At 39.5% G+C, this 144,179-nt stretch overlaps 2 protein-coding genes across 4 annotated transcripts; both read left to right on the top strand.

The window, feature by feature from the left end:
- Nucleotides 1-3,158: 3,158 nt before the first annotated feature.
- On the top strand, nucleotides 3,159-68,024 carry LOC127638446 (disks large homolog 4-like). The gene is made up of 20 exons (XM_052119981.1): nucleotides 3,159-3,255; nucleotides 37,273-37,326; nucleotides 38,396-38,446; nucleotides 38,528-38,652; nucleotides 40,618-40,787; nucleotides 41,089-41,225; nucleotides 44,967-45,111; nucleotides 45,592-45,730; nucleotides 47,287-47,443; nucleotides 49,561-49,663; nucleotides 50,178-50,292; nucleotides 61,413-61,589; nucleotides 62,081-62,123; nucleotides 63,202-63,232; nucleotides 63,363-63,410; nucleotides 63,993-64,094; nucleotides 64,547-64,719; nucleotides 64,803-64,915; nucleotides 66,341-66,432; nucleotides 67,573-68,024. The coding sequence occupies exons 1-20, from the start codon at nucleotides 3,166-3,168 to the stop codon at nucleotides 67,677-67,679; spliced, it is 2,172 nt and encodes a 723-aa protein (XP_051975941.1). The 5' UTR covers nucleotides 3,159-3,165; the 3' UTR covers nucleotides 67,680-68,024.
- Nucleotides 68,025-99,223: 31,199 nt separating this feature from the next.
- LOC127639952 (ephrin type-B receptor 4a) lies at nucleotides 99,224-138,940 on the top strand. 3 transcript variants are annotated; one of them, XM_052122307.1, is made up of 17 exons: nucleotides 99,224-100,278; nucleotides 117,739-117,809; nucleotides 118,234-118,515; nucleotides 118,959-119,349; nucleotides 125,518-125,673; nucleotides 126,552-126,887; nucleotides 126,985-127,109; nucleotides 128,320-128,488; nucleotides 128,744-128,843; nucleotides 132,285-132,349; nucleotides 132,451-132,564; nucleotides 132,790-133,037; nucleotides 133,154-133,369; nucleotides 133,595-133,744; nucleotides 134,365-134,558; nucleotides 135,370-135,528; nucleotides 137,665-138,940. In XM_052122307.1, the coding sequence occupies exons 1-17, from the start codon at nucleotides 100,200-100,202 to the stop codon at nucleotides 137,771-137,773; spliced, it is 2,964 nt and encodes a 987-aa protein (XP_051978267.1). In that variant the 5' UTR covers nucleotides 99,224-100,199; the 3' UTR covers nucleotides 137,774-138,940. The 3 variants fall into 3 exon arrangements, with proteins under 3 accessions (XP_051978267.1, XP_051978281.1, XP_051978274.1); XM_052122321.1 differs by having other exon boundaries at nucleotides 132,285-132,328; XM_052122314.1 differs by having other exon boundaries at nucleotides 128,747-128,843.
- The last annotated feature ends 5,239 nt before the right edge of the window (nucleotides 138,941-144,179 follow it).

Here is a 144,179-nt window from a genome sequence, read left to right on the forward strand (position 1 = left end):
CGGGGTGTATCTTGCGTCCCACGTGGTCATCCCCTTCTTCCTCACCCTGGGAGGAGACAGGAGGGGAAGAAAACAACAACAAAAAAAATAGGCAAGGGAAAAGGCCAACACGGTGCGAAAGAGAGAGAGAGAGAGGAGAGAGAGAAAAAGCTCACTCACCGGTTCTCTGATGTACTGTCGCGTGGTCCTCGAACACTCCTCCACACTCAGGCGGACGACAGCCGCTCCAACCCCGGGCGAACCGGAGTGAAACCTTCGACCCCCAGCGGGCAGAACGCACCTCCGCTTTTCTGGCAGCAAATGGGGACACTCCTCCGCCCCTGGCAGCAGCTCTACCGCTTCGGGCGGTCGGAGAGTTTCTTCCCTCCTCCCCTCGCAGACAGCAGTCTCCCTCGACCCCTCCACGTCTCTGGGGACGGTAGGGCACTCCTCCGCCCCCGGCTGCGGCTCCCTCACTCCAGGCGGTCGGGTTATCCAGTCCCCACTTGCTCCGTGGACGACGGCCGTCACCCGGCAGATGGCAGCGGCGCTCCCCAGGGTGAACGGCAGTGTCGAGGACTCTGCGACGGGCATCCCTCCTCCTTCCCGGGTTTCGGCACCAATGTAACACAGTTAAAGGATGGGCAAGGAGAAGGCGAGAACCGGCTTGTCAACATAAATAATATTTAATGAAAACTTAAATCAAAAGCACAAACATAAACAGACATGACGGACATGCCCGTAATTCTCTCTCTCTCTCGAACCATCGTCACCAGCTGCCTTTATCCCTCGCGCGCCTCATCAGGCCGATTGTGGACCGGGCGCGCGATATTCCGAACCGGCCCCGCTCCACATGCATGTAATCATTCATAAAGACTGTATAAAAGACCGATCTATTGCAGATATTCTGCACTTAGTAAGAGACCTTTATGATTTTGCTTTTTATAACAAAATTGATAAGGGTTTTCTGTCTTTAGACCAGGAGAAAGCTTTTTTATCACATTTTTCTTTTTGACATCTTTAAGGCTGTTGGTTTTTGGGATAATTTTATTTCCATGATAAAGTTGTTATATCCTGAAGCCACATATATGATAAAAATGGCTGGTGGTTTAAGTATTCCTGTGAAAGTTCAGAGGGGAATTAGACAGGGTTGCCCTCTTTCAGGCCATCTTCAGGCATCTATCAAACTTTCTGCATATGCGGATGATGTCAGAGTTTTAATCAGAACTGGGGTAAAAGCGATGCTTTGTAGTGTGGCCAAGCTTTTAAAAGTTCATCACTTCCTGGTGGTTTGCAGTAGGGGAGGGCAGGTTTTATATATCTGGGAGTGTTTTTAGGGACAGATGTGTATAGGAAGCAAAACTGGGAGGGCCTGTTGGAGAAGGTGTGTGCTTGGTTGTCTCACTGGAAATAGTTGCAGCCCCAGCTGTCCTACAGGGGAAGGGTGCTGATATGTAATAACCTGGTTGCCTCCTCTCTTTGGCACATAATGATGATTCTTGAACCTCCAGAAAACTTTGTGAGAGAAATTCAGCGATATCTGGTGGACTTTTTCTGGTAAGGAAAGCTATGACTAAAGGTGCAAGTGATGTATCTGCCCAGACAGGAAGGAGGACAGGGACTGGTCGACATCAGATCCAGAGTTAAGAACTTCAGACTTCAAACAGCTCAGAGACTTCTCTATGGGGATGATGTGAGCTGAGCTGGGGTAGCGTGCACCCTACTGAGGAAAGCGGGCAACATGGGTCTAGACCTCCAGCTGTTCCTTATGGATATACATCAAGCTTGACCTGACAGGATTAACATCAATTTACAGGTCACTTTTAATATCATGGACACTTTACAGGTTCTCTCGGGAGCCAAATGGTGCCCAGAGTCTGTGTCAGAGGGAAGAACCGCATTGAGACCTTCAATGGAGGATAGTTCATGGTATAATAGCTACAAACAGGCACAGAGCACACTTTGATCCATAGATGGGGAGGGATGTCCTTACTATGGTATACATTAAACAGTTTTTCATTTATTTTTAAGTTGTGCTAGACTACATCCTTTGTTTAAAAAAAATGGAAGAGTGGTGCCAGACACTGTGGGAAGCTTTTTCACATATATGGGCCTAAATATAACAACAGTCGAAAGGAAGTTAATCTTTTATTATACTTTTTATTCGAGCAAGCAAACATGGCTACATGGGTGTCACGTAAAGGAAAACTGTGTGGTACTAGGTCATGTGATGGTGTATCAGTCGTAAGGGGTTAAATAAAATTGCTTTTAAAAATTGAAAATACATATTATAAGCTGGTTGATGACTTTGAAACTTACAAATGTAAATGGGAGTAAATCTGTGCATTTGTGAAGTAGACCTTAGTGGCCTTCTGCATATTTTCATTTAGTGTATATATGGAAATATAAATGTTTTCTCTCTCTCTCTCTCTCTCTCTCTCTCTCTCTCTCTCTCTCTCTCTCTCTCTCTCTCTTTCATCAATGTGGTCATGTTTTGTTTTTGCATGCCAGTATATAAAAAAATCATGAATAGACAAATATTTTAAACTTTGGTAGTAGTGATCTTAAATCTGCTGCTCAGACTCATCCTCTCATTAAGTGAACATCTGTCCATTTTTCCACACTTCATCCTTCTATCTCTCTCTCCATCTCTCTTCCCTTATTAAGACAGCTTGTTAAGCTCTAATGTAACCTTGTCACAGAAAAAGAAGGAGAGAAAAATAAAATTTCTAGAACTCCATGGTCACATCATTGGACAGACATGCATATCTATAAAAGGAGGCTCTGATAGATAAAATTAGAGCAAACAGCTCTGAAAAGCTGTTTCACTGTGTTCAGTGTGTGTGTGTGTGTGTGTGTGGTTCCATGAACTCTCTCCAACCCCCCTCTAGTTTCAGGAGGGAGAGCATACAGCTTGATGATCATTTATGTCCAGCGCGCGTGCAGTGTACACACTCATCGGTTATTAAAACCTGCGCGTTCTAATGTCTTGCTCTCGTGCAAAATCAATCTTAAGAAAGAGACGATTTACTACTCCATTTCAACTGTGCGCTCCTTGTAATGAAAGTTTTTGGACGCACGGATGTGTCCTGTGTGAACGCCCCCGCACAGTGCGTCTCTCCTCCTCCTCCCATGCGCTCGGTGCTGTCGGTCTGAACGCTCGTCGGTGTGCAGCGCTCGGCCAGGATGTTTGTGTCCGTGTGGTACGCCAAGAAAATGGGCCGGCGTTTCATCAACAACGTCCGGAAAGCTAAAAAGCAACGCCATCGCATCATGGTAGGAACTGACGTGTTTAAATGCTGTCTTCTGGTTATGCGGTTTTTATGTATCATGGAAATAACATATACAAATAAATGTGCAGTGTATATAATACCAATTTATAATACTTCTAAGTAGACCTTAGAAGAGTGCCTCTAATTTGAAAGTCTTTATAACAATCATTTGGTGCTCAGAGCCGCTTAGTGCGTCAGAAGTTGCAAAATGTGGAAAGTTAAAATTAGGGCGTCTCTGTGTGTGAAATGGTGCTTCCGATTAATGACCCAGCACCTTAAATAATAGATAAGGTGATTAATGAAACTAGGATGATTAATTAAAATATGAAAAAATGGGGCACCTTGTAGCACTTGTCTATAGTGTCAGATTTGGGATTGGGTAATACTTTAAAATAACTTTTATTATAAAGTCCTCATTACTTACAATTACAATGTTAAAAAGATCAGTAGTTAATTTACATTCAAATATCAATAAAATATTTAAATCAAAGCTTTATGACATCTTTAAATATGAATTATTAATTAAATATGAATATAATATAATATTTACATAATAATTTCTTATATTTGTTCTGCAGTTTTTATTTTAATTTCTTTAGTTCATTTCAAATGCCCACACAGTGTGACAAATAAATGTTTTAATGTACAAATATTCTAATCTCTTAATTAAGTTGAGGTCATTAATGCTCCATGCAAAGTAATTATAATAGAATTTGCAAAATGCATTTTAAGATGCTTTATTTAATGTGAACTACCATTAAAAATAGATGTAAATAGCCACATTTATATGGATTAATTCAAGATTCCTGCATTTTAACTTAAGATCTGTGGACATTTATATTATATAATAATGTATAATAATGAAAGTACTGTTACCTTGTTACTTTGTTGTTATAAAGTGTTACCTTGGATCCATATAAAAAAAATCTCTTTATGTTGATTATCTGTATTACTTCTAATGATTGGATAAAGCTATTCCAGGCAGAGATGTACAAATTCAGATTATTTCCATATTCTTAAGAAGAGAAAGAGACGAGGAGGAGTGAGAGAGAGAGAGAGAGAGAGAGAGAGAGAGAGAGAGAGAGAGAGACTGCTTCATTAAAGCAAAACTTGTAATACTCTGTCAGTGGAGGATAAAGAGAGAGAAAGACAATAATAACTGCCAAGAACAGATCTCTTGTGTTGCTGCCCTGAAGTGTGTGAGTGAGTGGGTGAATGAGTTTCTCTGCTCATTGGTTGGTATCATAAATTGTGGGTGTCATTTCTGTCAGAATTTTTTTTGTCAAACATTAATTTATTTATGAGAAACACACAGTCAGAGAAACACTTTTAGAAAGATAGATAGAGAGAGAGAGAGAGAGAGAGAGAGAGAGAGAGAGAGAGAGAGAGAGAGAGGGTTTACTGTCACCGTTACATGTCAATATGAAAGAGATGGCAACAAAAAAATGTTGTTGAAAGTGGTCATATCATGAAAAATGTGTAAGGTTGGGACATAAGTTCAAACTAAGGGCCTTAGTTATTTGTAACTAAGTCAGTGCTTAAATTTACTGCACCACCTGTTTTTAAGGCATTATTTAAAAGGATAGTTCACCCAAAAAAGAAAATGATTTAATCATTTGCACACCCTCATGCCATCCCAGATGTGCATGACTTTCTTTTCCTGCAGAACACAATGTAAGATTTTTAGAAGTATATCTCATCTCTGTAGGTCCACACACTACAAGTGAATGGGTGACAACATTTTGAAGCTCCAAAATCCACATAAATGGAGCATGCAAGTAATCCATATGACTCCAGTGGTTTGATCCATGTGTTCAGATATGATATGACAGGTGTGGGTGAGAAACAGATCAATATTTAAGCACATTTTTTATAATATTCCTTGAGCTAATATGTTGTAAGCTCTCTGTAAAGTAATACAAATTACATTTACCTTTATTGATCCAAGAAGTAGCCTTCAGATTTGTAAACAGAAATATTGAATAGCGGGGGATGTTTTAACCTTTTTTGTCTCATGTAACTGCCAACGGAAATAAATGACATTTCACTTGAAATATGATATGTAAAAAAAATCTATAAATATAATTAAAAAGTACATTTAAATAGGTAAATAATCAGGTAATAATAATATTCAGGATCTGTAGCTAAAATTAATAAGTGGCCATAAATAAATACTACCATAACAGACAAAGTTTACATGTAATAATTTGAATATCCTATATATTTTGCACGTGTTGAAACTTGGCATGTCTGTTTTTTACATAATGCTCTCTCTTGTAAATGTAAACGATTTACATCTGGTTGGAGGCTTCCGTAAGTATTTAGATTATACTTAAGGTTACGTTTCCCCTAACAGTGCAACGCTCAAATATTTAGCAGTGTGTAAATTGTAACTTAGTGCCCATTGACGCTATGACTAGTCTAGGTTTTTAACATTTACCTTGCGCAAGACTGGTACAAGCAGCCCCAGAGGAACTAACACATCTCAGTGTGGATTGCTTTGTAAATTTGTCAAAATGTAATGCAGGCTTTGCAAGTAGGTTTTTATTGAAGGATGAGGCAACGCTAACTATATTGCCTCTGACAGCAAAACCGCAGCTCATTTCACATGCAAAGAGGGCATTTCACAGGCCTCTTAAAGGTACAGCAGTAAAAATGATCAAAGAAAGAGTGGAATATGGTCATGAGAAACTAAATTATGACTGATTTTGGCACAAAAAAACCTCAGGAGAAAAAAAAATTATTACAAATATATGATATGACCCCTTTAAAGTCTAATTGTATGCCTGTATGTACATTATGTTTGAATATATGTGTACAAAGTAGAAAAGGTTCACATATTTGGGGTTTTGTCTTGGAAGAAAAGATTCAGAAAGATCCAATGAATGCCTAAAAAAAAACAATATTATGTCTCCTCTTCACATTCTGGTCTGATTGGCTCTTAAATCATTATTGTAATTACCCGATGAGTAGTTGTTATCTAAACAGGGACTGTCCATTATTTGCATTGGTTTTATGGTTATATAGAGCCGTTTTGATTGTTTGAATATTGCTGCCGGTTTCAGATGCTTGTGTGGGGTGTGGGTGGGGATTTCATTCTTTATTCTCCACACACGCACGCATACACACACATGCACAGAGCCTATGAGTGGGAGTTTATATAAGTAGATTTTGTGCAAATTAGTGTTTTGTGTGTGTGTGTGTGTGCGGGGGGTTTATGTGGTTTACGAGGACAATTTTTTAGGTTACAAACTGGTAATTACAAGGGTATTATGCTATAAATGTGGTTTATGAGAACATTTCTAGTGTCCCCATAATTCAAATCACTTAAAAAACATACTAAACGATGTTTTATTGAAAATGTAAAAATTCATAATGTTTTATGTGAGGGTTAGGTTTAAGAGTATGGTTGGGGTTAGGGCATAGACTCTATACTTTGTACTTTGTAAAAATCATTATGTCTATGGAGAGTCCTCATAAGGATAGCCACACCAACACCAACGCTCTGTGTAGTACCCTTGAAGCAAATACAAAACCAACAAATGTGTTTGTGTACTATATGTGGTGTGTGTACATCTGCATATTTTGTGTGCATATGTCCTATTTTCTGTTTTGATAAGCGAATATAAAAGTGCTGGCTTTTATACTGATTATAGTTTAATTAATTTTGTGCATCTCATTTTATGGATTAGTTGCTCTCTCACTTTGGATTAATTTGTTGAATCAATGTTTATTAAATGTGAATTTTATTGTTAACTACCATACAGCTTAAATCTGTGCCACCCCCACTTGTCTGCTCTGCATAACTGAACTGACAAAAACATTCAAATCCTTGGAGCAAAAATCAAAATTAGACAAGATTAAACAAAAATAGAGATTAGAGATGGTCATCTAACACTCTAAAACCTCCAAAAACAGAAGAATTGAGATAAACTGTATTATATATATATATATATATATATATATATATATATATATATATATATATATATATATATATATATATTAGGGCTGTCAATCGATTACAATTTGTAATCAAATTAATTACATGGTGTCTTGATTAATTAATCGCATTTAATCGCATATACAAATATTTGCTGAGAAAGCCCCTCAGTATAACAATAATTCCATATAATTAAATATATAATTATGAAATAATTATACATAGTTATCTTTAAATATTTATTATTTAAATATATAATTAAAATGCATTACATTCTTGTGGCAGAAGAGTTGATAAGACAATACAAAAAGTGGCTTTAGAATACAATATATTGTTTATAATTGAACATAAGTCAATCATTTGCATACAGTTCACAGCAATCCATTTCAAAGTGAATTTGTCAATCAGTTCGAGATTTATTATGAGGGCTTTGTTTAAGGACCCGTCAATGTACACCTGCATCAGTCATGCTTGTGTAGCATCTCGGGTGCATTGTATCATAAACATAAATGGTTTAGGTCACTGTGTCAAGTTAAATATAGTTTAATACTTAGAACACATCTTGAGATCCCTTAGTTCGAATTTACGCTCCATCAAGTGTTTTGAACGCAAGAATGTAACACATGTTTGTGTTCTGTCTGCTGAAGGGTTGTTTTGTTCTCTGTATAAACTGTGTGTTGCTCATACAGCTGAATTTTCACTTACTGCCCTCTGGAGTAAACAGGTGGTACTACAAGCTTGCATTTCTCAGGAATCTTCCTTATTACAGTGCATTGTGATTAATTGTAGTAAATACTGTATATAATTTTATTTATTATTGATATGTACCTTGAGGTTCACTTATAATCTAAGGTAAAGTTTTTTGCACAAAAAACTGTCATATATTTGTAAATCATAATCATTTTCTATTCTCATTCTGACCCTCTGTCAGAAATGCTCAGTTTGGTGCTGCTGCTCCTTTAAGACTTGACAGTAAATGCCCACTGTTATGATGGTTCTCACCTCCTCCTTGCCCATCTATTTATAGAGAAACAAAACACACAAACATAAACACACACATGACGGACATGCCCGTAATTCTCTCTCTCTCGAACCGTCGTCACCGGCCGCCTTTATCCCTCGCGCGCCCCATCAGGCCGGTTGGGGACCGGGCGTGCGACATTATAGTCCGGCCACGCCCCCCCTCCGCTCAACAATCATGTCCTATTTTTTTATTCAAACAAGCCATGCGTGAAACAAAAACAAAATAGAATGAAAGCATTTAAGCTCACGCAAACTGAAGAAAAAGAAATCGCTAATGAAGTAGACTGACACAGTTAACGTATATGATGACGTACAGGCGCCACCCAGTGCATTCTGTATTAACTGCCAGTTTTAGGTTGTGTTCAGGATTTAATATGCATCTCGCTGTATATGTGGCCAGCAAAGCAAAACTTTGCGAAATTCGAATAGTATTTTTACTATTCGAATAATTATTGCAAAACGAATATTTGAATATTCAACTACTCGTGCACATCCCTAATGTGTTGTTGTGGAGGCAGTCAGATGCAAGTGTCTAACACAGTGTGGCATCACAATGTGGAGGAAGTAGAGAACGAGACGTTTTGGCTGCTTTGTTTTAACAAACGTGTTTTTTTCAGTGAGAAGAAAGTTTTAAGTTCTGAAACATGCAGTATGCTTTTAATGAACTCTTATATGTCAAAAGATCAAGGAAATTTAAATTTTTCATGTCATGACCTCTTTAACTCTTTCCCCGCCAAACACGGAATTTTCCGGGTTTTATGAAAAAACGCTTCCCCGCCAAACACGGAATTTTCCGGGTATCCGTGTTTTAGGTGGTATACGGTAAGGAAGACCCGCACGCATGTTTTGAAAGAGTACGCAACTCTTTGATCAAAGAAACAGAGTGCGATCGTCTCAAACGTGAAGTGGAACACCATACTAATACTAAAGCACTTGTTTGATAAAAATGCCTTTTTCTCAGCTTTTTGTCCGAAATGTTGTTTTTGACAAAACCTACCTCTGTTCAAGTGGCAATAAAAAAAGAACAAATGAAGATAAAATAAAATCGTTTTTTTTCCTAAAAGCAGAGGCTCAGATCTTTATTTTGATGTATAGCATCTTCATATATTCATGGAAGAAAATATTCTGCGGGCCATTAAAGTTTAGCGAAAATCGTCAAAAACCCTGGCGGTGGCTGGCAACTTTTTTTTAAAAACGCTGGCGGGGAAAGAGTTAATGCCACTGTTCAGACAGGCAGCGAAAATCAGATTTTTTGCATATCTGATTCAAATCTGTTTCATTGTTTGAACTGCTAAAAACAATCAAACAAACAAAAACAAAAAACCAACATGAAATCTGATGTTTACTAAATTGATCCAAACTACCTTAGTATGTGGTTTGAAATCCAATTAAAATCTGATTTTTTTTTTAATTGTCTTAATGGTTAGATCGGATTGCATATATTTTTTTATGTGTTGTGACTTTTTAATTAAGATATTTTTATAAATACCTCTAATTACAACAAAAGTTATAATGTATATCTTGAACTACAAATTGTCATATCAATAACCATTTAGTAATTACACTTCTATCGGGAAGACACGCAGGCTTGAGTGAGGTTTAAGGTTTGATGTAGGCACCGTCTGGCGGTCCGAGGGAGTTGTACTCGGAACCGTCATATCCTGCCGGAGATAGGAGGCAGGGGCGAGGAGCCTACCCCCGTGCAGGACGGGACTCAACTGGTGGTGGTGGGGTGGTGGAGGTGGCTGTGTTAGCACACTGAAACAGCAATGTGACAGATTGTGAGTAGACTTATAAAGCAATGGCTTACATGCGATTGGTTAGGAATTACCCAGCTAATGGTGTGATGATGAACAGCTGCTAGTCTTCCCACTAGAACTACGCTGGGCTTACATTGATTTAAGTCTCATTATCCTTAAATATACGTAACTTAGTAAATGTTCTTGGTTCATTTCCCCATTCATTAGCCCAAAATAAGTTCTTCATACACTAAAGTACTTGCAAATTAGAGTAATTTGTTCAGAAGGTAGTGCTGCCTATTTTGCTGTGTTGATTCAAAATAACTGACTTTTGACAGGAATCAGAATATACTGGTCGCATTGTTTGTTTCGTGCTGTAGATTCAAAAGAACCAACTCATAAAAGTCATTCGTTTGGGAATCGTAATGAAACCGGTTTAGCTGTGTGTTTTGTGCATTAGATTAAAAAGATTTGACTCATAAGAGTCATATGTTCTGGAATCGGACTACACCAGTCGCACTGTGTTTCGTGCTCTATATTCAAAGAACCAACTCATAAGAGTCATTCGTTTGGGAATCAGACATCTCTGGTTGCTCTGTATGTTTTGCACTTAGCATTCATAAGATCTGATTTGTAAGAGTAATTCGTTCAGGAATCTGACTACACTGGTTGCGCTGTATGTCCTGAGCTGTAGATTCAAAAGAACATACACATAAGAGACGTTCATTCGGGAATCATAATACACTACATCATACTTCACTAGATGTGTTTTGCACTTTAAATTCAAAAGAACCAATTCATAAGAATCATTCGTTAAGGAATCAAACTACACTGGCCAGTCTGTATGTTTTGAGCTGTAGATTCAGAAGAACAGACTCATAAGAGTCGTTCGTTCAGGAATCGGGTTATAGTGGTACGCTCTGTATGTTTCACGCAGTAGAATCAAAAGAACCGACTCACATCACTTCAAATACAACTTCAAACTATTTGACCATTTTTGCCTTACTACAAATCTCAGAATCAGAATCAGAAAAAGCTTTATTGCCAAGTATGTTTTTTACGCATACAAGGAATTCGTTTTGGTGTTGTAGGCCCATGTCACACGTTCTCTAAATATAAAAAACAATATTAAAATATAAGCAATATAAATATAAATTTAAAATCTGGTGAAATGCTGTCATATCCTCCTTTTCTATTATACTGTGTCACATTTATAGATTTGTATAATAACTTTACTATACATATACTATATAATAAAATATATATTAGCAGTTACAGATGTTTGGAATTGCGCAAAAGTGTGAACTTGGAGCATTTTACTTTCACAATACATGCAAAAGATTCTGAGACTGCTGTAATCAGTGGATGATCATGAGCCCTGCGTGTGCATGAAACAGTGCATCACCTTTTCATTTTGAAGCGCACAATAATTGTGCAGCCAATGTTTACAATTTTGCTTAATGTTGTATCACCAGCAAAATAATCGTGAATATTTCATATCACCCACCCCTAATATACAGTACTACCATGCAAAGGTAGAAATTTGTGTACCTGTTAAGATTTGGTATATATATATATTATATATATATATATATATATATATATACAGTATATTTACCAAATATATATATTTGCGAGGCTATCAGTGGCCAGGACTGGTTTACATTATTTACACGTGAGCGCTGTGAAGAAAACATGGAAACAGAGACCAAACAAGTCAAGACAAGGAAGAATATGTTACTTGTAAAGAACTAGACACCAAATGAACTAAAGTTTATTTGTCATGTTATGTTGCCAAGCTACAACGCAACTTGATGCATTTATATAGAATTCCATACGAAGCCATACGATAGCTTTGTGTGAGGATCTTCCCCTCCACCGATACTCTCAAATCCCATTTGTTTTCATGTTCAGATTCAATGCCAGTGCATCCGTGCATCCGTGCATCCGCTATGTTTGACACACTAATCTCACAGTGAAATCGGAAACAAGAGGTAGACTTTTCTTGCAAAACACTGCCCCCAGTGGCCAAAGCGGTAAATGTGGGCAGGTGTGTGCTTCATTTCAGGGAGAAATGTCCAAAGAGGGGCACCAAAAGCGAGATGTTTTTTGCTGCACAGGCTATAACACAGGGAAAAGGAATGCATATTTATCATATTTATTATAAACTGTATCCCTCAACCCAAATCCCAAACCTAAACTTTACCACCAGTGGAATAAAAAAAATTATGTTAGAGGGAAAAATGGAACCACTGAATCACGCTCATCACTGATTATGCAAACGTGATTACTTCCTGGTTTCGATGCAGTATCTGAACCCTGGTCTCCCACGCTGCTGATGCAACGTGCATCTGGTTGTGCCATTTGGGATGGTAAGATATGGCAGTTGTCGGTGAGTCGTCATAATGTGGACGATTCCAGGGTGCCGGAAATAACATGCCGACTTCTTGAATGATCATGTTGTGTTTGATATTATCGAAGCCAAAGCGCCATTGTAACAAGTTCACAGGAATGAGGAAGCAGGAGATGACAATTTTCAAACTCAAACTTTGTCTTTTAATCAGAAGACATGCTGCTTAACAGTGAAAAAAAAAACCCAATGCAAATAACAATAAATCCAAAAGGGGGAATTCAATTAGGGCAGTGTTCAGTATAAATCCAATGGCCAACACACAAACAGCTTGTCAGCTGGATTCTCTCTCCATGGTTTTAGTAGGTTGAGGTGGTAAATCTGACATGCCCCACCCCAATCCGTATGCACTACCTCATAGTCGACATCCCAGTAGTCCCCAACTCGCCATGTGACCTCAAAGGGCCTTTGCTACTTTGCAAGTAATTTCGAGCTCGATGTGGGCAGCAATTCAAGTACTTTATCTCCCTGTGCAAACTCCTGCTACTCAGTTCCCCTGTTATACAGCCGGGACTGACGTTCATGGGCCTGTAGCAAATTCTCCTGTGATATTTGCCCCAGTGTGTGCAGTTTTGCTCTCAGGTCAAGAACATATTGAATTTCATTTGTGCTCTTTGAAGGTCCCTCCTCCCAATATTCCTTCATGATGTCTAACACACCATGGATCTTATGCCCATATAACATTTTTATTATTAAATCGTTCGACCAAGCCGTCCATTTGTGGATGGTACACGCTTATCCAAATCGATTTAAGACCCAATAATTTGTACAGCTTGCGAAGTGTACGGGACATAAAAGCAGTGCCCTGATCAGTGAGGATTTATTTCGGAATCCCCACTTGGGAGATAATTCTAAAGAGTGCCTCAACAACACTACGTGCGGAGATCGCATTGCATAATCCACCAAAAGTATTGCAAAGCGATGCCTGTGTGCTGTCCATTGTAATGGCCTGATGAGGTCCATGCCAATTCGTTCGAAGGGGACCTCAATCAGCGAGAGGGTGTGCAATACTTCTTTTGGAGCGGCCGGCAGATTCACCAGCTGATATTCACGGCATGCTGCACACCATACCTGGCCAATAGAAAAGGGCCATGAGACGGCTTAGTGTTTTCCCTTCTCCCAATTGACCTGCCATTGGATTAGAATTAGCCACCTGAAATAAAATTTCCTGAAGGTCCTTTGCACCAACAACTGGGATGTATTTTTGTTTGTCTGAGTGTCAAATCAATCTTTTATAATTTAAATTATGGATATGCGAGGACCATGCCCGGCTGAAGACGTTAACCATCAATCACTTGGTCAAATGTGTGCTTCAGGGTTTCATCTCATGACAGCTGTAAAGGGAATTCCTCTATCTGGAATTCCCTAAGAGCAGGGGAGGATGACACCATCCCTGATGTCAGCCAGACGCTGATGGCCCACGCCTCCCCAGCCTGCACTTTGCCCATCTCACATGACTCACTTTCTTACAGAACCCATCCTCACACAACCATATCGACCTTCAATAATAATCGAAAGCCAGCCAATTAGTTTCCAAAATTAGTGGATGGATGAGGCGAGGACTAACCACCCACTCGACATTATGCTTTTGTCCCCGGAACATTATTGTGACAGTCACTACAGGATAATCCTGAATATCCCCGTGCACACACCTCACCATTATCCAATTATTTGCATCCAATGCCCTGTTTTAAATCAAATATTGATGAGTGAAGATTTGATTGCAACCTGAATCCACCAAAGCTTGGTATGTAACCCCCTTGATACTCACCATATCTGGTACGTCCCTGCTCAATCGGGGGCAGTCTGTGGAGTGTCTGCGACCCGGATCAAGGCCCCCAACTCCATTACTGGCCACAGATCTCGGACATGACCATCTCCCTGTAACTCCAGCAGAATGGCCAAAGCCTCCCACCCCCACCCATGGCAGCGGGTTCCCTCACCAAAAAGACCGGTTTCGGGGAGCTTGTTTCGGGGGAATGTTCCCCCGTTTCCGGGGAAACGGAACAGGGCAGAAGGGAAGAGTGGGGAGAGAGAGCGCTGGGAATGAGACAACAGGGGGAAAAAGGGCATAGGGTGCACTGGCTCCCGGATACGACGCCAGATGCTCTTCCGACAACTGGACAGCTTCGTCCCTAGCCAGCACCAACTGCCGGCAGGTGCTGAGCAAAGGCAAATTGGCATGCGACTTCACTCAGCGTCAAGGAGCAGAAGCTCTGGCCGTGTTCTTCTGGCCGACCCTACCCGTTGCAGGATAGACTTCTTCAACAACTCGTAGTCCAGGAGGTCAGTGACCAGAAGTTGTTGGGCTTTTGGCCGTGTGCTCAAAGAGCTTGAGGTAGGCCTCCCGATTATCTTGAGGGCCCATCTTTGTGAGCAACATGAGAGGGTTTGCTGCTGTTGGGGAAAGGGTAGCGGCCGCACCCTCCTGGGGTATTAAGCTCCGCAGCACCTGCTGTTCATCCTCCTGGGCCCGAAGGAGCACCTCAAAACACTGCTGCTGCTCCATGCGTAGGTCCAGGAGGACCTGGTTTTAGGCCTGGTGGATGTTGGCCAGCGACCTAAAGGCAATCTCCAACAACTCCTCTTACTCATTTTCCTGGCTTTCCGCACTAGTGTAATAATTCAAGTAATGCATTGGAAAGGAGGAAGCTGGGACCGGCTTAACAAACGTTTAATTAACATGTTTTAATATAGCATAAAACAACTTCACGTGCTGCTTCCCTTCAGACACACCAAACACACACACACACAGCTTCATGCGTCTCTCTCTCCCGTCTGCTGTCTCCTCTCCTTAAATACTCCCGCCACCCCTCACTAGAATGCGAGACCAGTGTGGCACACAGCTGGAACTCACTCACCACTTATATTCCCAGCCTCCCTCTGCCCAGACACCGCACTGCCCCACTCTGCTCGCCACAGCCATTGCTTTTTTGTTTTGGTCAAAAAAGATGAATGTGAAATGAAATTTGAGAGCTGGAATGGAGGGCAAGACTTTCTGTGAATAACTATTTAAATTTCGATATGTTCCTCACACAAAGCTATCGTATGGCTACAGAAGTTTTGGAATATACTGCACAAGTTATATGGACTTTTTTACATTGCTTTATGATGCTTTTTTGTGTATTTTAGAGTCTGAAAACTGAAGAAAAAAACATATTGGAAAACAGGTTAGAATGACATTAGAGTGAGTAAATAATTACAAAATTATATTTTGGTGTCTACTATTCTTTTAAGTTACAGTAGTAGTGTCACTACTTTAAGTTACTCTCAACACTGCTGAGCCTCATACACTCCCATTCTTTCCTCCTCCTCCTTTCACTCTTTCATTTTTACATTTATCTACACATCCTCTCCTCTTCTTTTCCTGGTTCTGTCATTTCTCCAGTTCTGTCTCTATTAATTTCACTAATATCTACTCAACCTCCTCCTAACCTTCAAATCCCTCCTGGGGGCTCTTGCCAATGCTTGCTAAATAACGGCTGATGGTCAGCAATATTTGAGTGTGTGTGTGTGTGTGGCAAGTTTGCGACCTGCATTTTTATGTGTATATTCACATTTCAGCCTATGCTAAACCTAAGTAAATTCTAAAACATTTAGGGTGCTTTCACACAAAATTTTGTATTCTGTTTACATCAGATTTCGGTTCATTGGTTTGTGAGAATGTGATTTATCTAAATTTATTTATCAGACCGTGACCTGCTCTAAACCTTACCACAGCCAACAGACTGAAATAATGTTTTTTGGCAGTAAAACTGCACACCACAATCACACATGCATGTACACATTATTGTGACAGTGGCAAATATAAATGCACACACTGATATGTGTTGAAAAGCACACTGACATTGATGTACCACCCACCTCTCTCTCTTTCTATCTATCTCTGTTATGTAATGACTCCTCTGTAACGTGAGAAATCAACATCAATCTCTCCCGTCACCTTACCTCCAACGCTCTCCGGCTTATCAACACTCAGCATTCTTGCCAGCTGTGCTCGTATTTATCAAACCACCTTCCCTCACTAACTAGCTCATTTTACTTTCTTCTTGTAGGTTCTGCATCCATCTCCAGAGTGTGAAGTTAAATCATTATATTTGTACGTAATGAGCAAGTTGGTTTAGATTCCATAACAAGTTGAAAGCATAACAGTGGTAGTATACTGCATGCTGCCTTAAAGTCATGTCCCAATGATTGTATTTACATAATGACCACGTGAATTCCACCATAATGTCGTAATTGCCAATGGAAAACTCTGAATTTTCTTTGAGCCAAGATTTTTTGGACTGGGAGCATGCCTAAAATCATGCTAATTTGTATTGGTTAAGATTTCATCTTGAATGGTGATTGTATATTTTATTTTGTCTGCACTTTTAATGATTAATGGTTATACATTTTTAATGATTAATGGTTATAAATCTCTGTAGAAAATTCTAATGATCAGCTGATTAGGGCTTTTTAATGGTTGACACTGAACGAATTCTAGTGAACAGGGTATACAGTATAGAGGACGACTGATAGTGAATTCTGGCGATACGATAACTAACGTAGTGGAAAAGACAGATGACTTATTAATCGGCCGATAGTTCAAATCACTCTATATAATAATTAAAAATATCTTAATCTTTCCTTACTATTACAAGCACAGATATTGAGACTGAAAAATGAATAAAATCCTAAAAGCAGTTTATTGTGCAAGCCCAAAATACACTGGGGACTCTTATTTTGAAATTACAGAGATTTGTCTCTGTTACAATTCTCTATATGTTAGAACTGACCAAATTAAGCTTTTATAGCCTATAAAAGCTTAAGGGTTACTGATAAGGATAAGGACGAGTGTCTACCTCTACTACAGTATACAGTACAGTATAGTCAGTGTTGCTTGTAATCTAATTTCAAAGTAATTAATTAATGTAATATAATTACTTTTTAGTACAAACAGTAGTGTCCCATACATAAAATGTACAAAGCTGTTTACAAGGTAGGTTTATAGCTGACACTAGTTGGAACGACCATCTTTGTTAATCAGCCAAGTGGGCAAAATTATCACTGATCTCAATAATCTTAAAATCAATAAACCGATTAGTCGGCCTGGGTGATATTTTGGTCTTACACTATAAAGTGGTATATGAATGTGGTAATATAGCGAAGTATCATGGTATTTTTTAATTACTTTGAAGCACCATGTAAATACATCATATATGGTAATCATATATCAAATTACCATGGTAGCAACATGGTATTCTTTTAATTACTTTTAAGCACCATACAGAATACAGAATGGTGCATAAATAGTTATATATCAAAGTACCATGGTATTATCATCACATTGTTATTGCCCAGATGTGCTCTCTCTCTCTCTCTCTCTCTTTTTCTCACACACACACACACACACACACACACACACACACACACACACACACACACACACACACACACACACACACACACACACGTTGTGTTTCCATGTTTTATGGGGACTTTCCATAGACATAATGGTTTTTATACTGTACAAACTTTATATTCTATCCCCTAAACCTAACCCTACCCCTAAACCTAACCCTCACAGAAAACTTTCTGCATTTTTACATTTTCAAAAAACATAATTTAGTATGATTTATAAGCTGTTTTCCTCATGGGGACCGACAAAATGTCCCCACAAGGTCAAAAATGTCGGGTTTTACTATCTGTTACGCTTTTCGATGGGAAGGAGGACAGGAAACAGGTCTTAACCACAAGGTAAGCTTTTTTAATTCTCTTTGGTTCTCACAGTATTATTATCGCACACAATACAAATGTCAAACACTGGGTTTGCTTGTCGTCTCTCTCCTCGACTGGAGGCTCTGTGTCTGCTTTTATGCCGCTCTACTCGTGCTCACTGGAATCAGAGACAGGTGTTAGGCATAATTTAGCTCAGGTGTAAGCGCCCTTACCGCTTTCCTCTCCCGGACGGGCGCTTGACCACGCCCCCGCTGCCACATACCCCCATCGCCCGACTCAGGCCGGGGCACCATCCGGCCTGCCTACCACTCCCCCCCATTTCTGGAGAGAAAGTCGGCGACAGCCATCTGCACCCCCGGTCTGTGGACCACCTTGAATTTAAAGGGCTGGAGCGCCAGGTACCAACAGGTGATCCGGGCGTTAGTATCTTTCATGCGGTGGAGCCACCGGAGTGGGGTGTGATCCGAGCAGAGGGTAAAGGCCCGCTCCAGCAGGTAATACCGGAGGGTGAGGACCGCCCACTTGATGGCCAAACACTCCTTCTCCACGGTGCTGTACTTGGTCTCCCTCAAAGAGAGCTTCCGGCTAATGTACAGCACTGGGCGCTCCTCCCCCTCCACCACCTGCGAGAGTACGGCCCCCAGCCCTCTGTCTGAAGCGTTCGTCTGCAAAATAAAAGGGAGAGAGAAGTCAGGTGCATGAAGAAGCGCCCCCACAAAGTGCGGCTTTAACCTGCATAAACGCCTGTCGGAGGTGGCTGCTCGCGGGGGACCGCGACATCGAGGGAGTAATCGACCAGGTAGTACTGGAACAGTTCGTTCAACGGCTGCCTCGGAAGACGGCGGGGTGGGTCCAGTGCCATCACCCAGCGTCGCTGGAGGAAGCTGTTCGGCTGGCGGAGGACCACTTGGCGGCGATCCCGAGGGCGGACGAGCCCTCTTCTTCGTCTCTCTCCTTTGTTTTAGCGTCCTGCGTCACTCTATATAACCGATCTCTAATCATGGCAAAGTATGGGTATGCAATGGCGATGCCCGGCCGGAGCTTGTTGACCATCAATTACTGTCACTTGGTCAAGAGCATGTTTAAGGGTTTCGTCCCGCGACTGCTCTAGAGGGAAGTCCCCCTCAGGGAATTCCCTGAGAGGAGGGGCGGCCACTCTCTCCCCTTACCTTGTGTCTGCCCCTGCCCTCGCCCCCTCCCCTATGTTCTCTCCTTCTGTTCTCTCCCCAGGGCCCGTTCCTGCCCCACGCAGGCGTGGAGGGTTCCAGAGACCAGCTTCCCGGCCTTGGGAGAATGTACCCTCCCATTCCCCGTCTTTCAGCCGCTCTCCTCCTCAGGTGGGGGCGCCTGCCAGCACAAGTGCGGCCGCAACGCCTGGGCTGGCCTGTTGGAGGTTGCGGAGACCCGGACCACTTCCGGGATCAGTGTCCGCTGATGGAGGTGGGGACGGTGGTGCGGGTCTCCGACGTCCCGCAGGCTGCCCCTATCGGGCTGGAGCATACCGGATTCGGTAAGGATCAGGGGGTATTTACCAAGCTTTGCTGGATACCGGCTGCAATCAGACCACCATCCACCAACGCTTGGTTCAACCCAGGGCTTTGGGTTTAGCTAAACTGGTGAGGGTGAGATGTGTGCATGGGGATGTTCACAAGTATCCCATGGTGACTTTGGCGATTAAATTCAGGGAAAAAAACCATAGTGTGGATGCAGCGGTTAGTTCCCGCCTCACCCATCCGCTAATCTTGGGTACTGATTGGCCGAATTTGAAAGATATTTTAGAGGGTATTTGTGCGGATGGGTCCTACATAATGAGGTGTGCGGTGTGCGATGCTTTGGCAGGGGAGGCGGAGCCGGGGCCGTCCTCGGCTGCTCGGAATGACGAGGGAAGGGGCGAGGTGGCCGCCCCTCCTCTCAGGGAATTCCTTGAGGGGGACTTCCCTCTAGAGCAGTCGCGGGACGAAACCTTTATTAACCTCATAACATGCTATTATTATCGCACACAATACAAATGTCAAACACTGGGTTTGCTTGTCGTCTCTCTCCTCGAATGGAGGCTCTGTGTCTGCTTTTATGCCGCTCTCCTCGTGCTCACTGGAATCAGAGACAGGTGTTAGGCATAATTTAGCTCAGGTGTAAGCGTCCTTACGCTTTCCTCTCCCGGACGGGCGCTTGACCACGCACCCGCTGCCACACTATCCTTATGGGGATATTTGGTCCCCACAAAGTGATAAATACACGCTCACACACACACACACACACACAAAAGGAATTTGTCCTCTTACCAAAAGCTTCCAGTACATATAGAAATACAACAGCTAGATCTGTATTGCACCTACTGTATACTGTATTGCAATATACTGTACCATGGCTTTGATAAATGTCAATACGTCTTTTAGGTGCTTTGTCTATGACGGTATGCTCTGTGCATCTGCAATTGAAAAAAATTCTAAAGTAGCTTAAATGTAGCAAGCTACTTTTGGCATGTTGGTTTAAGTGTAACGCTTACTTTCTTTGCATTTTTCTGTTGAGAAGTTGGTAGCTTAGCTAGCTACATTTTTTGAGTAGCTTGCCCAACACTGATACTGAACATACTGAAAGGCTGCTCTTAGGCCAGAAGTAGGCTATGGGCAAGTAATAAAGGTTAAAGACTACCAACTTAAATGCTGTAAATAGCTGTTATAGAGCATGGACATTACTGTGCTCCATGGGTGGAAAGACGTGTGCAGAACGGCACTATGTAATCCACTTGAGTGTTGGAGTACGTAGTTACCATGCAAACCTTTTCATCAACAGACAATGACGAGAACCTTTCAAAGACCCCTTTTTTATTTATATGTTAACACAGGATGATGCTGCATGCTGTAATGGGAGGTTGCATCAGGTTACATGTGCACATCATCCAGGAAGATGATTGAGATGGTGATGACGAGGGTCTGGGGGTAGAATTACCTTGAGAAATGAATGATTGAATTGGTGGCTACACCTGAAAGCATACTGTATCTCAGTCTTAGAACAAATCTTATTCCCAGAATGTACATATAGGTTTTTTTTTTATGTTGGAGTTCCTAAATGTCACTATTTGAGTGTTATCACTGTCAGTTGTCTGGTTTATCTCTTAAGAGTTTATAGTGAGTTTTAACCATGTAAAAATTACCTCTTGTAAAGTTTAACATTTTTTTAATGTGGAATTATTCTAATTTAATTATTCAAATTATATTTGTGCAAGTTTTAAACTATAAACTTAAGTTTAAAATTTCAGATTAAAGTTTTAGCAATAAGCTTTGAGAGGTCATGCCTTACAGTGATATTTCTTGCTGTATTGTTGAGTACTTTTATAAAACATCAAGCCAACAACAGCAGTGTGATACAAAACACCAGTGATTGGTGTTAATGTCATGCCTAACAACACCCTTTACAATTTGAAATGATCACAATTTCACAATATTATAGCACGTAGCTTATTGCTTAATTTTTACAACAGCTTACAATGAGGGTCATCAGAAAAGGTAAACCGAACTGCTGTGTGATGAGCCAATGTTGTGTTCAATAACAAAATTCTCTCAGGATGCCTTGGCCCGCACCATACAGCCATACTCTGTAGGGAACTAAAAAGTTTAATCAAGAATATAAATTATAGTGAAATGGCAGGCAAAGGCTAGTGTGAAACCAAGGGGCTGCAAAGACATTTACTGGATGTCTTCATTGCTCAGCTGTTGAAGGAAGCATTCAAGCAAAACAAAGTGGCATTATGCAGCTATTCTCTTTTAAGAGGTTTAGTGTAAAGTTTACTCAACTGTATTCTGTCTCTGTAGCTCTGTTGCACTTTTGCTAACTACTGTAGAAACAAATTGTATTAGAGTTAGTTGGTAAGTTATCTTTCATTTTCATGAATCAGTTCGATCTGTTTCTTCATCTCTCAAATTGTTCTCAAAAGTCCCTACATGCTTCTTACATTTACTTACTTCTGTTATGTTTTAAATATGTTTTTGTAAATATATATATATATATACTGTATATAATGTAAATATGTAGGCAAATGTTGCTACTATGCATTATTATATTGGGGCATAGAAATTAAAATAATTTAATAAAAACTTTCCTTTTGGTAATTTAGTGAAGAAAAAAAAACTGAATTTTAATGTTAAAAGACTGTAAAAATGCTACAGTAAAAAACTTTAATCGTTAATTGCAGTTATATACATACAGTTATTTATATTATATATAAAATATACGGTACATTTTTTAAATATATTTTAAAAGACAGGACATGTAATTTCTATAGTACAAAGTATGATTTTACCTTATAATTAACTGTAAACATTTATATGATGTTTAGCAAGAGAGTAAATTAAATTTTTAACGGTAAAATATTGTTAAAATTACGGTAAAAAAAACTATAATCTGGCTTTCCCAGAATTCCCTGCGTTACCCATCAAATTTGATAATATTTTATGGGAATAGTTATGTTTCTTATTTTTAATATCAGTTATGTACTTATGGGTGTTCTGTGTTATAGCTGATGTAGTTTAGTTTAGTTAATGTTTACTGCATTATTTAAATTTCACATGTGTTACGCTGATGGTGTTTAGTGTTTGTGTGAGTGACACTGAGCACTGTCTCTACATGTTTAATGGTCATCGCTTTTGGAAAGGCCTTTATTGATGATCTTCATGTTATCATGTGCCTTTCAATAATTACTACGGCAAGTAACTACTTTATAAAGTGAAAAGCTGATTTTTACAGTTTCAGAATGTTAAAGTATTAAGTTTATATTATTTAATAATATAAACGGTAATGCAACGTAAAATATATAAGCATCAAAATTACATCCCGTAATGCCTGAAGCGTGGTTACCGTATTATTTACAGTGAATTTCTGCCAACCACAGCTGCCAGTTTTTACCGTAACTTAACAGGATTTCTTTTTACAGTGAACATTATTGTGGAGTCAGGAGGTGTCAAGCACAAATTCTGAAGTGAATAATAAATACAAATTCAAACATTAAAATAAATGAAATTAAAATCAATATAGCCTACACACAGGTGAAAGTCTCATATAAGTTTATCCAGAATTTGTATGATACGACACCATTATTTTGTTGAATAATAATAATAATAATAGTAATAATAATAATAAATAATAATACATTTATATAGTGCCTTTCCAGAGTTCAAGAAAACTTATTTTCTAAAATTTTGCATAGTTTAAAGAAAAAAAAAGACAGAGTTTCAGTTTCTTCATTTTACATAAGGAGGAATATTCCTAATGCTTATGAAGCATTTTAACTTTTTTTATTTTTATTAAAATGTTGCTTCATCCTTGTGCTTCTTGGTTAATAAGTCAAATTAACATCTTTTAAATTATTCGGATGAATAAGTTATTCATTTTGAAGTAATTATTCGTGCCTTTCCGAATAAGGTATTCGGCTTCGGCCACATGCCTAGTATTTTACGTCATACATTAAACATCTTGGATATAATTAGTTGTTTGGTTGACTGTTTGTTTGAAATGATGGTTCCTCTGACTGAAAATAAATCAACAATTTAAGCCATTTCAGAGCAAATACATAAATATTAAAATGGTGTATATGCTGAAATGCTGAAAAATATTACATTAACTAAAATATTAGTTAAGCACTTTACATCTGTGTTTTTCCAAATTTCAAGGGATCAGTTTCTCTTACAGTACTCTAGACAAGAACACTGTACCACAGGATGAAATGACATCATGACTTGATGTTTAGCCATTAAAGGCACATAGAAACACACACACACACTGAACACAGTGAAACAGCTTTTGTTCTGTTTGCTCCAATTTTATCTCTCAGAGCCTCCTTTTATAGATATGCATGTCTGTCCAATGATGTGACCATGGAGTTCTAGAAATTGTATTTTTCTCTTCTTCTTTTTCTGTGACAAGATTACATTAGAGCTTAACAAGCTGTCTTAATAAGGGAAGAGAGATGGAGAGAGAGATAGAAGGATGAAGTGTGGAAAAATGGACAGATGTTCACTTAATGAGAGGATGAGTCTGAGCAGCAGACAGCTGTTCTGTCCTTCCAACAAACAGACTTCTCTAAACAACAAAATAATTTACCTAAATTTCACCTTGTCCTGCACCATACAGGCATACTTGAGGGTTGCACCATCAAGTTCAATACATCTGCTGATTTCTGATAATTTTAAAGGGAATGAAAATGCCAAAAATTATCATAGAGTAGTCTGTATTACTAGCAAGCCAGTGTTGTCACGGTATCAAAATTCAGTAGTCGGTACCGATACCAGTGAAATTTCATGGTTCTCTACTTATATTTTGATATTACCAAAAATATACTAATATGATAATGTGCTATTGAACACACCAATGTAATTATTTTTAATAATTTAATAATTATAGTTAATAGGGGGTCTGGGTAGCTCAGCGAGTATTGACGCTGACTACCACCCCTGGAGTTGCAAGTTCGAATCCATGGTGTGCTGAGTGACTCCAGCCAGGTCTCCTAAGCAACCAAATTGGCCCAGTTGCTAGGGAGGGTAGAGTCACATGGGGTAACCTCCTCGTGGTCATAATTAGTGGTTCTCGCTCTCAAAGGGGCATGTGGTAAGGTGTGTGTGGATCGTGGAGAGTAGCATGAGCCTCCACATGCTGTGAGTCTCCGCGGTGTCATGCACAATGAGTCACGTGATAAGATGTGTGGATTACGGTCTCAGAAACGGAGGCAACTGACACTTGTCCTCTGCCACCCGGACTAAGGTGAGTAACCGCGCAACCGCGTGGACTTACTGCTAGTAGTGGAAATAGGGCATTCCAAATTGGGGAGAAAAAGGTGATAAAATAATAATAAATAAATAAATAAAATAAAAATTATTTTATTTGTATAGTTTATTAAATATTTTTATTTTCCAGAACTCATTGTTTTAAAATTTAATTTCATCATCAAAATGGTGTCTAATCAATTAATTATTAAAACTTTTAGCAAGTGAAAATAAAACTTTTCAAAATGTCATTGCATTTTTTTATGATATGGGCTATTTCTTGATTATTATTATATTATTACAGTTAATATAACATTTTACTATACAGTTCTAAAATATTTCTGTCATAATTTCTTCAATTTTAGGCATCTAGATTTTATTTTGAATCATGCTTTTATTATGACTAGGGCTGCAACAAACAATTATTTTGATAATCGACTAATCTTACAATTATTAAAATGATTATTCGACTATTTGTGCGATTATTGCAAGGATTAATCATTAGCTCTTAATTGACTCTTCAGCTTGTGCCTTGATTTAAAATGTTGTATTAAACGTGCTTACTAACAATAAAGAGGATAACATCGTATTTAAAAAATACCACTAAATGACATTCACTGAATTCAAGATTTTTTTTTTTAATCAAGTTTAGCTCAGTAAAAAATTCACTGCAAACAATTTTTGTTATGAAGTGTTTTTGTCTTGTTTTCCATCTAAAAATATCTAAAAATCCTTAAAGGAGACCTATTATGTCCCTTTTTACAAGATGTAATATAAGTTTCAGGCATCCCCAGAATGTGTCTGTGAAGTTTCAGCTCAAAATACCCCACGGATCCTTTATTATACCATGTTATAAATGCCTCTTTTTGGGTGGAATCAAAAACAAGCTGATTTTGTGTGTCTCTTTAAATGCAAATGAGCTGCTGTTCCCTGCCCCCTTTCCAGAAGAGGTTACAGCTTGTGTTTCGATTACTACAGCAACAACAAATCAGAACCAATATGACTGACAGCGTAAATACCGGAGTTCAGGCAGGGCTGGACTTGGAAGAGAAATGGTCCTGGGATTTTACATAGCAACTGGCCCAAAAGTTGAGCGGGAGGGTGTTCGCTGTCCTTTTCAGCATATCGCGGTGCCGTTTTGTGGTCTGTTCTGCATAATGCAGTGGCAATATTTTAGCTTATCGCGGCCCATTCGGCCCGTTATGTGGCCAACCCACCGGCCCACACAGTTCTGACGATGGCCAGTCCACCCCTGATAGGCCCCAATGTGTGTCGGCTTACCAGGAAAATGCCTGGTATGCCAGATTACCTGTCCAGCTTGTCCACTGCGTCTTCAGTGGCTCCGATGTCGGGAGTACATGAAGACTCTTATGTTCACTTTTACAGCCAACAACAGAACACTTATGATGCTTACGAAGCTGAGACATTATTCTTTTCCTATGGAAAAAAATGACGGACTGTGTGTAGATCACTCAGGGGAGGAGGGTGAAGTCTGTCACCAGTCGTGGGCGAGGCCTGCTCTAAAGTGACATCACTTTCGCGCCACTGAGGATGATGCATATGAGACTGGCTTCAGATTCGAGTCCCGAGATGGGCATGGCGCCGCTGCTGAAATAGGTCTGTGCTTAATTAAATTTAAACCACTTCTCCCAGTGGCCAAAGCTGGAAGTGTTATTGACCAGTTTTTGGGTGACATGTCCACAGGGTTGCACCAAAAGCGAGTTGTATTTTTAGTTTACAGTCAACATGAATGCATGTATTATTAACCCTACTCCCTTACCCAAACTCCACCCTAAACTTACTTATGAGTGAACTAAATATGTACTTTTAATGTAACATCATGTCATCGTTGTTTATGTCATTGCAATTACTTCCTGGCTTCCATGGTAACTGAAAGAAGAATTTCTGCCTGTCAATCACTTTACATGTTCACAGGGCAGCCCAGAAATGGGAAGCAGGAAGCTAATTCAGTGACTCAATCTGTGTCCGAATTCACATACTTTCAATAGTGCATTTGATGAAGAATGTACTTGTCAGCCATTAATAAAGTACATTCTTTAGGTATGCATGTGAGAATTAATTATGAATACTAGGGCTGGATATTGATACAGATTTACTGATTCATTTTGATACAAATACACAAGCTCTTGTCTCAATTCCAATTTCCATTCAATTCCAATTCATTTAGGCATTTTTCAGTTAAAATATCCAATTTGGTTACTCTACAAATTATGAATTAAATTATTTACATTGATCTGTAGAACAAGTGCTGAGCTGGTACTTTCTCTTTAAGAATAGCGTCAGTTCTGTGAGACGCTTGAGTGAGTGGAGTTGAATTGCTTCTTTACGCATGCGTGCTGCCGCTTGCAACATCCGCAACTCTATCGTCACTGTCAAAACTTTGAAAATCCATGTTCTTGGTCAACAGAAAGGGTATTAAAAGAGGCATTACTCACTGACAACAAGCAGTGAAAGGATCGCTGTGATTAACTTTTTTGCCACTATACTACTCAATCATTGGTGAGTGACATTTGAAAATGAAATTGTGGAAGGTTTCTGCAAAGAGTAAAATATTGGTCTTGAGATTTAAGAATCCATATTGACAGTAGATGTATAATGATATAATGGTTTTACCGATTAAACAGTGCTGATAGTTGCTTTTTGGATCTATCGGTTATCGGAAAAAATCTTTGCCAATAGTTGGCGATATTTAATTTACAATCATTTTTTTTCCCCTCAATTTGTTTTTTAATTCCATATAAAAAAAAACTGGTGAAATGTATACATAAAAACTTTTCATGTGGTGAATATATAGGCTATAAAAACTTAATTTGGTAAATGCTTATGTATAGAGCATTATGAAGTAGCCAAGTCTCTATCAATTCAAAATAAGAGTCCCTAGTGTGTTTTGGGCTTGTTTATAGGAAAAAGTCCCGCTTTATGCACCATAGCTTAATATCTCTGAATATTATTGGGATTTTAGTTGTACAATATACTGATTTTGGGATTTTATTAATTTGTATATTTTTTAGCCTCAGTGTCTCAAAACAGTGCCATAGTAAGGAAAGACGAAGATATATATATATATTTTTTAAAGTATCGGCCGATTAATCGGATATCAGTCTTTTTTCACCACCTTAGTTATCTGTATCGGCAAAATCCACTGTCGACCATCTCGGATACGAACATAACCTTGGTTCCCTGTAAGTGGATGAGACATTGCTTAATTACATAATTGGGACTACATCAGTGGTGATTGTACTTAAGTGACACCCATAGGGAGCCATGTCACAGGCTCTATATAAATCTCACCAGATTTTCTGTCATATGCACGAGCCTATGCAGCATCTAGAGAACATGGCCAAGGTTCAGGGAGCCATGCCATCTGTTGCAGGGCTCCTTGTTCTTCTATTGTACTCTGTTTATAAAAGGGATGTTTGGGAGTGTAAAATGTATATTTCCTATTGACACACTAAAGCTGAAGATATTAATAACCATCTTAAGACAGATGCTTTTGTAAAACACTTTAAGCATCGCTGGGGTAACCCCGGCCCCAAAATGCTCTTTTTTAAAAATACAGCACTGTACTGAATTTAACTAGATCCTCACTCCGAGCTGCGCCCCAAGAGGCAAAAATATGCCATTTAAATGTATATAACCTCATTGATGGAGTTCTAGAATTTTAGATGGCATCAACCACAGCGGTTGATCATTCAAAAAACCCACAATTTCCATAACTCTGGCAGGGGGTGCATGTAACATGTCCATTCTGACTGGAATCTCCAAAGAAATTCCCTCCAGGAGAGAGAGAAGCTGAACAACATCCTACTGAACCCTCTGTAGCACCGACTGCAGAAGGTTGATCGGTGAAAATGCTTAAAGATGCACTGATGCGCTAGCACATCGATTCACAGCGATGCCAAGAGAGAAAACCAGAGAGGACAGTGTGATGTCTCGCTTGATGTTAACTTCCACTCTGCCGAACCTCATTCAGTGTGTTCTACAATCTGCTTTTCCAAAATAGCAGACAGTGGACTACCTTGCTAGAAAGACTTCGGTCCTTCTGAAGTGTGCTTACAGCAGGAACATTTACAGATTTTTTATTTATTTCCTGTTGTTTTGAAAGAGAAAGAGTGTATGAACATTGGGAAGAGCACTACTTAACACTGATTATTGTACATCGAATTCTATTATGTCTTTCCCGAAAAACTTGACCATGGGGACAGAGGCCGGATTCAATCAGGCAATTATAAAAAGAGGTCACAAAGAGGTAAAGGTATTTACAGCAGAAGATGCCAGGTTAACCATCATCCCTAGCATAGAACAGGGAAGAATGTGCGAACATGGAGGGAATTGAGGGCAAACATGGGCACAATGGTCCTAGGGACAGAGACCGAATTCGATCGGGTAAATATAACAAGGGGTCACTGAATGTGTCAGCAGCAGAGGACGCCAGATAAACCATCTTGGCTTCTCTGGCAATTTAGAATGTGCGAACATGGGAGGAATTGAGAGCAAGCAGGTTTGCCACAAGGGCCCCAGCATTTATTATGGGGGGAACAGCATGTGACATTACGACATTTGAAACAAGGAAAGTCTCAATGCTCCTTACAAAGACCACATGGTTTGACAGAGCCTCGATGAAGCACCATTGGGCCTGTTTAACAATGCGGTTGAGAACATAGTCCTCGCTTAAGCGTGAGTCACTAGTAACCAACACAGGCTTAGACAAATTTGTGAACTGATGTAAGAAAATCTGGCGAGATTTAGCCAAGTGCTCGCCTATATAGAGCCCGTGACGTGGCTCCCTATGAGTGTCGCTTAAGCGCCATCAGCCAATAAATTGCCTTGATTGCATACAGGCTTCAGACCATGTGACGTCAATACGAGGATCGCGATTCATTTGAAAACATATATTTTAACCCACCCCTAATGAATTCTGAAGACTCGGACATACTACTCTATTGGCATACTGCTTTTGACACAGTGTAAGTTGAAGTATTCATATTCAGATGCAAGGCATGTCTGACAGAGATTCCAAAGCAGCTAACATAGCTTACAGTACCTTTAACAACTAAAATAAAAATGCTTTTCACAAATAGTTTGCTGTGCTTCAATAAATATTACGCTGTGCTATAAATCATTAGAGACAGATGTGACTCCTACACTAGTCTGTGTTTGGTAGTGTTATAGTATGTTAGAGTGTGAAAGACTGAGTAAAGAATCACTGTTTCTCCCTGGAGCAAGATAGAAATGCTCTTATTTGGAACACTAACACATCTTAGAAATCTTTATTTACATTGTCATCATCTTCATTATAAGACTGTTTACCCTGCGTTGAACAGAGGGCTGGGAAATTAATCTTGGTGGAGGAATGGACAGAGAAAGAGAAATTAAATGAGAAGGAGATAAATCATGGTGTGAGGGTTGGAGGCGGCATTCATGCTGTTGTTTCACGCTTGCTACAGAGAATCCCTCATGCTAATCAACCGACTGCTGCAGCACAACATATAACAGAAACCAGCGATAGAATGAAGGAGAGCTGAGAAGAAGATAAAGGAGAATGAGGTGAAGAGATATCCAGTGGAAAGACAGAACAGAGAGCGAGAGAAGTGACATGGACAGAGAGAAGTGTGTAGTGTCACCACCCACACACACCAGGAATCAGTCCAGCCTCTCATTATACTCTCTCTCACTTCGGAAGGAATATTCTGGGTTATTTTCAAAAATGACAGCACAGCATCTGAGACATGCTGTTGATTACCACAGACAATAATTACGTCTTAAACTTTAGTGTGTTAAAACAAATGTGAAACACATTTACAGTTATACACTTACAATGTTAGCTTAGCAGGCAAGAGCTCAGGGAGGTTTAAAATCAGAAATGTGAAGCTCGTATTTTTATTAGACCACTTGAATGGATTATTGAATTAAAAAAACTGAGCTGTCCTGGCTACTTTTCTAGGTGATTAATATCAGGTTATGCATTACTGAGATAATGACTTTATGTGCTGTTTGCTCTGTGTAAACCAAGGAGCTCTAAAATATCTGGAGAAAACTATATATTAGCATTTCCATCCATTTCAATCGCATCTGCTCGTCTAGCACAGGGACATGCAATATGGAGGCTGCCATCTTTACTCATGGACACTCAGCTGGAGTATCATCTTTCACATGACCTGTCACTCGTCAGTGGAAACGGATGGGGAAATGGATTTTACATTTTTAAGAGCACTTCAAAAACAATCCGTCACTGGACAAAAATGTTGGCCGACCGATGGTGTATTTTGCCGATACGGATAACTACAGTGGTGAAATAGGCAGATAACCGATTAATCAGCCGATAGATTTTAAAATTGAGTGATAGAATTTATGAAATGTTAAAAGTTGAAGTTGAAGACTTTCCTTGCTATGACAGGCACAGACATTGAGGTGATAGGAGTCCAAAATGAATAAAATCCCAACAGTTTATTGTGCAACCAAACTCCTAATATAACCAGTAAAAAAATTCAGATTTGGTGCATAACAAGGGACATTTAACTCAGTGTTTCCCCAAAAAAAATTTGCCACGGTGCACTTTTTACAACTAAAATATTCTACAGCACACCACTATCCCACATAGGCTAACCATCGGCAATATTTTTCCTTTTCAAGAACTTGTCCATGTTTCTGTCCATCTTAGTAGCATAATGTTTGAAATTCGGCTATGCAAAAAAACCCACAAAAAATAGTCACAGGTAGGCTAGGCTGTGTGAGGTCACAGGTGACAAGAGCACTAAATGGGTACTGAAAAAACAGCAAATGTGCTTATTTTCTGATTTGTAGATGTGTTCTTGCAATGCCACAACAAATTACAGGGATGCAAATTCATGAGGGGCGAAAAAGGTAATGCAATCACTGGTTAAGTGAATATCTTTTTTTTTTAAGAATAAGCTAAAAGCACCAATTCCAGCTATTTTATTGATTCAAGTTTCATATTGTGCAGAATTAGCTGCAAAATAAAGAGTATTTTGGTGAAGCTTGATTCTGTTTCACACATTTGTTCAAGTTTATTAACTGATTAGTTCAATGACCCCTAGGTGGTGACAAATGAGCCATCTTATGTGCTATAAGTGAGTCAGTGAATCATTTTGAGTCGTTCATGACAGAAATCTACCAAAAGACTTTATATAGTGAGATTCAATAACATCCTTATCTTCTCCTTTATTAAAACTTGCATGGCTACAAATCTACTGACTTCATTATAAGAACTATAAACACAAAGCAGATCTACGGTATATTTTCTACATTAGCCTATTTAAACTGCTGAGCATGGCTTTTATCAGAAAATACCACAATAATAGACAAATAATAATAATTTTGAGTTTCAATGATGTTCTTTCGTCATTGTAAAGTGCATTTCACATGAGTTGAGTCGAGGCGTCAATGCTCCGTTCAACGCCAGCGTCAAGCGTCGCATTGCCCTCCACATGACAAGAGTGGCAGGAAGCGTCACAGAGGAGCGATTTTACAAGTTTGCCATGTAAAAAAGCAGGAGGTGTGCACAATAAATATTGAAAATATTTGGTTGCTTTGATAGCAGAAAGTAATAAAAGGACTCGTTTATATTTAGGTCTAAGCGTTTTCTTGGAGAATTTCAATTAGGTCAATAACTGGGGTCTCTGATATTTGCAAACAATAAGGTAATATTTATTTAAAAGAAATGATAAGACATTCAATGTCTCATCATAAATTTGGACAGTTTTTAAATATTTCTTGTTGCTTAGTACTCTCAAAGACATTATTGGTGAAGCAAAAACGTGTGTGAAAAACACTTTGGTGTAAAGTGACGTCACTTCATAGACTTCAATGTATTCTGCAGCGCTGACACGAGTCACGTGAAAGACCCATAACGCGTATAAATATCACTCACTTTTGCACATTAATCATTGCTCTTCACAATCACAAAAGTGACCGATTATGATTTCAAAATGGCAAATTTCAGGGGTTTTTTTCATGCATTTATTTATTTTGTGAAATTTTATAATTTTCCACGGCACACCTGACAGTCTTTCACGGTACACTAGTGTGCCGTGGCTCAGTGGTTGGGAAACATTGCTTTAACTGTAAACAATCCTGGAGTACACTTACTTATTTTGAAATGACAGAGACTTGGCTCCATTACAATTCTCTATTTTTAAGTATTTACCAAATTTACCAAACTTTTTATAGCCTACATTCACTATGTTAAAAATATTGTCAACTATCGGCATAGATTTTCGCCGATAACCGATAGTTCCAAAAAGCAACTATCAGCACTGATTAATCATAAAAACGAGCTATCATCTACCCTAATTGAAATGTTTCTTGGGGGAAAAACATATGAATGAAACTTTTGAATGGCTGTCAATGGAGAAACAGGCTTCATTCCATCATAAAGTGTAACTCCAGAACCTACCAGCAAGTGCTAACGGGAACCTTCTAACCAGACAATTCCTGACCCCTGATGTGAAGCTATTTCTTTAAACAGCTTAAATATGGTTGCTACTTAATAAGTAGCTTGTTCGGTTTCTTTTTAAAAGAGTATTAGTAGTGTATAGTTTGGGAAGCTACAAGTTTCAAAGTGGCTTCCCCAACACTTATGTAAACAGTGCATAATGGATAGTTAAGTCCTATAGCTTCCTATTATCTTATGATAACTTGTGAGTGTAACTTGGTTTACTTTTCAACTGGTCATATTATGTTGACATGTTTACAAATAGTTGAAAAAATTGTGTATAGCCTACCTGTGCACAGACAGAGCTGATAAATGATTATTTCGCACCAGTCTCATGCAACTCGTGTAATGTTTCAAAATGCTTATACTTTTGAAACAGTGTGATAGCATATTTTAAACATTTATTCAGTTAGCATACCATTTTATGTGTTTGTACAGTAAATGTGATTCCCATTTGTTTATCCACATTTAAGGTCAAGTTAATATTGTTGTTTGGGGTTGTTCGGGTTTCTACGGCATTATATAGTGTGTTCAAACTGAAAAATGCAACAAGAGAATGAGTACTACAAGTTCATGGATGATGTACTTCTTCAACAGAAAATATGAAGTGTGGAATGTTGCACTACATAGCAGAAGTGTGCAGGGTTACCTTGTGGTGATGTTGGACTGACAAAACAACTGTAATACTGGTGACTGTGTCAATTAGCAAAACATCTATGAAGATAGCACCTTGCTAATGATATGTTATATAGATCTAATTCATGCTAGATTCATCTTAAATGACAACAAGGCTGTGAGGGATAGACTTACAATTTCTTCAAGGGCACAAACGGTATAAAGCTCGTAGATCACATCTGATTTTCCACAACTTATGTTGTCTGGAATTCTTTTTACACTGATGTTCTTGGACAGATATTTTATTAATGTTTTGTGCACGGAACAATCCAAAAACACGTTAAACTGCAGTGCAGCCCATTGAGACTGTAAGTCTATCCCTTACATCCTTTTCGTCATTCCCATTAAAAATCAAAGATGGCGCTTGTGTGAATAAGATCCCCTTACCCTAACCCTACTCCTAAACCTAACCCTCACAGAAACATGTGCACATCAGTGGATTTAAAGCTAAACATGATTTGGCTGATTATTAGCCTTTATTTTACTAGTGAAGACCACCTAAAATGTCCTCACTAGTGTGTTGGACTAGTGTTTTAGTATATTTCCTCTATATTAGTGAGGACATTTTCATAAATTTGGCACTCACAAATATAGTGAAACCTGTACAAACACACAAACTTTCTATTCTATTTCCTTAATCTACTTGTTTTATTCAAAAGCTTTGTCCAAAACACATTTCATCTAGAGGTGGGAGAAAAATCAATATGTTAAAGTATTGTGATTTGATATTATCTCGATATTCACATGCCAAAAATGGATAGTATGTAAATTTTTCAACATCTACGACACAGTTGGCATGACGTAGTGCGGCACAGTTATTATGCTTTACCGCTGAGACAGAACAGTGCTCTATCCCACACTGTCCCACAGTGTTTACAGCATGAGTTGCATGATATATAAGTTGTTTAAAAGTGTAGGGAGACTTTGTTGGTGTAGCATTTCTCTTCAGGATTTACGGGTAGTGGAGTTCTTTCACCAGGAAATCTACTATTTAACAGGATGTTTTAAAAGGAATAATGAGTACAATTCGCTTATGGAAAAAATTAATGGGATTTTCTCTTCTCAGAACCAGACTGTTGCGCTCTATAGACGGAGGTCTATAGCATATTAACCTCAAAGCTAAAAGACATGTACTAAAAGTTACAAAATTAAAGTATGATTTGATGGGGTCTGTAGATGTGAATAAAGTAACCAAACAGTACCATGGTATGTATCAAACTACCTTACCATATGAGAGCATCACTGAACCGCCTGACCATCACAGTACATTTGTGACTTACAAAAACATATCACCATGGTATTTTGAAAATGCTACCATTTTACAACTATTTGTTTTTGGACATTGTAATGGAAGTTATGGAAAGGAGGAGGCGAGAACCGGCTTGACAATATAAATTATCTTTAATTAAGAACTTAAACCAAAAGACACAAACACACACATATTACAGACAGCTTCCCGTAAATGCTCTCTCTCTGTCACACCACCATCCATAGTCGGCCTTTATCCCTTGATTAGCCTGATAAGGGGCCGGGTGTGTAGAATCATGACCCGGCCCCGCCCTCCACCCTGTCACATTCCTCCCTCGTTCTCTCAGGCCGGGTATGACGTACACCCCCCGCCTTTCCCTGGAGGGCATGCCTTGTGCCCCGTCTGCCGGCAGGTCATCCCCGCCTTCCTGAATCTGGGAGGGGACGGGGTAGGGAAACAATAATGATTAGAATAGGGGGTACTCCCTGTAACAGTGCAGTATCCCCAATAAAAAATGCCCCGCCGCATTCTCAGGAAACAGTAGGGGTCTCCCCCGCCCCTGGCAGCCGTTCTCCTGCTCCAGGCGGTCAAGCCGACAATATAAATGATATTTAATTAAGAACTTAAACCAAAAGACACAAACACACGCATATGACGGACAGCTGCCCGTAAATGCTCTCTCTCTCTCTGCAGGACCACCGTCCGCAGTCGGCCTTTATCCTTCTAGGAGGCTTGATTAGCCTGATAAGGGGCCTGGTGTGTAGAATCACGACCCGGCCCGGCCCTCCGCCCTGTCACAGACACGTACTATGATACTTCCGTGAAATTCTAAGGAGTACCTTGGAGTACCATGGTATACAGGTATTTCAAAGTATCATGGCATTACCATTTGACACCATCACTGTACCATGATTCTACCACAATACTGTTTTGTAAGGGGAATGTCCCATTTTCTTTTTCATATATATAAAATGTCTTTGGAAGTAGCCTGTTATGAGAATGAACTATGTGTATAGGATGGGGCAGCCATAAAAATGGTTGCTCAGTGTTTATGTATATTGTTGAGGATCAGAGCGTGCTCGCCTGCGGCTGCAGAGATGTGTCTCACTTTCATGTAACCCGCAGGGCAGTGAGCACATGAATGAGTTTCTGACAGCGTGTGTACTTGAGTGTGCGTTAATGTGATGATGTGGCCGGCTGCGGTGCATGTGATAAAAGGCAGTAGTTTGGAACAGAGCTCAAAGGAATAACTGCTTGGTGTGTGTGTGTGTGTGTGTGTGTGTGTGTGTGTGTGTGTGTGTGTGTGTGTGTGTGTGTCTAATCACATTTATTGCAAAGCAATAGAGGTGCTGGCAGATGTTGCAGCTGTAAATTGCTTGTAGTTTGCATGTAATTTGTTACTAATAGAGGGTAGTGCACTTTTGCAGAACAGCTCATCAGTCGATTTACAGTATTAGCTATTTGCAAGTATGAGTGGCTTGATTTCAGTGGGGTGTAAATGTTAGAGTTTGTTGCTATTCGACTAATTCATGTTCAGGCTATTTAAGACATTGGCTAGCATACTGCTACTGCATACTTTGCGGCATATACTGTACTGCCCATATTTTATACAGTATGCAGTATGTTATGTTAACTATTTCAAACAGTAATATGCTACGTTGTTGCCACATGACCTCGTTATATTGCATGTTTAATTCAGTGAGTGGATTCCATTTATAATCTCAGAAATATAAATGGTAATTTTGCATTTTTAATTCAACTATGTATAAAACTTCCTTCACTTTTGGCAGTCTGATCACATTAGTCAAGATGTTAAAAATCATGTTTTATATGACTCCCGGTTCATTTGTCCCACTGGAAATTGAAGGTGAAGTCAAAAGTGTTCTGTGTGTGTAAAATGTGCATATTGGGCACAGAATACATATTGCATATTGCAGAAATAGTGTGGGTAGCATGTTTTTTTTCTGAATTAGCCCTTCTCTCTGTTCCCTAAAAAGCACTGTTCTAAAAATTATTTGTTTCTCTTTTAGGGGAACTCTCCACCTGTAGTGGTAAATACAGATACACTGGATGGCTCACCTTATGTAAGTATTAGAATCAGAATGCAGATTTTCAGTGTCCATTTTATCTTGTTAAGGCAAGATACCGCCAGTACCGATCAGAAACAGAAACGGACCATGCATTCAGATGGTCCCTTACCACAATCTTCACATTTTTAGCAATAAAAGCTTTTTGAGTTATTAATAATAATATGTGTATCTCTTCTTATATGCTGTGAACTTTTCTAACGTATAAAAAATATAATTATTTTTATTTCTTCCATTATTTATCTTTATCTTATTTATGTAAATGTCTGTGTTTATTTACATATATTTTTAAATTTTTTATTTCAATTATACATTTTTTCCTTCACCTGTATTTCATGTCTTAATGACTCAGTGATTGTGTTCATACATTGTTGGATCATCTGTGTAATTTTGTACATCAATAAGAACATTTATTTTGAACCTTACGTTTTTCAATAAAAAAATCTACAGTTTTAGCACAATGTGTGGACTTTTCAGACGGTCCCTTACCACACACTTCACAGTATTAGTATGTTTCAGCAAAATGTGTGGACATTTTAGACGACCCCTTACCCACTGTATGAAAAATGTCCAACATGTATCAATGTTAAATCAACAATCAGGAACGATTTACGCTGTGATACCACCTGACCAGCTTACGGGACAAATCATGTGTTGATTCGATGCGAGACGCATCATTGCATATTTAAATACTAGGCAATCCCGTATTTTACAGGACAGTTAGGGTTGCCAACTCTAAATCGGGAGAACAGCGGGAGGAGTGGTGGAAAAACGTGAGAAACCGGGTAAAATTGGGAGTGTTAGCAGCCACCTAGCAACACTTAGCAATTTGCTAACAATCACTCTGAAGTCCCAGAACATCCTGACATCTGTCTACTATGCAAATACCTACTAGAGACTAACATTCACCTCCAGTGCTAAAATCAGTCAGTTTGAAGTCAACATTACAAGCACTTTCACTTTAATGCACAATTAAGTGCCGGATGACAGATTATGTCAGTTCACAATTTCAGCTAATATGGTTTCTATGCTGTTAATCACTTGTGTTGTTGTGTGTGTGTCATAGGTGAATGGAGCAGAAGGAGAGATTGAATATGAAGAGATTACGTTGGAAAGGGTAAGATCATGAATTAATTATCCTATAGAAATGTAAGCAGGAATTTTGGTAGAATGTTCATGTTAATGTGTGTTTGTGTAGGGTAACTCTGGTCTGGGCTTCAGTATCGCTGGAGGTACTGATAATCCTCATGTAGGAGATGATCCCAGCATATTCATCACCAAGATCATTCCAGGAGGAGCTGCAGCACAGGATGGGAGACTCAGGTAAAACACACACACATACAGTAGACACCCTCAAAATATCCATACATCCATTTATCCATCCATCCATCCATGTGGTTCCTGATAACTAATTCAGTTTTACCCTAGAGCACACCAGCACACACACACACACACACACACACACACACACACACACACACACAAACTCACACTCTAGAACAAATTAAGCAGACAGAAATAGCAAGGAAGAGAGAAAAAGAGGGGAGAGAGACAGACATGATACCTCACATCTCTGGACTTTCATAACCACACAGCCTGAGGCAAATGTGCGCACACACACAAACACAGTCAAAGCTATTCCACTGTCAGCTATAATATGCTGTACTCTCTTTCCCTCTGTGAACAGGTGGAGTTTATTTTACGCCTTATGAAAAATAGAAGGGTTTCATCAAGATTGTAGTGCCAAGTGGACCCTGGTTTAAAGGCTGTTTTCAGACTTTGATTACTTGAATTGCTTTATATGAACCCATTTTCGATTCCACTACCTCCCACTGCTGGTCTCTTTTCACACTGTATTATCTGGGTCTAAAACATTGCATGTGTGTTACTGAACAAACACAAAGTTTGTTATGATTGGCAGTCAGTGGTGTGCACTCTCTACAATGTTTGAGGATTTGTATGTAGAAGAGATAGGAGAAAGAGACATTTATATTTTTGTGATATTTAAAGGATTACATCACCCAGATATAAAAATTTTATAATTTCTTCACCTCCAGTGAGCTGTTAACTCAAGAACCGTTTCTCAAGAAATGTCAAGAGGACGCAAAGCTTGCGCCAGCAGGAGCGTCCTTGAATTCTCCACACTTCATGTCTGAGCCTCACACAACAGTTGCGGGAAACAAAGCAGCATTCTTTAAAAAGAAGCTTTAGACGTTCTGAGCAGCTCTTTGTCTGCTTTGGTGGACAGCGGAAAGGGAACGCTGTCTCCAAACAGAGGCTTTCCCACTTGGTCGTTGATGCCATCGCATTGGCCTATCACACCCAGGCCGTGCCCACCCCCTTGCAGGTTCGAGCACACTTGACGAGAAGTGTGGCATCCTCTTGGGCACTGGCCAATGGCACCTCCCTAGCAGACATATGCAAAGCAGCGGGCTGGGCAACATCCATTACCTTTACGAGATTTTACAATCTCAGGGTCGAGTCGGTCTCGTCCCGTGTTGTCTCAGGTCCGAGCATGTAGAACTCTGACATCTGACCGGGTGTTCCACTTGCACATATCGCCTCCACTGAGGTGATCACGTGCACTCTTTTCCCCCAGGAGAGTCCACTAGATTCGTGCTCCCTGGATGTTCTTCCTCCCTAGCCCTCTGGTCCGCGAATTCAGCAGAGGAATTCCCCGACCAGACACACTACAGACTCATCCCTCCTTTTCTTTAAAATTGTTTTTTTTTAAATCGAGGTGACAGTGAGACACTTACAATGGAAGTGAATGGGGCCAATTTTCAACATTTCAACCACAAGACATAAACAATATGCGTGTAAACATGATTTTAGAGTTATAAAATCGCTTACTAATGATGTAATGTCAACAAAAATTCCACATAACAGTAAAATTGAAGATGTGAACTGTATTACAACAACAGTTTTGGTGAGAACATTTGCATATTGAATGTCACAGTTTGCTAAAGTCTCACAAAATCAAAATGTTTTATAATCAGTGGCTCCCTAAATACACTGTAGAGGAGGACAAAAGAAGATATATCATCAATATCAATGCACAGGTATCTCAACAGCCATTTAACCTTCAATCTAAATTAATATTGTAATTGTGAGTGACAACTGTCAGTTCAGGGGTACATTTATGGGCAGGTACAGCCAGAATCTTACAGGTGTCAATCCTCAATACTGATGCTAAAACTGCTGTAGTATTTGCTTGCTTATTTCATTTCACCTCTCTCTCTTTCTCTGCTCTCTCTCTCTCTCTCTCTCTCTCTCTCTCTCTCTCAGAGTAAATGATAGTATTCTGTTTGTGAATGACGTCGATGTTCGGGAAGTGACCCACAGTCAGGCGGTGGAGGCCCTTAAGGAGGCGGGTGCTATCGTCAGACTTTATGTATTACGCAGAAAACCTGTCACTGAGAAAGTCACTGAAATGAAGCTCATCAAAGGGCCAAAAGGTGTGAACTTGTGTTTGTGTCACAATATTTTGCATTGAAAAAATATCCAAAAAGTATTGAAGGTGCACTAAGTAGATTTTATACTGAGGATTTTATACTGACTCCTAGTGGTGTGGATGCAGCATAAAGCAAAAGCACTCAAAAGTACTATAAATATTTTTTGTGGTTAAATGTTTGTACTGTGGAAAAAGTTAATGCATTTTTAAACTAAAATATGAATGAAAAGTCAAAAAGCTTGTTTCAGTGTTCTTACTTTCTTCTATATCTTTGTAAAGAGGTATCTTGTGTGTTTGTCTCTCAGGGCTAGGGTTTAGTATAGCAGGTGGTGTCGGTAACCAGCACATCCCTGGAGACAACAGCATTTATGTCACAAAGATTATAGAAGGAGGAGCGGCGCATAAGGATGGACGACTACAGATTGGTGATAAGATACTGGCGGTAAGATAACACATACACTTCTGCACTCACAGAACTCCAAAGAAAGTTTGCCTGATTTCCATAGAATTCCATAGAACCTGTCCATTTTTTTGTTCTCACCTTCCATTAAGGACTGTCAGCATTGTTTAACACATTTTAGCATATCTAAATTAATTCCACAGAATTGTCCCAAAATCAGAGATTTTGTAAATAAATGAGTACATTTTTTTAGTTTGTCTAGGCCTGCTTATATAATACATAGATGTAAATATAGATAGCAATTATGAGAATATTATGGATTATTACAGCTGTACTAGATCTGCATCACCTAACCATCCCTTTGTCGTAAGTAACGTCACTTGAATGCTCACACCTGCTGGTCAGTTGAGGGACTGTAGGCTAAATTATTCAGCATTATTCTGTCGATTACTGCAGAATTTTTTTTGACTCGTCCTTTGGTTTTGTGAAAACTGGCACATTACAGCAGATTTCTCCCCTTTCTGCACTGGTGGACTGCAGAGATCGCCCTAGGGTGCTCCGGCAAAACCAGAATATATTCTAATATTTTTTTTTTCAAACCTAAAAAGTATATTCTAAAAGGGTGGCACACAACAGAACGTCTTTTTAAAGCCGCGTCTTTTTAAAGATGCCCTTCCGTTTGTGTGTTATTCCTGGGTGCGTTCGTTATCTCTCGCCTTCAGATGGCCACGATCACTGTCTTTGTGCCTGGGCGCTGCCCACACGGAGACATCCTTCATGGATGCGTCATGTCCTCATTGCGAGGACATGACCATGGCAACTTTGCTCCACACCTCGCGGACCTCCCATTCCCCAGCAAGCTACAACCCCTTGTTTGGTGCAAACATGCCCATGCCCAGACGGTTTTGACAGACCGGGATGAAGCATGGCCACAGGGCCCAAATCCCTTCAATGTGGCCTCTCTGGCTCCACCCCACCGCAAGGCCACACCCGCCGGTATGTCCGACGAGATTGTCCCCTTGGTCCCCCTTGCACGGAGCTTGGACGCGTGGCTTGCGCTCTCCAACCAATCGCGATGGCTGGCCCGGACCGTTCGACTTGGCTATGCGATTCAGTTCGCCATGTGCCCGCCCAGGTTCAGCAGCGTACACTTCACCTCGGTGAAGGGCGAGAACATCGCCACCTTGCGCGCGGAAATCACTACCCTCCTACAGAAGGGTGTGATAGATAGCTCATCTCCATCAAGAGGGTAGGTGGCCTGCAAGCGTTGGCCTGCTCTGTAAGCGAAACGTGCCTGGAGTTTGATCCGGGCTACTCTCACGTGATCCTGAGACCCCGACCGGCCTATGTGCCCAAGGTTCCCACAACCCCATTCAGGGATCAGGTGGTGAACCAGCAAGCGCTGCTCCGGGAGGAAGCAGACCCAGCCCTTATGTTGCTGTGTCCGGTGCACGCTTTACGCATCTATTTGGACCGCACGCAGAGCTTCAGAGCCTTTAAGCAGCTCTTTGTCTGCTTTGGTGAACAGTGGAAATGAAGCGCTGTCTCCAAGCAGAGGATCGCCCACTGGATCATTGACACCATAGCTATAGCATACCATGCTCCGCACGTGCCACCTCCTGCAGGGCTACGAGCCCATTCTAGTGTGGCAGCCTCCTGGGCCCTGACCAGTGGCTCTTCTCTAACAGACATTTGCAGAGCAGCGAGTTGGGCAACCCCCAACACTTTTGCGAGGTTCTACAATCTCTGGGTTGAGCTGGGTTCATCCCGTGTCTAGCAGGAACAAACAGGTAAGCCCGGGACAGTTGACTGGGTGTATCGCTTGCGTATAGCGCCTTTCACCTACACTGAGCTGAAGACGTGCGCTCTTGACTCCCAGTAGTGTTCACAAAATATGTTCCCTGGATGACTTCCTCCTAGCCCTGTGGCAGACAAAGTTCAGTACACATGCTTTCTAAGCCCTGTACAGGGATAGGTGCTCCGCATGTGCTGGTTCCCCGTAGTTAAACATATATCTTCCGCTGAAACGTTTCCCTGTTGGTAAACTGCATCTTCCTTTGGCAGAGGCCCCTCTGCCCCATTAACCAGGTTTTTAAAGTTTCCTCCCCATTGGGTAGGACCTACCATGGGACATACTTCCATCTACACTCGGCAAGGCCATGTGATGTATCTCCACTCAACATGCCCCTTCCCCTCTCTCTGGGCGGGGTGTGGTCTCTGCTTTGTCTTCCCCTTGGGAGTGACACCTGCCGACGTGGTCACGGTTGAAAAAATGTCACTCTTTTTGGTGAGAAAAATGAAAAAAGAGGGAAAGGGCACAATTGGGCTAACCTGCCTCTATTTTTTGAGCAGGCAACTTGTCCTCGAAGGGCCGTTCGACACTCATAGCAGCATTGGGGGAGGTTATGTGTCGGCCTGGTGTGCTGGCTATGGGGCACACAGTAGTCTGCCCATCTCGCACCGCCGGTCCACGTAACACTGTTCAGCTACTTGTGGCGTTTTTGTAGGGGACCCCAAGTGTCACTTCATCGACACAACGTCAAGTGAGTGATAGCTAGGGATTGTCCTGGTTATTTCCGTAACCTCCGTTCCCTGATGGTGTGAACGAGACGTTGTGTCCCTCCTGCCACAACGCTGAACAATCCACTGAAATGGACGGGACCTTGCTCTCAGCTCCTCAGCACAAAACGTGAATGAGCAGTATGCGCGCCAGCTCCTTTATACCCGTATGTTTGGGGGAATGGCATATAAATACCACTCGTCATTTCCCATTGGCCTTTTATCAAAGATCAGAGGTGTCTCGGGCTCCCAAGAGTGACCCCTAGTGTCACTTCATCGACACAATGTCTTGTTCCCTCCATCAGGGAACTGAGGTTACGGAAGTAACCAGGACGTTTACATTAAGCTAATTCCATCTATGGGAATTTTAAAAGGTTGGTTACGCATAAACAGAAGTGTATCCTTGAAAAGTAGCCCCACTTCTAAAGGACAATTTAGACAATTTTACATGTCAAATATTGACCATTTGGTATTACAAGCTCTGTGTTTATGCTGGTATACAAACTGAGTGATTATTTTCTGTGGTAAATATTGCTTAAGGTGTATTTAACCTGGTATATTCCTTTAATAAAATGCTTTGAAACTTAAAGGGATAGTTCATCCAAAAATGAAAATTCTCTTATCACTTACTCACACTTATGCCATTCCAGATGATGCCATCCCCGATGTGTATGACTTTCTTTCTTCAGCAGAACTCAATGAAGATTTTTAGAAGAATATATCAGTTCTGTTGGTCCATACAATACAATTGAATGGTGACCAGACCTTGTAGCTCCAAAAATCAAATAAAGGCAGCATAAAAGTAATCCATATGACTCCAGTGGATAAATTCATATATTAAGAAATGACATTATAGGTGTGGGTGAGAAAATGAACAATAGTTAAGTCCTTTTTTACTCTAAATCTCCACTTTCACTTTCAGATGTGAAAGTGAAACTAAACAGGTACCACTTGTGACTATCAGATGTAAAATAAAAGTGAAGACTTTTTTTTTGGACACTTTCCCTATTGGATTAAACAAACCATGCCTGACTGTGAATAATGAATTTCTACAATGTCATCCGTAACTGAAATCTATTGCGTTTGAATGAAGATGCATGCATGCATGCCTCTAGGTGTCAGTTTAAGTCCAAGATGACTTATAAAAAAATACTATGTTTAATTTTTATATTAGCCAAATTCCTCTATTCTAATCTCAGCCTCTGTCTGTAATGTGAATTGCAGGTGAATAATGTGTGTTTAGAGGATGTGATGCATGAGGATGCAGTGGGGGCCCTGAAGAACACAGCAGAGGTGGTCTACCTCAGAGTGGCAAAGCCAAATAACCTGTACCTTACCAACAACTACAACCCACCAGACCTCACAAGCAGTAAGTATATATCACTATCTATCTTAGTTGTATATCTTTGTGAAAATGGTATAGATAATAGAATTTCTAAAAAATATTGTTTATGTAATATTTCCAGTCATGACAGTGCAGCTCCTATTTACTTGAATGGGGAAAGACCAAAATCTCCAAAACGTCTGGTCAACATTACGATCAAATGCCATATTTCAAATCAGCAGTCAAATCTGACAACACTGGTATCATAAATTGTGCCTCTTTACCTGAGGTTACGCTAAAAAACACAATTTCAATCTAAAAGTTGATTGGCTCTTTACCTGTAAATCTGAATTTCCTTTCTACATCCGTTCTTCCATTCTTTCTGACAAACAGATAAAAACCTGTACCTGTCTTCCAGAAGTTACATAGCAGCCATTGAGATATGAACAGGTGGATCCTTAGTAAAATCAGGTATATTTTGTAAACTGCAATGCCATAATGATTGTGTCTGTGTTTATGCCCCAGCATACTTGCCTCACATGGACATGGATCTTGGACATCCAAACTACCTGGGTTCAGATTACCCACAAGCCCTCACTCCCACCTCACCAAGCCGCTTTTCTCCTGTGCTGCATGGCATGCTGGGAGATGACGACTTACCCAGGTAAAGCACTCAATGATGGTGATTCAACAGAGGGTTCAAAACAGAGTTCCGTCACCTTGGAAAAATCTAAAATGTAATTGGCAGCAGAGATGGAAACTCTGTCACGCTTCAGTTCTAAAAACTGACTTGGACACAAGATTAGAGACTCTACCAAGGTCAACAAGGAGACATATTTGCTCAGAATGTTGCTACACTGTCATGTTATTCATTTTTAAACATACAAACAAACAACATAGTCTCTCATGTGTTTTATCATTTTGTGATGTTGCCTCCTATGATGCTAGGCTAGCATATTAGCATAACATTTGCCTACTTATATAAATTGGCTTCAGAAAGTCACAGTCTCCAATGATACCTTGAATGATTTTGACTTGAAGATATATCATTACACCAAAAGGTGTTTATGACTCAAAGGATTTAGTCATTGTATCGTTCACTTAAAACAAATGCTCTTAACAACAGGGTCATACAAAAAGGTGCCTTGCTTAAATTTTGAGATAAAATTAGAAAAATGCATTGCCCAGTATTTTCTCCACAAATTATGACAAAGCAGATTTGTTATTTTTTGCTTTAATTTGTCAATGGCAATGTTTGATTTTTACACAGTTTATTAGTTACCAAGCTAAAGCTTGTTGGTCTTTAGAGAAAGGATAAAAGGTACAGCTCCATTAGTTAGCTAGCTAGTTGTGGTGGGAATTATTTTTATTTAAAAATGGCTATACCAAACTTATAACTTAAATACTATTATAATCTTAAATGAAAGAAGCATTAAAAAAAATATGCATGCTAGTTTGCTCACATAAATGAGTATTGAATTACTTACCATGTCTGGGGCGGCACGATGATGCCGTTCTTCATTTGAGTTGAAATCATAAACCACAATGCAATGCAATCCAGTTATTTTTACAGTAATCTGCTGTGTTACAACAGAACATGACTTATCCAGCATTGATCTCACAGTCAAATTCTAAATACAGTATTTCGTTGAAAACAATGAAGGGCCCTATTATAGTGTAGGACCGCTAGTGCTATGTGACATCATACAAGCAAAGTCAGTGGGCATGGCCATGAAGTTTTTATATTTTTGTGCAAGCATGTACTAGGCCTAGGCATAAGTGGGTTAGAGAAATCACATGTGCATAAAGACAGCCAATTCATACAAAGGTGGTTCTAGTGTAGATAGACTGTATACATTCCAAAAAATAGAAATACAGACAAATTGTGTCTTTACGTTACTTTGCGCAGGACATTAAATGTGTCCTTTTGAATGTAAGATATACCTCTGTGACTCACTCTATATATATACATGGAAAAGGTGGTGCTAGTCAGGACAAATTTAATTTAGGGATTGGATTTTGAGAGCACCTGCTGGTGAAATCCTCAAACTGAAAATACATGCCTAGACAAAAATTACTTAGATTTAGCACTTTTACGAAAATTGGATGAGATATAACGCACGGTCTTTGCACATAGCCCTGCGCCTAACACAGGTATCTTGAAGTCTTGAAAAGGCTTGATAATATTTTACAATGTATCTCTCTCTTTGTTTCTCTCAGGGATCCGAGGCGTGTTGTGATCCACAGAGGATCAACGGGTTTGGGCTTTAATATAGTTGGAGGGGAGGATGGTGAGGGAATCTTCATCTCTTTCATCCTGGCAGGAGGCCCTGCCGATTTGAGCGGAGAACTCCGCAAGGGAGATCAAATCCTGAGTGTGAGAACATGCAAACACATACACAAATGTACAGATGTATAAACACATTTATTTTCAGTATGGAACTGGACCTGTGAGAAATCTTGTGTGGATATACAGTACTGTGCAAAAGTCTGAGGTACTTGTGAAAAATGTTGCATAGTGAGGATGTCTTCAAACATAATGACAAAAATAGTTTTCATTTATCAATAAATGTCATGCAAAGTCCAGTTAACATAAAAAAGCTAACTCAATATTCTGTGTGACCACCTTTGCCTTTAAAACAGCTCCAATTCTCCTAGAGACACCTGGACACAGTTTTTCTCGGTTGCTGACAGATAGGGTGTTCCAAGCTTCTTGGAGAATTCACCACAGTTCTTCTATTTTGGCTCTCTCAATTGCTTCTGTCTCTTCATTTAATCTCAAACTGATACAATGTTCAGTGGGGGGGCTTTGTGGGGGGCATGACATCTGTTGCAGGGCTCCCTGTTCTTCTATTCTACTTTTTTCTATTTGCAAAATAAATGTTTAGAGAGTCTAAAATGTATAATTTCTATTGACACACTAAAGCTGAAAATATAAATAACCATCTTAAGACAAAAGTTATTTTGAAGCATCTTTTGCACTGTACTGTATATACAGTATAGATTAAACAGCCAGCTGACGTTGTTGATTTTATGCATTTAAATTTCATAATGCAATTTCATCATATTAAATTGTGTATGGTTAAATATGAGTATGGTAACAGTGACAGTAAGGCCTCTTAAACATTTAGGACCATTAGGATTTGCATTGTGACATTATTTTTGTGAAAATAAAGACCATATCTCCAATTTTCTCACATTGCTGCAATGTGATAAAATCTCATTCTCATTGCTGTAAATATAATAGTGTATTATTCAAATACTACTACCATGATGCATATTTGCATAAATATTTGAAGTGATCATTTAAATGTAAAGTACATTTGGAAGGTCCAATTTTAATTATACACTACCGTTCAAAAGTTTGGTTTCTAGTTTGAATTAAATTGATTTTTTTTAAAAAATAGCAAAAACATACGCAATGTTAACAATGATTATTACTGTTTGAAATAGCCGTTTTATATTTTTATTCATTTTAAAATGAATTTATAGTCCATGATGACACAGCCCCATTTTCAGTAGTCATTACACCAGTCTACTAAGAAAATCATGTCACCTCATCCTTTAGAAATCATTATAATGTGCTAATTTGGTACTAAAGAAACTTTTCTTATAATTAAAACATTTGATAATGGTTGTGCTATTTAATGACATTTGAACATCACAAAACAGTGTCTTTTTTCAGATGCTGAAGTATTGAGGACACTTGCATTTCCTGCATGTCACTTTACCAAGTCAATGTCTATAAAAATGCATCGGCCTATTATTCTCTTAAGAGATTAAAGTTGGATATCACCAGGATAAAGAGAGAAGCGGATGACCCAGCTGCATAACAACAAGATAACAAATACATCAGAGTCTCTAGATTGAGAAACAGACCCATTGCAGGTCCTAAACTGACAGACTGAGAGCCAAACACCAGTTTCATCTACAACACTGAAGAGAAGACATTGGAATGCTGGGTTTCAAAGGAAACACCACAGCTGACACTGGCCAATGAAAAGAGTAGAATAGGCAAAAGAATTTTAAAATTGGATGGTAAATTATTTTAAAAAAATTATTATGGATGGATGAGTATGAGCTTAAGGTGTTCAGCTGCTGTTAGAAGAGTCTGATAAATGTGTCCTACAAATAAATGACATCTTTGGAAAGTTCTCCAGTCAACATGAAACTTCCTGATATCATTTATTTGTAGGACACTTTTCTCAGATCTTATGATCAGACTCATGAAACTTCATCTCAATATCTCAATTAACTGAACTGATCTAGAATGTCTGAGGTGTCATTGCTGTAAGTGAAAGATTCTTGGATGAACAGAAAGTTTGAATAATACACCATATATTTAAACTGAAATAGTCATTTGTAACATTGCATATGTCTTTACTATTATTCTTTCTTAAAGGAACATTCTGGGTCAATGCTCAATGCTCAATGGACAGCATCTGTGGCATAATATTGATTACCACAAAAATGAATTTCGTCTGTGTTTGTCAGGTGAATGGTGTGGATCTGCGAGCAGCTACGCATGAACAAGCAGCGGCTGCTTTAAAGAATGCTGGACAAACTGTCACCATTATCGCCCAGTACAGACCAGAAGGTAAGAACACACACACACACACACACACACTTGGCTGGACAATCCCACACACACAGACCAAAATTAACACTCAAGGACAAATCTGAGTAAAGATTAGCTTTGGAGAGTAAATAAAGCAGTTGATCAGTTGAATTTTTTGGATAAATATCAAAATATATGCATCAAATTACAAAGGAATGATTTTCTGACCATCACTATCATAAAGTTTGGAGACACAATATACAGCTAAGCTATCAAAACAAAATTCTGGGAACAAAACAGAGTTTCAATGTTTTTGTGAAAGGTAGTGTTTGAATGCGAGACTGGATTGAATATGATTCATAAATGACACAATGGCTTGCTATATTTAAATTAGAAATATACAATACAGCTAAGTAATTCAGTCGAAATCGAGTTTAATATCTTCATCTGTACGGTTTGTGACCCCCTGGACACATACAGAGCACATTAGGGTCTAAACCAGCATATGCTTGTGCTCTGTTGGGTTTGATCATGTTTGTGTTTGTTTGGGCAGAGTACAGTCGATTTGAGGCAAAGATTCATGACCTGAGAGAGCAGTTGATGAACAGCAGTATGGGCTCTGGAACCACAACATTACGCAGTAACCCAAAAAGAGGATTCTATATCAGGTAAACATACAACACAAATGCACACACACAGGTCCTGGAAAATCGGAAAACCTGGAATTTTGCAGTGCAGTTTTCCAGTCATGGAAAATAACTATTTGTCCATGAAAATGTTTTAGTATAATAAAACTGTTTGACTGTGTCGCTAACAAGGTTTTTGTTACATGTACAAATTAAAACAGGGTAACAATCGGGACTCAGGATGTCAAATGTACAAATTCGTATTCGCAAACAACATCAACAGTAATGAACGAATCACTGTCGCATACATTTTCTGCACATATGCTGTCATCTCTGCTTTGTGCCGATAAAATAGTTTAAGTATTGATAAAGTGCAACGTATATTTTTACCATTTTATTGCTGGTGTACGGTTTTCCCTTGTGACCACTAGAGATCACATGTAGGTTTATTGTTCATCTCTTGTCTTGTGTTTTATTATGGGTTTTGTAGTTCTTTTCATGGTTTATGTTCATTGTTCTCTGTGGTTATTAGTTCCAGGTGTTCCTCGTTATGCCCATGCGGTCTCCCTTCCGAGTACTAACCAGCCCGATCCCGCTTAGCTTCCGAGATTAGAAGAGATCGGGCGTACCTGAGGTGGTGTGGCCATGGAGCTATAAAATACCTGAAAAGAGCTTTTCGTTTGCATCCGCATTCATCTCAATGACTGTGCTCAGCTAGCGCAGGGTTCCCAGAAAGCTAGCGAAATGGAGGCTGCCATCTTTGCTCATGGGCGCTCAGTTCTGGGATCAGGTGTCATGTGATCACTGATGGGAAAAGTATATATAGTAATATATAATATAAATACATTTCACGCTTTTAGGAGCCCTTCAAAAACAATCCGTCACTGGATGATTATGTGCTATAATGTACTGGAGAAATGTAAATTGAAATGGTTCTTGGAAAATGTTTATTTCGTCATAAAACACGGCTACTTTTGAATGGCTGTCTATGGAGAAACATGCTTTTTGCCATCGGGTGGTGTAGTTCCAGCATCTATCAGCAGGTACTAACAGGGACCTGCTAACCAGCCAATTCCTGACCCCCTGTGTGTGGCTCTAGGCAACATCTGGAACTAATAACCACAGAGACCAATGAACATAGGCCATGAAAAGAACTACAAAACCCATAATAAAACACAAGACAAGGGATGGACAATAAACCTACTTGGTGACCTCTAGTGGTCGCCAGGGAAAACCTTGCAGCTGTTGTGTTATCTACAATTTAGTTTTTGTATAATTTAGTACGTGACTACGATCGGACGACAGATTTTTTTTATTCACACACCGAGGTGGTAGCATGGTGATGCAGCCATTACACCTCGGGATATGAATACATCTGCTTATAATGAGGATCCCACATTTATGGCCCTATGATTTCTACAATGCAGAAAACACAGATGGAATCACTAAATTCGGTCCAGTGTTGGGGAAGCTACATTGAATCTGTAATTTGACAAGCCGGAAGCTACTCATATTTTAAAGTAGTTAAGTTACAGTCAAGCTACTCTTTTGAAAAAGTAGTTAGCTACACTACAAGTTACTATCAAAAGGTAGCTAGCTACATTAAAGCTACTTGAGGCTATATTTGTTGTTTTATAATTTTACTATCAAACCAATAAAATTAATAACACAATAATCACTAATAACATATATTAAGAAATAAATGTATTAAATACATTTAATGAATAGGAACTTATTTCAACTTAATTATGGACGAAAAATAAAATACAACAATGTTGCCATTTAAAAATAATTTTTAAACCATATTTCACACTTTTCAGTCTTCATTGCTGTGCCCAGGTGTAGCCTACTTTCCTGAAGATATATTTTTATAAAAAATATATATATATATATATTTTTTTTTTCTTCAAAACTCTCTTTGGGCTGAAGTTTTGTGCTTGTCACATAATATTTAGTGTGGATAATATGTGAATAGACTCAGCGCTTGTTTCTCCCCTCAATTGTGTTCTTGTTCATTGTATTTTCAGATATTTTTGACATTGACGGGCAAGTGCCAGCTTTACAGGTCACATACAGAGGTCCACACTAAATATTATGTGACAAGCACAAAACTTCAAATATCTGATGGACTGAGTTGTAAAAGTTCCTGCATGACCTATTTTCATCCGTTATATTTGTTTAAATATCCCTGATACTTAGTATAGGCTGATTGATATTGTCTCAATATTGTCAACATTTTTTGTTAAAAATGTGTATTAAGAGTGAGTCTGATTACACAGGTGTTCAATTTAATAAATGGCAGAGTTGGGGTATGTTTTTTTTAAAGTGTATTTGCGTTATTGATGTTTCTTGCTGAGAGTGGCAGAGGACATCTGGCGATCTCATCCTACACACACATACAGCACGCGGAGTGCGAGCGGACGGGCGACAGAGAGAGAGCGTGTAAAAAAGTATTTTGAGAGTGCGTGCTCTGGCGCTCTCAGCCAGAATAATCACATAAGGACATGTGTATGTGTGAAAACGTATCGGTTACCTAACGTAACTTCGGTTCTCTCTAGATGAGGGAACGAGTATTGCGTAAGCTAGCTTACGCTACGGGAAAGATTAATCTTTTCTGAGATATTGAAGCCAAAAAATTATCCTTAATTTTGTATCCATTGTCAACGCAGTGCGGCAGCTGCAGACCTTGAGCGGGCTAGCTAGCGAGCTCATTGGTTGCTCTGCGGCAACTGCTGCAGCCTATAGACGAGCTTGGGCGAACTCGCATCCAATGAGAGGTGTCCACGCGCTCACTGCATCAAAGCCCGCCAAAAAGGGCATGACTAGAGTGCATATAAGCGTAGTTCGTAGGCTGGAACCCTGATTTTCATTGACTGAAGCGAAAAGTCGCTCGTGGCGCTAGCACGGCCGGCTACGCAATACTCGTTCCCTCATCTAGAGAGAACCGAGGTTACGTTAGGTAACCGATACGTTCTCTTACGAGAGGTTCTCTCGTATTGCGTAAGCTAGCTTACGCTCACGGGAACCCATTGTCAGCGCCGTCGTGCTCAAGCATCCACTGTATGAGCCCCAGGGAATTAAGGGGAACCGGGGAGCCCTTATGAGAGGGAAATAAGATTTGGCCGGCAAGAATGCGGGTCAGTGTTTGTGTAATATATAAGCACATAGTGGGAAGGGAACGACAGAGCGGCGGTGCCGGTCTGTGTGGAATGTGTCCCATCAGTGCAGCTCAGCAGGGGAGCTGTAGCGTATTAAACCGCTAGTAGTTTTGCCTGCAGAGCGGGCACTTCCATATTGTAAAATCTCACAAATGTGGAGGGGGAAGTCCATCCCGCTGCCACACATATGTCGTGAATGGGAATCCCGCTGGACCATGCCCACGAGGATGCCATGCCTCTAGTGGAGTGAGCCCTAATGCCCAACGGGCATGGCAGGTCTTCTGACGCGTATGCAGCAGCAATAGCGTCCACTATCCATCTAGATAGTGTCTGTTTCGAGGCGAGACCTTTGGTGCGCCCTCGAGCGAAATGAAAAGCTGCTCAGAGCGTCTGAAAGTGGCGAGGCCGCGGTATACAATCTCAGTGCTCTGACTGGGCAAAGGAGATTGGCGTCGCGTTCGCTATCGGATGCTGGTAGTGCCGATAGGGAAATGACCTGTGCTCTGAAAGGAGTACCGATCACCTTGGGAACATAGCCGTGTCTAGGTTTTAAATGACCTTGGAGTCACTTGGTCCAAACTCAAGACACGCAGCGCTGACAGACAGCGCTTGAAGGTCTCCCACACGTTTGACTGATGACAGGGCAGTCAGAAAAACGGTTTTGAGTGAAAGGTATTTCAAATCCACGGATTGAAGTGGTTCGAAAGGGGGGGCTTTCATAGTTTCGAGAACTATAGAAAGACCCCAGATAGGAACCGATGGGGGGCGCGGGGGTTCATCCTTCTAGCTCCCCTAAGGAAGCGGATGACCAGCTCGTTTTTTCCCCATGACTGGCCGTGCAGGGGTTCAGCGAGCGCCGCAACAGCTGCCACATACACTTTGGCGTGGATGGGGATCTGCCCTTATCCAGCAGCTCTTGTAGAAATACTGAGCAGCGGCGACACCCCACATGTCCACGGGTCCAGGTCTCTGTCGGTGCACCATTTTGAGAACACAGACCATTTTGGCGCATAGAGTCTTCTTGTGGAAGGGGCTCTAGCGTGTATAATGGTATTTATTACTCCTTCTGGCAGAGCGGCGGGTAGTCGTTGATCACCACGCATGCAGCCCAGCGCTCTGGGTGGGGATGCCAGATTGTGCCGGAGCTTGAGAGAGGAGATCTGCTCTCACTGGGATGGGCCACGGCGCTGTCAGTGACAGCTGCGTAAGCTCCGGGAACCATGTCTGATTCTCCCAATGCGGGGCTATGAGGAGCACCGAGTGGCGCGTTCCCTGATCCTCTGCATTACCTGTGGCAATAGCGAGACGGGGGAAGGCGTAAGCGAGCGCCTGGGCCAGTCCTGGGCCAGCGCGTCCTCGCTTCGAGAAAAATATCGGGCAGTGAGAGTTCTCTTCTGACGCAAAGAGGTCTATCTCTGCTCTGCCGAATAGGTGCCATAGCGTCTGGACTGTTTGAGCGTGCAGGGACCATTCCCTGGGGAATATTGTCTCTGGACAATATTCTCAGCGAGCGCAGGTGGCACTGGGACCAACTCAGTATGCATTCCGTCAGATGGAAAAGGTTCCTGGATCTGACACCGCCCTGACGGTTTAGGTAGGATACCACAGATCTGTTGTCCGAAGGACCAGGACGTGGTGACCCTGAATGACCGGGAGAAAGCGCCGGCGGCGTACTCGACCGCTATCATTTCCAGACAATTTATGTGAAGGAGCTTTTCCTGAACTGACCATAGGCCGAAAACCGGAGAGCCCTCGCAGACCGCACCCCAACCCGTGTTGGACGCGTCTGTCGAGATGAATTTTCGGCGAGATACAGCTCCCATTGCCACTCCTCGCTGATACCACTCGGCCACTGTCCAAGGCTGCAGAGCTGAAATACAGGTCTGAGTCACCTTGATGGGCTGGCGGCCTGTGGCCCAAGCCCGGCGAGACGCGCAGGTGCTTAGCCAATGCTGAAGCGGGCGCATGTGCAGTAAACCCAGCTGAAGTACTGCTGCGGCTGAGGCCATGTAACCTAGCACTCTCTGGAATTTCTTCAGAGGCGTGAGGCTGTTCATCTGAAAAGATGCGGCTAGTCGCTGAACTACGCGCTGTGTAGATAAGCGAGCCGTCATTGCCACGGAGTCTAGTTCTATCCCAAGGAAGGAAATTGTCTGACTGGGCTGTAGTGAGCTCTTGGTCCAATTGACTGCAAGACCCAAACTGTTCAGATGGCTGAGGAGAACTGCTCTGTGAGACAGAAGCTCCATATGTGACTGAGCCATAATCAGCCAGTCGTCCAAATAGTTCAGAATTCGCAAACCCTGACTCCGCAGGGAGTGCGGCGCCGCATCCATGCACTTCGTGAAAGTACGGGGTTTTAAGGACAGGCCGAGCGGAAGGACGGTGTATTGATAAACCTGGCCGTCGAGGCGAATCTCAAGAATGGCCTGTGATGGGGATTTATCTGAATCTGAAAGTATGCATCTTTCAGATCGAGAGAAATAAACCAGTCCCCTGGCACACATGCGCGAGGAGTTTCCTGATTGTAAGCATTTTGAGCGGTCTTTTTGCAAGCACCTTGTTCAAAACCCTGAGATCTAATATGGGTCTGAGGCCGCCGTCTTTCTTGGGAACAAGAAAATAACGGCTGTAAAGCCCCGACTCAGCTCAGAGAGGGTGGCACTTTCTCTATGGCCCTTTTGCACAGAAGGCTTGCTATTTCTGAACGAAGCATGCACGCTGCTTCCGTGTTCACAGTGGTTTCGAGCAGCTCTGAAGCGAGGAGGGCGGCGATCGAACTGTAGCAAATAGCCCTGTTGTATTGTGCTTAACACCCACTTGGATATCCCTGGAATAGCTTCCCACGCTTTGAAGCGTAACGCTAGAGGGTGAATGGCCAATTCGCTCTGATTGCTGCACACAGAGCTGAACAAAATGTGTGAGCGCGTTCAGTGTGTTTATGCATGATTGCTCGCAGACAGCATGAACAGGCTGTTTTGTGAGTGACTTCCGATTGGAATGAATGGGGAAAGAGTCACATCTGTTACGTGATGCGCAAGCATAGTCATGGGCACGGGACTTACACACAGAGGAATGTTTGCTGGCCGTGTAACAGAGCGGGCAGAGAATGGAGCGCGCGACGTATTCGTGGGCGCATTTATTGACTCTAGCGCTCGAGCGGTTCAGTAACCGCTTTATGTGAGCGTGCTCTGGTGGGGACACGAGACATGCAGTGCTTGTGTGCAGAAGTGAACACTGGATTGTGGGCACGTTTTCTACACATAGGGCTGGTCATGTGACAGAGCGGCCAGAGAATGGGCGTCGCGCGCATTTGTGGGCGCCTTCATTGTCTCTGATGCTCGAGCGGTTCAGTAACCGCTTTATGAGAGCGTGCTCTGATAGGGGCACGGGATGTGTTATGCTTGTGTGTAGGGGCTGAACACAGGGTTGTGGGCACATTTTCTACACATAAGACATGTTTGCTCTTTACAAGATTTATTTGGGTCGCCGTGAAAACGGCGTTTGAGTGCTGAGCAAGCGGGCAGTGTCACCGGCTTGTTGGCTGCTAAATTCACCACTGCAGTAGCCTGAGAGAAGGGGACTGACAGGGGCGAAGCTTTGATGGTGGTCCGCCGCGGCGGACTGAGCCGTCGTTTGTTCAACAAAGCTAGGAGGACTTCGGTTGTTCAGGTTTCAGCGCAATCCTAGGCCGAGGCCCGCGGGGGCGGTGGTCTACGGCGGCTGTCTGAGCGCGATCTGGGGCGGCCGCCCTGTCGGCGCTGGGAAGTCTGGCTTTGTTGAGCTGGGCGCTGTGAAGATGCTCGTGCAGGAGGCTGGTTACGTGGGCGGCCTGCAGAGGAGCTAGCGGCGAGGCAGGAAGAGATTCATGGCTTGGGTGGCTTTCTGGACTTCCGAAAATGGTCAACAATGCCACTTACCGCGGAACCGAAGAGACCGGACGGAGAGAGCGGCGTTGAGGAACGTGGAGCGCTCAGTTTCTCCCATATCGGCTAGCGTTAGCCACAGGTGTCTCTCGGTTACAGTCAGCGAGGCCATGCACTTCCCTATAGCTTGGGCTGCAGCTTTGGTGGCGCTGAGGGCGAGGTCCGTCAGCGCTCCTTAGATCTGTAACAGCCTCTGGGTGCCTGCCTCTGTCATCCCACTCCCGAAGAAGGTCCGCTTGGAGGATCTGCAAGACGGCCATGGAATGCAGAGCAGATGCGGCTTGGCCGGCGGCGGAATAGGCGCGCCAACACAGGCGGAAGTAGTTCTGCAGGCCTTAGACGGGAGCACTGGTTTAGACCGCCATCTCGCGGAGGGCGGGCAAAGGTGTACTGCTACCGAATCCTCGACCGGGGATGGAAGAGTAGCCCTTCTCGGCGGCGCGTCCACTGCAGCGAGCGGTGGAGACGTGGGATCGAGTCCTGGCCGAGAGGCGCTGCTCCACGATTTAGAGAGCTCGGCGTGGAGTTCCGGCAGGAAGGGAGCGGCCGGGCATGGCGCCGCTGGTGACGGCTTTGAAGAAAACAGCCGTCGAGTCTGTTGGGAGCCTGCTCAGGGGGCGGTGACCACTCGAGCCTGAGGCGGTCGACGGCCTGTGTGAGGAGGCGTATCAGTTCCCCTTCGACTCCGGCGCGGGTCCTGCTGGATTCCTGGGCCGTTGAGGAGGCTTGTGACCACTCCTCGCTGTCCGAAGCCATGATGGAACAGCAGCATTTGTCCTCCACCTCGCTCTCCAAGGTGGCAGCAGTGCGGCCGCTCGGCGGCAACTGCGCGTCCCGGGGGGGGCGGGGAGGGTGAACGCGATGCTCGAGGGAGGGGCTCCGGCGAGACAGTCGCTTCTAAAACCGGTTCCGGCAGCCTTTGGGAGCGGCGCTTCTTCTGGCGCGCGAAACAGAAGGCGGCGGCAGCTCGGTTTTGCATACTTCGAGTCGAGCCTGCAGGGTCGACATCGAAGCTCCTCGCAGAGGTCGCATCCGCCGTCAGCGAGGGCGAGCTCTGCATGCCCCAGTCCCAGGCAGAGAGCGCCAGATGATGTGTCGGTCTCCGGCGCTGAGAGGAGCGCGGCATGAGCCGCAGGAAGTCGCGAGGCATCTTTAAAAAGACGCTCGATACTCTTTTGTGAAGTTCGCTGAGGAACTTAGCTTGCTCTAAAAAGGATACGTCGCCGGATGGCGTAGCTCGCAGGATGGCTGAAGGTGGCGAAGACGGCCGGCTTCTTCGACGCTGTCCACGCTTGCTAGATGCCCCTCGAACGGCGACGCGGCTTCCAGTTCAGAGATGCGAAGAGCTTCGCTGAAGAGATGAAAATCAGGGTTCCAGCCTACTGAACTACGCTTATATGCACTCTAGTCACGCCCTTTTGGCGGGCTTTGATGCAGTGAGCGCGCGGACGCCTCTCATTGGATGCGAGTTCGCCCAAGCTCGTCTATAGGCTGCAGCAGTTGCCGCAGAGCAACCAATGAGCTCGCTAGCTAGCCCGCTCAAGGTCTGCAGCTGCCGCACTGCGTTGACAATGGATTCAAAATTAAGGATCATTTTTTGGCTTCAATATCTCAGAAAAGATGAATCTTTCCCGTAGCGTAAGCTAGCTTACGCAATACGAGAGAACCTCTCGTAAGAGAACTGATGCACAGTAGTATCAAATACACAGAATGTATGATTGTCCTAACAGTAGAGAGCAAACCAATATGAAGATAAATTCAAATCTCAGACCTTAAAAAAAAAAAGAAAAGGAAAAGCTGGACACTTTTTTCATGTCCAAAAAAGAGGACATGTCCAGGAAAAAGAGGATGTATGGTCACACTATAATGTATAATATAATATGAAATATAATACATTCCATAATAAATTATTTCTTTTACCAGCAATTCTGTTTATTTAACATGATAAAATAAAAGAAATCATAATTAATAAAATGCTAGGAAATGTGTTATCAAATAGTTCAAAAAGTAAAGATAAATATGCTGTTGTGTTGTCTATTAACAGCAAAGTGTCTGAAACATTCCTATCCATGTGAGTTGTAATAAGCGGCCAGATTTAACAGTAGATATGTATAATATTTGCAAACTGCTTATCTGGAGGTGAGAACTACTGTCAAAAACATACAGAAAGGCAAAATAAAAGCTTGATTTAAAAGGATGTGTGAAATCAACTATATATATATATATATATATATATATATATATATATATATATATATATATATATATATATTACTACTGTATTGTAATGTAATGTTTTCTCTTATTAAATAATAATAATGAATTAAAGCACTTCATTTTATAATAATCAATGCAATGTTTTTCATTTGATTGAAGTTTTAATTAATTAATTCAATTAGACACCATTTAATAGTAACATTTTAAACTTAAACTGTCAAATGCAGAATTCAGAAAAAATTATCATCCAATAACCAGTATACATCATGAACTCTCGTGTATTTTTGCTTATATATATATATAAAAAACAATATCCTGGACAATTGTGTCTTGAAAAGAGCAGAAACCCTGACACATTAAAAAACACAATTAGACATAACTCAAAGTTAATATTATATAATAAATAATAAAAGAAATGTCAAATGTAAAGCACTTCAAGAGCGGAACGAAACAGTGCTACTCGGTTCAGCATGGCTCAATGGACAGCAGTTTACTTGCAGACCGATCTCGAGCTCTCCACCACACAGTGCAGATCATTATAAGCAGCATGGTGTGGGAACCTATATAAATTCGGCACAGTATTCTCTGTTGCAAACCCATACGAAAACTCCAAATGTGTCTGTGATTAAACTAGTTTTAAACCATATCCAGCCCGAATTTCTAAACAGCATGGGTATGGCAAGCAAGGCAAACATTGCGCCATGCAAAGCCACAGACATAATTTAAAAGGATTTTCAATCTTACAAAAGAATTTGCCATGGATTTACCATACACTAACTGCATTAACTACTGTATGATATTTTGGCAGAAATGTGGTATAATTATATATTGAATTATATTATTTATATAGCTCTAGTGAGGTATTATAATTCATTTCAGCTACCAGTATAGTAGTTTTAACATTTTATATTTAAAGTTCTAAATGTATTTATTTTATAACAAAAATGCTAAAGTTTGTTAGTAGTTACCAACCATGGTAATGAGGAGCCATGCATGATTTATGGTATCCATGGTTTTACAAATACCATTTTTAAAACTATGGAAGATCTGTACAAATCTATCAGCTTTATTTCTGTGTAAAATCTGGTTACTACTATTGATTGTAGGATAAAGTAACTTGTACTGGCAGAATATTTCACTTTAGATAAATTAGTATATGAATAAGTTTTTACAGACTGTTGTTAATATCAGTAAATTTTCATTTGCCTCAATGTTTAACTGTCAAATGTGCCTTTCATACCAACAATGCAATATTATTAGTAATTGCACTTATTTATACAATGCAATAATAATAACACTATGATAATTATATTCTATAGTTATTTTTTATTTTATTTTTTTAATTAAAGACAGAAGCAAATAATTTGTTCACCAGTGATACCAAATCAGGTGCTGGTGCCACCATCTGTAGAACTTGGTGGCACCGGTCCCACTGCTCTCATACTTTGTTAGTCTGGAGCCCTGAATGAATTGTATTCATTTCTATGATGATAACTGCTCATCACTCTCTGAATTGCAGCTGAATTAATTCATATGGCAACAAGGTAGCATACTACTCCTCGAAACCATTATTTTTACATACTGTGTGCTGTTTCACAAACATAAAATTGGGCAGCACATACATTATATACTACACAGTATGCCGTATGCAAGTATTCCAGTCCGAACATACCCAATAAATCAAAATGGTAAAAAATAAAAGGTCTGTGTTGTCTAGTTTCCATCCAATCCCATGCTTTACAACTCTTGTTCCTTTGATGTTCCTCCTTTTCAGCCTCTCTCTCTCACTCTAAGTGACCTCCTTTATCTTCTCTTTTTTCCCCATAACCAATGCTCTCTCTCTGTCTGTTTCTCTGGGCAGGGCTCTGTTTGACTATGATAAGACAGCAGACTGTGGTTTCTTGAGTCAGGCCGTGAGCTTCAGGTTTGGAGATGTGCTGCATGTTCTGGACTGTGGAGATGAAGAATGGTGGCAGGCCTGCAGAGTCAGCCCACAGGGTGATGAGGAGGAGGTCGGCTTCATCCCAAGCAAGAGGAGGTGTGTGTGTGTGTGTGTGTCTCCACTGTTGTCCTTGCACAGTATAATATTTAAACACAATGCCAACACTTTACCTCCAGTCTTTAGCACCCTTTTATCCATGCACATTTAAAAATGAAAAAGAAGTTAGAAGCATTTTCAATGAGAAACCCTCAACTTTTAATGTAAATATACCATTATGGAAACGTTACAGTCAACTGATCTACCTGCTTCCTTTTACATGTTTGTAGTTGCTTTCTGCTACCAGGCACATTGAATTATGTTAAATTTGAGTGTGTGGAGCTATTATTTGTTATTGGAGCTATTTCCTTATTCTGTGTCCTTCAAATGTAATTGCATTCGTAATCCCCCTTTATGTAATCCACAAAAACAATGTCAAAGTTACCAATGAGAGAGGTTTTGGTTGTGCATGGCTAAACATTGCTAGAGTGACGTTTCCAAACTGATTTTGTTAAATTCTTGTCATTCATCCAAACCATCTTCTCATCCAGGGTTGAGAGAAAAGAGTGGTCGAGGTTGAAGTCAAAAGAAAGGGTAAGCTGTCTATTAAAACACAAAAAACTTCAATCTGTACATACAGATTACTACAAACCCACACAAGACACACATTCATTCTCAGCACATACACATTGCTGTTATTGAGACATCCTGTGACCATGTTACATCCACATTATTTTCCAATTAAAGTTAATAATCTGTCCTGGGCATGCTGAGTGACTCCAGTCAGGCTTCCTAAGCAACCAATTGGCCCAGTTGCCAGGGTGGGTAGAGCCACGTTGGGTTAACTTCCATGTGGTCGCTATAATGTGGTTCTCGCTCTCGGTGAGGCACGTAGTGAGTTGTGCGCGGATGCCGCAGAGAATAGCGTGAAGCATCCACATGCGCCAAGTCTCTGCGATAACACGTTCAATTAGCCATTTTGGTCTCAGACGCGGAGGCAAATCCACTGCCACCTGGATTGAGGCGAGTCACTACGCCAACACGAGGACATAGAGCGCATTGGGAATTGGTCATGCCAAATTGGGGAGAAAAGTAGAGAAAATCAAAAAACAAAAAAAAGGTTGATAATCTGGTTAAGCTTTTATTCCAAAGAGGTTTACATGCTGTAGAGCTATTCGAATATTCCTCGGTTCATGGTAATTGGCCTAATCCGAATAAGACACAAGCATTGAAAAAATGTTTTTGATAGTTTGACTTTACACTACTGCATCTATCTTGTATTGTCCACACCTACTTTCATATTCATTTCTGTTCAAGTCGATATTCTGAATAAGGTTCCGATAATTCTCAAAATGTTCTTAATACAGACATATGCCGGCTGTCTTTTCCAGATTTCTAGTAATTGGAAAATTGGTTTAATCAGGTCATGACAAGAAGGCGATTATGTTCACATGATATGTACGCACATAACCGGAATATGGCCACTTTCTGATTCATTTCGGAGTATTCTTGTGCATGTAAACACAGTCGGTGTCTCTACTTTAAAAATCGACACTTTTTAAAGTACAAACCCTGTAAGCCAGGACAAATAATGAAATAACTAGATTATGTTTACTTCTAAGCTCTATTGCAATTTGATTAGCATTGTTCCCTGTATGTCCATTTACCTTAGGACCAAAGTCGAGACAGTACAGGCTCCCTGGGTGAGTAACATCTAAACGTTTGATAGCTTACAGCACAGAACAGCCTTAAATACTGAAATATTTTTTTATATTTTGTTGTATGTTTATATATCAATAATAAATTGATGCATGTGTATGTGGTTTCTTTCAGGAAGGGAAGATACAGTACGCAGTTATGAGACAGTTGCACAAGTGGAAGGTGAAATAACGCAACTGAATCACCACATGTTGTGTCATTTATACTCTTTATTTTAAACCCTAGTGAGCTGCCTTGATGTCTACATAGGCATTCTAGTTGAATAGGAACTTGATAAGTGACTGAATCGAAATAGGCAGCAACTTACTATAGGTACACAAGAGACTTGACTAGCACTCACAATAGACTCCAACAGACTCTGATGTTAGCAAATTGCTAAGCTAACAACTTCACACTCCAATAATCACAAACAATAAATAACACGAATATTGGGTGAAATAGTTCACTTTAATCATTAGATTGAACAATTTTCTATCAATACTTGTCACTACTGAATAAAATAGTTTTAAAATGGATGTTTCCCTCAACTTAATCTGCCATTTTGGCTAATATTGCACTGGGCTTGTCACAGTTAGAATTTGGTCAAGTCATGGTAACTTATAAGGTAACTTAAGATAGCTTAATCTTTATACAAACAACTAACTTTGGAACAGAACCATTGACTTTCTCCCTCCTTCCTTCCTTTTTTGCTTTGTCTTCTAGTGTAAGTACCCATAAATTCGCTGTCTTTGTCTTCTTATGTAGTGCACTACGCCAGGCCGATCATTATTCTGGGTCCAGTGAAGGACAGAGTGAATGATGACCTTCTCTCTGAGTTTCCAGATAAGTTTGGCTCTTGTGTGCCTCGTAAGTATATTTTCTCATGGGTATTTCTTATTTTTATTTTTTTTATCACTGCTGGTCTTCTTTGGTCTTCTGATTACTGTAAATCAAATTTTGTTAAAAATATATATATATATATAATGTTGGTCAGATGGTTTCTTACTCTCTAAGTTGCATTTCTAGGCCAGAATAAGCTGTAATGGGGAGAAGACTTTATACTGATAGTTAAAGGTCTGGCTGTGTGAGACTACAGCTACATTAATGACAGTGTTTTTTAACCTCCCTCCCCCAGTCTTAACCTTTAGAAATTCTTGTTAAACTTGTAAAATAAAAATAAAATACAAAAACTGGCTAAACTTTACAATAAGCATTAATCACCTCAAATGAAATAAAGCATTTTGAACACACCTGGCATGTGCTGCAATTAAATGTAACTGATATTATAGTATCGAGATGACATCATTACTCTTTCCCAGATACAACAAGACCCAAGCGGGAGTATGAGGTGGATGGGCGGGACTATCACTTTGTGTCATCTCGGGAACAAATGGAGAAAGATATTCAGAACCATCGATTCATTGAAGCGGGCCAGTACAACAGCCACCTGTACGGAACCAGTGTTCAGAGCGTCCGAGAGGTGGCTGAACAGGTTAGAAAATAATTCTGCATAAAACAGCTTGTGTGTCCTTTTTGCCATTCTTAATATATTTATTTGTGTGTGTTTGTGAGCAGCAGGGTAAGCACTGTATTCTGGATGTGTCCGCAAACGCTGTTCGAAGGCTACAGGCTGCACAGCTCCACCCAATTGCCATCTTCGTACGGCCCAAATCACTGGAAAACGTCCTGTACGTAATTGCAAACAATAACACTTTCCAAATGCTTAAAGGCAAATTGAAATCAAATTTGAGGGGTTACAGTGAGGCACTCACAATGGAAGTAAATAGAGGCCAATCCGTAAAGGTTAAATTACTCCCTGTTTCAAAAGTATAGCCACAAGACAATAAACAGATTTTAGTATGATCAAATTGCTTAATAATCTTTTCTGTGTAAAGTTATAGCCAATTTTACAACTTCATTGCTAGTCAAGAAACCTCAAAACCCTAAAGTGACTGTAAAAATTATGATTTGAAATTTACAGCTCAAATAATACATGAGTTTTAACAGAAGAATCAATGCAAGTGCTTTTATAAAATTATACACGTCACATTTCTGCTTTTAAACCCTCCAAAAATTGGCCCCATTCACTTAAGTGCCTCTCTAAGTGCCTAGTTTAACTTGTATTGAACCTGGAATATTCCTTTAATTCAAGTAATCATTAAAAATGTTATTGACAGCTTTACTGATCTCATTATGCTCTATTAAAGGTGCATTCAGTAACTTTTTGCTCATGTCATCTTGGACTTATGACACCTAGTGGTGTGGGTGTAGCAACATTCACACATTATATACCGAATAGTTTTCAGTTACAGATGCCATTGTAGAAATTCACACTTTACAATCAGCCATGATTAATTTAATCCCTGCCCCATGTGGAATTAAACAGCTTTTAGAAGGTTACTGAAATGACTAGAGTCCTCATCTCATGTAGGTGGTCCTGATTTTATGTTTCAAAATTACAATTAACGTATTTTTTAATCAGGAAAAATTACTTTAATTAGTTCACGTTACTCCAAAGAAAATAAAATGTTGGTCTTCGAAATCCTTCATCCAAACATTATGACTTTCCAATTCATCTGACATCAAATAGGCTGTGTTGGCTGTTGGTTAAAGTTATTTATGCATCGTTTTAGGTTACTGTTGTAATGCAGCCTTTCTAAAAATCGTACAAATAGTTAACGCAGTAATTTAAGGCTGGTTAACATTAATGTAATAAAGATTGCCAATAATAGCAAATAGTAAGACATTTGAAAAAGAAGCGTTACCATTGGATGTGTTACTTCAAAAAGTGTCCTCAAATGTGGGTGCCAAGGAGGGAATGTATTTTTCCAAAATCCACTTCATCTGCACATTCAGGTCTGTCTCCATTCTGGTATGGAAAGCCCACTTTTCACAATCAATCAATTCCAGATGGATAAAATCAAGTTCTGTCCTACATTTTTCCCCCCATTATTGAATATCCTGTTTTACTTGGAACTACATTGCATTACAGGAGTAAACATGGTTTCTGAATTCTGTTTCATCATGTTACTTTGAACACAATACACCTCAATACACAGTGTGTTATGAAGACTGAAACTGACAACTCCTGGTATCTCTGATGTTTTATCCAGAGAGGTAAACACACGACTAACTGAGGAACAGGCCAGGAAAGGCATGGACCGTGCTATTAAACTGGAGCAAGATTTTCTGGAGTGCTTCTCTGGTAAGACAGTTCCACACACTGCCCTCTAGTGTCCTGGAAGAAAACTGACATATAGACTGTACATACTGGCTTTTACTGCACAATGGACTTTAAAGTGGATATTGTAAAATGTGTTCAACTGAGTTGAGTGTACTACACTTTTAGGCCTTTCACACTACACTTGGTTAATCGTTTTCACAATTTCTTTCTTTGAATGAGGGTTAGCATCACGTTTAACCCTGGGTTATGAAGCCTTGATAAGGAGAGTTAACCCAAAAGTGATAATTCTCTTATCATTTACCCACTCTCATGCCGTCCCAAACTCGAATTTTGACATTCTTTCTTCTGTGAAACACAAACAAAGATATTTAAAAGAATGTATCAGATGTGTCAGTGGAGTTCAAACCTTTCAAGCTCCAAATACATAAAGGCAGCATATAGGATATCCATAGGATTTGAGTAATTTAATCTTCTTCTGAAGTTATATAATCGCTTTGGGTGAGAAACAGATCAAAATGTACACTTTATTTACTATAAAACTTGACGTCCTACTCAATTGAAACAGTGCAGGATTCAAGACGGTGATTCTCTATGCTGTTGCCAGGTACTCAATCCTGGTATCATTAACCCGCATCTGCATTTTCAATATAGCCCAGCTAAGTGTGAAAACTGCAACCCTGACAACACTGTGTCTGGTTTGTGTACAGTGATCTGCACATATGTTAAGCATGAGGAAGTGTGGAATGTCTGCGAATGTCAAGATTTATAGTGAAAAAGAAAAAAAACTGTTGTCTGTTTCTCACCCCAAAGCTATCATATCACTTGAGAAGACATGGAATAATTTTTACTGCCTTTATGTCCTTTTTGCAGCTTGAAAGTTTTGGACCCAATTGACTTGTATTGGCAAAAATAACTCATACATTCCACAGAAGAAAGTCGTATGAGTTTGGCACAACATGAGGTTGAGTAAATGATGATAAAATGATAATTTTGGGTAAAGCAATTCCTTTCGATTCCTTTTTTTGCGAGAGATGTTTACCAAACTGTGACTGCAAAGTTATACTGGAGTGATGAAGAGAATTTCTACAATTAATCTGACAAAAACATTTATTTTCAGTAAATACATATTGTATGTTCTGTTGCTCTCTCCCCTTATCACAGCGATCGTGGAGGGTGACAGTTTTGAGGAGGTTTATCACAAAGTGAAAACTGTGATTGAGGAGCAGTCAGGGCCTTATATCTGGATTCCCACAAGGGAGCGTCTGTGAGAGCCAACCCAGAGCCGAACCACCTCGCCCAGTCACCATTTGGCCTACCTGCGGACTTTGGAGCTCTGATTTAATGAGCTCATGAAAACAGACAGAGAGAGAGAGAGAGGGAGAGATTAAAAGAGAGGAAGAAATCAAGGAGGCAACAGGAAATGATGGCATGGAACAGCACAGGAGCTGCATCTGCCTCCAGTTTCCTCGTCCAGATTTGTAACTTCCTGAATCTGCTTTTCACTTCCTTTCTCTGTCCTTCTCCCTTTCTCTCACAATAATGTCCTCTTCCACAGGACTAGTGAGCTGTTTTACGAACAGGGATGCTACAAAGACGTTTTGTGTATTGTCAGATTCCCTCTCTCTCTACGATAGAGAGACAAAATCAAGAGAGACAAGTGACAAACTTGGCTTTTACTGGAATCAGACATTCAAGAGCAATTCCTAATTAAATGAGCTTGTTTTACAATCCTAATGATGAAATGAACTGAATAATAAAAGTATATTTATCAGTACCAATAATGCTCTGAAAATCTCAGAGACTGACATTCACTCTGTCACCCAGTTATCAACATCAAAGGCGTTTGATTTATTTTGATTCATTTGATTCATTTGATTCATTTGATGCAGAGAAGAGCTTAATTTGTGGTTCTTGAAATCTATGAAGTACAGAGAAGTCCTTTGAATGTTCCCCTTAAAGCTGAAGTGTGTGATTTTTGGAATTTGTAACTTGATCGCTCTGTTTGATTGAGCATCTCGGCCAGCCCATCTCAGCAACATTGGTTCAACCATTGATTTGGGTTTGAGGTGGGACTGTCTGCTTGGTCGACCAATGGCAGAAATGGGTAGTTTTCAGGAGAACTGTTTGAATTATTATTTGTGCAGTTTCAGTGGTGCAGAAATTACACACTTCACCTTTAAATTTTACAGCTATATGCAGAGTGAGAATTTCATTCTGTACATCCACACGTTTGATATTTGGAGTTATGTTTTTTTTTTTAATTTACTTGCACTGAAATATAAATATGCACATTTAAACATGTGCAAATGTGTTTTTTTGCCACCTTTCATCTGGGTATTTTTGCAATAGCCCTATTGATATTTTCATTTTAAATGAAATCCATTCGCTTGGTTGGATTAGTTTCCTGAGTGTGCCGCTCTCAAACATAATGAATCCAGGCTGCTCTTTAATGTGCAATATCAGGCTCTTTGGCATGTTTTCTTCCATTATCTGCTCATAACGTAACCAGTTTTTGCCATGCTTATATCATGAAGTCATTGGTAAATTATCAAAAAGCTTCAAACACAAAACTTTTGATCATTTTAAATACCTATTGTTGGATTTCAGTTCAGATGCACATTTGTGTTTATAGTGGTTAAGATCACAGTGTAAGTGAAGTGCCCAATTCTAATAGGAGTCAGTTAGCAACCCTGGGTGGGGTGTTATACCTCATTACATTTACATTTATGCATTTGGCAGATGCTTTTATCCAAAACGACTTACAGTGCACTTATTACAGGGACAATCCTCCCGGAGCAACCTGGAGTTAAGTGCCTTGCTCAAGGACACAATGGTGGTGGCAGTGGGGCTCGAACCAACATCCTTCTGATTACCAGTCATGTGCTTTAGCCCACTACGCCACCACCACTCAATTGACATGTATTTAACCCAGAATATTCATTTAAAGTTATATCTGTTTGCATAATTTATTTTCAGTAAATACTTATTGTATTTTCTGTTGCTCTCCCCCCTTAAAAGCGATTGTGGAGGGTGACAGTTTTGAGGAGATTTATCACAAAGTGAAAACTGTGATTGTGGAGCAGTCAGGGCCTTATATCTGATTCCCACTAGAGAGCGTCTGTGAGAGCCAACCCAGAGCCGAACCACCTCGCCCACCTCGATTTGAGCAGAAAAGTAAAGTAATGGTAAATTACTCATACTACTCATACTACTTCTGCCATATCAGTCTATTGCAGAAATAGTAAGAGTAGTATGACAGTATCCCATTACTTACTTGGCCTCATTTTCTGCTCAAATCTGATAATTTTAAATTGGGCATAATGGGCCGTACCCTGGCATTGATATTTATTATTTTAATTCATATATTTATTGTAATGTATTACAATAATTAGGGGATGCCTATTGTTGTGTATTTAAGCAGCAGAATATCTGTATGGAAGGCATCTGTATAGTAATGAGGTATAACACCACACCGTTGCGTAGGGTTGCCAACTACCCTGTATTAGCTGTGACATCTCGTATTTTGGCTAAAGTGAATATGTACTGCAGAAGATGCCTATTTTCCTGTATTTAAAGGGAGAAATGCTGAAGATGTTCAGAAGGTGAAATGTCCCATGTTGAACACATCTGTAAAGTAATAAAGTATAACATCCTGCTGTCACGTAGGGTTGCCAACTGTCCTGTGTTTTGGCCAAAAAGAAGTCCTGAACGGGATGCTTATTGTCCCTTATTAAAAGTCTTGAAACGGTCGGATGGCAAGATGAGGCATATGTGTAGTAATGAGGTGTAACACCCCACCGTCTCGTAAGGTTGCTAACTGTGCATTATTATCTAGGGCGTATCGTATTTTGCCAAAATGAAGAAATCTCATATTTTAGCAGTGAAACAGTTGACATGGTTGGATGGTTGAAACCTCCCATATCCCACCCCGTACATCCCATTTCCTGTAGGGGATGCGTGTTGTCACGTTTTAAGGTAGCAAAATGCTCAATATAGTCAGACGGTAAATTGTAAAGAGGTAGAACACCCAGCCGGCGTGTAGGGTTTCCTACGGTCCCGTGTTTTGACCAAAATGAAGACATCCCGTATTTAAGCGTTAAAACGCTCTACATAGTTGGATGGTGAAATGTCGCATATTGAAGGCAACTGTATAATTATAAGGTACAACACCCCGCTGTTGCATAGGGTTGACAACTGTCTTGTATTAGCTGGGATATCCTGTATTTTGGACTAAATTAAGACATCCCATCCCTTATTTAAATGGCAAAATACTCAAGGCTCTCTGGCAGCAAAACATTCAGTATTAAAGGCATCTGTAGAACAATTACTGTTGGTATAACTCCAATATTTCCTGTATGGGACACCTATTGTCCCGTATTGACAAAGATTTGGGCCACATTCATCTGCATTGTGATCGTAGCCATAATTACCATTCATTCAGCACATCAATAAAATCTGCACACACATTTACATGCGTACACACAAACATACTATCAGGAAAATACCGTGTTTTACAAAGGTTCTATGCTGGATATCAGATTATAATCGACTATTGTAATGGAATTGTTGATACATCTCAAAATTCATTAAGTAAACATTAGTGACATTGCACTAGTTAATTGGCATTTAGATTACTTGTGAAGAGGAGCTGGTCTTTTATTGGAATATGATTGCGGGTCCATTGTGTTTATTGAAATTAATAAATGGCTATACAGCTAGAGACTTTATCTTACCTAGCAGTTTGCCTGCCTCCAACTAATTATTCTTCTAAAAGCTCGACACTCACTTGTAAAACCATTTTTGTGAGTCTTCTCATACAGTGGCCCAAAAACGTTTGGACACATACAGTGAGTCGCTTAAAATTAATAAATATCTTTGCACTGGATTACAAAATACAAGAAAGTAGCAAGTGGCACTGGAAAACAAATTAAGCTAGAGATTATTACATAAATAACTTCATTTTCTGAGTCATTTTTCAATGATTTGTGGCCAACTGGTGTCAAGGTAATTAAATGGATGTATGATGGTGTAGTTTATCACATTTACTATGTTAATGTTTGATAATCATAAAGTTCCAAAAAACAGTATATCTATTGCTTAATCATTTTAAACATATCATACATCTTACTGTAAAATATTTTGCTTGAAATGTGTGTTTGTGCTTATCTTTATTTTAAATAAATGTCACTTGGTTTGGTATTTTGTTATATAATGCAAAGATATTTTTTAAGTGTGGCTAAAGTGTACAAATATTTTTTGGTGACACTGTAGCTCCCACTTCAACCCTGGCCGACATGAGAATGGCAGAACTATATATTGGCTTTTTTTTTTTTTTTTTGTGCTGTGACAGTGATGCTGTAAAAATCAATACAGTGCTTTCAACTCAGAAGGTGTCATACTCTAAGGTCTAATGCAAGGATGAACATCACAGTCTAGCAGTTTGGTTTCGACTGATGCATTTGATTCATCTGATGATTAATTGATGTAAATCTGTGCCATGAACTGTGATCATTTAAACAGAATGTTACTGAGGTTATTCCAATCCGTATGATATGAAAGCTGAGAGAATTTTTATGTGTCGGGCTGTAAAAAGACTAATAAGGAGGAGTGAAACATTTGCACTTATTAAAAGGAGAGATGATTTATAGCAATTTACATGATTTCTGGCAAACAAAGAAAATAGAGAAAGAATGAGAGAGGAAAACACTGGTGGCTTTTTTACTTTCACTTCATTTCTTTTGACTTTTTTGCATTGGAATTTCAATATTTGAGTGTGTTTTGAGTGTAGTGACAGTTTTTTCTTTGGGGCTTTATTTTAAATTATGTATTTTATATACTCATTTTCCTCAAAGGGGTTGTTTGTTTGTTTGTTTGTTTGTTTGTTTGTTTGTTTGTTTGTTTATTCAGTTGTTTACTACTTTGTCTACATCTGGGTTTCATGTGAAGACTGAAGCGCTTTTTGCTGTGGTTTCCTAAGTGGGGCTGCACACAATCAAATATGATCAACTGAAAATTTAAATTTACTGTGAATGTTTTTTTATTAATTATTCTTGCTGGTATTTCACACACTGATACTATTTTAAACACAGCCCATAAATACATTTCCCTTCTTATTTAATTTGTGATACAAGAAAATGAAAATAAGAACATATTTAGCTTTCTATATGATTTGGGAAAACAAATACAGCTACACAAATGTACACACACATAACACAATGTATTACCATGATAAATATACGACTTCACTCTAACTAGAATTAATTATGAGTTGACATTTATTTATTTATTTATTTGAAAGAATCAAATGTATTTTATCGATTTGTATTTGCCATAATGTATTATTCTAATTATCCTGAACAGATTGAACGTATTGCTTTTATTTTGAAAGAATAATTGTGAAAATACAACAATGCCATCTGATGCAGAAGTATATTTAAATGATTTATCTTAAAAGACAGATTTATCAATGGCAGTATCGGACTATAAAAATGTTTAATTTCAGTGAAATGCTTGTTGTAAATTAGCTACAAAAATAATAAAACTTATTATGTTAAAGATGTCTTGTAGAGGCTTTTGCTGTGGTGTGGATGGCTAGTAGCATAATCTGTATTTTTCCCATGCTAATCAATGCAGTATGCAACAGAGATAATGTGTGAGATAATGTATGCCATAATGCAATGCATAGTAAGCCCACTCATACTAATTCTGCAGTATATACTGTATACTGTGCATAGTATGCAACTTTTGTGTGAGAAGAGAATACCAGAATGACCTACTGTACTACATTTGCCAAAACATACAGTATACAACTATGTGAAATAGGCTACTGTACGCCACAATGCAATACCCTCACCACCTTCCATTTCTAGTGTGATGTGAATGAACGAACATTCATTTTTATGTCGGTCTTTCACATTTCATTATTCTGACTCATTTAATTAATTGGACTGCTAAAATTATATTAAAGATGTAAGTATTTAGTTCCGAGATGATCACTGCACACCACTGCGTTCACCTCATGTCGGAACTAATGTATCGGTAATTAATAATTTGGAGGTTCTACTCTGACCTATTCACATTCTCAAACCTCATAAGTTCTTTGTTTCAATGGCAACATTTATAATGCCAAAATGGGTTGTTGATAACAGTTAAATGTTTATAACTACATTAATCCATTAATTCTCCTCTATTAATTCTTGCAAAATGTGTTAAATGCTCTGGGCATCAATGGCATCATAAAATGTATCAAGCAGAATAATTTGTGTTCATTACCGTCAACCGTTGAGGCCGCTGCCATCATGGTTCTTTTACTTTATGTCTCAACTTAATAGAGCACAACAGTGCCCGGCCACTTTTCAGCCGTCTGGGTTCCGGAAGTGTAAGCGTAAGTATAGTTCTAGCAGGAAGATCTCGGGATTCATTCTATCAGGAATAATAGAATGAGGAATATTCTATTTATAAGCGTACCAGCTGCCTCTCGGGGGGAAGGCTCCGCTCCCATGCCGTCATTGCCTCCGACAGTATCTAACAATTTCCCCATTCCTTTCTTCCATCGATTTCTTCTTCATTTCCATTCGTTTTTTCTCATAAAATAGTTATTAGCCATGAACCAAACCAACCAGCTCTGAGGTAAATCACAACATTACAAACTTTGTTTTGTGCCGGAGATTCTAAAACCTTGCAAAGGTGTTGGGTGTGGCCCAGCCCGCTGCTCTGCAGATGTCTGCCAAAGAGGTGCAATTGGTCAGGGCCCAGGAGGCCGCAACACTCCTAGTAGAGTGTGCTCACAGCCCCAAAGGGAGTGGCACGTCCTGGGCATGATATGCCAAAGTTATGGCATCAATGATCCAGTGAGCAATCCTCTGTTTGGAGACAGCACTCCCTTTCCGCTATCCACCAAAGCAGACAAAGAGCTGCTGAGAGCATCTAAAGCTCTGTGTGCCATCCAAATAGATGCGTAAAGCATGCACCGGACACAGCAATGCAAATGCTGGGACTGACTCCTCCTGGGGCAGCTACGCTTGCAGGTTCACCACCTGATCCCTAAAAGGGGTCGTGGATACCTTGAGCATATAGCTCGGTCGGGGTCTCAGGACCACGTGAGAGTATTCTGGACCGAAATCCAGGCATGTGTCGCTAACAGAGAACTTCCGCAGGTCCCCTACCCTCTTAAAGTGAGCACAGTCAGGAGGGCAGTCTTCAAGGAGAGTGTCTTTAGCTCAACTGACTCCAGAGGCTCAAATGGAGCTCCCCTTAGGCCCCGCGGAGAGACCCTATAAGGTAATGAGGCGTGGTCTGCAAGGATTAAACCTCCTCATGCCTCTAAGGAACCTGATGATCAGGTCATGCTTCTCGAGATACTTACTGTCAACTGCCTCATGGTGTGGTGCTACAGCGGCCACGTACACCTTCAAGGTCGAGGGGGACAGCCGCCCCTCCAACCTCTCCTGCAGGAAGGGAAGCACTAACCCAACTGTGTATCTCTGTGGGTCTTCGTGTCGGGAAGAACACCACTTAGCAAACAGATGCCACTTCAAGACATATATGCGACTCGTAGTGGGAGCCCTAGCCTGAGTGATCGTGTCTACTTCCATGGAAGAAATGCCACTTAGGCCTTCCACGTCCCATCCAAGGGCCAGACGTGGAGATTCCAGAGGTCTGGTCATAGGTGCCCGATGGTGCCCTGTCCCTGAGAGAGGAGATCTCTCCTCAGGGGAATTCGCCAGGGGGTTACTGTCATGAGGAGTGTGAGGTCCGAGACCCCATCTGGGTGGGCGAGTAGGGTGCTACTAGGACGACCTGCTCCTTGTCCTCCCTGATCTTGCACAGGGTCTGTGCAAGTAAGCTCACTGTGTGCCAACGCATCTGTGCCGAGGGGAGCCTCGGTCAGAGGGGCAGAGGGAGGATTCCTGGGAAGTGAACAGGTCTACCTGCATTTGACCGAACCACCAAGGCACGCCACCTTGGCGCTTGATGTACGTTACTGTTGCCATGTTGTCCATCCGGACCAACGTGTGCTTGTCCTGGATCAACAGCCAAAGCCTCCACAGGGCGAGCAATACTACCAGCAACCCGAGGCAGTTGATATGCCAACACAGTCATGGCCCTGTCCAGGAGTCGGCGACTGCATGCCCGTTGCACACGGTGCCCCAGCCATGCTTGGAGGCATCTGTCGTAACCACAACGCACCTGGATACCTGCTCTAGGGGAACCCCTGCCCGTAGAAACACCGGGTCTGTACAAGGACTGAACAGGCAGCAGCAGATCGGTGTGACGAGCACACAATGTACCATGGCTCCACACCGGGGCCAGCCTACTGGGGCGGGCTGTTGCAGAGCCAGTGTTGCTGCTGCAGGGGACACCCTTGGCGATGAGCAGATGGGGTGCGGGACCTTGATCCACACCAGGGCAGGATGTGCTGAACAGCCTCCCCCTGCAGCTTAACTGGCGAGAACTGCTGGGAAAAGTCCTCGATGGTGTCACCGAATAGGCCAACCTGGGAGATGGGGAGCCAAAAGTGGCACTCCTGGACCACCAAGGTGGACATTGCAAGCCCGAGAATCCGTGCCGTGACCTTCATCAGCCGGAGGGCGGGATCGGTCACTGAGCGCAGCTCCTGCATCGATCTCGGGTCAGAACTACCCTTGTGCAGTTCTCTCAGCGCCTCGGCTTGGTGCACTTGCAGGAGAGCCGTGGCGTGCAGGACGGAGGTGGCCTGTCCAGCGGCACTTTAAGCCTTATTCGCCAGTGAAGAGGTAAACCCACAGGCCTTGGATGGGAGTCTCAGACAGTTCCACCAGGTGGTGGCGCCTTATCCACCTGGGGAATCGGAGAGTACCCCTGGCAGCCCCACCATCGAGTGTAGTGAGAGCGGAGGAGCTCAGAGACCAGGTCCGGGCAGTAAAAGGTTCCTGCCGCAACTTTGTGAGTTCCTCGTGCATGGCCGTGAGCAGTGCTCCGGGCCCAGGAACCAATCATCAAGCCGTGAGGGTTCGGAGGGGCAGAGGGTTCAGCATGGCCGTCAGCTCGCATCGGCATCACACAGAACCAGGCCACTCTCTGATGCTGCAATCGAATTGTCCCCGCGTGGGCAGCGCCCAAGCACATGAGGCAGCGATCTTGGCTGTGGGAAGCGGAGAGGTAATGGTCGCAACCAGGAAATACACACAAACATAAAGGCATCTTAAAAAGACGCTCTCCATGAGTGCCACTCTTTTAGAAGGGAAATATACTCTTTTAGAGGAAAGATATACTCTTTTAGGCTGCTGATGCACCCAGGGACGTTCTCTTCAATCAACCGGTCCAAGAGTGGGATAAGCCGCTGTAATGTGGCTTAAATCCAACAGCTTTTGTAGAGTTGAATGGATCAGCGGAGGAATTCAGCTCACTGAAGCACAACCACTCGTCTCCGAAGAAAAAATATGAATGAGTAGTTGCAAGCCAGCTCCTTTTATACCCGTATGTCTGGGGGAGTGGCATGCAAATTCCACTCACCAATTCTCATTGGCCTTTTCTCAAAGATATGAGTTGTTTGGGGCTCCCAAGGGCAACCCCTAGTGTCACTTCATCGACACAATGTCAAGTGAGTGACAGGTAGGGAACCATTTATTTGTCTTGTTTGCACAGGTAGCACCAAAGCATGCAGCATTATGGAATGTTAATTTTTTTTACTCTGATGTTGCAGTGTAAACAGCTTCATTGATTATAATGGGATCTATATGCTTATGACTCACTGGTCGATTAAGGTGTAGACAGGGCGTAATGCTGGGTTACACTCAAAGTCGGATGTGGGATAGAGGCTACTTTACTTAAACAGTCAAAGCTGATGATAACAGTATCCAAGTTCTGACGTTGGAAGCGGAGTGGCGACAAAGCTGATTCTGCAAATTTATTTCAATTTCAGTGATGTTTAAATACTACTAATTTTGCTTTATATGAATAATATTTGTAAAGCTAATGAAGATCAGCCTTCACGGTTTTAAGCAAATTAATGATTTATTATTTACATAGGATGCATTTATAATCATTAAAGGGATAGTTCACCCAAAAATGAAAATTATCTCATTATTTACCTTCATGATATCCCAGGTGTATATGACATACTTTCTTCACCAGAACACATTTGGAAAAAAAAATTTGAAAAATATCTTGGCTCAGTAGGTCCTTATAATGCAAGTGAATGGAGATTTCTCTTTTGAAGCTCCAAAAATCACAGACAGTCAGCATAAACGTCATCTATAAGACACCAGCTTGTAAAGTAATTTCTTCTAAAGTGACACGATCACTTTTGGTGCGAAAAAGATTTAAGGTTTTTGGGCATATGATGTGTGAACTGCGTCACAGCCGGAAGAGCAGCGATGTTTACAAGTGAGAAGGAGGATCTTGGTTGGTTTTGGTTTAGATCTGTATTAATCTGTTTCTTTACTCACAGTGATGCATTTGTGTGCTTATCCTGGATGTCTCCACCAAGTGGAGAACGTGAGTATATGTCCCCCCATGTATCACTGTAAACATAAATATGTTATTTCAATAATATTAATAATACGGATAATAGAAAGGAAAGCATTTACGCTGATTATAGATACTTAATAGCATGTTTTTTAAGTTTAAAAATATTGCAACCCCCGCCCTTTGCCTCACAATGGTTTGATCCACAAACACCTGTGTGTTGATCTTGGAGTAAACTGATAATAGAAAAGATTATTGCAAACACCACAGAAAATAGAAGATAGAAGCCCATATCTTACTGTAAATAACCAGCACAATGTGTGTGTGTGTGTGTGTGTGTGTGTGGTTTACGAGGACAATTTTTTTAGGTTACAAACTGGTAATTAAAAGGGTATTAAACTATACATGTGGTTGATATGGACATAGTGTCCCCATAATTAAAATTAACGTTTTATTGAAAATTTAAAAATGCAGAAAGTTTTTTGTGAGGGTAAGGTTTAGGTGATAGAATCCAAAATAGAGGATACATAGTTTGTACAGTATAAAAATCATTATGTATATGGAAAGTCCTCATAATTATACAACCAACATATATCAGATTTTAGCCCCTGGCTAGTTGTCAAAAGGAAGGTGGCAAGCTAGCTTTTTTTCAGCTTCCTTTTGACCATATATGAGCTGTGAACGCGCAAAATGATTGACAGGCAGAACGTCTTTTAAGATTGGCTTCTTCCGTACTGAAGCTTCCCAGGTGCACTTGAAAGGTTTACTAGGTACCAGCCAGCAGGTGGGGATATCGAGCCACGTGTCCACATCATTTCCATGCACACTTAAACTGTCCAGAACTTTTCAGACTTTTGTTTTAAAAAGGAAGTATATTGAGTCCTAAATTTATCTAATACTTTAAACAGACAAAAAGACTAACATTCTGAATACTGTCATCTTGAATTCTCATGTACAATGAGTCTGTCTCTCTGGCTGTTTTCAGAGTGGCACAATACCATAATATGCATACTATTTCTGTAGTGTACTATGTATGCTGACCATAGTATGCAAAGTTGATTTATGCGAAGAATACTGGATGACCTACTCCATTTGCCTAAATGTGGAATATCAAATACTGCATCCCACAAGGTTCTTGACTTAAGCTTCCATTTCCCATGTGATAAATAACCCAAAATATCAGCCATATTTTTTTAACATCTATCTTTCGACACATGATTCGACGTACAGCCAGAATTTTTTACACAAACTTTAAATGCAATGTAATATGGTCATTTGAATACAATGTAGCATACGTCTCTTTGAAACGTTTGTGGAATTGTACTGTTTCATGTATAATTTTTCTAAAATAGTAGGCATTAAACTGTATACCAAGCGAAATTCAGTAAGTAGAGAGCTAGTATTCCATTATGAACATAGTCTGTCTCCATCAACTAAGGGAGTTGCACCCTCTTCCTGTGAGGAAGTTAAACAACAAAGATGCTTCCTTACCGCCCTGATATACAGTAACCTATGTGAGTGTTTTTCATAGCTACAGCTAACCCTAAGGGCATCAAACACAACAAATTATCTGAGAAAATGTGGCGCGGTCAAATGTGATTAGCCAGAAAGCATGCAAACAAACTGTGCATTTTATAATACATGGTAAATTATCTACCGCATGGTTCTAATCAAGCAAGCCTCCCTAGGTTTGTGTGTTTGCTTGATTACAGCAGTAGGATTGCTTTGAAAATTAAATCATTTGGCAAGATTTCACATCACCGCAGTAAATGTGTGAAGGACGGGTTTGTGTGTGTTTGGGGGGTTATACCTGTGGAAGCAGTGAGACTGTCAATTGCTTTATTTATCAGCTATGGCTGTCAGAGGGCTTTGTGTCATGCCTTTCAGTCACACTAAATGTAAGAGGAACAGAGAGAGAGGGGCATGATTAGAGCATAAATAGGAGAAAGGCTGGAACAGGAGAAAGGAGGTCAAGGAGAAACTGAAAAAGCAAGCAGTGAGAAAAGGTGCTATGTAACAAAGTTGTGCATAGACATGAAGAAAAGCACTGATTTGTTTACAACAGAAATGAGAAAAATGATCTAAAAAATATTGACCCTTATTATAACATCAAATGTTTTCTTTTACTTGTAATATTATATACTTGTAAAATAATGAAGAGTATTTCTAAGAATGCTAAAATTGCTGTAATTAAATGACACATTATGACTAATATTTTACACTTTGCAAAACATTTTTGTAAATTTTACAATTAAAAGAATCTTTATGGAACAAAACACTATCATGCAACAATAGAAACATGTATTTTTAAATATAATATACTTAGAACTTAACCAATTACTGTATCATATATTTGTGCATTTTTAACATTGTAATTTATATTAATAATCAAAGCTTTTATAAAATGTAAAGTGGTCATAATTTACCATTTTTACTGTAAAAATGGCAAAGATTATATTTATTGCAGAATGTTAGACTTTTACACAACACAATGACCTTGCAAACTAACATATCGAGTGCTCACTATGACCACGTTTACATGGATACCAGAAAGCAGTTTATTGCGTGAAAGAGGATTATTACAAGAAAGCTGTGTTCCAGTTTACATGCACTGTATAAGCGGCATACTCAGGGCTGGATTAGTAATCTGGCATACTGGGCATTTTCCCGGTGAGCCGACGCACTTTGGGGCCGATCAGGGGCAGACTGGCCATCGGGAGGACCAGGACGGCCATGAAACGGTAACGATAAGCTGAAATGAGCCGCCGCGTTATGCAGAACGGGCCACAAAACGGCACGCAATATACCAAAGGAGACAGCGATATGCAGAAAAGGACAGTGACCCCCCTCCCCCCACCCCCAAAACCTTTTTGGCCAGTTTCTATGTAAAATCCAGGGCCGATTTTTCTTCCCAGTCCACCCCTGGGCATACTCTTTACACCTGTTTACTCAGTTAGAAAGCAGCTTTCTCCACTGTGTAATTTCCCCGCAACACTTCTGTAAATCACAAACATGGCATCCGAGGAAGACTTTGCTATTTTATTCTCTGTTGCTTTACTTTATTTAAAGATATTCCAGAGTTAATGCTGAATTTGTTCCGATCTGCTACGTAATTGCACTGTAATAGTGGGGTTTCCTTCTTAAATAAAACTCCAGGATTCCCTTAATTTAGAGTGAATATACGGGAATGTGATGTACAGTCGATATTTTACATTGGTTTGTATTAATGGGTATAATAAATAGTGCATGTACTTTTCCCTTTTCCCACTGTACTCCCAGAGATGTTGAATTCTTTCTGCTCTGTTGACTTCTTGTTGCACTCCATCCTTTGACGTTTGTTATCTGGTCAAATCACTTGCATGAACACTCCTCAAAAATGTGTAAGACTGCTGTTATGCGTTTACTAGGCCAGATAAGCTGCGTTCTCAGGAAGAAACCCAAGTGTATTAAACCAGTTTCTCCATTCTGTGGTGTAAGAAAATCGGCGTTCTTGTTTACATGTAGTTTCAGAAAGCCACTTTCTGCAAAAACCCTGGACTTGGAAGTGCATGTAAATATGGTCAGTGAACTAAAAGGTATTGGGAGCAGTATTGCTATACTGGCTGTAGTACTTAGTATTGTATTAATACTATGAAATGCAAGTAACACCCATCTCTAGCTTAAATGTAATTCCTGATCTTCTTTGAGGTGGAGGGGAATCTTCCCACACACATTTTCACAAACACAGTTTCCAGCACCTTCTGATTGGGTCATCTGCCCATTGTCTGAAACAGGAAATAGGTCATGCAGTGTGAACATTATGGTGAACGTGTGTGTGTGTGTGTGGGAAGAAACTTCTCCATTGGCCTTTCTCTGGATGGGATCACAACTTGGCTTGTAAAAGCAGACTTATTAAGAACCCTTTGTTCATGGTGTTAAAGTTGGTCCTTTGGAGATTAACAGTTCTTAAAAGTTCTTGTGTGGAACTTGTCTTGTAAAAGTGAAGAGTGTAATTGTTTCGATGTTAAAATACTTTCTTCCAACCCAATCAAATGGGCAAGCAAGCCATTTGTAGGATGAAAAAAAAAAAGATAAATGTTGTGTTTCTGTAGCACTTACAAAACACTGCTCAGACTGTATGTTTGAGTGGTCTGACATGACTTGAGAAAACTTCTTGCTCAACTGTGAGCAGGACTATCTGAAGATGGGGGTAGGGTAAAACGGCTGGTAGGAGAATTTGGGAAACCTGTTTGAAAACATGTTTCCAACATGCTTCCAATATTGGTGCTGCCAGTGTTGTAGAAATGACACAAGCAAGGTTTTTATCCACAGATTTTCAATGCAAATTTTGGTATATTGCATAACAAATGATGGACAGAAACACCAAGATGCAAATAAAATCTCCAAAATGTGCATTTAAAAACATACGTGTGCTTTAGGTGGATAATTTTTTTTATTTGATAAGAAGACATGCACATAAACTATGAAAGAAATACGTTTACCAAATATTTTTCTACAGAATCTATATATTATTAAAATAAATTACGTGACTGTCACAGGGTTCTGGCAGAAAAGTCAACAGAACTTTAATGACGTAAATGAACTTAAAGAAATGCATAAATGCACAGACACACACACACACACACACACACACACAAACAGTGGTCGTGTCTCTCTCTCTCTCTCTAACTGGCACCCCGAAATGAAGAAGGGTTTCTACAGTCCTTACTTCGTTGTACCCAAGAAAGGCGGCGGCTTACGACCGATCTTGGACCTGCGAGTTTTCAATCGGACCTTGTCCAAACTCCCGTTCAAAATGCTCACCCAGAAACAAATTCTATCTGGCACCCGGCATCTAGATTGGTTCACAGCGGTAGACCTGAAGGACGCGTACTTCCACGTATCAATTTGCCCTCGACATCGACCCTTCCTACGGTTCGCGTTCGATGGCCAGGCGTAACAGTACAAAGTCCTCCCCTTCGGCCTGTCTCTGTCCCCTCGCGTCTTCACGAAAGTTGCAGAGGCAGCTCTTGCCCCGCTCCGAGAAGCCGGCATATGCATACTCAGTTACATCGACGACTGGCTCATACTGGCCCACTCCCGAGAGTTACTATGCGCACACAGAGACCAGGTGCTCAGCCACCTCAGCCGTTTGGGGCTTCAGATCAACTGGGAAACCGGTCCAGAGCATCTCTTTTCTCGGTCTGGAGTTAGACTCAGTCGCAATGACAGCACGTCTCTCCAACGAGCGTGCTCAGTCAGTGCTGAAATGCCTTGCTTCCTTCAAGCCAGGTGCTGTGGTCCCGCTAAAACGTTTCCAACAGCTCCTGGGGCATATGGCATCCTCACGCGGCGCGCGCTGGGGTTGATGCATATGAGACCACTTCAGCACTGGCTCCGGACTCGAGTCCCGAGACGAGCATGGCGCCGTGGCACGCACAACGTAAAAGTTACCTCTGCCTGCCGCCAAACCTTCAAACCCTGGACAGACCTCTGCTTTCTAAGGGCAGGAGTACCCTTGCAGCAGGTGTCCCGACGCGTTCTGGTCACAACCGACGCCTCCAAATTGGGTTGGGGTGCCGTGTGCAACGGGCGCGCAGCCGCAGGCCGGTGGATCCGAGGCCCGCTGCGCTGGCACATCAACTACCTAGAGCTGCTGGCTGTTTTTCTGGCCCTGCAGAAGTTTCTCCCATTAATTCGGAACAAACACGTCCTAGTCATGACAGACAGCACCACGGTCGTAGCCTACATAAACCGCCAAGGCGGAGGACGCTCCCTCCACATGTCACAGCTCGCCCGTCGTCTCCTCCTTTGGAGTCAGCAGCGACTCAAGTCACTGCGCGCCACAGACGCGTTGTCACACAGCTGGCCTGCGGGGCTGCGCAAGTACGCATTTCCCCCAGTGAGCCTTCTTGCACAGGTGCTATGCAAGGTCAGGGAGGACGAGGAGCAAGTCATTCTGGTAGCCCCTTACTGGCCCACCCGGACTTGGTTTTAGGACCTCACGCTCCTCACGACAGCCCCTCCCTGGCGAATTCCCCTGAGGAAGGACCTTCTTTCTCAGGGACGGGGCACGCTCTGGCACCCGCACCCAGACCTTTGGAATCTCCACGTCTGGCCCTTGGACGGGATGTGGAAGATCTAGCCGGCCTACCATCGACCGTCATAGATACAATCAATCAATCCAGAGCCCCCTCTACCAGGCATCTTTACGCTCTAAAGTGGCGTCTGTTCGCGGACTGGTGTTCTTCCCGAGCCGAAGACCCGCAGAAGTGCGCAGTTAGGTCAGTGCTCGTGTTTCTTCAGGAGAGGCTGGAGAGGAGGCTGTCCCCCTCCACCCTCAAGGTGTATGTCGCCGCTATCGCGGCCCACCACGACATGGTAGACGGCAAGTCTCTTGGTAAGCACGACTTAATCGTCAGGTTCCTAAAAGTTGCCCGGAGGATAACTCCCTCCCGGCCTAACCTGTTCTCCTCCTGGGATCTCTCGGTCGTCCTTACGGGACTCCAGAGACCCCCCTTCGAGCCGCTTGACTCAGTTGGACTCAGGGCCCTCTCTCTCAAGACCGCCCTGCTGATCGCGCTCGCTTCATCACGAGGGTCGGGGACCTGCATGCGTTCTCTGTTAGCGACGCTTGCCTGGAGTTCGGTCCGGCAGACACTTTCGTGATCCTAAGACCGCGACCGGGCTACGTGCCCAAGGTTCCTACCACACCCTTCAGGGATCAGGTGGTGAACCTACAAGCGCTGCCCCGGGAGGAGGCAGACCCAGCCCTTTCACTGCTGTGTCCAGTACACGCTTTGCGTATTTATCTGGACCGCACACAGAGCATACAGCTCTGAGCAGCTCTTCGTCTGCTTTGGGGGACAGCAGAAAGGGAACACTGTCTCCAAGCAGAGACTCGCCCACTGGGTTGTCGATCCCATTTCCCTGGCTTATCACACCCAGGCCGTGCCCCCCCCCCTTGCGGGTCCGAGCCCACTCAACCAGGAGTGTTGTGTCCTCATGGGCATTGGCTAGGGGCACTGCCCTAGCAGACATTTGTAGAGCAGCGGGCTGGGCAACACCTAACACTTTTGCGAGATTCTACAATCTCCGAGTTGAGTCAGTATCGTCCCGTGTTTTCTCAGGTACCGAGCCTGTAGAACTCGGTAGCATGCCCACGATCTGACCGGGTGAATCGCTTGCACCTAGCGCCCTTCCCCCTAACCAGGGGAAACAGTGCGCCTTCATTCTCAGGAGATCTCAGGTTTGGGACACTGGTTGATTCCTCCCTAGCCCTCGTGGGTCGCAGTTCAGCGGAGGAACTCGCCGACCCAAGCCACTGCAGGTACCGCAAGCTACCCTGTACTGGTATAGGTGCTCCACAGGTAAGGCCTCCTTCGGACTCCCCCCGTGTGTAACACCACGGTTCTGTCCCCTCTGGCGAGCGGACTCCCGTGTTTCCCTTAGGCAGTCATGGCTGCCTCGGTTGCCGTGCTGTATGTTCCCCCCCATGAGGCTGGATCCACCATCGCACCAACTTTTCCACATAGGCCCTAAGTCAGGCCTCTGATGGTTTTGCCACTTAAACTTGCCTCGGGTAGGCGTGGCCTCCGCAGGGTCTTCTCCGCCCTGAATAAGGGCTAAGACCCCCCTTCCCTCAATGCGTGTAAGGGCCCCGGCCTTAGTTGCTCTATGCGAGAAACATAGAGAGAAAAGAGGCCCGGCCAGGCTTGGCCCGTTCCCAGGTTGGCAGCCAGCACCTTGTTCCCCCCTCCAGGGTAACGATAAGGAATCCTGATGGCTTAAATGGGGCATTGGGGAAGGGTACGTGCAGCCTGATACAGTTGGTCGTCCTGCACGTAAGAATACCTGCTCGCTCCTGTATCAGCAGTTCACGTACACGGCTCAACGCATGGCACTTTTATAAGTGGACCCCTAGTGTCGCTTCTCTGACACAACGTGGAGAGAGCGACAGAAGGGGAACGTCTAGGTTACGTATGTAGGTACATATTACGAGACGTTGTGTCTCCCCTGCCACGTCGCTGAGCCGAGCCACTGTTGTGGCCGGACCATTTCCGGCTCCTCAGAAAAATCCTGAATGAACTCCCGTATCTGCGCCGCTTAATTACCCGTATGTCCGGGGGCGGGACATGCAAATACTGGTTGCCAACTCTCATTGGCCTTATTTCATAGTTCAGAGGTGAATATCGCCACTCAAGAGAGACCCCTAGTGTTGCTTCTCTGACACAACGTCTCGTTCCCTCCATCGGGGAACGGAGGTTACATACGTAACCTAGACGTTATTCACAAAGGGTTTTCGCGATTTTCCCATTTTTTACATAAATTAAACCAGGGCAGGTACTAGGATTTCATCTTTGGTATGGGGCTGCACTTCACCTGTCTGTCTAACTACCTATGTTCTAGTTTGCATCATTTCATTCAGAGACTCAAACCAGTTTAAGTATTATCATTAGGGCTGTCGATTAAACATTTGAATTCAGTGTGATTCATTACATAACAAATAACACATTAAATAATGTAAGCAATTAATCATGCCTCTGGACCATAAATACTCATTTTATTACCATAGGATCAATTAAAGCTTGCAGTACCACCTTAATGTTTTTACGAGTTTCAATCAGCAGGAGGCAGTTAGCGCAGCTCCATCTCTACAAGCAAGGCACAGCAGTACAAGCAACAAACCAGCACAAAAATGGGGCATGGGCTAAGTTTGGAATGGAATACTACATATTATACTATTGCAGAAATAGTATAATAGTATAACTTCAGTGACTTTTTGTATTTTCTGATCAATATCTGCCACGATAATGTAACGTATATTTTCATTTAAATAATTATATTTTATTTATTTATTTATTTTCCCCCTTTTCTCCCAATTTGAATGCCCAATTCCAAGCCGCAGTTGCCTCCGCTTCTGAGACAGCCAATCCACGCCTCTTATCACGTGGTTCATTGTGCATGACACCACAGAGACTCACAGCGTGTGGAGGCACATGCTACTCTCCACGATCCACGCACAACTTACCACATGCCCCATTGAGAGAGAGAACCACTAATCATGACCACAAGGAGGTTACCCCATGTGACTGTACCCTCCCTAGCAACCGGAACAATTTGGTTGCTTAGGAGACCTGGCTTGAGTCACTCAGCACGCCCTTGCGACTCCAGGGGTGGTAGTCAGTGCCAATATTCGCTGAGCTCCCCAGGCCCCTAAACTATTATATTTATAATTAATTATGTATTGTTATTTAATCATTATACATTGAATCATTTTTATTTGGGGGCCTTTCTTGGCAAATATTGATATATGTGATTAATTTCAGAATCAGAATCAGAATGAGCTTTATTGACAAGTATGATTACACACACAAGGAATTTGTCTTGGTGACGGAAGCATCCAGTGCAAAGAGAATGCAACCATATATAGATACATACAAACATATACATTTAAGCATATATGCATATAGTGGCATAAAAAAATTATAATAAAATATCACAGATAAATAAAAAGAGAAATATACAATAGAGCAATAATGTTGTTTGAATATGTTATATACAGCTATATAGTTATGTGCAGGTGTTGTGATTTATTGAAGAACAATTAAATATGGATATAAGTAGGGATGGATGGATTGAATATTGCACATGGTTGTGTTGACAAAAAGGAAAGTGTTTGGGGGCAGTTTGAACTGTTCGTGAGGTGGATGGCCAGAGGGAAAAATGTTTTCCAGTCCCTGGCTGTTCTGGTGCACAGTGCTCTGTAGAGCCGGCCAGAGGGCAACAGTTCAAAAAGGAAGTGTGCTGGGTGAATTAATTAAATTCATTTTATGAATTAATCTTTAATAATTAAATGTGAAATCGATTGACAGCCCTAATTAATATGACTGGTTTCAGGTTGTTCTCTCAGCTCTGGAGGAGTCTGTAGTCAGAATGGGGTCAGTCTAACAGAGCAGCAGTGTGTTGTGGGTAATCCTGCAGGGAACGTGTAACCTGCACTGAACTCTCTTTTGATACGCTGTCTTGCTTGTGATCAGGTTGAAAACAAGAGTTTTGAGAGCGAGTGTATGTACGTGAGAGTGTGGTGTATGTGACTTTTGCTGTTAAACAATTTGAACAGGCACAAACACACACACACACACACACACACACACACACACACACACAGAGAATACCCCGCACTACACCTCTCCTTCATGGCTGGTCACCATGGCAACAGAGAATTTTCATCCATGTCGTCTCCATTCTAATATCCCTAATTAAAATGTGTCTGGTTGGGTATAAGCAGTCATGTGTATGTTATGGCAGATGTATAAAGTCAACATCATATCCAAATGTACCCTATTTACTATGTTAATGGGACAGTTTACCCAAAAAAAATAATTCTGTCATCATTCACTAACCCTTATGCCATCCCAGATGTGATTGACTTGATTTCATCTGCCGAACTCAAATGAAGATTTTTAGTAGAATTTTACAGCTTTTTTGGTCCATACAATGCAAGTGAATGGGTGCCAAAATGTTGAAGCTCCAAAAATCACATAAGTCAACAAAGTAATCCATAAGACTCCAGTGGCTAAATCAATGACTTCTGAAGTGATGTGATAGGTGTGGGTGAGAAACAGATAAATATTTAAGTTCTTTTTTTTACTATAATTTGTCTCATGACTGGAAATGACAGCACATCACACAGTTCTAAGAGCAATATGTGTGTGTGTGCGTTCCTCCATCAAGACTTGGTGTTGTGGATCTATAAGATTTTCTTTAAAAGTATCAAATAAACCTGCTCTTTGGGAAAAAGTACACAAAGTTTGTGTTCATGTAAAGTGTACAAGCTTGAGACAAATCTTTAGAGATAAAATGTAAGCAAATATGGAAAACAATATGTAAAGGATGGTCATAGATACAGACTGATTGCGTGTATCTCGCATTAAAATATTAATATGAGTGAACTTGGTCATAACGTTATAATGGCAGGATAAAAAACTGGAAAAAATTAAAAAAGATTACACAGAGAGTGATCCCACTGCTTTTATTAATGTTGCTGAGGATGTGAGTCAAGGTAGGCCCAGAAAGGCAACCATAGATTGTTTAAGCATCCACACTTGTAAAATTTTAAACAGAAAGGTCATTTGGCCTGGATTGTTAAAATCTAAATAGGCCATCTTTATGAATGCCAAGTACACAGCATGTATTATATATGCATTCTCAAGGTAATTTACATAGTAATAGCAACAATAACAATCACAATCATGAAAGACAAGTGCCGTTACTATTACCACATACTATTCAGCATGGGAAGCTGATGGTGGCATACATATCAGACATGCCATTTATGGCTCAGGGTAATATCAATCCTGTGTTTATCATGCTTGTAGAGGGCTCTGTAACTGCACTAGAGGTAGTAGAGGTAGACCTGTAAAGAAGGTGATGGAAGTGTAGAAACTAGAGAAATGTATTCCTCAGAGGACAGTGAGAATAATACTGATGAACACTGGTAGAAGGAGAAAAAGGTGATGTTAGTGCAGAGCATTTAACTGAATATCCGTCATTATCGTAGAGGTTGACAAATCAGTAGTGGGATTCAGTTGTTCTCAAACAGGCAACAGAAGTCCAGAAGAAGCTTTATATATTTAATAATATTATACTACATCAGTAATTCACCAACGATTACTCTACCAGTGTGTGCTATTCGTGTAGCTGTACACTATTATTTAAAAAATAAAATAAAATAAATAAATAGCATGGATCACGTGATTTTTTTTTTAATTCTGTTTTTGCATAGGACCCAGGATTCTTTGCTACGCCCCATGCTTCAGAAGACTATAGCACTAGATCATAGTGTAGAAGACTATATACTGTTAACCAGGACTCGAATGGACAACCTTATGATGCTTTTACAGTGCTTTTTAGAATTGTTTGGAGCTTGACAGCAGCTGTTTCCATTCACATTCACAATGTGGAAAAGAGCTACTAGGACATTCTGCAATATAACTGTTTGTGAAAGAAAGAAACAGGTTTGGAAAAGCATGAGGGTGAGTAATCATTTAGAGTTTTTGTTTTTGTGTGAATTATTCCTTTAAAGATTGCAACTTTAGAGTTTTAGTATGCTTATCAAACTCTACAAATTAATCAATGAATCAAGTATTCAAATAGAGCAGTGTGTTCAATGGACATGAAGGGAAAGTACAAAAAAGACTGTCTCCAATAATATGGTGTGGCTTTGATACACTGTAGTAACAGACAACTCAATTCATCTGAGAAAAGACAATAAATTAGTTCCACAATCAGTGCATTAGCTTTCTCAATTTGACTTTTTAAAGAACAAGAAGCAGTTTAATTGTCACCAGGTCTGGTCAACCCAATAGGCAACATAGGCAAGCATCTAGGGCGGCATTGCTTCGGGGGCGCTGATCTACTGAGCCAATTTTGAGTCTTTTGAGTCGGTTCTTCTCAATTAATTTGTCTAACGTGCTGGCTGAGACGTTTGAAATATTTTGTCAGTAAAACAGTAACGGGATGCTTAAGAAGACAGAAGAAAAATGCTGAATGAAGTGGATATTTGCTTAGAATTCACTGAAACAAAACCCGCTGCTGCATTCAATCATTATGTGCGAATGCAGTCTGTGAACAATTGTCTATTGCAGGTTAAACATTTTATAAATAAAAGTGCATCAAAATACTAACATTACATGAAAGGACTTAAAAGTACCAAAAATTACAAAGCCAATACCATGTTTATTGGACATGTTCCTTGGAGTACCCTACCATAAACATAACATAAAATATGATAAAAATACCAAGGTTTTACCATATTGTACCATCACTGTACCATGATTTAGTCGTGATACCTGAGGCTGGAACATGTCAGACTCAGCCAACATACTTTCTCAAAACGGAAAGCTCCAATGCGATTGGCTGGCTTTATGCAATTTCCAGGAGTCAGGGATCACAGGTTTTTATCAGTTTGAAGTTGTGTTAAAAAGCTACCAGACTGCTACAGTTTGTAAGGTAAATTAGAGGTATGCATGTTTTGTTTGAGACACATAGTAGCAAGTAAATATGATATCTGTGATCACACCCATATATTTCGCTTTTCTCAGGGAATATCCGATGTCAGAGTAACCTCGCCCTAAACGGCCTGTAAAAAACACAATGTGAGACTAGAAAAAGAAAAACATTTTGCATAAAGGGAATTTTGACATACGAGGCGCAACTGTAAATGCATCCCCTAGGAAACAGTATCTGCAGGGGGAATCAAAAGCTTTGTGGTGTGATCAATGCTAACTGGTACAACTGGTCTGTTCGTTTGAACCTTAAGCGTGAGTCTGAAGGGGAATGGGACTGCCGGAACAGACCGGAATGGGATTACCGGAACAGACCGTAAGTCAGTAATTTCCAATGTTGAGTCACATGGGGTTCTGACCATCTGCGGATGCTGAATCTGGATTTCTGATCCGATTTATTTAATGTGTTTAAATATTTAAACTCCATACGACTAGACCATATGCGACTGTCTGACCAAATATGACTAATTCTTTCTGTGAAATCATTAAGAACCAAATCTAGCCTAAAAGATAGTGTTTTTGAGTTTGTTTCGGTGGTAGGGCGAACTTTCAGGAAAACTTAATTCTACTGCCATTGGTCCAGGTCATTGGTAGGTGGGACCTGGAGCTCCACCTACTCTGAGGCCGACAGGTAATTCCCGTTCAGTCAGATAAGATCAGTCAACATGAATACACCGGCATGCAGAGTTATTGCGAGCTGGTGCAAACATACCCACAACTTTACGATTATTCACACTTAGACATTTTCCAATACCATGTCATGCAATTTTTTTGTCTACAAAAGATATAAAATCTACTACTAAATCTTAAGTGCCCATTCGCTCATGTGCTATCTGCAGCCGAAAGCCATTCACACATGTTCCCAAAGTAAGATATGCCTCTTATCATCATTCTTTTGCCTGTATTCTACCCATTAAGCCTCTTTTATACACCCATCTTTGCAGTAGTAACAGCGTCATCATAAATTATGATAACATAGTGTACTTGGTGCATATTATGGTATAGCGTGTTAGCGCATTAGCGCCATGAATGCAGAATGTAAACATGACTAATTACACGTAATTTACTGCATATATATGACTTTAAATCATTATCAAGCAGTTAAAACAGCTTCTTTAACTGATCTCGTGTGAAATCTACTCAAACATGAAGTCATTGATAACACATTTGAATGACATATTAGTTGATGTTTTACATGTAGTCTTGAGCATCCTCATATTTAAATGTTCCACTAAACGCCTTCCCCTTGTCTGAATATTCTCAAAACATGTCATTGTTCAGCTGTTTCGAACTTCTTTTTGGATACAAGTGAAGAATGAATAAGCTCTTCAGCGTGAGTGTGCTGGGGCCTTAAGGCATGAGCTTGGTTGCAAAACGTATTGAGCCGCCATGCTGTCTCCTGCCAACATAGGCAGATGTCTTGTATGACAGCATGTATGATATGACAATTGTAAGTCGAATCTCCTGTGCATTTTGCATGAGGAGCACTCTTTGTGTGACACAGAGAATTTCTGCCTATGTAGAGCGTTCCAAAAAGGTCACTTATGAGGATCCATGTTGGTTGCTGCCATAGTGACCAGCTGCCTATATACAGCAAGGCAGCTCATTAGGCTTTGGAACAGACATACAGTAGTATGTCACTTCTTGACTCTGTAAGAAACTTTAACAACACGTTTTCTATCCATCTTGTCCCTTGTCTCACACACTGTTGTTGAACTCGTCCATTCACGCTTTCTTCTTGCACCTCTCTCCCTGTGACTCGCATGTCTTCACACCGGGTTTCTCCTCAAAAAGGTTTGTCATTATTCTGCTCTTCACACTTGCTTGAGCAACACACGCCTTCAGTCCACAACAGACTCCTGTGAGAGAGAGCAACATCCAATGACAATTCATCAACAACAAATGTTTATGTGACAGCATGGTTACTTGTGCGCAAATAAATAAATGCATTCTCTTTTTTCTTCTCATTATAAACTGATAATTACAAGGGTATTATGCTATAAATGTGGTTTATGAGAAAATGTATAGTGTACCCATAATTCAAATTGCTTAAAAAAACATACTAAACTATTTATTTTTTTGAAAATGTAAAAATGCCAAGGGGGGAGATTGGGTCCAGCCAAATTCATATGAGAGTAGTACACACTGCTTTTACCTATTTATTTACAAGTAGAGCACAAGTTTTTGAAGGAGGGCCAGAATGCTTTGACCCCCTGAGCTTCCAATCATGGCAGGACAGCTTTCAGCTACAACATTACCCGCTGCAGGAACAAGCTTACAAGATATGTCGGATGTTCCTGAGCAGTACCCGCATTCAAGTCCAAACTGAAAACTCATCAGTTTACATGTGCATTATCTGATTAAGCACTGTTGCTGTACTTCCTTGCACTGTTATTTCATTCCCAATATTTAATTTCCATTTTAATTCACATGAATCAAATTAAGATCTTGTTAGTGACTTAAATAACATTTTAAATGTCTGCGTATTTTTAATTATCATGACTGTGTAAAGCAGTTTTTACTATCACTGTATATGATGTGAAATAAAATATTCCATGTGGGTGTTTCTTCAACTTTGGGCACGGTTAGCACTGTAGTTTAATAGAAAATAGTCTCGTTAAAAAATGTTTCACATTCTCAATTATTATTATCATTATTTACATTTGTGTTCTAACAATGTGTATGTACTTGCGTCACAGGAGATTTATTGTTTCTAAAAGTAAAGAAAATTCACAGTGTAATTTCATGCACACCTTAAATTTTGTATAGTGTGTAATTGAATTCTGTGCTAGAAATAAAGATAATGGAAATGACACTTCTAATAGAGGTTGACCTGTAGTGAATTTTGCTGATACTGATAACTAAGGTGGTAGAAAAGGCAGATAACCAATACAGAGATTTGGCTCTGTTACAATGCTCTATATATGAGTATTTACCAAATCTATAGAAAGCTATAGCCTATAGATTCACCAGATGAAGAGGTTTATTTGTACATATTTCACAAAATGAGTTTTATTGATAAGGAATTTAAAAACTATCGGCATATCTATTTTTAAATGTCCAAATATTGGCAACTATCAGCATATCTTTTTTTTTTCAGATAACCGATAGTTCAAAACCGATATATCGGTCTACCTCTAATTTCCAATGTTTTTTTTGTTTTTTTTATAAAATAGCTATCCATTGTCTTGCTGAGGCTCATTTTATAGCTAATTTTATGTCCTAAATCCTCAATACAGACAACTGAATAGTTTTTATTAACTTTTTTGCATAATTTGGAATGACTTCCAATAAAAATACTCTGGCCACAAGTAATACTGGCCATAACTTTCTTTTGCTTTTGTTCGTAACAAATACACTAATTAATTTTGTTTTTCTTTCAAAGTTAAGGGCAAAAGTTGTGGTGGACAGGAAGTGAAAACTGTGTAACTGTGTTGAAAGTCAAATCAAGCTAAAACAGTCAAATCTATACATAAAAGGCATTTTGGTAATACCAAGGTACTTTTTATATACAGAATATACCATATTGACACTTTTATGGTATTTACATGGTATTTCAAGGTACTTCAAAGAATATCAAGGAACATCATGGTAAACGTATCCAGAAAGATATAGTCTTACCATTGTACCGCATTCATTTTCCAAAAAACAAAAACAAATAAAAAACATGGTATTATTTTTTTGTTAATGCTATAATGCATAATTCGGAGTGCACAGTTATTTTTTCACTGCTCTACTACAACTGGCAAAACCAGCATTTTGTCATTTTTAGCTATTGTCCATTATGTTTTCTTTGATCGTTAAAAAAATTTGGGAACAAATACTGCAAAACCAATTTCATGCCCCATGTCTATACAAGTGTGTTTAAGTACAATTAAACACCACTAGCATATTACATGCCTGTCCTTTTCCATGTACTGCCTTTCATATTTACTGTAACAGTCATTCCTGTAAGTGTAACATGACAGAAGGTACACTATGTTAAAAGAAAAACCTCACAAATTATGTGAGGTAGCCATACAATTATCACACTTTATAGTATCTCCCTCATCTGCATTTAACAACTTGTTAAACATTAAATAAAACATGTCACGTGTGATTTTGCTTCCTTTCCAGTGGCTCTTCTCTTAAAGGCCCTCACACTCTCTTCCTCCAAGCTTTTAAGTCTCACAATTTTCCTTCATGCCCTTCCTGCAGCAGTTAATAGTTTACAGCGAGAAGACAAGTGCCTGAATTAGCATGACAAGAACCTGACAGGAGTGAATATGCAATCCTTGAGCCAAATAACACGCCAATCCACATAGGTGTGATGAAGGGGGCTCCAGAGATGCATTAGCATTGGAATTATATGGGGAAATAGCTCCCCATGTGTGGTTTCATCTTATTTTTTTAAAGATAAAGGGGTTGTGACTGATTATTTGAAGCTCTGATTCACTGATTTAAAGTCAGTGGTTGCTGTAGTATGGGTTTTCAAAAGAAAGCGCTGATAAAGGCTCGGGTGTAGTTCATTTTTCTGCGTGCCGGTCTGTCTCATGCACAACAAGCCCTCATCCTTTCAAAGTATAGTCAACGCTTTTTACCACAAGTAGGTCTTTTTACCTACATGTATTTGACGCATACACACTATGACTGCTTTGTGATCCTCTTAGCACAGTCATCAACAGGCACACCCTTATGTGACCTTCAGGAAATTTTTGTCTTTTCCTTTTTATTTTTCCGATCATTTTGGCTTTGTTATTGCCTACGGCATAAATTTTGCCAAATGTGTGTATTTTTGGGGGAATTTTGATATTTCAACCTCAGTTCCTGTAATACATATATAATACATTGTGTACACAAAATAGTTACACTCAGGACCTTCAGGATAAAATTTCCCCATTGAAACCCATTAAAACATCAATATTTGATCCCAGTGCCATTAAAGCATAAGATATAAGATATTATGCTTTCATTCCAAAGCACTGGCTTCAAAATGTCCATTTTCATATTTTCCACCAGATGGTGGAAATTTTCTCATGTTTAGCCTATGGAGCAAATACATGCTTTTTCCCTATTTTCTGTTTGCTGTATTATAGAGTAATGCAGGCCAATTTAATAAATGATGCAGCTAAAATTTAGTGGGTATTTTGATATGGATGACAGAGTGTATTTTGTATGTGAGTATTGATAAACGTGTGTGTGTGTGTGTGTGTGTGTGTGTGTGTGTGTGTGTGTGTATTTATCACTTTGTGGGGACCAAATGTCCCCATAAGGATAGTAAAACCTGAAATTTTTGACCTTGTGGGGACATTTTGTCAGTCCCCATTAGGAAAACAGCTTATACAGGTGAAACTCGAAAAATTAGAATATCGTGCAAAAGTTAATTAATTTCAGTAATTCAACTTAAAAGGTGAAACTAATATATTATATAGACTCATTACAAGCAAAGTAAGATATTTCAAGCCTTTATTTGATATAATTTTGATGATTATGGCTTACAGCTTATGAAAACCCCAAATTCAGAATCTCAGAAAATTAGAATATTACATGAAATCAATAAAAAAAAGGATTTTAAATACAGAAATGTCGGCCCTCTGAAAAGTATAATCATGCATATGTACTCAGTACTTGGTTTGGGCCCCTTTTGCATTAATTACTGCCTCAATGCGGCGTGGCATGGATGCTATCAGCCTGTGGCACTGCTGAGGTGTTATGGAAGACCAAGATGCTTCAATAGTGGCCTTCAGCTCTTCTGCATTGTTTGGTCTCATGTCTCTCATCTTTCTCTTAGCAATGCCCCATAGATTCTCTATGGGGTTCAGGTCAGGCGAGTTTGCTGGCCAATCAAGCACAGTAATACCATGGTCATTAAACCAGGTTTTGGTACTTTTGGCAGTGTGGGCAGGTGCCAAGTCCTGCTGGAAAATGAAGTCAGCATCTCCATAAAGCTTGTCTGCTGAAGGAAGCATGAAGTGCTCTAAAATGTCCCGGTAGACGGCTGCGTTGACTCTGGACTTAATAAAGCACAGTGGACCAACACCAGCCGATGACATGGCTCCCCAAACCAACACAGACTGTGGAAACTTCACACTGGACTTCAAGCATCTTGGATTGTGTGCCTCTCCATTCTTCCTCCAGACTCTGGGACCTTGGTTTCCAAATAAGATGCAAAATTTGCTCTCATCAGAAAAGAGGACTTTGGACCACTGAGCAACAGACCAGTTCTTTTTTCTTTAGCCCAGGTAAGACGTTTGACATTTGAAGCCCATGTCCAGGACCCGTCTGTGTGTGGTGGCTCTTGATGCAGTAACTCCAGCCTCAGTCCACTCCTTGTGAAGCTCCCCACACATTTGAATGGCCTTTTCCTGACAATCCTCTCCAGGCTACGGTCATCCCTGCTGCTTGTGCACCTTTTTCTTCCACACTTTTCCCTTCCACTTAACTTTCTATTAATGTGCTTTGATACAGCACTTTGAGAACATCCAACTTCTTTTGCAATTACCTTTTGAGGCTTTCCCTCCTTGTGGAGGGTGTCAATGATGGTTTTCTGCACAACTGTCAGGTCAGCAGTCTTCCCCATGATTGTGAATTCAACTGAACCAGACTGAGAGACCATTTAAAGGCTCAGGAACCCTTTGCAGGTGTTTAGCTGATTAGAGTGTGACACTTTGAGCCTACAATACTGAACCTTTTCACAATATTCTAATTTTCTGAGATTCTGAATTTGGGGTTTTCATAAGCTGTAAGACATAATCATCAAACTTATATCAAATAAAGGCTTGAAATATCTTACTTTGCTTGTAATGAGTCTATATAATATATTAGTTTCACCTTTTAAGTTGAATTACTGAAATTAATGAACTTTTGCACGATATTCTAATTTTTCGAGTTTCACCTGTAAATCATACTAAATTGTTTTTTGAAAATGTAAAAATGCAGACAGTTTTCTGTGAGGTTTAGGTTTAGGGGTAGAGTTAGGTTTAAGGGATAGAATATAAAGTTTGTACAGTATAAAAAACATTATGTCTATGGAAAGTCCCCATAAAACATGGAAACACAACGTGTGTGTGTGTGTGTGTGTGTGTGTGTGTGTGTGTGTGTGTGTGTGTGTGTGTGTGTGTGTGTGTGTGTGTGTGTCTGTGAAAATCCTTAAAATGAATGAATATTTGGTAGTTATGATCACTGATGTTGGTAACTAACTAAAGTGGAAAATAATATGAATATATAATATTATTATGGAAGTTTTTGACGTGGACATTTTTGCCCTCAAAGGACTTCTGAGTAACTTTTTTTCATTGGCACACATCGGTTAAGACAAATCTGGCTTGCATACTGTGTTGCAAGACATTCCAGTATGCAGAAAACATAAATCTACTTTGGATCACCCAAAAATTACAATTATCTCCATGTTTCTTTACCATCATTGTGTCTCAAACTCATATGACTTTCTGTCTTCTGGAGAACACAAACTTAGATAATTTGAAGGATGTATGATGTACTTCTGTCACTAGAGTTAGAGTTAATGGGGTCCAACACCTTTAAGCTCCAAAAAGGACATCAAGGCAGCATAAAAGTAATATGCCCTTAAATTGTGGTCTGTTTCTCACCAAAATCGATTGTATCACTTCAGAAGATATAGAATAATCCATTCGACTCGTGGATTACCGTCATACAGCCTTTATGTCTGTTTTGGACCATATTAACTTACATTGTATGAGCAAAAACACCTAATACACAATCCTAAAAATATTTGTTTGTGTCAGCAAAATTAACTCATACGAGTTTGAGACGTAATGAGGGTGAATAAATGATGAGAGGATTATACATTTTGAACTATCCCTTTAAGAGTCACTATTCCCTTAAAACAAAAAAGTACTCTGGTGGTGGTACCATATGGTACAGTGATGGTATGTATCATGATAGTTTGAGCCAGATAAGACACAGGAAGCGTTAATGAGTTTTAACATTTGATCACATTTTATCTCCACCACATCCATTGCTTATCTAGATGAAGGAGTTACTTTTTGTTCAAATTTAAGGTGCATTTAAAGGTTTGACCATTCAGTTTGTAGGCAGAGAAAACAATTATATATCATAACTTTCAGAACAAATAGTCTACGCGACTTCCTAAGAGCTGACATAACGTCCCATGTCTAACTGTTTAGAGAAAACAGAGAAAATGATCAAGTGAATGGAGTACTTTTTTTCGGTCCCAGACTGCCTTTTTTGACGGGCAGCCTGAATAGGCCTATAATGGAGGGAGTGTTTGTGGAGGAGGTACCCTGAGAGGAGGAGATTGCCTCTCCACAGTCTGAAGTCGCATTGTCCAGCTCACATGTAAAGCGAGCGCCTGGAAGACTCAATGCTGCGTATGAACTTCTAGGATATACCGAGATTGTATTCTGTCGAAAGCGCACGCCGCAGTTTTCGCTGTTTTTTAATCGAACTACTCCGCAATTCGCTTGCATTGTCCATTGGATAAACGCACAACGTTCACACGTTGAATTTACGTACGATCGGATTTAAGCATCGCTGTAATTTTGCAGGATAATCGTATTTTTAAAGAAACAACGGACACGGTGGATTCACTGAAGGAAAACAGAATTCGACCGGTGGAAGAGGACGCCGATATGATTTAAACCCCTGTTTAAACTGTTATTGTCGGAGAGTCTGTGTGAAGTGGCCTGCAGGACTGTTTTATTAGGTGGATTTTAAAAGTCATCCAATTTCCGAATGGAAAATTAGGACAAGTTGACCTACCTCACTCACAAAGGGGGTCCACGCAGCCGCGCGCACGGCATGTTGTAACCGTATGTTTTAGGGAAAGCTGGCACATGCTTGCGTGTGTAGTGGAGTCGTTTCGGAGATTATGTTTGGTTATGTTCTCTAAAGATATGGACAGAATTTTTGACATTCGATGAGCGTAGAAAGTTATTTTTTTTTTAATTTATTTAAATGTATTTTTTTCTTGCAGATTTCAAAACTTTTTATGTGTTTTGCTTTTTATCAGACTATTTATCGCTACATATGTTGACCTATTGATCTGCATTTATTTATAACAAACTTCACTGTTCCCGTTTATTATAGGCTATTTAAATAGACTATACATATATATAAAACTGTACATTGGACCAATAGTTGTAAGTTGTTGCCTCCCATGACTCGGTGGCACTCATCTATCCTGTGAGACTCAACTACCACCGTGAGATTGTCCATTCAGGATGGGGTCAAGACCCAGCTGACGTTTTTAAACCCCACATTGCTTGTCCACCTTTGTAAACATTCATCCGTAAAAACACTTGGGAGTCCGCAATGGAGCTCTTCTCCAGGAATGTGGCCGCGCTCTGGATAATCCTGCTGAAGTTCCTGTTCAAATCGGTGGCGGAGGAAGGTAACTCAGTCATTTTATTAACAAAACTACCTGTTTGCGACACACCGTTTGGAAAAACAATATTAACCCATGACCTGGATAGATAGGCTATATATAGCAGGATCAATATGTTTATTCACTATGCAATGTTTTGATTGACCATCAAGACCAATATGCTCTTTGTTTTTACAATGTAATGCGACCCAATGTCCCTCTGAGCAATCATTCAGGAGACTCATGTAGTATTTCTCAGGTCATTGGTACTCTGGGTTACGTCAAGTGTAAACTACATTTATTACACAAGGTCTGGCACATTATTTGTGACCAGAGGCACTGCGAGATTGAGGGCTGTTCCTTTGTAAAACGTTTCTGCAGGTTAATTAATGTTGCCATGAGTTTTGTTTTTGGCATCTTGGTGCAAGGACCGTTTAATTGCCTGAATTGGTTTAGTTTTTTTTTTTTTTTTTCAAGTTTTTACAAAGCGACTCCAAATTAGTTTCTTTCACACAGAGGTGTAGGAACGTACTATTGTAAAAAGGAGGGGCATGGGAGTATTCCTTTAAAACATAGCCTAATTTTTACACTACAGAAAGTGTGGACAAAACTAGAGACAAATGTCTAACACAAGTGCATATATAATGGTTGCTCCTGCAATTTTCCCGTTCAAAGTGCTCTTTAATAATCAATATAATTAGGCCTACTATGCCCCTGTAATCACTATTGAGTATTGACCATGTGATTTCGTTCTTGGGACAATCTTTTGACGTCTTTAAAACTCCCCAGGGCGGATCAAACAGAGGCACAGTAAGTGCATCTCAAGTAACACGCAAATGTTAAACTACAAAGAGGCCGGTGTTGATATATGGACTTTTTAGGTCGATTGAATCCTGTAATTCTCATGGGACAATCCATCCAGTAAGTTCAATAAATAGTTATTCTAATCAATAGAAGTATGAATGGCTGCTTAGGTGTTGAGGGTTTCAGACAGCACAGGAATGGTCGAGTTGAGATGTTGGGAAGCTGATCGCATACCTGTTGAATATCTATCAGTTTACCACGGTCTGCTTATTTATCGACTGCGGGCGGGCGGACGGTTGGGATTAGTTCCGCGTTACATGGTGCTGTGCAAACACCTGCTCTCTACTAGACAAAATCAATTAACCGACCTGTGTGACAGACGCACGCGGATGATGCTCCTCTGACAGCAACACTGGGTCTAATTAATGAGTTATCGATGATATTCTGTAACGGTAATTAGTTGATGGGTGTCAGAAAACGCTCTCAATTCTGGAAACGAGAACTGTCTTGGTCAGCTGAAGAGACCGTTATTCCTGCAAATGTTTACATCGAAATCCAGACGAACTTTTTACTACATTTTCCAATGGCTGGTAAACATTTAGCCTACCGACCATAACATTTTTTACTTCCCTGTATCTTCATTATTCATTAATATAATATTTTCTCTAATATTTCTATGACATTTAGCAGATTTAAAAAAGAAAATATATAGATATATATATATATATATATATATATATATATATATATATATATATATATATATATATATATATATATATATATATTAAGCCTATCTTGTAAATTTCTCCACAAAATCGCAGTGTCATTCTAGCCAATCTCGCGGTGAAATGACGCCTCTCACAAACAAAACATGGAGAGACCCATATGTATTTTGTCTTGGTGGCTTAAAGAGATAAGTCACACAAAAATGAAAATTCTCTCATCATTTAGGCTACTCACTCTCATGCCATCCCAGATGTGTATGACTTTCTTTCTTCGTCTGAACACAAATTATGATTTTTAGAAGAATATTTCAGCTCTGTAGTTGAATGGGTGCCCAAATATGACTCTCCAAAAATTACAAAGGCAGCATAACAGTAATCCACGACTCCAGTGGTTAAATCCATATCTTCTGAAGTGATATGATGGGTTTGGGTGAGAAACGGATCAATATTTAAGACAGATTTTGCTTGAAATTCTTGTTCCTGCCCAGTAGGGGCATATGGATGAAGATTGTGAATCACAAAAAAAATTAAGTGCAGCCTGACTGAGCAGGGAGAAGAATTTATAGTAAAAATTGAATTAAATATTGATCTGTTTCTTACCCACACCTATCAAAATCACTTCTGGAGACATTGAGTTGTATGGATTACTTTTATGCTAACTTTTGTGATTTTTGGAGCTTCAAAATTTTGGCACCCATTCACTTGCATTGTATGGACCAAAAGAGTAGAGAAATTCTTCAAAAAATCTTCATTTGTGTTCTGCAGAAGAAAAAAGTCACACACATCTGGGCTGGCATAAGGGTGGTTAAATGATGAGAAAATGTAAAAAATGTTGGGTGAACTATTCCTTTAACACAAATAATGTGTCACCACATGGGCTAATGACAGTAAAAGAATAAGAAAAATAGTTACCAAGCTAAACTTAAATTTACCTATAGTTTCTCTAGCTACGTCCGAAATCACGTACAGAGTATGTACTGCTTTTGATGAGGGACACACTTCATGGCCTACGTTCATTAGGTGTGCATTTGAGTAGGCTAGTGTGTGAATAGATTCTGTGTGTGTCCATTTAAGAATCATGGCAAAAGCAAATTGTTATTGGTGGTAATTTTGACTGGGCAGTTTAGTTTGTATGCATTTTTTGTACCAGAGGCGGACTGGCCATCGGGATAACTGGAAATCGGTGGGCCTGCCACAAAACCAGGCCCCAATATGCCAAAGTCGGACGCAAAATGATGAAGGGGGCCACAATGTGCAGAAGGGGACAGCGAAACTAAACTCGTGCCTACCACCCCCAACACGGCCGACAACTTTACATCATGCACCACCCTCTGCTTTTGTTAAACAATGCACTGTTGAAGCACAAGGAACAACTTTCTTGCTATACAAAGCACGTAAAGTTGAGAGTATTTCGTCATTCTTCTCCATTTTTGTTTTGTCCAACATTTTGAACATGATATCGTCTCAGCTCCAAAGACCCTAGTCATTATGAGATAGTGAAGTGTTCAGTCCATATTTTTAGAATCACTCCAGAAATAGTAGGTCATCCATTTTTTTCTCGGATACTTTTTTATGAATACTGATTGTCACAAAGTGTTATCAATCAATTTGAATCACATTTGGTGCTTAACAAGTGTTTGTATTGGCCCCTGTGCAAATGCTTACATGTTTCATACCAACAATTAATAAAATTGCTAAGATAGTTGGCTAACTGTACCAAAAAATTCCAATAATACGCTTGGTACAGTGTGCCGTGTAGAGAGATGGAGATGATGTGCTTTGGCAGTTGTAATGTCTAATAGTGTGAAGTCATAAACAAAAGCAGCAGGGGGGAGATTGGATTTGATTCTGTAGTAACTCAAACCGTTGCGTGAGATTAAACTAATGCCAAATCTCTGAGGATCACTGCACTGATCTCTAATTCCCTTTGTGAGGAAATATCGGCTAAAAGAGAGAGCGGTAACAATGGCTTTCATGTGAGGTCAGAGCTCAGGAACTCCTGTCTTCCTGCTTCTGTTACCCTGGAACAAAAAAAAAAAAAGCTTAGCAATTTCACTTTCTGTCACTTTTTCACTTATGTTTTTCTTTTCACTCTCTCTCAAACACACACATGCACATTCACTTACTCTTGTAGCTACAGACTGGAAATGGAATTCTGGCATACTGTGCTGTGTATATACTGTAGTCAGTGCCTAATATTTACAAAAAATAGTATGTTAAACAAGGGCCTCACTACATGAATGTTTAGTTCAGCGAGTGGCTGAAGTTCAATAATTTACCCCAAATTTAACAAAAACTTGGATTATTGAGTTTTGTCAACAAGATCAATCCAGGGCATTTATTAAACATATTACTCTACATTTTAGGTTATGATAACTAAAATACAAAATAATTTTTACAGTGACCGCACATTTTGGAAAATGTAGTTGGGTGTTCCATACGTACAGGAAAGTCCCATACTGTGTGCAGTATAAAGTATTACATTCTACAAAATTGCAAGAGTATGATGTTACAAACATACAGTGATGGGCATTTTATGTAGCCTTCACAAATATGCCACTGAATGTTCGAGTGTTGTGAAAATAAAGTGTATGTAGAAACACAACCAAACAGACATATTAATTCATAAATTTTTGACCGATTCATTAAAAAAGGACTAGTAAGAGTAATTAATTCACTAATGAGACTACACTGGTTACCTGTATATTGACAACACAAAAGAAAGATGTGTTGCCTTTTCATTCATGGTCTTTCTTTCTCTTCACATTAAATTCAGACTGCAAAATAACAATGTATAATTTTTGCTCTGGCACTGTAGATTCAAAAACAGCACATGAAACCCTTACACATACATTGATTCAGGCACTTGTTCTCTTTCTTAACGTGCTTTAGTTGTCTTTTTGGCAGTGTAGACTCCTACACTTCTCTCCCGCTGCAGAAATGTGCATCGCTCCACAGCAATCCTATTAAATGGAACTGATTTTTATAAGACAGGGATTTGCATTTAAAGCAGCCCTCTCCCTCTCTCTCTCTTTGGTTGTTAATCCTGTGATTAGCTGTTTGAAGATTTAAACTGCTGCTCTGCGGCTCATCTCTAATCATCAGTCCAGCACCTTTACTCTCAACTGAGTTACCACAGTTTGTATCAAACCCAGAGAGCTTCCTATGCGCTGGATCTCACGTGAGTGCAATCATTAGTGGTGCTTGCTAAGATAAGCATCACTGCTATTTTTCATACTTAAAAGTGCAATATGTAATTTATTTACTGTAATAAAGCATAAAAATGGCATAAAATGTTATCAGAGATTTAGGAAACATACTAAGTTGATATACTGGCTTCTCCGAAAACAATACTACAGCCAGTATATTCTACTTTGAAATGTGTATTCCGGGACGGAATTTCTGTTTGTGTTTTGGCTTGTGTGATCCCGCCCACGGCCCATTTCCCAATAGTATTTGCCAGATTTGAAACAAATTAGCGGGCAAACACAGCATGCTGCAGCCATGGAAGCCAGCAATACATCTAGCTGACAGTGTTAAAAAAAAATCCACATGAGCTGGTTTATAATTGGCAAAAATCATTGCAAACATTGCAAACGTTTACATTAGCTGATCAACTTACAGTGTATGGCTCGTGGGTTTCCATTGTCAGTTTGCTCGTTCCTGTTGCGTGTCCTCAACCCGCATGTGCTTCGAGTCCCACTTACCAACCATGCTTCAGCAATTGCATTTTTAATCTAACATTTGCTTTTATTACACTATCGGTTAGGTTTAGGGTAGAGAGGTAGATTTAGTTGATTTACAACTTGATAGAGCAATTTTCCTGAGAACAGGCTGCAAATGCCCTGGCAACCAAGTACAGCACCAAGTATCATTGTGGAAAATGTTTCACTGTCAAGCACCACTCATTTACCTCTGTAAATCTTTCTTTCCATATTCGGTTCTTTTTATGTATGTTTGTATTGGAGTGTGTGGTCTGCATGGCCCCGGTTGCTGATCCAAACACTGTGCAGATTGATGGGTTGATAACAGTGCTCAAGCAGCTCTTGTTGGGATTGGACTGTCTCTTTCGCTTTCATGTCTCTACAGCCAGTGCATCAGTGTCAATATGGCCTGATGGATGACGGGCTGACAGCCTAAGAGTCTCTTGCTTTATCTTTTCTCTTTCTGTCTCTGTCATTCCCTCTCCATCCTCCTACATGCCTCGAAAAGCCATTGAGAGTCACCATTTAGCATGAGAAAAGACCTTTGACCTTACAAAGACAGACACAATCAGTAGAGAAGAAAGAGAAGTGATCAGGTGACTGAGAGACCCTCAACAAAGTTGTTTCTGTAAGTGGGGCATTTTTGTGGGGACACAAGTCATGATGGAGTTGCAAATTAAGGTTTCGAAGGATCATGTTCATGTAACCCACCAGTTACAGTGCAGAGATATACACCGATCAGCCACAACATTAAAACCACCTGCCTAATATTGTGTAGGTCCCCCTTGTGCCGCCAAAACAGCACCAACCCACATCTCAGAATAGCATTCTGAGATGATATTCTTCATACCAAAATTGTACAGAGAGGTTATCTGAGTTACCGTAATCTTTTTCAGTTCTAACCAGTCTAGCCATTCTCCGTTGAAATACATGTGATTATCTAAGCAGCCAATTGTGTGGCTGCAGTGCATAAAATCATGCAGATATGGGTCAGGAGCTTCAGTTAATGTTCACATCAACCATCAGAATGGGGAAAAAATGTGATCTCAGTTATTTGGACCATGGCATGATTGTTGGTGCCAGATGGGCTGGTTTCAGTATTTCTGTAACTACTGATCTCTTGGGATTTTCACACTACAGTCTTTAGAATTTACTTTACGTGTCAAAAATGAAAAACATCCAGTGAGGGGCAGTTCTGCAGATGGAAATGCATTGTTGATGAGAGAGGTCCACAGAGAATGGTCAGACTGACAAAGTCTACGGTAAGGCAGATAACCGCTCTGTAAGATTGTGGTGAGAAGAAATTGTTGGTGCTGTTTTGGCGGCACTAGTGGGACCTACACAATATTAGCCAGGTTGTTTTAATGTTGTGGCTGATCGGTGTATAAGCAGCTGTTTGCCTCACTCTTTCTACAGTTGTCCAGCTTTTGTCCCATCCATCCATAGAGCTGTGGGCCACTTCAGAGCTCAGATCAGAATCTCAGGAACCCTCACCTGGAATTAAAGATGTGATTGTGATCGTGACTCCTGCAACTCAAGCTGTACAATTTTGCTTCTAGGTCGGTTTAACAGAATTTACCCAAGTATGACATGTTCCAAGATCCTTGTTGGTCCTGGAACAACATACCTATTAACTAGGAATTTCAGGGTTTGTGTTAAGGTAAGGCTTTCATATAAACTTAAAATACATATTTTACATATGTTTTAAGTTTAGACGGAGGTGTGAATTTGGACAGGCCCACATGGGATATGTGTGCATAGAACTCCACAGAAAGCTCTTTTGGTTATGCTTTCAGCTACTGATAAGACTCTCAGCTCTTCTTAAATCCATTCCACAGAACTCTGCAGCTGTCCCTCACAATCAGTACAGAAATTGCAAAGAAAAGTTTGCAGACTCCGTCTGGAATTTGGTTTGGCGTCTGTTTAGGGATAGGGTAAGGGCTATGATTTGATTGACAGGAATGTTGCTCTTGGATCTACAAAGGATGTTGATCCAGGAACATGTGCTGCTTGGGTAGTGTAAAACATGTTCCCTGCTTTCACTACTGGTAGCTTGGCATTTCTTTGGTTTACTTATTTTACACCCTGTATTAATCTCTCATTAATCTGTTTATGAGAAAATCACATTTGTTGTTGACTCATACATTGTTGTGCTGGTTTGCAATATTTTTAATATAGAGAGAAAGATTGGAGAAAATTGGTCTAGAACTCTTGACAGTTTACTGCTACATGCGCTTTGGAATTTTCAAGATCTAATATTCTATGAAGTTATATCACAAGATCGATAAATGTTTCTGCTAATATTGTCTTATTTCATTATACTTTTCAAATCAAATCAAATCAAATCAGTTTATTGTCACACTACCATGTACACAAGTGCAACAGTAGGTGAAATTCTTGTGTGCAGGTCCGAGCAACATAGCAGTCATGACAGTGACGAGACATATACCAATTACAATAAACAACATACTTACACAACACAATTTACATATCAGATGTACACATACTTACACTACACAATAATTATATACAATGTACAGTAAACTGACTGCATACACACTCTCCTGTGTGAACGTTGTTTTAGTTCGCCTATTAGGACGCATTATGAGATCCCAAAAAATATTAGCCTCATTCTGTGCACCTCCCAAGTTACTCGCACTCTCCAATTTACCCCCCTCCCCCCCCCCCCATCAGACCCTGCACATTCAATGGCCTTCGTCTTTTCTGCTTTTCACAGCATGTGCATCCTATTTGAATGCTGTTTTCTCCTCTTCCCATACTGTCTACCTGAACAGAATGATCAGGACCCTGATGCAAAGTAGACCCTGATGGGGTTTATTACACAGCTACTAACTAAATGAATAAATAATTGGACATGAAATATTGATTGAGTTTAAATTGTTTTATTACGTGAAAGCAGAGTGTGGACTGTGGAGTGATATACAAGAAACATCAAACAAGCACAGCTTGGTTGGAAATGAGTTGCCTGGGACAACAGTCAGTTATGCAATTCAGCAGTCAAAATACAAGAATATTTGATCACAGAAAGCCATGGTCTGTGCAAAGTCAAAATGCAGCATCTATAAATTTGGTACAAATTAAGTAATTACTAAAAATAGATTTGTTCCTAATAAACACACGTCTTATGTGTGCTCACACTCAATATTTCTTCAGTGAAAGCTGGTGAGAAATAGAGGGATCAGGAAAGAAAGGAGGTGCAAGAAACAATGGAATGAAAGAGAAGAGTCATGCCGAGAGTGTATTATGTATCAGAGATCTGCTGGGGTTATGCCAGGCCAGTGTGTGTGTGTGTGTGTGTGTGTGTGTGTGTGTGTGTAAAAGAGAGACAGGAACAGTCTGCTTCTCTAGTCACAAACCAATGAAACCAGCACTTCTCCTCCATCCCACTGACACTTACTGGATGTGTGTGTGTGTTTGTGTCTTCGTGTGTGAGTGTTGGAGTGGATATGATTAAGGGTCAGTCTTTGTGTGCAATTATGATGTAGCATGTGAGAAGCCATATGGGGATGGAATGATGATAATAGGATCAACAAGATCGCAAAGGTTGTCCTTGGGTATGTTTGGAATGGAATACTTATATTATAGTATGCATACTATATACTGCATATGATGTGTGAAATAGTATTCACTTATAAACGTTTCAAAAAGTAGTATGAATATGGTTATTTGCAAATCCGAACATACATCTCATGGATATTTGTGCTGTTTTGGGCTAGAAATCAACAGGGGTAAAATTGCTGATCGAGTACTGGAGTGTGTGATGTACAGTATATCTGTTTTATTTGTAGATTTGCTTTTAAGTGAGGATTGCAATTGTGTTTTTTCCATAAACACACACACACATGTAAAGGTGCAAAGTCCGAGCTTCATGAAGAATAGTCTGATTGTGTGTAATATATATGTCATATATGAGTATTCTGAGCTGGAAGCCAGGCCAACATGAAATTTGTTCCCACACTTACAAAAAACATACAAAGGATTGTAATTCAGTATTAGACAGGTAACTGCACGCTCAGACACTATTGCTCATGGTGAGCAGTCTCTATTTCTGCCTCTCGCTCTCTCAAGACTAAGGTTCAGCTTTACTTCGATATGTTGTCTAGCATAGTGTTTCTCAACTGTTGGGTTGCAGGTTTGTCTTAATAGGGTTTCATATAGCAGGTACAAAAAAAATGCTGAATACAGCGAATTAATTGCAACAAACCATAAAATCATACAAAATTAGGAAAGCAAAATAAATAAGTGTATCAACTTTATAAAGGAAGGGGAAAACTCATCTTCGCAAATCATGAGCCAAACTAGGGAAGGTTAAAGAAAATGCAAACTACATAAAATACAGGCTATGTTTGGTTCTGAGTAGAGATGGATTGATAATCAGTTTGACTGATATCTTTAACTGATATTTACACTTTTACCAGTTACTTATACAGAGCTGATTTAACTAATCAGAAATATTGTACAGTTCTTGTAAAAGGTTTGTTTCCAGACTTTTTAGAAACATATATATAATCCAATAATAGATCCTTATTATATTTTAAATAAAGAAATCTAAACCAACACAAAATGTGATGGCATGTTTCATTAATTTAATTATTGTTTTATAAAATTCAACTTATCACAACAAAATCTTTAATTATACATTGTAATAAGAACGACTAGTCAGTAACTGCACTGCTTGATTTAATAGAGACACGGGTCATCATTAAATAAACAGTAACCGTTCCAGAGACAGTTTAGACTGTGTTTTTTATTCTAATGTTGTACTTCAGGCTTGTGAGACTTCAACAGTTCTTGTTTAATTTTGAGTTGGACATTCATTACTTGCATATCAGTATAAGATTATTTGTAATCTGGAAGCACTATATGTTTCGCGCTGTAGATTCAAAGACTCCAGACTCGTTAGATTGGGAACTAAATACACAGGTAGAACTGTTTTTTTTTATGCTGTTGAGTCAGTAGAGGGCAGAGTTGCTGCAGAAACTTGCTGCTGGAAAGATTGTCAGATTATTTCAAGACTGTGTTCCAGCTGCATCGGTGGAAACTCGAGAACCGTTAACGGAACCAAAAGTCACGAAGATTGTACGATTCTGGTATTTTTTAAAGAATGGAACCAGTCCTGAACAAGAACCGGTTCTCTGTTCCCAACCCTAGTTCAACTAATATCAGGTTTACTGATTAAGTAAGACCCACAGGACTTTACATTTTAAATAATAAGTAAGGGGCTTTGAACACATGTAAATTGCTACTAAAACTAGTTAAATTAATTATTTGTAGACTGTGTGCAATATTAGTTTTGTAAAGCAGTTCACCTTCAGACATAGTGATAAAAGATTAAGTTGTCTTAAGTTGTCTGTTGTCCCTAAAAGTGGAAATAAAACAAGAATTAAAATTTGGTTACGCATATCGGTTATCAGACACTTAAACGCAAAAATAATCAGTAGCATATTTTTCATCAAAAAACAATATCGGTCAATCTCTTGTCCTGAGTTGGGTCACCATTTGATGTCCGATGGAAAAATTTGGGAACTGAAGCAAAACCAGTTGATCTTTAGGCCCAAAACATACAAGTTAAAAAACAGTTACTGACTTTTTGTTTCTAACTTTGTCTCTCTTTTTCATTTTCTCAAAGTTAAACAGCAATAATCGTGTAAACACTCTTAAGTGCAGTTTGCTCATAGTGACTAGGAAACGAATCTAAGCTCAAATAAGTTGAGATGGCATTCTTCATTTGTTTGCCGTGGACTTAAGAGTGATCTACTTTCCCTTTCACATGTCCCTGTTCAACAAAACCATGGTAACAAATGCAAAACATTACTCTGGTGGTCTCGTTTCTAGACAAAGCCATGTTTTCATATGATAGCTGGGGAAGTTAGCCATTTGCCTGTGCAAGTAGCAGATGTTTCAACCTTTTCAGTCAGTAAGACCGGCTGGCTTATCCTCTTGTCTTGTAAAAGGTGTGTGTGTGGTTTAGTAAGATCTTTCAAATTATTTTACTGGGCTTTAATTCTAAAGGTTTTAGTCTTGGTCATTTTACAAGTTAGCCCATTCTTGTGTGTGTATGGTTTTGTTTGTTAGTGTGCAAAAAAAAAACTTGAGCCAGGCAGACCTGCCACTTGGCAGACCAGCCTAATTACACAGGTTGGTTGAGCAATCTTTCAGACAACCTACTGTGATGAGGAGGGCATGGCCCGGGCCGTGAGGGAGCACGGCCGGCGCTGAATCAGATGATCAGCAGGAGAGCGATATAAAAGTGGGCCGAAGAGAGATACACACACGGTCGCGCTGTGTGTGTCTGTGTTTTATGTTGTTTTAAGTTAATTTATTTCATTAAACTTTACATTGACAGTTCAGCCAGTCGGCCACCTCCTTGCCCATCTTTTATCTCGCTCTCCCGCTGATCACCTGATTCATTTACATGTATGCATTTGGCAGACGCTTTTAATCGAATTACAGTGCACTTATTACAGGGACAATCCCCCCGGAGCAACCTGGAGTTAAGTGCCTTGCTCAAGGACACAATGGTGGTGGCTGTGGGGATCGAACCAGCGACCTTCTGATTAACAGTTATGTGCTTTAGCCCACTACGCCACCACCACTCCCACGTTTTGCACATCCCTAGAGGAAGCACGTCTGTGGTCCAGGTGTGCTTTAGTAATAAAAGATTAGATACTCATACACACTGTCATGCAACAGTAGTTGCGTTAAATACTCATCACTCTACACTAACTCTTCATCTCAATCCCTCTATCCATCTCCTCCTAATCCTTCTTTTCTTTCTATTCTCCTTTTTCTCCTTGGCCTCTTTCTTTGACTCCCTTTCCATTTTCCATCCCTCCCCCTTCAGTTTCACCTCTCCATCGCTCTCTCTCTCTCTCTCTCTCTCTCTCTCTCTCTCTCTCTCTCTCTGTCAGTAATTGGCACTGTCTCTTTTCTTTAATTAAAGTGAAAGAGTAATTGTAGCCCAGTTTTGGTCTTCAGTCATTTACCTTTGAGAGAAAGTGCAGATGTGTCTGTAATTAAAGAGGTTTGGAGTGCACACACACAGGAATCACTCAAGGCATTATATCCGACTCAAGGTCATGTATCAGAGTATGTTTTCCAGTCAAGAAGATCTCTTTAATATCTCAGATGTTTCTCCTAGACAGCACTATGAGCTAATGGACACTTTTGCTTAAGCCTTCTGTCTGTTTTTGTATTTTCATAAGACTCCAGTAATCTCACGAGTTTCGAAAAATATCTCCATGCTTGCCACATTTAATTTGATAGCTCTATACTCTTACTGTGTCTCAACAACTTACTGGTACTCATCTCTTACTCAACTTACTCGAGTTTTAGGAGAAGCATCAGAGACAAAGTTGATTCACAAAAGATAACAAAAAAAACTGCATTAAGTCTTTTGAATCGTTATGAATGAGCAATCTCTGAGCAATAGCAAGTTCTACAGGGCAGAATCATTCTGAAAAACTGCCATTAACTCGGAGAAACATGGAGCAGACGAACACTCATAACTGCATGCAGAGACCCGAAACAAACGAGACGCATATTCACACGTCTCAACATGCCAATACACTTGCACACAGACACACGTAGAGTCGTGCGTGCCATTATTCATTGAAAGAATGCCTGAAGATATCTGATTACACACACAAACCCACACACCAACTCTCACGTGATCAAACCAGCGGTTGCCGCAGACCCAAAGGAACATTTTATTGTTCAGCTTTTGCTTTTTCATAGCTCAAGAGACTTAATGGAGCTCTCAGTTATGTGAAGTATCAACTTGATTCTAAGTATACAATATTTTTTCTAAAATTCCTAAAATAAACACAAATGACTACTGAGCTGTACAGTTAATATGGACACAACTCCAGTAATTTGGTCTTGGAAGAATTTGATGAGAAATATTTCATAATATTAATATCTCTCGGCTGTATAGCGCCGATACTTTACAGAATCTTTTTTTAATGACAGTGCCTCACCTGAGTGTGTAGACGGCATGAATGATGGTCCGAGGTTGGTTACGTTGTTATCATTAATATAATTGTAATGACAACCAACAACAGCTCAAATACATTTTTACTCCATCAAATACATTTTTACTCCATCGTGAAAATAAATCTGAAATCACCAACCAGGTATCTAATCCATCAGAACAGCAGCCGTGCCGATGACATCGGGCCAAAGACACACTGACAGATGTGCAGGTGTGTGTGTGTGTGTGTGTGTGTGTGTGTGTGTGCCAGGTGAATGATAATCCCTGTGTCAACTTTTGAATCTAACCTATTTATTTTCTAACCGACACACACACACTTTTTCCTGTCCCATTATAGGTAATGATAGAGTAGACAGTAGGATATAGACCACTGTAATTACATACAGGCAAACCATAAACACACACAGTAACACACCATAATCTATTACAACACACACACACACACACACACACACACACACACACAACAAATGTCCTTAGTAACCTAGTGTTTTTTTTGTTGTTGTTCTATTGTCAGTAGTGATTCTCATTCAATTTTTTACCGCTAATTTTAATTATGAATTAATTATTTTAATTATTATTTATTGTAATTGGCATAAATGAAAGGCAATACAACAAATGACCATGCTTAAATAATATGGTAACATTTAAATACATATATGCATACATATAATACAATTACAAAGCAAATTACCATGTAAATAGTGCATTATTCAGATAAATTATTAAAATTATAATATGAGAATTAATGTTTCATTACATGAAAATATGCAAAAAAAGGACCTTTTATTGTCCAAAAAATACTTATGACCTCGATAAGTTCATGCAAGGTTTCATGAGATTCACCCGTGTGTTTGTGTATTTGTGCGTGTTATCATGCAGATGAGCCTGTAATTAGTTTTTCCTCTGAACTCGGAGCAAAACTCCCATTGGGAAATCCCCATCAGATGTCCGTCCTCTTTTATTCCTCACAGTCTTTTTTTGCCCTCCTCTCCAAAGTTCCCGCCCGTGTTCTCCCTCACCTGGCACTCTTCTCCTCTCATCCCTCTTTCATCCTCCTCTCGGGCATCCCGCGCTTTGATTCACAGAGCTGGATGGCGGTTATCAGCCGCCCACAGCCCTTGACATCAAAGGGAGTTAGGGTGAGAGAGACGGGCGACATAAAAAGTGAAGGAGATATAGAGTGTGATGGGACATATGGAGTTATCTAGAAGAGAAATGGAAATGAATGGAAGGCAAGAACAAATTTGAAATTTGAAAGCATGCAATGGAGGAAGAAGGCGAAAGAGGTGTCTGAAAGATGGATGGCGTTATGGAGGAGTGCATGGTGGTGTCATTGAGAGAACATATCAATGTTCTCCCTAAGGCCATACACAAATAATGTTTTTTTTTGTATAATTTCTAATAGTGATGTGTTTCTGAGGGAAAAAGCGATAACAGATAGCATCTAGTCCCCAATACAAGTGCCGAACCAGAACATACAGAGTGGCGTATTAACTTAATAATCATTAAGGTTGGGAACCGAGAGCTTTTCCATTCTTAAAGCAATATCAAAACTGAATGATTTTCATAACTTTCGGTTCCGTTAACTGTTCTTGAACGTGCATTTTTTGCCAATGTGGACGGAACATCGTAATAAAATAATTTGTATTATTTTTGAATGATTCTTGAACTAATTAATCTTATGGGCCTTTCTTTTGAATCTACAGCGTAAAACATTCAGCGAGACCAGTGTAGTCTGATGCCCGAATGAATTAATCTAATGCGGCGGTTCTTTTGAATCTACAGCGCGAAACACAGCACAACCACTATAGTCTGATTCCCGAATGAATGAATCTAATGAGCCGGTTCTTTTGAATCTACAGCACGAAACACAGCACAACCACTATAGTCTGATTCCCGAATGAATGAATCTAATGAGCCGGTTCTTTTGAATCTACGGTACAAAACACAGCACAACCACTATAGTCTGATTTCCGAATGAATGAATCTAATGAGCCGGTTCTTTTGAATCTACAGTACGAAACACAGCACAACCACTATAGTCTGATTCCCGAATGAATTAATCTAATGAGCCGGTTCTTTTGTATCTACAGCGCGAAACGCTGCACAACCACTATAGTCTGATTCCCGAATGAATGAATCTAATGAGCCGGTTCTTTTGAATCTACAGAATGAAACACAGCACAACCACTATAGTCTGATTCCCGAATGAATGAATCTAATGAGCCGGTTCTTTTGAATCTACAGTACGCAACACAGCACAACCACTATAGTCTGATTCCTGAATGAATGAATCTAATGAGCCGGTTCTTTTGAATCTACAGTGCGAAACACAGCACAACCGCTATAGTCTGATTCCCGAATGAATGAATCTAATGAGCCGGTTCTTTTGAATCTACAGCGCGAAACACAGCACAACCACTATAGTCTGATTCCCGAATGAATGACTCTAATGAGCCGGTTCTTTTGTATCTACAGTGCGAAACACAGCACAACCACTATAGTCTGATTCCCGAATGAATGACTCTAATGAGCCGGTTCTTTTGAATCTACAGCGCAAAACATACAGTGCAACCAGTGTAGTTTGATTCCCAAAAGGATGACTCTGATGATTCGGTTGTTTTCAATCTATAGCATGAGACACATTGCAACCACTACAGTCTGATTCCCCAACAAATGAGTCTTTTGAATTGGTTATTTTGAATCTACAGTGTGAAACACGCAGCTCAACCAATATAGTCCAATTCCCGAACAAATGACACTCATGGGCCAGTAATTTTAAATCTATGCTGCAAAAACAAAGTATGCGACCAGTGTAGTCCAATTACAGAAAGAATGACTCTTACAAGACGGTTCTTTTGAATCTACACAGTTTCATAAATGTTTTTAAATAGTAGGTATTATAAAGTATACTGCACAGTATGCAGTATATATGTACACTAGTTAGCAGTAAGAAGTACACTAGTATTTCACACTGAACCCAGCCTATTACATTCCTGAGGCCACACATAAATAATGTCTTCATATTCTTGATAGTGATGCTTTTCTGAGGTAAGACACAGAAAGATTCCAGTCCCCAAGACAAGTCCCGACCCAGATACATGCAGACAGAACACATTCTGATTCCACCTCAGTATGCTAAACTCCAACACTCCCGGAAAAAGCATGAGTAATAAAGGTGAGACACAGATAGGGAGGGAGTTTTAACAAATAACAGTAGCAGAGGGAGACATATTCTGTGTGTATTTTTAAATGAAAGAATATCTCTGTGATTGGAGTTGTGTTTGAACCATGTTGGCCTCAGGTGGTCACATGACCAGCACACAACGCATAGGAAGGACCCTAGGGCCAGATACATGCACGGAAGCCTGGAGGGGATGACTGAATGAATGCCTGATTAAAACCCATCACCACCAACCATCAATAAGTAATGACCAGCAGCCAGTACAATCAAAATGCAATCAAATGTGGAGGTAGAGTGGAGAAAAAAGACTGTTCACTGGAAATTAATCTACCATCATTCATCAATGGGTTGAAACTATATATAGAGGTTTTACATTTTTGTTGTATTTGTGTGTGTGAGTAAATTTAGGCTTTGCCCTTGTTCCCATGTCTGTGGGTTTCTCTGTGGAATACTGGAGCTACGTAAGGCACAGTAGAGAGCTAGAAAAAGAACGCCCATAGTTTTTATTTTTGCTAAAGCTTCTGTTGGCCATGGTTTGAAAACTAACCCATCAAAACCCTGGAGGGACTTTGTCTTGCCTTCTGTTTGATCAAAGGAAAAAACCTAGGCCACATTCGAAAGATTTCGAAAGAACATGCTGTTCCAATGTGAATGAGAGGCATAAATGTGGTTAATCAATGCATTCTCAAATAAAACAAACCTCTTTGAGGTTACTGGGGTGTTATGGGTAGTTGCTAGGGTATTGTTGGGTGGTTGCCATAGTGTTCTGGGTGGTTGATAGTATGTTGCTAGAGTGTTCTAAGTGATTGCTAACTGGCCCAAGACAAAAGCCCTAAGCCATGTCCATACTAATACATTTTCGTTTGGAAGTGCATGGATTTCGTAAAGTTTGCACCTCTTGTTCCACACTAGAATGGCGTTTCCCTCAAACAGAGCGTTTTGAAAACTCTATTTGGTCTCATTGCTACCTCAGCGAAACAGCTGAATTGTTAAAGGGATCCCCTTGTTTTCTTTTTTTCTAAATCTCTTATATTCCTATATGTTTCACAGAGGTCCTGATGAACACTAAGACAGAGACATCAGATCTGAAGTGGACGACATACTCTCGATCTAAACCTGAGGTGAGACTGACACAACTCCAGAATTTGACCCTATATGTAGAGAAGTTGTTCTCAACTGGTTTTGCTTCAGGACTGTGATTGTTCATTGGACATCAACACGGTACTATACAGAACCTGTATTTGATGTAGCCTGGGTCAAATTTTCTTTTACCTTGCACGAGGTGTTGTCACACATCCTGTTCATATTGCCATTTGCTTGAGCGACAGATGAATTTGCAGCAAATCAAATCGTTTGATTGGACATACAGGCTTTAACATCAAAGTCAACTTTTGTTTTTGTAACCCATATTTGTGTCGTGACCTACCAGTTGAGAACCCCTTATGCAGGGAAAACTTTCAGTGCTGACTTCACTCCATTATGAAAACATTCTCAATTGACCAATCAGTACCTGTCTCTTCCCTTCTGTCCCTCCTCCACCCACAGTGGGAAGAGATAAGTGGTCTAGATGAGGAGAACAACAGCGTGAGGACCTATCAGATCTGCCAGTCTGACGGGTCGTCCAGTCATTGGTTGCGCAGTAAGCTCATTGAGCGGCGAGGGGCGTCGCAGGTTTACGTGGAGTTGTGCTTCACAATGATCGAGTGTTCGTCACGCAACACGCACCATAGATCTTGCAAAGAGACCTTTAACCTGTACTACTACCAGAGTGATACGGATGATGCAACGGCTATACACCCAGCATGGATGGAGAACCCCTATACTAAGGTTTTTAATGTAGCCTAATATAATAATATTACTTAATATAGGTAATTACAATAGTTTTAAATATACCAAGATTTGAATATATACTCAAATGCGGATGTGAAATTGCACAGAGAAATTCATCTAGTCTCTTTCAGAGCTGAAGGGATTTTTTTGTTTGTTCTGCAGTTACTTTTTCTTCTCTCCAGAGAAGTATTGGAGTCTCAGTTCACTCAGATGTTAAAATTCCTTAAGATAAAAATGACACGCATGAGGCACAAATGAGACTATTTCAAGTGCAATATGAGACCTTGTGAGATTAATAGGGTCTTTTTTATTATGAGAAATATCTGAGGAGGATGCATGAGAGACAATGAAGATATAAAGAGACTTCATTTGGGATTTTTTTCCCTCCTACGAGACATCTCATCAGCTTTTAACCTAAGCTGTGTCTCCATTTGCATTAGGTTGACACGGTGGCTGCGGACTTCCTGTTACGTAAAGGTGGAGAAAAGAAGTTTAATATGAAAACGCTGCGCTTGGGCCCCCTGACCAAACGTGGATTTTACTTGGCGTTCCAGGCCCAAGGAGCATGCATGGCCCTTCTATCCGTACGTGTCTTCTTTAAGAAGTGTCCTGCTCTCACGCGCTCGCTCTCAGTCTTCCCGGAGACAGTTCCACGCTCGCTGGTGCAGGAGGCAGTGGGTCAGTGTGCGGCGAATGCAGCACAGCCTGGGCCCAATCCCAGACCACCTAAGATGTTCTGTGGAGAAGATGGACAGTGGGTGGACCAGCCCACCACCACCTGCACTTGCCTGCCTGGCTTTGAGGCCAGCCATGAAGAACTGGAATGTAGAGGTGAGTAAGAGAGTAACAGACTAATCTAAAGCTGATATGAGCTTTATAAAAGCTTTTCTGAATTATGTGATGTGGGTAGAGGTTGAGAAAGAAAGAGTAAGAGAAAGAAAGAAAATGAAAGAATGAGAAAATAAGAGAGAAAAAAGAAAGAAACAGAGAAATATAAAGAAAGATTGTGAGAGAAAGAAAGAGTAAGAATGAGAGAAAGAAAGAGTAAGAGAAAGAAACAAAGATAAAGAATGAGAAAATAAGATAGTAAAAGAAAGAAAGAAAGAGTAAGAGAAAGAAACAAAGAAAAAGAATGAGAAAATAAGAGAGAAAAATAAAGAAACAGAAAAATAAAGAAAGAGAGTGAGAGAAAGAAAGAGTGAGTGAGAGAAAGAAATAAAGAACAAGAAAGACTGAGAAAATAAGAGAAAAAAATAAAGAAACAGAAAAATAAAGAGAGTGAGAGAAGGAAAGAGCAAGAGAGAGTGTAAGAGAAAGAAACAAAAAAAGAATGAGAAAATAAGAGAGAAAAATAAAGAAAGAGTGAAAGAAAGAAAGAAAGAAAGAGAAAGAATCAAAGAAAAAGAAAGAATGAGAAAATAAGAGAGAAAAGGAACAGAGAAAAAGAGAGTGAGAGAAAGAAAGAGTGTAAGAGAAAGAAACAAAGAAAGAGAATGAGAGTAATAGAATAAGAAAGAAAGAGTAAGAGAAAGATAGAAAGGATGAGAGTAAGAAAGAAAAACAGTAAAAAAGAAAAAGGAAAAGAATGACAAAAAGAATGAATTAGAAAAAAGAGAAAAAAGAATGAGAATCTAAGAAAACAATAAAAAAAAAATGATAAAACAAATAAAGATGAGAAAATAGTTTTTAGAAAAATGGAAAAATATAGTTCAAGAAAGTTAGAGAGAAAAAAACAGAAAGCGATAAAATGGAAAGATAACAAATATGCCAAAAAAAAGTAAGAGAAATAGAAAGACATGAAGTGAAGTACATGAAAAAGGGAAGGAAAGAAACTATGAGAGAAAGACTGAAAGAACACCGAACACGATAAATGGGAATGTTTGCAGTGAAAAAGGAAAGAAAGCGAGCTGGAGTGGAGCATTACTGTGTATTTCATCATAACCTGTGGCTGTACATTCACACAGTATCCTCTGCTGTTATATTAAAGGCCAGTGCATTCAGAGTCAAATAACATGGTCCAGTAGGATGTTTTCAAACAAGAACACTCCTGTTTTTCAAATGTAATTTCATATTTATTCCAGGTTAAATACAGCCCAAGATCTATCGACAGCATCTGTGGCATGCTGTCAATCACCACAGACAACCTAAACCTAAACATTGACTCATCACTTTGGTTGTACAAAAAAGTGACAAACAGATTTACAGAAGCCTTAAAGTTATTATCCAATATTTCACCTCATGTCATGACCATGTAAAGCTGCTAAAACCTGTCATATGATATCCTGTGCATGTAAGTCAAGAAGCAGGGGCGGTTCTTTGGGCGTGTCAATTAGGCATAGCCCCCCTAGTGGCCACCCTAAATTGGAGGGGTAGAGTGAAATTCTCATTTTCCATCTTACTGAGAATTCAGTGACCCCACGTCATATTAAGTAGACCAAATGATTTATATTTAAACAAAACATCAGTGCATTATGACTGCATAATAATATTTATATCATTATTATTTGTAAATGTAAGTTAAGTTACTTTTTAAGCTATAGTGCAATTTCCCACATTATTATCACAAAACCCAATCTGGATCTAATTTTCTGCCTTATTGAATGTATCTGAGCCCAACCCATTAGCGATTGCTCTTATTTGGCAAGCATTCATTACACAATATTTTTTGTATGTGGATCTGTCGGGTTTTCATTTCTGGAACAGCATACAGTACACATTTGTTATTTAAAATGAGGTCTTTTTTTCTGTATAACGCAGAAACAAGACAAATGTAGTGCAGCAAGTTTGGTAAAAAAAACAATGAAGCAACTCTGATGAAACAGCGCGCTGGAATAGATGTATAGAAACAGCTATAAAGAAACGGCAGCTCGTTATACAGGGCCACACCATTCCTGCAATGACAAATGTATTATGAATACACTTAAAAACATAAAATTTGAACCCTTATAAACCACCCCACTAAACCCATATAAATGACTTATCTTCAGTGAGAAAAGCTCTTATACACTAAGCTCATAACACTTCAACCTAAAAATATATACAGATTAATATTGGTACTTTGGGGGACAGGTGCAAGAATAAAAGCAAACGCACAACTAACCGAGAGATAGAGAACAAAGCTGCAGAGTTGATCCTGCTACTCTTGCAAATGAAATACAAGAGAAGCACTTAATAGTTTACAGGGAAGATAACAAACACAACATCCTCTTTATGAACAGCATTTATCATTCAAATGTTTAACATGCGGCACACCTATCATAAGTGAGAATTGAGCTTAATATTAGCAAACGTGGGCACACATCAATCACGCTCAATAAGGAACACATCAATCACGCTCAATAAGGAATGCGCCTAGACTAACAGACATTATAATGATTTAAAGAAGAAATGCATTAATGCCCGCTTGTTGTTCACTTATAATTACGAAGCATGCAACTTTTTGACTAATTGAGATAGATACGTGCATTTTACACTGGACCATTTAAAATGAACTAGTGAATTAAAAAATGTGCTTAAAAATTCTTAAAATAATCTTAAACGAAATTGTAACCATTTACAAGACCCGTACATGCTGATTATAGCCTACAGATTAAATTCGAACCTAAAATCGTGATGTAGCCTTTTGTTTATTTTAGCCAATAATTTTTACTGCATTAGTCATTATAAAGAACCGCATGGAAACATGGCTTAAAGTTTGTGGTTAAACCATAATGTTAGTATGTATTGACTAATAAAAATAAAAATTAATTTAAAACAATTTTGTGAATCTTTTTGTGTATGTAATGTGACCAGCTGATAGATAGCTGTGCAATGTGTATAATAAACACTCTCATGACCTCAAGAGGTGGCACTAGAGTAGCCTTTAGCCTCCTTGTTAGCGCACCCGCCTCCCATGCCAGAGACGCCAGTTCGAGTCCCATTCGGAGTGGGTAGAACAGGTGCCGAGACCCGGATGGGAATGAGGTTTAGGATGATGAGTGTAATGGTGGCCAGCTGATAGATAGCTGTGCAGTGTGTATAAACCTCACTCTCCTGACCTCAAGAGGTGCACTAGCGACTGATGCTAGAGGCTGTAGCCTTTAGCCTCCTTGTTAGCGCACCTGCCTCCCATGCCGCAGACGCCTGTTCGTGTCCCGCACTGAGGGGGTAGAACAGGTGCGGCGTCACATGTACAGGGGACATTTAAGGTATAAAACAGTTGCCCCCCTACAAGCACACCTGACCCCCCCTCGTCAAAATGGTTTAGAACTGCCTCTAACGCATAAAAAGAAGTCCATCCAAAGTAGTCCCACTTCAAAGATATGGTTTAGACAACTTTACGCTTAAATAAAAAAGTTTTTACAGGAGAATTCGTATAATGCTTTAACAAAAAATAAAAGTGTCTCATTTATGCTTTTAAGCTCTTCAACTATCTTACCTGCTAGACTTCTAATGCTAGTGTATTACTGTAAACTGCTTTCCATTTGTTTGTAGAAACTGAGAGGCACTGGAAACGTATTGTCTGTGGTAATCAACAGATGCTGTCGATAAAACTTAAGTTTTATTTAAACTGGTATATTCCTTTAAAGACATGAGTCATAATCTGCTCTAATTCAAGTAACCAGTCTCTCTGTGTCAAGCTTGTTTGAAAGCATGACTTCAGCTCTATAATGATGTTCTTTTAGATGGGTGGGGTGGGTTTGCATGTAAAAAGCGAACTGGAAAGGCTTTTGCTCATGTGTTAAACACTGCAGCTGTGCTGCCTGATAAGTTCACACACTCACACGCACACTCAATGACTTACTCAGCATTCATCCACTCAAACACACTACATCAGCTGTGTTCCCCTCTCTTTCACACCCACAAACACCCACAAAGGCAGCACAAAGCCATAATAGTGGCGCCTGCAGGCAGGGCTGTGTCCACTACAAAGCACCCTAATGACATGACCAATTAGACATGGGCAGCGAGACTAAAAGAGAGAAAAAAAGAGAGAATACTGCAGTTTATTGGGCAGGTGAAAGGCAGAAAGGAGAGTGTGTGGTCGGAGAGGTCATAGGGTCACAGGAGAAGGGGTGTAAGGGTAGAGAAGACACTTTAACACAGAGAGAGAAAGAGAGGGTGTGTTGAATTGTACTAATCACTTTAATTAGCCACATACATATTTGCACACACTCACACACACACACACAAAGCTCTTTTGTTTACTCCTGAAATTATCACGGTTCAGTGATGGTACCAGTGATGGTAATACCATGGTATTTTGATATGCCAGTACCATAGTACTGAATGATTCCCATATTATACTACAGTTTGTACTTTATACTTCATGGAATCATGGTGCTTTTTGTTACTTTTTTGTCAGTGACATTTTACAAATGCACAATATATTTATGGCCATACTGAGATGTGCAGTTTTTTTTTATTGGTACTGGCCGATATTAGTATTTCTTTTTTTTTAATTATTGATATCACCCAATATTTTTTTTATGTATTGACCAATTTTTTATAGTATTGAGTAAATATAAGCATTTTTTATTAGTATCACCCAATATTAATTTATTATTATTATTATATTGCCTTTTAATAGCATTTGTTTTATTATACTCCAAGTATCACTTGTTATTTTTTTATTATTATTTTTCTTATTATTTTTTATTAGCCATTAATAGATTTTATTATTATTATTTTGATTACTGGTATCACCCAATATATTTTTTTTATTTATTGTATGGGCTAGTAATAGAATTGTTTTCATTATTATAATGATTTTTATCACCCAATATTATTTTGTTGTGTATATATATATATATATATATATATATAGGCCAGTATTAGCATTTTTAATTATTATTATTTGTATCACACAATATTGTTTTTTTATTTTTTTATTATATTGGCCAGTATTAGCATTTTTAAAATAATAATAATAATAATTATTATTATTATTTGTATCACCCAATATTAGTGCTTGTTTTATTATATTGGCCGGTATTAGCATTTTTTTGTTATTATTATTGTTATTATTATTTGTATGACCCAGTATTAGTATTTGTTTTGTATTGACCACTATTAGCATTTTTTTAATTATTGATATCACCCAATATTAGTTTTTTGTTTATCGTGTTGACCAATATTAGCATATTTTTATTATTATATCACCCAATATTAGTGTTTTTAAATACAATTTGGCAATAGTATCTACTATATAGGCATCTATTTTACTATCATTATTTTTAACACCTTAGGCTCATCTGATTAGTCCAGTATTTGAAGACTGAGAGCTTATGAGGACTTATTCAGACTATAGACTTTTTTCTGTTATTTATAATTTCTTCTTCTCCAAGTGGAAACAGACATCAAAACATAATAATGAAGTATTTGATTTGACCTAGTATACTATTTTCGGCTTAAAATAGGCAAACAGTGTAGATTTATGACATCTACTATCGTGATATCTGTATCAGGCAAATTTCGATATCGGTACATCACTAGTACATACAGTATTCTCAGCACAAGATGCAGATACTTATGTAAAGAGAGTGAAGAATTACATCTTTATGTCTGTATAGTTCATCAGAGGGCTAATTAGAAACAACATCATCCTTCAGTCTGAACAGTCACACACATACATTGTGGAAACGTGACACGCAAACAATCTGTCAAAGCCCCTTTAACAAGGAGGATAATTCAGACCTTATGTTTTAGTCTGAGTGAAACTGATGTTAATCTGATCCAGATGTGGAGAACTGGTTTTGAAATGAAACTGGTCTGGCAAACCCATCTGTAAGCACATATTTGCCTGTCTCGTGAGACTTGGCATTCGTGTATGTGTGCAGTGATGGATTTGAGTCCGTTTTGTACATCTCACATTGGAGAAAAAGACTGAATCTTGAAATGTTTGAATGTGAGCGGTGTATACAGTATATGCTGAAATTGTGATTTAGAGACTAAACGGGTTGAAGAATATGATCATATTTTAATCATGCTATGTTGAACTCTCTCTCTTTGTGTGTGTAGCGTGTCTTGCTGGTCATTTTAAGATGGGCTTTGGTGCCGACCCATGTACTGCGTGTCCTGATTCCAGTCACACAGGAGAGACGGGCTCTACCTCATGTGTTTGTCGCCCTGGTTACCACCGTGCCCCCACCGACAGTCCAAATACACCCTGCACACGTGAGCACAATTCAAAAACACACACTCCTTTCCTTTCATGTGTTTGGGAACTCTCCTGTTCCCTACACACCCATTCCATTATCTTCCTCTTTTCCAGGTCTTGTCTGCTTGATTTTAATTTTAATCCACTGGGTTCAGTTGAAAAAATATTTTAGGCTATTTTTACCTTATAATAATATAATAATATTGGTAAAGCATTGTGTACATGGAGCATACTCCAGCTACAGGAGTAATCATCTTAAATGCAGCAGTTCCTCCACTTCGAAAAGTGGTCCCACTTCGAAAGGAGGATTTAGACTTCTCAAATTGCTCAAGTCACACACATCACTGTACATAAGGATTAAAATAAGTGCATTAAATTCAAGCTTCACGGTTCTGATTTTAAACCTTCCCATACTGTATGCTTTGACTGAAATTACATTCATTTAAACTTTCATTTCTCTTCGTTTTCCATTCAACAACATGCCACACATGCAGTACATTGAAATTAAGTTGAAAATAACCATGGAATATTTCTTGAAATTCACAGGCTCTCTGTATCACACTGTATCAGCGTTTTGAGTTATAGAATATTTACAAATTATTCAATACGGTACAAATTACGCACAGGTTATTGCAATTGGCTGATTTGTAACGTAATCAAAATAAAAGTAACTGCAATATGATTACACACATTTTAAAATGTAATCTACTTACAAGTACTTGATTTTTGTAATCGATTATGCAGTCCAGATTACATGTAGTCTGTTACTCCCCAACACTGTTGACTGATGAGTATAAACTGTTTCATATTTTGTTGTCTTCGTGGAAGATTGTGTATATCAGCTGAGATATAGTTTAGATAAATTAACTGTGTTTGTTCTATTTGTTTTGTTCAGGTCCTCCCTCGACCCCACGCAGTCTCGTTCCTCAGGTTAACGACACATCTCTCACGCTGGAATGGAGTGAACCGTTAGACAGCGGTGGTCGTTCAGACATCACCTACAGTGTGGAGTGCCGTATGTGTTTGACGCCCGGGAACCCGTGCACCCCCTGCGGAGACGGAGTGAACTACCGCCCATCTCAGACCGGGATCCTTGGCCGGCGGGTCAGCATTTGGGGTCTGCGGCCTCGCACCACCTACAGCTTTACAGTGATGGCCCTCAATGGGGTCTCCCCTCTGAGTGTGCAGTGGCCCGCGGGCGAGACCATCAACATCACCACCAGCCCCAATGGTAAGAGAGTGAGAATGAATAAATAGGTGAATGAGATGTTATGAGAGTTGAGTATAGCGTGTTATGACTGCTCATATATATGTGTTGTGTTCTACAGTTCCTGTGCTGGTGTCTGGTTTGAGGAAGAGCACCGCTACAGAATCCAGTCTAACGTTGCACTGGGCCACACCCACCCAAACCCACTACAGCATACTACAGTATCAGCTGCGCTACTGTGAAAAGGTAAACAACTACTATGCTATACTTTGCTACTACTCCATACTGGATTACTGTACACTATACTACACCACAACACTACACTGCTCCATATTACACAACATACAGTAACACTACACTACTCTATAGTATACAACATTATAATACACTTTAAAATGCTATCTGATATTGCACATCTCTACACTCAACACTATACTGCTCTGTACAAATTGAATCTATACTAGATAGCACTATACTACTTTATACTACACTATACTACTCTATGCCACACTGACACTCTACTACACCATACTGTATTACTCTACACCAGTACACTATAAAACACTATACTACTCTTTACTACACTATACAGTGTTATACTACTATATGGTATACAACACTATACTACTCTGTACAACGCCATCTATACAATACAACCATCTACACACTATAGAATACTACACTAATCTACTCTACAATATACTGCACTATACAACTTTATCTTACACTATACTACTCTATGCTACACTATGACACTATACTACACCATACTATATTACTCTACACTATACTACTGTATACTGCAATACACTGCATTATATGATTCAATACACTATACTACACTTTAAAATGCTTTCCAACATTATACAACTCCTGTACTTTACACCACTATCAAACATTACACTAAACTACTCTACACTATACAACACTACAGTATATTATAGTACTCTGAACAGAAGTAAGATACAATATGGCACTACACTATGAATTACTACACAAACCATACACTGTTACTATATAAATGCAACACTACTCCATGCACAATATTACTTTACAGTATAAAACACTTTACACTATATAACGCTGTAAAACTCTATACTACTTTGTACTACACTTAGTACACTGTACTAGACCAGAAAACTGTATTTTGTGTATTCAGTGTATCAAACTGAAGACAAGTAAATTGCTTATACTGTAATCAGCATTATTTTATACCTCCGTTTCCTTTGCTCTTCTCGGCTTGAAATATTGTTTGAGTCTATTTTTATGAGCTTCCCTATTTCTCTCTTCCTCCCTCCTCCCCCGCTTTCTACAGTTTTCTCTCCACTTGTGTTTTATTGATCGCTATCTTTTGCACATCTGTTCTCTGTTTACACTACCACAAACCTACCAGGCTAATTAACAATTAACGCATTAAAATAGCTTGTGTGTGTGTGTGTGTGTGTTCTTTTAAAAGGAGCGTGGTTCGGAGGAGAACTTATGTCATTATACGGAGAGTGATGTCAACTATGTTGTTCTGAGCGACTTGCGCAGGGCGACGCTGTATGACGTTCAAGTCCGCGCTCGCACATTGGCCGGCTACGGCAGCTTCGGTCAAGCTGTTGTCTTTCGAACCCTGCCTGATGGTAAGGAAAATCCCAGACTGCACATGGAGTTGGTTGAGTGGGGGAGGCAGCTCTGTGTTGTGGTAATTTAATAGTGACCAACTCTTTTATGGCCCCAGAGTTTTGTTTGAGAAAGCATTTTATTGATTTTTTTTTTTCTCCTCCTTGAGCACATCGAAGTAAAAACATGTTTTATTGTATTGCACCTTTTTGCTGTTTTTAAGCCTTCTCTCTCTCTCACTCTGGCTGTTTACCTCTTTCTCTCTGTTTTCCTAGAAGATGATTCCTCGTCTCCGCTGCTTGTGACTGGAGTCCTTATTGCAATGGGCATGCTGCTGCTTATAATCGTCATTGCCGCTGCGATCTACTATGTAAGGTAAAACATGACACACACATGAAATAAAGAGTGTGAGGTTGTTATAATGGACAAATGCACCATGAGAATTCCACTGAAAGCTCTGGAGATTTCTGCAGAATTTAAGCGGACGTCATTCAGAATGTTTTACACATCTCCCGCCCATTGCGTGTTGTTCATGGAACGTTTTGTCTATATTGATTATGCTGTCGGCTGCCAACAGTGTAGTACAGCCTCATTTAACACATCGTACATTGTTTATAAATTAAGTATAATTGTTTTTGATCTTCAAATAATTCTCCTATCCATGTTTTACCTCTTGAGACCCCAGCATGACTGCTGTGTGCATTTTCCATTTCCCTTTTTGATTTGTTACTAGTAGCACCTAATAAATAAGCAAAAAAAAGCAGGACTGAGGTGTGAAATCTTTAATTATACCAAGCTATAGCTAGTCATATTTTTTTAATAAAATTGTTTATTATGTTTTAAGGAGTGTTGGTTATTCATGTTTTTCAAACGTTATAGACATTACAGCTAATTTTCTATAAAGCTGAGTAAATGTAATGTCCAGCATCGTCCAATCACTGCCAACCCTGTTAAAATAAAATCTTCCATTATACAATTCTGAATCTATGTACTGATTATCATTGTCTTATGTCTGCCTCATCTGCAGCCTGAAACTGAACTTTTGGTAGATTTTAGGAGTGAATGCACTTAGCTGCATAGAAAGATATAGGATGCACCCTTGCTCCCTATTTAGTGAATGGCTTAACCTCCAGTGTGCTGCATGTCTGCACTGGTCTCAGAACAGTTTGAAATGCACCTTATTTTGTGTTTATCACATTTGCTTCAACTTCCATTTTCATTTCTGTTTTGCACCAATTGCCCCAGAAGTTGCGAATTTGTTTTCTTAAACACATGGGATGGAAACACTGCTGTACTCGCAAATTGTTTTTGTGATATTCCCATTTTGCGCATCAGTTAAATTCATGACTTGGATGGAAAAGTAACTAATGTCCCTTTCTTTATGTACACTAGCCTGTATGAGATGAAAAACTTGACACACATTAAAGTGATCAAAGACTCTGAACAGCTCTATCAAGTTAATTCAGCTACATTCAAGTATGGGAACTAAGACAAAGAGAGAAGAAGAGGGAGCGTAGACAGGATGCAGTTGTCCCAGCCTAGACTCTACAGGCCAAACCAACAGAACAATAACTGTGACCCTGGGGCAACACACACTTCTTTAAGATTTTACACGATGAACAACTTTTTAGACGTGCAATCTCAGGTATTTCCATGGCACGTACACATGCTAAGATTGTGGATCTTTATGTTTTCTGGGTTAAATACATTTGTGTCCAAAAGTCTGACACCATACTGAAATTTTAGGTTTTTCTTTTTAAACATGTACATAAATAAAATTTTTCAGGATAAAAAAATAAATACAATCAATAAAAGTCATGATTAAAATGAATATGAAATATTTCAGATTCATCACTATTTCCAGGTACCAAATTTGGCACATTGACCATTTGAACTCATTTGAATGAAAGGTTTCCTTGCTTCCACTGAAGCACATAAGATGCTCTAGAACATTCTTTAAAGTGGTATAAGCTAAATCCAAAAATAAGTGCGATAGACCAAATAGCACTACATACATTTAAGACAGTGTGGCCCTGTTCCTTATTTGCAGAAAGTAATCCAAACGTAATCAGATTAATTTACCTAAAAGTGTCATCTAAAAAAGTACATTACCGATTAAAATTTTAGTCATGTACTTTGTAATCAGTATCGGATTACATTCCAGAAGTAACCTTCTCAACATTTGCTGTCATTGCAGCAAAAGTGGGCGTTTACTGAAATTCAAGTTTTTTGTTGGTTTGTTTTTTAGTTCAACTTTTAACTGAAATTATTATGTGGATGATAGAATGTGTAATGACAAAACTTTGTATAAATTAGAAAATAATTTAAAATAAAAAGCATTTTCATTTGTAGTCTCAGTCTTTTTGAAAAAAATAATATTTGCATACGTGTGTGTGTGTGTGTGTGTGTGTGTGTGTGTGTGTGTGTGTGTGTGTGTGTGTGTGTGTGTGTGTGTGTGTGTGTGTGTGTGTGTGTGTGTGTGTGTGTGTGTGTGTGTGAAGCGGACAGCCCCTACACTCAATCACACATACAGGGAGCATCCGGTCCAGACCTGCCATCAGCACTAGGTTGGATAAATATGGCTATTTTAGTCCAGAGAAAGCAGAGAGACAGAAATGGACTTAGAAATGTTTACTGCACAATTGTTGCACTTTTATTTCTCAGTTAATCTGGAGTTTTAAGTTATGTCTCGGTTAAGTGTCAGATTTGTTTCAAGAGTGCTAGAGAAGACTGTATTTATATTTTCTGATATTTATATTCTAGACTTTTTGGCTTACTGAAGATTATTAATGAGGCTATCTTTAGCGGTCGAAAGATTAGCAATAGCATGGTGAAGATTGAGGAACATTAGCTGATCGCAGCATACAAGAGACGAGGTAATGATTTGAGATGTCATCGCTCTGCGGCAGAATTTCTTTTGTGTCAACATCAATTCCATATGACAGAATTAAATCTAGCATATGATTATGGCAATGAGTTGGTCCTGTCTAATTGTAATTTAATTTACAATTAGTGCTTTGGTTGAAATAGATCAAATGTTTAGTAACCCTACCTATTATATGATGTTTATCTTCTATTTTTTTATTTACTTATTTTTTATTTTCAAGTTTTACGTTACCATAAAGTAAGAGTATATATATATATATATATATATATATATATATATATATATATATATATATATATATATATATGAATGGGATGGCATTTCTTGGATAATTTGCACACTTTGGTATCTTGACAAATCGGAGCACACATTATTTTGGCATTGTTGAGATCTCTTTCAAAACTCCTCTGATAAAGACACATTTGGGGGCTCACAAGTGTTCCCAAGTCTAGAATAAATAGCTGGAATGAGAATGACAAAATGTGTAAAAGAGACAAAGAACAAGAGGTGAACAGGATCGAGCAGCTCGAGTAATTTAAGAGATTTTTTCCTTGTATGATACACTGTGAAATGATCTGAATAAGGAAGCAGAGCCTGAGGTAGGCACAGACACCGGAAGAGGAAGAAAGGGGAGGAGTGAGGGATTTGGTGTGTGCATTCACTTAATATTTGCATGAATCTTTGCATGTATGAAAACACGAGACAAGATATGGAACATGTCCAGCACAAAGCCTTACAACATGTCCTTACCGTGCATGACAAGTTGCTAACTTTTCTAGAGCCATGTCCAAACCAGGCATGACACAACAAACTGGTTAAAACAAAAACACGAAGGAATTATGGCTTGTCACTTTATCGTGTCTCGCCTGGTGGGTTTCCGCTTTTCTGCTTGCAGACATTAATATACACAATCCTTTCTCTGTTTACAGGAAGCAAAATCTCTCCAAAGATCCTGAACTGAGCGACAAAAATGGTCAGTATCTCATGGGTCAAGGTGAGTACTACACCATCTTATTATAATAGTGCAGTCTGGTTTATTTGGCCAGTTTTTAATTGACAAAGGAGTTGTTTAGTAATTGACTTTATCTCTCTAAGGAATGAAAGTTTACATCGATCCATTCACTTACGAAGACCCTAATGAGGCGGTCAGAGAGTTTGCTAAGGAGATTGATGTCTCTTTTGTCAAAATCGAGGAGGTTATTGGGGCAGGTAAGTCTACCTCCCTCCCATTTTGAGGAATGGTACAGTAGTGCCATGTCGTAACAAATTGCAATGCAACAAGCAAGTTGAAAGCAAAATCTCAGCCAATCAATTTGATGTTTAATGTACAGCTATATGGCTCAGGATTTTGAAAGATTGAGATATTACTGTGGGTGGGGCTACCCAGCTCAAAGCAAAGTCCTTAAATCAAATCCTTGGGTTCGCTGTTCTCAGGTGAGTTTGGCGAGGTATGCCGGGGAAGGCTTAGGATTCCGGGTAAGAAGGAGAACTATGTTGCCATCAAGACCCTTAAGGGTGGATACACTGACAAACAGAGACGGGACTTCTTGTCGGAGGCATCGATCATGGGCCAATTCCAGCACCCCAACATTATCCACCTGGAGGGCATTATAACAGCCAGCTGCCCAGTCATGATCCTCACGGAGTTCATGGAGAACGGAGCTCTGGATTCCTTCCTGAGAGTAAGTATGCAATAGTATGTAGTAGTTCATATGTTTGTTTATGTCAGTGTCTGTCTCATTGACTGTCGTTGGCCAGCATACAGCTGTATCTTTATCATATTTGTCTTTCTCTACAGCTAAATGATGGGCAGTTTACACCAATACAGTTAGTCGGTATGCTGCGTGGCATTGCATCAGGCATGAAATATCTTTCTGAAATGAGCTACGTGCATCGTGATCTGGCAGCACGGAATATTCTAGTCAACAGTAATCTGGTGTGCAAAGTGTCCGACTTCGGTCTGTCCAGGTTCCTGCAAGAGAATTCATCCGACCCCACTTACACCAGCTCGCTGGTAAGAACCAGCACATATAAGTCATTAATTACATGCCAGACTTACTTGCTTGAACAACCATGCATGCACAATTAGCTGAATATTTTAGTGAAAAATACAAGGAAGCATTGCTAGAGATACAAACATTGTGGTTTATCCCAGTTATCCCAAATTTAAATTCAAGTCTATTCTAATTTCTCATTGTATATTGGAACAGAATTGATCATACTGTCCTGCTTAATTCAGGGTGGTAAAATACCAATACGCTGGACAGCACCTGAGGCAATCGCTTTCCGTAAATTTACCTCTGCATCCGATGTCTGGAGTTACGGAATTGTCATGTGGGAAGTGATGTCATTTGGAGAGCGACCATACTGGGACATGAGTAACCAGGATGTAAGTGTTTATAATCGCATTTGTTTTACATTGTGACCATTTTCTTAAAATTGAACTAGGGATACACTTAATTTTTTTCTAATACCTATAATTTGGTTTTTCTTTGGTATGTTTGCCAATATTGATTGAGTTTCTATCTAGAATTGTAGATGTTTTGAGTACAATTACCATTAAAAAATTTTTTATTGAACTTTGTCCAGTTCCGATGCGTATGCTTTGCTTTGGCCGCTAACCGATATGTTTGCCGATATTGATTGAGTTTCAGTCTAGATTTTACATGTTTTGAGTAAAACCACCATTAAAATATATATTTTTGTTTATTTTGTTTACTAGGAATGCACTGAAACAAATACATTTTTCCAATACTGATAGTTTGTTTTGGCTGCTAACTTTTTACCGATATTGATTGAATTTGAATGTAGTCAAGATATTGAAAGTACACCATAAATTATATATTTTTTCAACATTGCTTCCAATATTAGCTAAATCAGACCAATAAATCATTTTAAAAAGCTACTGATATTTTCACCTATATGTCATGCATGCCTCATCTCATTTGCTCACTTTAATCCTCCCCTCATTAACTTACAATTATTCAATATCTTTTTTTACTCAATCAGGTGATTAATGCCATTGAGCAGGATTATCGGTTGCCGCCACCACCTGACTGTCCCACATACCTACACCAGCTGATGCTGGATTGCTGGCAGAAGGAGCGCACAGCTAGACCACGCTTCGCAAACATTGTCTCTGCACTTGACAAGCTGATACGCAATCCAGCCTCACTAAAAATCACCGCCCAAGAGGGGGCAGGGTAAGTCGAAAAAAAAAAATCAACTTTTACAATTGACAATAAAAGTAAAACACCAAACTGTCCTTTCATTTCTTGCCTACACAACCTATGTAGTTCATAATATGAAAAATAAGTCCCTTTCTGTCATTATAGCTACATGGTTCATGCTATTACACCTCAGTATGACCTACATTTTGTTAAACTCTTATCTGTAAGTGGTGCTAATAATAGTCGACTAATGTGGGTTTTTAATGGCCGAAGATGGGATCAATATCTAGAAAGCATGGTAGAAAATTACGTTCACCTGTTGGATGTTAAATGTAGATTAAATGATCCGTTGTTCACTGAAATTCTATATGTAATGCCAAAACAATCACTGTAATAGAACTACTTGAAAAATTTGAATAAAAGAGTCAGAAAATCTCTTGGTCACAGATAATTGGATTACTGTAATGCATTATACACAACACTGCTTGTCAATCAAGAACAATGCAGTTCCTGTTCTAGTTTCAGTCACATGCCTTTCCGTCCATCGTTTCTTTAACTCGGCTTGCGTCTGCACGGTATGGCCTCCTGTATGTTAGTTCTGCCCCTCCCCTCTCAGCATGTTGGCCTGTCAGTCTGTCAATCAGAACTGCTCAGTATGGCCACATGTTTGTCCATCACATTCTTGTCCCACCCTTCCCCCTTTCCTTCAAGGTAAGACTGTCAAACCCAAGCTCTTACTTGCCGGCTTTGTACAACTGTGTATCTTCAGGCCAGCTCATGACAGCACCTTAATGTGGGTAATTACATGCATTTTAACACCCCTGTCTTTCTCTGTCTCTCTCAGCCCCTCTCACCCTCTGTTAGACCAGCGCTCCCCTCTAACGGCCTCAACCTGTGGGACAATAGGTGATTGGCTCAGGGCCATTAAGATGGAGCGCTACGAGGAGCGTTTTCTACAGGCTGGATACACGTCCATGCAGCTACTCGCCCACGTCACCACAGAGTGAGTTAAGACTAGATCACAATATTTATTATTTGTCCAACATACATACTGGAGCATGTCAATTATATATATGTATATATATATATATATATATATATATATATATATATATATACTAAAGAACTACAAGGAAGATGTTCAAGAAGAATTTCTTTTTAAATAAATTTTTTTCTAATTCAAGATTAAAAATGTAATTATATTCACTTTCATATAAAGAAATATTAGTGTTTGTGAAGTATTAAAAGTCCCTTAATTTTTTAAGTTCAATGTATACAAACAGAATATTACCCTCTTCAGCTAGATGTACATATTTTAGTCAACATGAAATGAAAATGGACCCTTTTTAGTTTCTGAATACACATTCTTCTGGTCTTATCGTGAACAATTAATTGATGTGCATTGTTCTAAAGATTTTTTTTTTTAACTTTATTTCATTTATTATTTGTCAACCATACCAACTGACACAAATAAGAAATAAATAGCTAAATTACAAGGAAGATTAAAAAAGTAAAAAGGAAGTTTCAATGTTAATATTCATATAAATAAATAATAGTTGCCAAACATTAAATGTCAATTAATTAAATAATTTAAGTTCAATTAATTAAATATAAAAAATATATATATTTATAGAATAAATAATTATTTACAAGTAATAATTAATTAAATACAACTTCATATAAATGTAGAATACTACTATCTTTAATTAACTATCTTCTTCCAATACATATTAATGTCAACATGAAATGAAAATTGAAACTTTTTACTTTCTGAATATACGTTCCTGGTCTTATTGTGAAATGATTCATTTGTGTAAATTGTTCCAAAGAAAAACAGTGTTCGTCTTCATAATCTTCCTATCTATTAAAGACCAGAGGTGTTAAACAACAAATTAGATATTTAAATAAAAATGTTTAAGTATATATAATGTATAAAGAAAAATTCATACATTATACATCATTTTATTTATACAAATGTATTTATTTTTAATAAAAAACTTTTATATATATATATATATATATATATATATATATATATATATATTTATTTTGTATTATTATTATAATATACTAAAAATAAAGATTTTATTTAAATAAAAATAAATACATTTGTATAAATAAATTATATATAATGTATACATTGTTCTGTTATGTTTACTGTATATTTAAAGAAAGATGAATTAAATACAGCTTAATATACAAGTAGAGTATTACTCTTGCGATACATTTCCATATTAAAGTCAACATGAAATAAAAATTGACCCAGTGTACTACAGATCGACTGATATCGGTTTTAATCATTGATACAATATTGATTTTATTTTTGTGTTTAAGTGTCCAAGACCGATATTCATAGCCAATTTTTAATTCTTGTTTTATTTCTGATTTAAGGCACAATAACAACTTAATCATTTATTGCTATCCTCCGAAGGTAAATAGCCTGCTTTACAAAATCAATAATGCGCACAGTCTACAAAGAATTAAGTCATTTAAGAAGCGATATACACTTGTTCAAAGCCCCTCACTTAATTAATTAATATGTCAAATTTCAAGTCTTTTGGGTCTACCTTTATAGGTAAACCCGATATTAAAGAACCTATAACAGATTCAAAGGAAAAGTGTAAATATCGGTTACAAATATTGGTAATAACTGATTATCGGTCTATCTCTACTATGCACTTTCTGAATACACATTCCTTGTTTTTTTGTGAATGATTAATTGCATACATTATTCCCCCCCAAAAATTATAAAAATGTAATATAGGAAAAAATGTCCTTCGTAATCTCTAATCAAAATGTAATGACTTCCTGCACCTCTGAAACAACGTTCCTTTTTCCACTGTCATCACTAAGCTCTCTTATTTTGGAACCCCTTCCCTCAATCAGGCTTTATGTATTTTTTCTTTAAAAGACCACTTTTCTCCATCCATTCAATTACCAATGGATAATGTTTTTTTTCTCTTATTGAATATTCTTCATCACTTGGAAAATCTTCACATTATGAAAGTAAAATTTCATGCCATTTCAAGTTGAAGCAAACAAAAATCATAAAAATGTCCTTTTAGGGTAAAATAGTTTGAAAGCCAACACAGAAGTTGTCAGTTTAATAGTCAAGGTCTAACTCTATGTTTTTGTTCAGGGATCTTTTGCGTTTGGGAGTGACTCTTGCTGGTCATCAGAAGAAGATTCTTTCCAGCATTGAAGCTCTTGGGATTCAAAACAAATCTCCAGGGAATGTGCTTTACTGAGCAGCCCATCCTACACATTCACACACATGCAAACGCATATCGAGTTTGCTGGAGAACCTTTAAGTAACCTTCCACTCACTATCAGGAACATTTGTACTTCCTTTTTGTACCGGATCAAGAGTGCTTAATTGCTTCCAAGACTACCTAAAGGAGATCTGTCCAGGAGCCAATCGGAACGATCACTGGTAATACCACTAATATCACAAAACTAAATTTGTGGTATCAAACGGTTTCATGTGGATGTTACTTGCATCATTTCACCATTTTGGGGAGCCATACGGCATAATCCAAAAGAAAAGACTCACTGTGACATCATAATGCAAAGAATAATGCCATAGTATCTAACCGGTGATGTCACAATGCAATCTTCATGATCAAGGCAATGCTAAAGTATTTCCATTTTTGCAGAGTATTTTTTTAAAGGAGACTTTCATACTGAAGAGACTGAAAAAGGATAACGCGATAAGATGAGAAATATTACCTTTATAACGCAAGAATTTGGATATAAATATCATATTATTAATTATGATGTCTTGATTCTTCGTTTTAAGGATGTGCCATGTGTGTATTCTTTGACAGATGCTCATATACTACATTTAAATGTGTGTGTGCCAAGGAACACATATTTTGTTTTTATACAATGCACTCTGTGTGTGTGGAGTGTGTATAATAAGCACAAAAGCACTTGTTTTTTAAGAGAGAGACATGATTGAGGTGGAGGTTCCACCTGTGGACCAAATGTTCGTGTTATACGTGCTTTTACAAACTCTGTCTCACACACACACACACACACACACATGCGCCACTTACATGTTTAAAGATCTGCAACACTGGATTGGCACTAAAAGCGACCAACTAAAGACTGTCCGCTGTTTTTCAAGTGGCTGAAAGACTCAAAATGTCCTTTGAAAGGAGTGCCATCCTGTTCCGTTCATTATGGGAAATGTTGTGTTGGTTTGATTTATCAAAAAGTTTCAAAAGTCACCCTTTGATACCACACATTGCTTTCAGGGTTAGGAGGATTTGGTCTTCACATTGGAGATCCACAAAAACAAACCAGGGACATGAATTTTTTCTTGCCTATTTTTTGTATAAATATAACTTGATTTATGTAAAAAGATTCATTTTCTGTTTCAATGTAATCTGTGTTTCTGTTATAATAAATATTACACATTTTATTCTTGTTTTGTTGTTGTTTTTTCAGCTCATTCTTGCATCTTTTTAAAGATTATACCCAGAGGTTAAATTGGGCCGGTACGATCCGGAACCTCATTCTGGCACCTTCGATTCCAAAAAGAAAAAAATGCTTGTTTGTCAATCCATCCCATTTTTTGTATTCTCCGATGCATTTTTTATTTTTTTTTGTTTGAACCCCTTGAGACATTCCATCTCTATTTAGCAAGTATACTTGTTCAAAAATATTTCAAGCTCATTATGTTTCGCTCTAGTCAGTTTTGGACGTTGGAAGAGGCAGAATACGAGAACAGCACGAGGCGCCCCCGCATACGCTTCTGTACCGCGCCACGGTCCGATCTCTGATTCATAGAAATCGTGTAATATGGAATAAACTGCTCACCCATTTCTTAAATCCACTGATATGCACGAGCGATTTGCTTAGCTTAGTTAAAAACCTGTACAGTATACACGATGGAGTTTTGAATCAGGAATCAATCACATCCAAAGCGACATCAGATCACAATATCATAGGCCTACAACTTGAGAACAAAAGACCACTCGACCAACACACTTTAAAAGGTTTCACTGTTATTTGTATATTGATGTGTACTCCTTTTTTTTGTTGATTCAGCATTTATTTAAATCTTGTGTTTTTATTTTCGTTTGGATTTTTTTTCTAGCAAATATGGGATTCACTAGAGTGAAAATGTTTCTTCATGCGGCAGTGAAGAATTTAAACTCTTAGAATTAATTGCAAATGTTTTCATTACCAATTATATAATCATATTATAACAATTTGAGTAAAAAGTAGCCGTGCAGAAGGGTTTTGTTTCCCCCGTTTTGAACAATGTGCATTTAACTTTTAATTGTAACATTATATATGTATATACACCGATCAGCCACAACATTAAAAACACCTGCCTAATATTGTGTAGGTCCCCCTCGTGCCGCCAAAACAGCGTCAACCCGCATCTCAGAATGCTATTCTTCTCATCACAATTGTACAGATCGGTTATTGGAGTTACCGTGAATTTTTGTCAGTTCAAACCAGTCTGGCCATTCTCTGTTGACCTCTCTCATAAACAAGGTGTTTACATCCACAGAACTGCCTCACACTGTATGTTTTTTGTTTTTGCCACCATTCAGAGTAAATTCTAGACACTGTTGTGTGTGAAAATCCCAGGAGATCAATAGTTACAGAAATACTCAAACCAGCCCATCTGGCACCAACAATCATCCATTCGATTATCTAATCAGCCAATCGTGTGGCTGCAATGCATAAAATCATGCAGATACGGGTCAGAAGCTTCAGTTAAAGTTCCCATCAACCATCAGAATGGGGAAAAATGTGATCTCAGTGACTTGGAGCGTGGCATGATTGTTGGTGCCAGATGGGCTGTTTGACACCCATGTGGTTTTTTTGCATCATCATCTGTACATCTGATCATTTTAAGATGTTTAGCAGATAAAAACTACAAGCGAGCAGCTTAAGTTTTATTTTTATCAAGATTCCTGATCATTTCTGTCCATTCTTTTTGTCTGAACAGTTTGTGTGCCACACCTTAGCACGGATTGGTTTGTGATCCATAAAAATGTAATGCAGACTTTGAATGGGGCAGTTTAAAACTTCGACCCAACAGCAAACCCAAAACCTGTGTGTAAATGCATTTCTCATTTCAGAAGTGAAGAAGGAATTAACACAGATGTTTTTAAAGCACTTCATCAAAAAACGGCCTGTTTAATTCTAATGGCCAAAGTATAATTCTGTAAAGTACACGTGACTCACTTCAGAACGCGTGCAGCCCTCAAGAGATTGACTGCAATAATATGTGTGTCCACCAGGTGACAACTGCTCAGTTGGCCGATGCTATTAATTGTGTGGTAACTATGGTTCAACTAAATATCATGGTTAAACTAAATACTGTAGTGAAACGGTATTAAGGTTAACAGGGTAAGTTTTGTAAGTTTATGCAAAACGGAAGTCTAATAATTTTCTGTTTAGGTTCACAAAATGTAAAAAAATAAATAATGTATTTATATATATATATATATATATATATATATATATATATATATATATATATATATATATATATATATATATATATATTATATTATATTATATAACATAGGCCTAATATAATATATATATTATATTATTTTCATCATAATTCGAGTCATTATATATATATACATATATGACTCGAATTATGATTAAAAATTATATTTTTAATGAACCATTTTATATTGAAATCGCAAAAGAAAATTATAATAAAATAATAGAAGTATTTGTATTGGAATTGGTACTGGACTTTAAATTATTGGTATCGAAAAAATAGGAAAATAAGTCCTACAGGCGATAATGGCAGCCGCCTATATTGCCTGACTCGTCCTAGAATCGGAGTCGACTCTGGTACATGAATCGATTCTTTTGTTCGGCTCCGTAACTTTACGAACAGGGCGTTGTGATTGGCTCAAAATAATGATAATATCCTCTACAAACACCTGTTGGTTAGTGAGACACCGCCTCATTCATCATATGCGTTTGAGTGAGAGATGCATGCATGCAAAAGAGAGAGAGGGTGTGACAGATTTGAATACTTTCTGTAGTTTGTGTAGTATTGTATTATAGTACATCAATGCAAGTGGCAGTGGTTGGAGAAGTGGATTCTCCCAGTTTGTCTAGTTTCTATATGACTGAAATTATTTCCGACCCAGCCTGTTTCTTGTTGTTTTGCCTCTTAAAATTGGACATGAGCAGCAACTAGGGAATGACGTAGTCGTTTTATTGTAAAGTTATGCAGTGTCTCTAATTATAATAGCAGGAGTTTGTCTTTATGTCACACATTTTAAAAACTCTTAAGAGAAAAAAACGAAATTTAGTGTGCGATTAAAGACTGCGATTTTCACAGGGCCATCGCCAGAACATATAGAACAGGAAAGACTGTTCATTTACAGGTAGGCTGAGCTAGTGATATTTTATCAAAGCAATAACCAAACCAATAGATCTTAATTATACCCACTTCTATTTAATCCGTTGTGGTCGAGACTGTTGAGTTTAAAAAGCTGCTGTTTTAAAATGTTCACCATAAGTTCCACAAAAAAGCGATTTCATGCACTATATTATACATTGCATTTAAAAGCTACTGTCCAAATGAATAAAGTTTTTATTTTATTACATCTACATAATATGACCATTAATAGTTATTGAAGTGACTCGAGCAAGAACATTTGACATGGAAGCCATCTAGACAAGTAACCTTGTCCTGTCCCACTAACGTTAGTGTTTGGATTCGGGTAGGAGGAACTGACCAGCAGTTACAGAAAAAGGTGCCCAATAATGGCCATCCGTGATGACGGCCCTGAATTTTGAAACTGTTCTGATTAAAAATAAATGTGGAAGAGTTTCATGGACTCCAGAGTCGACTCCAACATGCCTGTGTAGACCCTATTACAGAGAGAACATTCAAAAGACTCTGTAAAGTCAAACTAATAGACTGGCTTTTATTTTGAATCTATTTACACATAATACCGCATTTCCACATGTGCCTATAAATTCTGTACCTCGCGTGGACCTCATTATTTGACATACAAATCACAATAAAGGTGAGCTCTGAATAATCACAAAATGACAAATAACTGCAAGTTACAACAAATACAATAACAGTAGCATATATCAAATCTGCAAACAGTAAAGCTATGAGCAGTACATAGGCATTTGCATAATTTATTCATACCCCAGGGAGCTGAAGTGCAGCTTACTGAATAATGCTCACACCTGATACAAATGCAGAAAATAAGTCATGAAAAATATTACTTTGTCGCTTACTTTGTTTAAAGGATAGCAAAAACTGCGCTTGTGAAAGCATTCTTTTTTATTTTCACTTTTTCTCAAGAATAATCTGGGGAAGGAATTAAAACACTGCAGATATAAAGACAAAACAAACTCAAACTCTTTGTCTCATAAACAGTTTCCTGGGTTTCTTGATCCTTTTATCTGTGACTGACTACACTGCTGTCTGTATACACACACACACACACACACACCTGCCGGATGCATATTTCCATAATTGTTTTGGGGTGATCCGATTTCTTGGGCATTCTTGTTTTAAGCATTCCTCCCTGCAGACACAATGACCTTCTCTACTCGGCAGAGGTGGGGATGAGATTTGGGAATATGGTTTAGACTTCCCCTTCCCCCTTTTATATCTCTACACCAATGGAGCTCTTGTCCCCAATCACTTCTGCAGAAAGAGCTGTTTCGTTCCCCAAAGAATCCTCAAAATGTCCCTGACTTAGATAAAACTTCCATCTTCTTGCAGTCTTCTGCTTCTGTCTTTCGCTCCAATATTTTTCCAGTTTTGCAGCTTTTTCACTTCCTTGTTTGTTTTGTCAGTTTACACTGGCCCCAAAAATATATCAATGTCATTGCATTAACAAAATATCAAAGAAAGTGTCAATTATTTAAAAAAAAAACAGCACACATTTCAAGGAAATCATTTAGGAACAGACACTTGTAAGGTTTTAAATGATAAAACAATCAGTATACTATACAGCATACAAAATGAAGACGTTTCTTTCTGGTTTCTGGTCTGAGTGTTAATCTTGTCAACAAAATTACTGACATAAAAGTTCTTTGACAAAGAGTGTTTTTTTTTTCAGCGATAGCTAAGTTGAGGCATTGACGAAAATATTATGAGGAAAATAATTAAAGATATTTCAGGGATAGTTTACCTAAAAATACAAATTCTCTCATAATTTACTCACCCTCAGGCCATCCCAGATGTTTATGACTTAATTTCTTCTGCTGAACACAAATGTAGATTTTTAGTAGAATATTTCAGCTCTGTATAGGTCCATAAAATTCAAGTGAATGGTGGACAAAACTTTGAAGCTCCAAAAAGCACATAAAGGCAGCATGAAAGTATTTAATTTGACTCCAGTGGTAAAATCTATATCTTCAGAAGCAATATGATACATGTGGGTGAGAAACAGATAACATTTTTGGCCAATTTGCATTCTTCGTGCATATCACCACCTACTGGTCAGAAAGGAAAATTTAAAGGGATTTTATTTTTTTTAAATTTTGTTCTGTTTCTCACCCACATGTATCATGTCTCTATACATTTTCCTCCCTAACCAGAAGATGGTGATATGTACGAAGAATTCAAATCGGTGAATAAAGAAAAGAAAAAAGAGAAGAATGTGAAAGTGAAAAATAAGGAATCCG

The sequence above is a fragment of the Xyrauchen texanus genome, chromosome 4 (genome assembly GCF_025860055.1).
Source record: "Xyrauchen texanus isolate HMW12.3.18 chromosome 4, RBS_HiC_50CHRs, whole genome shotgun sequence".
NCBI classification, from domain to species: domain Eukaryota; kingdom Metazoa; phylum Chordata; class Actinopteri; order Cypriniformes; family Catostomidae; genus Xyrauchen; species Xyrauchen texanus.

Excerpts from the sequence above, each read along its gene's own strand:
- LOC127638446 (XM_052119981.1), top strand. The coding sequence starts at position 3,166 with ATGTTTGTGTCCGTGTGGTACGCCAAGAAAATGGGCCGGCGTTTCATC. Across the intron at positions 38,447-38,527 it reads AAGAGATTACGTTGGAAAGG|GGTAACTCTGGTCTGGGCTT; the intron begins GTAAGATCATGA and ends GTGTTTGTGTAG. Across the intron at positions 63,233-63,362 it reads AGACAGTACAGGCTCCCTGG|GAAGGGAAGATACAGTACGC; the intron begins GTGAGTAACATC and ends GGTTTCTTTCAG.
- LOC127639952 (XM_052122307.1), top strand. The coding sequence starts at position 100,200 with ATGGAGCTCTTCTCCAGGAATGTGGCCGCGCTCTGGATAATCCTGCTG. Across the intron at positions 117,810-118,233 it reads ACTCTCGATCTAAACCTGAG|TGGGAAGAGATAAGTGGTCT; the intron begins GTGAGACTGACA and ends CTCCACCCACAG. Across the intron at positions 133,745-134,364 it reads GGGACATGAGTAACCAGGAT|GTGATTAATGCCATTGAGCA; the intron begins GTAAGTGTTTAT and ends TTACTCAATCAG.